A 105003-nucleotide genomic window follows, 5' to 3' on the forward strand; every position below is an offset into this window, starting at 1 on the left:
ACATTTAATTTTCTTAGAAAGGGGAACGATATCCCCTATGTTAAGTGAATTTTAACCATGGTGGGGCTCAAGAACAGCCTTCCTTCGGGCTTGTCCGGACAGGATCTTTTTCTCTGTTCTACATCACTTCCATACTTGTGGCACCTTGGGTCCTGGTAAGCACAGCCATGGTGCTGCCAAAAGCCCTGGGTGAAATCCTGACCCTATTGAAGGCAGGATTCTCATTTTGACATTGACTTCAATGGAGCCAGGATTTCATCCCCAATGTTTCAAAGGCAGTACAGACAGCCTGGAAGAGCTGTTGGCCGGCCTAACCCTGAGCAGCATTGCAACTCCACAACAGCCAGAATGGGGACAGGAGTTACTACTATGGGGTGAGTACAGTGCATAATTGGTCTCCCACCCATCCTTAGACTCCACTCGTTGGTAATTCTTTTTGGAAGGGTATGGGGGGACCTCAGTTTCAGATTTTTCTCCAGGCCCCCAAAAGCCTCTATGTGGCCCTGCTACCACCAATTCCTCCTCCAGCCATTTTGTGTGAAGCAAGGCAGGTGCCATGCCAGCCTTATTCCTGCAAGAAATGCCTTAGGTACCTAAGCTGTCTGGCTCCAGGCTGCTTGTTCCCCTTTGTGCATTGCTAGAGGAAATAGGCACCTCCCTGCAGGCCAGACTTAGGCAACCAACTCCAAGAGAGGGGAGCAGCCTGTTAACATCCCTCTCATCAGCTGCTCCCATTTCCTAGCTTAGGTCATTCCCCACCTAGCATGCTGGCTTTTGTGGATGGCATTCTAATGCACTTCTCTCTCCGCATTCGTTGTATAGGGAGCCAAAGCACCTAACTCAGGTTTTGTGAATCACAGTGTTGTTCCTGGGATTGTTTAAGCAGCTAGAAGTTGGTGCATTGCAACTCGGAGTGACACAATGCTTAAGTCCCTTCATGGATCCCACCCACATTTGAGGTCAGAGCATAGGGCTCACTGTACTGTACACGTCAACCTCTTTGTGCCTGCAAGGTTCAGACTGTTGGTAGCTACTGCCTGTGGGAGAAAATACATTACCAAAAAAAAAAAAATGCAATCTAGAATACAGTACATTCTGCCCAATACTGTCAATAGGAGGGAAGAGTTAGACACAGAGCTAAGTGGCTGCTGCTTTTTATCAAGCAGCTATGAAATGCCAGAAAAGGTCACCCTGTACTCAGAACCCAGCTCTTCTCTATTTCTATTTTCAGCCTACCAATTCATCACTCAGGCACAGGTGGACACAGTGTCCCTACGCTCTGGGGAGCTGAAGAAAGCACTGTAAATTGCCCAAATGAAGGGCCTTATTAAGGGAAGAGCCTTGGTTAATGTCCCTTTTTAAAATGAGGCTACAGGAATTAAATCACATTTTGACAACAATAAATTTGATACGTGCATACTAGGCTTATTTGAGAAACACACCAAACCAATCTTCAGCCAAAATGGTATATACCCCCACTAGCTTGAAGTCTCCATTAGTTCCCACAAGCAGGTGCTTTCATTCAAATCCTCTCTTTACTGAAAAGCCTGCTGAGAAGCTGAGCTTTTAAATGGAGAGCTAAGTCACATGACTCCTTCACTCCCATGGACTCTTACTTTCCTTTAAACCACATAAAACATAATGACAAACTACACAGTGATTCCTAGTGCAGGGGGGAAGTATTTAAATTGTTCCACCAGTCCTTATGGCAGTATTTAAGCTTCTACCAAACCATGTTTAGAACATTTCATAGCATCTCCCCTCCCATACTGAATGGTTTGGCCCTCTCTTGAAAGGCCTTTGTTTCGCCAAAGCCATTTATAGGGGCTCTGTTATTCTAAACAGAAGAGTACTGGCCCAATGTTTTACTATGCTTCAGTCCTCTATGCTATAAATCTAAACTCCTGGTTCACTGGGTGGCTTTATAATCCCAGTTTCCAGGAGAAGATACAAGGGGTTTAGCTTCCTCCCAGTGGGTTTCCAGATTCACAGGAGCTGGGGAAAACTAAACTTTGCAACTATTTTTTGTAGATTAAACCCCCCCAATACACTGACTCTTTCTCTTTTCCCACTGAAATCCAAAGATAAAAGCTTTTTCTCTATTTGTACCATCCAAGAATACATGTTTATTTAAAGAAGGAGGTTATCTCCCTTGGAAAGGAAAGGAGTATACTGGAAAGCAAGCAAACAACACAATTTTGCTGTGTAGCAAAAAGGGGGAAGAAGACTTTACATCTTCCAACAGGTAAGTTTCTACCATTCATTTTAATCCTGAGCTTTGTTGGTGGAGGCTACTTTAGCTGGCTTCACCCATTCTAATACAATAGAAACCATGGGTGGGGTTGTAACCCTATTTAAATGTCAGCTGAATATTAGGACCTCTAACAGTCCAGGCTTCTATTAGTACTGTGTTGCTTTGTTAGCCTTGGACTCTGATCCTGAATCCTAGTATTCAACTTGAACTCATTCCCTTCTTGGCCTGTAGCTAAAGTGCTGGAAATGCTAAAAGTGAGCCATAATAGCTAGCAGGAAGCTTTGTGAGACATACAGCATGTTGTCTTTCCTGCTGAGGAATAACAACGTACATTAGTAACATTGGTAATCTGAAGTAAGTTTAACTATTATTGATAAAGCTAGGTAAACATCTTCAGAGCAACAGCAATGTTTTGTAACAGCTGGGTGCTTTGAGTCAGCGTTTCCCTGCAGACTACAGGGCGACTGCATTTCCTTAGAACTGGACCAGAGTGTGTTTTTTCTCTTGGTGTTTTCTGTTTTTACATTCTGACCCAGATTGCAGAGCCAGCCTTTCATTTTTGCAAGAGCTGGGGGAAGCTAGGCTATCTTGATTCCAACAAGGAAGAGGAAATGCTGACACAATTTGATGCCAAAAGATTTTAACCCCTGAGCTGATTTGTCTGGTAGTTTCTGTTCAGGTGTAACATGCTTGTTAGAGTGAAGCATATTCTGGAATCTAATCTTCTTAAAAAGTGGAATTTAAATTTAGAGTAACCCAAGTGTTAAATTGATAACCTAGGACCATAATCCTGCAAACCTTTCTGTGTTCCAGGAACCTACTGAAGTCAATGCAATTATTTAGGTGAGTCAAGACTACTCACTGAATAGAAGGCTGCAGGATCAGGTGCATGCTTAGGGTATGTCTATACAACAGAAGCTGTGCACAGGCCAGCCTACCTGAGCTAGCTTGACTCCAGCTAGTGCACCTAATGACAGTAATAAAGACAGTGCAATGTGGGCTTCAGTACAAGTAGTTTAAACCTGGCACAGACCTTGGGTATGTACTCTGCTCACTAGAATCATAGAATATCAGGGTTGGAAGGGACCTCAGTAGATCATCTAGTCCAGGGGTCGGCAACCTTTCAGAAGCGGTGTGCCGAGTTTTCATTTATTCACTCTAATTTAAGGTTTAGCGTGCCAGTAAATACATGTTAACATTTTTAGAAGGTCTTTTTTTATGTCTATAATATATAACTAAACTATTGTTGTATGTAAAGTAAATAAGGTTTTAAAAATGTTTAAGAAGCTTCATTTAAAATTAAATTAAAATGCAGAGCCCCCCCGGACCGGTGGCCAGGACCCAGCAGTGTGAATGCCACTGAAAATCAGCTCGCGTGCCGCCTTTGGCACGCGTGCCATAGATTGCCTCCCCCTGATCTAGTCCAACCCCCTGCTCAAAGCAGGACCAACACCAACTAAATCATCCCAGCCAGGGCTTTGTCAAACCTGTGCTGAAGCCCATGCTTCTATTATTATCCGTGTTAGCTGGATTCAGACTTGTTCAGAGAGGTTAGCCCATGCACAGCTTTTGTTATATAGACACGTCTTTAGCAGGTGTGCAATACGTCACATCTTCAAAGCGCTATACGCGTATTAGCTAATGGATGTTTACAATCCAGATTACGTTATTTTTGGGGATTATGCATCCACAACTGAGAGAAAATGTGGGACTAATCAGACCAAAACTGTCTTAAGCACATTTCAAAACCTACTGTGTCCAGCATATACATAAAGAACTAGCATGACTGCCGTGTTAAAGTGACATATGCTCATTTAACTATACAGTGCATTGGGGGAGGACGAAGTTCAGCAATCTCAGGAGAATGCAGATACCATGAGAATGGTATTTAGAACTGCACAAATTTCCCTGCACGTTAGAACATACACAAGGCAGGCAGGAGAAGGCCACTCAGCCACAATTCTAAAGCTCCATTATTGGCACTTGTGTTACAGGTTCTCAGCTGTTATATGTCACATGGTGTCCTTAACTCAAAATGTCCTTCTTTCTCATGGTTTACATTAGGCTCTTAAGGCCAAAACCTGCCCTCCTATATATATCTCACCAACTTCAGTGGGACTGCCTAGGTGTAATTGGGGGTAGAACTTGGTCTTTAAATATTAAATATAATACAGTGTGTTAAGAGGCACTGCTGAAGAAAACCCTAAAGCCTTCAGCCAAACGTGCAGCTGCAGTGAAGCAAGCAAACAGGATGCCGAATAGCAATGCCAGAGAGAGACAATGGAAATTAAAGGAAATATCTTGTTTCCATATGAGACGTCTTTCAACTTTCTGGCAGCTTCTTTCAATCATCCTGAAAAGATCCAGGACAGCTAGACAAAAACAGGGGCATCTCATTTGCATCTAATTATTTTCATAGTTATGAGAGAGATCAAAGCACCAACAGAACCTGTGCTCCAATGTGAAGGAATCTGAATCGTTTCTGCAAGTGGTCATGCAGCACCAGATTCCTAGGACTTTCAAGCTGAAGCATAAGGGATGTATGCAATTTCTAATGTGGTATCTGCAATGTATCCGGTTTGTGCTTTTTCCTGTTTGTTACAGTGCATTAGTCTCTGGGGTTATTTAATGAGGGCAGGTGTCCACAGTGTAGAGGTATTGAATTGTCTCTGTGTAGTGGTGTTTTAAAAAGGCTACAGAAGGTCAAGGGCTGGGGCCAGTTTTAGATGTGTTCATTCCCTAGGCACAAACCTTTCCATTTCCCCACTTCCCTCCAGCTGCACATCTTGAGTCAAAAGGCACTGTTTAAATTCCACTGAGAATACTACCACAACGTAGGGTGTCCACCCAAAGGAGTCTAAGAACAATTACAGGCCTGTACAGCAGGATGAACAATAATGGTACAATCTTCTGGGATATAAACCACAAGAAAGGCTGAAGAAACTGGTGATTAAGGCAATCTGGGTTCAATTCCTGGCTCTGTTATAGATTTATAGATTTTCTGTGTGACTGTGCAAGGATTTAAGTAGCTTCCAGTTCCACTGATTTTACTGGGAATGGAAGATACTCAGCATATTGCAAGGTCAGAATATAGATGCCTATTGGTATCATATTATAACAATGTTTATAATGCACACTATCACAGCATACAACAATCAAAATAACTCTCATTTATATGTTGCTGCTGTAGCTAGCTTACAAAATTCTGAAGGAAATATTAGCTTCTTAATAAATGATCTTAGTTATGATTCTAATATCTGTTAGGAATTAGCAATATTATAAGCTCTCACAATTAATTGTACGATTAATTGTGCTGTTAAACAAAAATAGAATACTATTTATATACATATTTTTGGATGTTTTTCACATTTTCAAATATGTTGATTTCAATTCCAACACGATACAAAGTGTACAGTGCTCACTTTATATTTTTTTATTATAAATATTTGCACTATAAAAATAAAAGAAATAGTATTTTTCAATTCACTTAATACAAGTAGTGTAGTGCAATCTCTTTATCATGAAAGTTGAATGTACAAATATAGAATTATGTACAAAAAATAACTGCATTGTTATATTTTTGAATGTAAAACTTTAGAGCCTACAAGTCCATTCAGTCCTACTTCTTGTTCAGCCAATTGCTCAGACAAACAAATTTGTTTTCATTTTCAGGAGATAATGCTGCCCACTTCTTGTTTACAATGTCACCTGAAAGGAAGAACAGGCATTCACATGGCACAGTTGTAGCCAGCATTGCAAGATATTTATGTGCCAGATGAGCTAAAGATTCATATGTCCCTTCATGCTTCAACCATCATTCCAGAGGACATGATGGTGATGTGTTCTGCTCGATTACAATCCAAAGTAGTGCTGACCGATGTATGTTCACTTTAATCATGTCATGAACAGAAGGTTTATTTTCTTTTTTGGTGGTTCAGGTTCTGTAGTTTCCACATGGGAGTGTTGCTCCTTTAAGACTTCTAAAAGCATGCTCCATACCTCATCTCTCTCAGATTTTAGAAGGCACTTCAGATTCTTAAACCTTGGGTTGAGTGCTGTAGCTATCTTTAGAAATCTCACATTGGTACCTTCTTTGCGTTTTGTCACATCTGCAGTGAAAGTGTTCTTAAAACGAACAACATGTGCTGGGTCATCACCTGAGACTGCTTTAACATGAAATATATGGCATAATGCAGGTGAAACGCAGAGCAGGAGACATACAATTCTTCCCCAAGGAGTCCAGTCACAAATTTAATTAATGCATTATTTTTTTAACAAGCATCATCAGTATGGAAGCATGTCCTCTGGAACGGTGATCAAAGCATGAAGAGGCATGTTTAGCATATCTGGCTGGCTCATAAATACCTTGCAATACCGGCTACAAAAGTGCCATGTGAACATCTGTTCTCACTATCAAGTGACATTGTAAATAAGAAGCGAGCAACATTATCTCCCATAAATGTAAACAAACTCGTTCTTCTTAGCGATTGGCTGAACAAGAAGTAGGACTGAGTGGACTTATAGGCGCTGAAGTTACATTGTTTTGTTTTTGAGTGCAGTTATGCAAAAAAAAATCTACTTTTGTAAGTTGCACTTTCACCATAAAGAGATTGCATTACGGTACTTGTATGAGGTGAATTGAAAAATACTGTTTCTTTTGTTTATCATTTTTGCAGTGCAAATATTTGTACTAAAAATAATATAAAGTGAGAACTGTACACTTTGTATTCTGTATTGTAATTGAAATCAATATATTTGAAAATGTAGAAAAACATCCGAAGTATTTAATAAATTTAAATTGGTATTCTATTGTTTAACAGTGAGATTAAAACTGTGATGAATTGCGATTAATTTTTTTAATCGCAATTAATTTTTTTGAGTTAATTGTGTGAGTTAACTGTAATTAATCAACAGGCCTACTAATACTTTGCCCAAAACCAAACAAATTAAACAAAGTCATGTATTCTCTGCCTTAAGGACTACTTATTACTATATGTTTGTATAGTGCCTAGCACAATGGGTTGGAGCTTCCAGGTACAGGTAATAATAAATTTCAGCTCTTAAGAGCAAATGTATCTGACTGAGGCTTTCAGTATATTTCTGACATATTTTCCTGCATGGCAGATTGTTAGTAGCTCAATGCACTGAGCTTGCAGTCGTGAGCATTTTCGCAAAGGAGATTCTTGGATGGACAGTATCAGTTAATGGTCAACTTTCTGTTAGTTCATATATCCAAGCTGGGCTGTTCAACCAACAGGAAAGTAAAAAGGTCAAACAGGAAGGGATGGATCGGGAGTCAGTTCCGACCAGAGTTGTGGAAGGCAGTTCACCAGAATGTTAGACTAGAACAAATCAGATTCGGAAAAGGTAGGAGAAATATTATGCTTCATACCTGAGTATCTAGCTGTATTTAGGCTGCTTGTGTTGCAATATTTGATTGTTGGACTCTACTATGTCTGAAAAAAAATATGAGCAACTGAGGGGAATGATTTTAGTAGCAGAGTAGTTTAGTGCATGGTTACAGGGATAGATTTAAAAATAAGTGTAATGGTAATGGGTTGTAGTAATGAATTTCGGCAGTGACATTTTTGTGTGATGTGTTTTTGTTGCTTTTGTCAAGAACCAAGATGTTTCTTTTCTTTGCTTTTTGTTTTCTCTTCTCTTCTACAGTATATTCAGAATAGGCCAAACTTTTTCAAACCAGAGCATCCAAAAGGAGGGACTTCGATCCATATTTAGACACTTAAAAATGACCTGGTTTTCAGAAGACCTGCAGTGCACAAATGGTCACTTTAAGTTAGATGCCTAAATGAGGCAATTAGGTGCTTTTGAAAATGTTAACTATGCTGCAAACAGTAGCATTGTTTGTGTTTAATCTGTCAATCAATAAAAGCCCTAATGAGCTTTCTGAAGGATAGCAAGTTTAAAACACATATTTTAATGAAATTAAATTAAGGATTTCCATGCCACCTCCCCTTAACTCGAGCACTGAGTTTCACAAGGTGCTGTTTCTGTGTAGTAGGGTAATACACTGAAATTATGTGTTACATTTTTACTATATCTAAGTACTGAGAGCATAATACGTTGGATGGAATATTATTATTTTGATTTACAATTGTAGCACCTGGAGGACTCAAGCAGATCAGGACCCTATTGTGCTTGAGTCTGTACAAGCACCTAATTAATAACCGTCTCTGCCCTGAGAGTCTCTGCTATAAGGAGTTTGCAGTCTGAAAGACAAGATGAAACAGGTAGTGAAACAAATGAATTCAGAGAGAAGTGGGTGAGAAGGAAGGGTGAATACTTATATGGATAATAAAACTAACAGTTAATGCCAACAAAAAGTATTCGAGGGGAGAGACACTGTATGTTTCATGTTTTCAACCAATCTCTCATTATTAGGATGAAGGGCAGATTATACCTCGTCATCTACTATGGAGTTTCTTGCACCTTCTTCTGAAGCACCTTTTGCTGGCCACTGTTGGAAACAGGATACAGGACTAGATGGACTGCGGGTCTGATCCAGGAGAGCAGTTCCTATGTAGGACTATGTTACTATACTGTTCACTTAGCAGGACAGGTAGCAGGAACTGAATGGCTCTGAGGCTTTAGAATGGGATAATGGGAAGGAAGCATAGCCTTGCTGTCTGTGGATCAGAATCTATAGTGTGGATTAGCTGTGCCGTCCTATTCCTGGCACCAGTTAGACCAGTCTAAAGACTTGTAATTTACAAGAGCTGCCCATGGGCCCCAAGAAGCTCCTCTGAGATAGCTGGGTCATAGAGAAACTCTAGCTACAATCCCTTTCTCTCAGACCATGCTCCCTCTGTGGGGATGTGGCTGCAAAGCGGCGTGCGTCGGAGCAACAAAGGTGATTCTGCACCATCCAAGCATTCCCCTAGGTGTGAAGAATCCTTCAGGGGCAAGTTACGCCAGCCTTAGGGCTGCTTTGAACCACTGAGTGGCACAGGGCCGCTGAAGTGGGGCTGAGGAACTGGTTCTTGGTGTCAGGTGGCTTGGGTTATGTTCTTGGCTCTGGTACCGATTTCCTGTGTGAGTCTAGGAAACTCACTTCTCTCTGTGTTGGTTTCCTCCTGTGTAAAACTGGGATAATAAATTATAATTATCACCTCACAGGGATGTTGAAGCTAAATACATGAATGTTTAAGTGTGTCAGACTCCTCAGGTGGAGCTTTCTAGGCCACCAGCTCAAGCCTGGCCTAGATTAGAAATGGCTTCCTGGTGTCCTATGCAAAATAAATGGGAGTCCTTCTAGTTCTTGTTGCACATTGGAAGACACACCACTAGGCAGTAGGCAATAATGTTAGCCTCAGCAAAGGGGCCAGTAATGGCCACCTTTCTAACCCTAAAAACATAAGGTTTCTCACCACCGAGGTGTACCTTGCCAGTCACGTTTGATGCACAGGGCAATAGACAGCATCTTGCATTGCCATTCTCTATGTTGTACCTGTGTTGTGGGTACAGTCAGAAGGTTTTAGTTTGCTTGTTCCTCCATCCACCTCTTTACCTAAGGAGTAAATTCACTAAAAATCAAAATGGTGGTTATGGAAAACAGTAAGTCTATGCTGCAACTCTTTACTATTTTCTTAAGCTTTTTTTTTTTAAAAAGTTGCAGACCGAGTTAGCCTGATATTTTCCATTCCCCATCTGTTTTGTTCCACTCTGTGGTGTTTTAAGGTTGCTTAATAACAGATACTTTTAAAAGGAAGTGTTAAGGGGGAAAAAAATTGCGGGAAAACAGAATTGTTCCATTTATCTTCCTTCCAGCAGGAAAAATAATGCCTTCCTTCCCCTGCCTGTCTACACTGAACAACTCTCAAATCAACATGGCCGAGAGCCATGTTAACAAGCTGTACTTAATGCGCAGGAGAATATCTATGGCGTTCTGAGCCACACACACCAAAATAGGCTGTTGATAGTGGCTCTCTGGCAGGCCAACCTGTTCAGATGAAGGACTGATGGATCTTGCTGAGAAAGCTGATAACAAAACCCAACCTCTAGCTCTACACTAGGATGTGTTAAGTGTCCAGCTGCTCTCTCTGCTCTGTTAGTACTGATGCTCTGATAGGCTTTGCAGCTAGGAATTGAGCATTGTTATTCTTATTTATTTGTATTATTGTTGTGCGTAGGAGCCCCAGTCAGATCAGCATTCTGGTATGCTAGGCACTGTACAAACAGAGTAACAAGTTCCTGCCCCAAAGAGCATCCCCAGGCCAGGGTGCCACAGCTTTTAAGGAAGGATATCTCCTGTTTTCCCCACAGGAACTCACTGAATGAGGAATAGGCTCCTATTCTGAGAGAGACAGAAAGTCCATGCAGCTTCCATGGGCCAGCGTTCTGTGACACCTATTGGCTTCTAGATCAAGGTTCAAAGAATATGGAATCCTGCTATAGTAACTGTTGGCTTATTCGAAAAAAATCTGTCTAATAACTTCATTTTAAAAAATGCATTGACAATAGCTGATTATAAAGAAACAAATTCATTCAGCATAGGAATTGCCATACGGCACCAGACCCATGGTCCATCCAGTGCAGCATCCCATGTTTGACAGAGGCCAGAACCGGCTGTTTCAGATGAAGGTGTAAATAGTATCCCACAGTAAGCAGTTGTATCCCACATGTAAGCCTCATCCTAATCCCTAGTAGTGAGAGAGTGATTAAACCCTGAATTATGAGGTTTAATGTCCCTTCCAAAGTTGTCTTAACATTAATTACTATCGCTCTGGATATTCTTGTTCCCCTTATTAAGGTCTATTCCGTCTTTGAATTGTGCTGACTTCAGTATAAAAAAACAACAACTCGTAAGCAGAAGATAATTGGCATTCGCACAATAGACAAGGTGATGTACCGAAGTATGGATTGTTTAGTATGGTTTTGCTCTTTGTTGGGTTATTTAACTGGGCACCTGAACTTTCAGTGAGAAGGAGAGAAACAGGGAGACTAAAATAATGTTTAAACAGTCCTGTGGGAACCCCTCAGGTGCTTGGGGCCCAAAGGTACTTAAGTGCGTACAGATGCACTTTGCTGCCTAGCAGGATTTTTAAAAGCACCTAAGCAGGTTAGGTGCCTAATACCTATTGAAAATCTGGTCCCCGGTGCTTATCTATAACCCCATGGATTAAAACAAGATAAAAATATAAATATTAGAATTGACAGAAAGCTACTGTATCTCACCCGTAAACATTAAAGGTGGGAAGAGATACCGCAGAGAGGAGAATCTGGTTGTCAGGTACTGGAATGAGACGTTTGCTCTTGCTCTGTTACCCTCAGAAGAGCAAAGGGAGAAAACTGTCATTGGTACAGACATAGCTTCTCCTGTTCTCCCCCCCTTTGATTTGTCCCTTGGCTTGGCCTCTGAGACATTCTGTGTCTCATTCTCCTTAAAGTGCTGATATCTATCTTAACATTCCGAGAATTCAGACCCTGTTCTGATGCCTTTCAGCATTCTTCTCTATGCAATCCTGCAGGCTAGTGCACAACCCCATTATATGTGTAACTCTAAAAACACACACACACACACACACACACACACACACACACACACACACACACACACACACTAGCAAAAGTTAATTAGTATCTTTTCCTTCACTTATTACCTGAATTCCTGGAATTCTAGTCCTTTGTACAGGCTGCTCCCTTCATGTTAGATGCATTTGCTAAATTTTAGTGAGAATTTGTTTCAATTCACAGATATAAAGTGATGTGTGTGTATACAGATATTCTGAGCATTGCTGAATGTGTATGATATATTTTGGTATACATTCAGCTTTGCTTTTAGACCAAGATTATCCTTAACATCTGCAAATGTAAAGGACTTTCGAGGTGCCATGAGTAATAGAATCTGAGATACTACTTCTAGAGTTTAATTCTGGAATAATGGCCCAACAATCGCCAATCTGAATTGATGTGCATGGGTTCTATCATTCAGGTTTTTATTTATACATCCTACTTCCAAAAGTTGGTTCTTAGCATGTAAACCTTTATTGCCTGTGTGATTCTTCACTCATGTGAGCAGTTGCATTGATTTTAATGGGTCAAAAAGGTAAAATATTATTCCTTTATTTCTTTATATTTTGGTAGTACCTAGATGTCATAGACCAGAATCCCATTGTACTAGCTGCTGTGCAAATGGTTCCAGAGGTGCAATTACTTACGGAACTTCTTGTTCTGCACTTTTGTGCATTTTAAGTTCTGTGCTTAGGTTTTGATATAGCACCTGTCACTGTGGTCTGTAAGGGCTTGTCTACCCTTACTGGGGGATCCACGAGTGGTGATCGATGCATCGACAGTCGATTTAGTGGGTCTAGTGAAGACCTGCTAAATTGACCGCAGATTGCTCTCCCGTCCACTCCTGTACTCCACCAGATTGAGAAGAGTAGGAGGAGTCGATAGGAGAGTGTCTCCCAGCAACATCGCATAGTGTGGACCCTGCAGTAAGTAGATCTAAGCTATGGCAATTTGAGTTATGCTATTCACATAACTCAAATTGTGTAGCTTAGATCAATTTTCCCCTGTAGTGTAGACAAGGCCTAAGATAGACAGATATAGAGATAGTTAGAAAGAAAGAGCTTAATCCAGTTTTATTGGTGACATATAGGTTCTAAGTAGAGATAGATTTAGAGCTGAGTTGGAAATGAAATTTCACAGGATGGGAAAACTAAGATTTTGAAAAAATTTCCCTTGGGACAAAAAGTCAATCTTGTACATTTTCATGAACCCTCTTTCCTGCCCCCCCTCCCCCTGCAAAAAAAAATCAGTTTGGGTCAATCAAAACATTTCATTTCAATAATTTTTAAACATTTAATTTTCATTTTGAACATTTAAAAAAATTCCTCCTGTATTTAGCTTACATTTCTAAACAATTGTTTTGAACTAGAAAACTGGAATTTTATATTTCTAGTTTTGACAATTTTAAAACTTTTCCTTAGTTGAGAAATTCTTCAAAAATGATGCTTTCCCATGAAAAAGTACATGTTTTTTCACTGGAAAATTCTGATTTGTCAAAACTGAAACTGTTTGTGGGATACAAAGGTTTCTATACATTTCTTGTTTTGAAACAAATTTGAGAAAAGTTTTGAAATGATCAAAACAGGATGTTTTGACCTTTTTAATTCAATATTTTGGTTCAACACATTTCCTTTCAAAACGTAAACTTATTATAATTAAAAAAATCAATTAAAATTCAATTCAAAACAAAACATTTTGAAATTATGGAAACAAAAGGTTTGGATTGACCTGAACTGAATGCTTTGTCAGATTGTGAGTTTGTGGAAACTTTCAAGATTTTGACTTTTTGTCCCAATTCAGGATGGGAATTTTTTTTCAAAATCTTGAAAATTCACTTGGAACAGGAACACCATTTCCTGCCCAGCTCTATACAGAAGGCACGTACTTATTGGAATGCAAGCAACATGGAGGCCAATGCACTATGGGATATCCTTGCAGACAGGGAGCTCGGAGGACAGAGAAATGAGCAGACTGATTATGCAGGCATGGTTAAGGGGGCTTGTCCCTAGAGCAACCAGGGTGGTGAAGGTGATTAGTTACCCGTCCAATTCAGGGCAAGAGTAAACTATCAGCTGCCATGGTTACTAACCAAGTTTTAACCATGTTTAGAGACACAAATGATACCAACGGGTTCAAAACCTGGTATAATTTTACTTAATAATCTTTTACTGTGAAAGGCTTGTCAAAGCAGGAAAGGATTCCACATGCTTAAGTGGAGTTTACACAAATGCAACAGGGCTTCCTGCAACCAAAGTCAAGCAATGGTCAAAAGCATTAGTTAAAGTATGGCTCACTTAAGCCTGGTTCTGTAGAGAGAGGATGAGGCCTGCCTCTGCTTTTGCTCCTGATAATTTCCTTTCAGCTCTATCCCTTTTCTTTGGGTATGTCTATACAGCAAAGAAAAATGTGCAGCTGTCCCGTGCCAGCCATCTTGGGCTTGCGTGGTGCAGGCTGTGGGGTTGCTTCATTGCTGTGCAGGCTTCCGGGCTTGGGTTAGAGCCCGAGCTCTGGGATCTTCGAACCCTGAAAGGCCCTAAAGCCCAGGCTCCAGCCCGACACCAGAAGTCTACACAGCAATAAAACAGCAGTTGGTGCTTGGCATAAGCAGAGCAAACAATTGGTTAGGGCCCCGAGCAGCTCAAAGGGGCCCTCTATTTGCTTTTTTATTATGTGTTGTGTGGAGGGCCCCCAAATATTCCTGTTTAGAGCCCCCAATGGGGTAGCACTGTGAAACAGCCCTGCAATCCGAGCCCCATGAGCCCAAGTCAGCTGGCACAGGTACCCTTAGAGATCATTCCTCCTCGACGCTTGCTTCCAGACTCAGCCCGTAATTTCCTTGCACCACATACCTCTCTTAGGGTGCTGCAGGGAACTAATTACCCACCTCTGACTTAGCCCTTCTACCCTGAAGATGCCAGCACTGAGCGTGGATCATTAACTGAATCCACAAAAATCAGCCCTCTTTCTTGCTGTCTTTAAGAAAGCAGCACCTGTACCACCAATTTTGTCCTCTTCAAAATGTTACTGACATTTTCCCTGCATTGACACTGTGATGTGGATGAATATGCTATTCCTGGGAGGCTGTGTATTAAAGCTAGCAGAGAGTGAACAATCCGCAATGGGAATAAGTACATTTCACTCTCTTTCATTATTAGTCCTACCTAGCCCTTTCCCTGCTTATCCAGACATTTATGAATCCAGATTTGCCAAAGCCATTTCCTGGGGTGAATTAAGCTCAAAGTGCCATGGAGGAAGGAAGCAATCAGAACTAAAGTGTAATAGCAATTAGCATTTTCAAAGCATTTACAAACCATTAATTATGAATCCTCACAACATGCCAATAAGATAGATACATTAATATTACTTTCCCCATTTTAAAGTTGGGAAAAACGGAGCCAGAGAAGTTAAGTGCCTGGGCTTTAATAAAGGTGTGACATACAAGTGCTGAAAAGAGGCTGCTTTTCAATTTCTGGTCCCTGTTACATATTCCTCTTCTGGATTACAGAATGTTGTTTCCTACTTTGCAGCTTCCCCCCCTGCCATGTGGAATTTGGGAAAGAAATTGTGGAGAGGCGCAAGCCAGAGTCTGAAGCCTACACAGTGTCGGCAGAATCAGCCTAAGTAGGGGCTGAGGGAGACTTTTAATTGGACTTTTTCTGCCCTGTATCAGAGGGGTAGCTGTGTGGCCACAGGATTCTTTGCTTTTTCTGCCCTGTGCTGATTGGCTGTTTGCTTCAACCCTCTCTGGCCCCTCCTCACAGTATCTTTGCCTCAGCCTCACTCTACCCTGCCCTCATCTTCCACCCTTCCCTCTTCTGAACTGCTTGTGTCCCCTTTCATCCCTCTGTCTTCCCTTCTTTCACTCTAATCTCTTCTTAATTAACGCTCCCGCCCCCGAAACTTCTTCCAAACCTCCTTCCCCCAAAAACCCCAAACACGGAACTAACTTGATATTTGCCACCATCACGTCAGTTGCTCTGCTTGAGTGTTATAACTCTTTCCCCTACCCTGTGTCTCTTTTCGATTGATTAGATTGTTAGCTCTTTGGAGCAGGGGTCATCTATTAATCTCTGTGAACAATGCCTAGCACAAAGGGGCCCTGATCTGGGTTGGTCCCTAGGCGCTGTGGTAATAAACATTATTAATTATTATTATTATTATCATCGAATGGAAAGGGACTACTCTAATAGCTCCCATTACAAAAGCCATACAGTGAATCAGTGGCAGAGCTGGGACTAGAATTCACATGTTCTTGGTTCGCCTCTTGCTCAGTCCACTTGACAAGACGGCTTCTTTACTTTACTTTGCACCTCCAGAGTATTGTGGGAGAGTGGGATCTTGTTGCGGGGGAAAAAAAATCTGATGGTGGAAGATTTGAAGGAAGAAGCACAGAATTCAACTTACTGATGAGCACAGTGTAGTTTTTCTTGCTACAAAGAATCCTTAAGTGGTTGACATGTTTTATTTTTTATTTTTTCAGTACTCAATCAAAGAGAATTCAGTCTGTACAAGATTTCTCTACTGGGCTGAATGTGATTGAAGTGTTTTGCTTGCACACACAGTGCTGACAGCTGTTGAATACATATTAAAAGCAGAGTCCTAATAGTGAGTTTTTATATAATATGTTGATTCTCTTTAGAATTTGGACGATGCAAATTCTATAGTGGTTGGAATTGCAAGTTATGGAGCTCCCAGCAGCAGCAGTGGAATGCAATGTTTCTGTTTTCGGGCTGCACACCCTGATGGAGGAGGAAGGATTCTGCAGCTCTGCTCCCTATCTGGAAAGGAAACAACATAGCTCTTTGGAAGGAAATAAACAGCAGCTGGGGAGGAGTGTGTCTGACTGTACACATGTGGCAGCTAATACTGCCATTTCCACATCGATTAACATGAAAGAGGAGGTCTCTTCTCAAGGACAAATGGCCATGGGTAAATCTTTCATTGTTATATTGTCTGGTCATTTTTGCTCTTCACTTGTTTGTGCTGCACGGAGCTGAGAACTGTCATCAGGTGCGTTTTCAGTTGTGCACTTTTTTCCCTCCTAAAGAACTTCTACAACTGTTAAACTGAACAATACAAACAATACAAACAACTATATCTTTCCTTCCCAAAAGGGCTAAATGACCATATTAAAAGAATCTTGGCTAATGGTTCCTTTTCAGTTTTTTTTTCAGAATACCTTAAATCAGAGGTAAAATAAGGTTTAGGATTATGTTGTATCAAGATTCCAGGGCCAAGGAATAGTGGAATATAAGTACTTTGTGACAGATTCACTTTTCACAAATATCCATCAGTCTTCACAAGCAGGGTTGATTGGTTTGAACACCTAGTTGCTTTAGGGCCGGTGTTGGAGATTCAGTAAGTGGCATTCTTCCCTCTGACTCAGGATTGAACTAATATCCAGCTATAGTTGTAGAAGGCACTACACATCTAGGGCCTCTGCCTTTAGAATTACTGATCATTTGTGGTCATTAACATTAAATATTCCATGGACCCCACATTTCATGGGAGGAGGGTTGTTAATCCAAATGTCCTGACCCAAATACCAACTCAGATAATTATATTCTCCTTATGGAAATTACTCAAGCAGCTAAAACTGCCAGGGGAAACTTTTTTTCAAATCCTCCCCTAAACTTGTGTACTGTTTCTGGAGACTATTTCTCCCAGTCATCAAGAACTGCTACTTTTTACAAAATTGTATCTCAAGTGGCTTAGGAAGAAATTGTATCCTCCGATGCGCAAATGCAACTCCCATTGGAGTCCGGGAGCCAGGTGCGATCTCCAAGGGCAGAATTGAATCTCCAGTTTAGCAAGGTAATTAAGCATGTGACTATCTTTAAGCATGTAAAGAGAGCCGTTGACTTCAGTGGGACTACTCACCTGCTTAAAGTTAGGTATGCCTTGAATTGAGGCCTTAGCCTTAACATTAGATCCCTGGGCTTGATTATGGTAAATTGGTTTGATACAGATGTAACTCCAGTAAATCAGAGTGGATTTACACCTGGGCTACTCTAGTGAAAATAAGATCAGAATCAGAACTTGTTTCTATTTAATTCACACAAATGATTGCTCATGGTCCCGGTACTTGCATAAGGTTACAGAAAAACGTGTTTTTTCCCCCTGAAACTGGTATGTGTGAAAATGGGTATTATCCATTAAAGCACTTAGTGAGTCATAAATAAACTTTTGAAAAAGAGAGTCCCTGGTGCTGTATTAATAGTGACAAGTCCACATATATATATCAAAGAACTGGAAGGGACCCTGAAAGCTCATTGAGTCCAGCCCCCTGCCTTCACTAGCAGGACCAAATACTGATTTTTTTGCCCCAGATCCCTAAGTGGCCCCCTCAAGGATTGAGCTCACAACCCCGCATTTAGCTCAAACCACTGAGCAATCCCTCCCCCCATCAAAAACAGTTTCTAATTAAGTGGCCCTCTAGACTTCTATTCATGCTCTAAGCAGTAGCATGTCATTGTAGTTCCAAAAAGTGGCTTGTTTTGGGCTTCTGACTAAGCACAGAATCAGAGCTGACAGTCTGGATGGGAAATGATTATACTTATGATAATAATACTCATTAAATCCATATTGCCAGATTTAACTCAACCTGAAAGGTACGTTAAATGTTTTGCATCTATTTTCTCTTCTCTTCCATCCAGCTCAGGAATATAGAGAGAAGGATGAAGCCTTTCAGTCCTTTTACATGGAGTCTTTGTTATTCAAAGACTGATAGAGATTAGATTGGAGGGTTTTTTTTAAATTGTACATTTGAATTAGTTGACTAGATAAGAAATACATATTGAGGGGACAAACTTACTGAGTATTTGCTCAATGTCAAACCATTCCATAAGGATGCAGCCATGGGACCCCAATCAAACACTGGCCAAAGTTGCTGGTGTACCTGGAAGGAGGGAGATCATAGAATATCAGGGTTGGAAGGGACCGCAGGAGGTCATCTAGTCCATGTAAATGTATTGTTATCCCATCCCTCTGAAACTCATGGAAACCATCTCAATGGACTAAGAGAGGCCAGAAAAGATCTACTCATGGGCATCACTTATATAATCTATAATACTTCAGTGGTGACAAGTGCCTTCTATCATCTGCTTCTCATCCTAATGAGGTTTTCTTGTTTTAGATCAGCGGTTTTCAACCAGAGGTCTAGGGCCCTCTGGGGGGCCACGAGCAAGTTTCAGGGGGTCCACCAAAATAAATTAGAGGGCAGGGCTGGCGTTAGACTAACTGGTGCTCAGGGCAGAAAGCCAAAGCCCGAGCCGCACAGGGCTGAAGCCAAAGCCTGAAGCCAAAGCCGAGAGTGGGGCCATAGGCAGTGCCCTGCTTGCTACCCTCTAATGCTGGCCCTGACTTTTAATCTACTGGATATGCAGAAAAACATTTGTTGGGGCACAGGTGGACTGTGGAGGTTTTTATAGCGTGTTGAGTGGGCCTCAGAAAGAAAAAGGCTGAGAACCCTTGTGCTAGATAATACTCACATGGTCAGTGTTACTTTGTGCAGAGTCACAATTCATAACATGAACCCCTGGGGTGTGCTGGGCTGCTGCAGGGGGGTCCCAGGGCTACCTGGTTCCCTAGAATCCTGCTGCAGTGGGAGTTGTGGAGGCTTTTGAGGCAGACGTTTTCCCTTGCTCAGCTCCACCCAACCTGCCAGGTACATGAGTTTGTCTATATCCAGAGCCTGGGTTAAAACTGGTGGTTGGCAGTGAGCAAGTGCTACACTGCTGCTGCCTCTGCAATGGCCTTTGGGACTGCACCCCGGCCTACTCTGCAAGGAGGCAAACATTACTGGCTCCCCTCAACATAAGGTGTATTCACGCAATGCCGTGGGACTGTGTTGAAAACACTGAGTGGAAACAGAATCACAGAATATGCCAGTTTACACTAGCTGAAGATGGTGCTGGAGTCCTGGGGGGGGAGGGAAAGTAGAGCTGGAACTCACAGAGGCATGCATACTGCGAGGCGGGGAGCCATCTCTTCATACTGCATCCTCCACAGAATTGCCAATTTATCAAGTTTGTCACTAGATCTGCTGATTTTTTAATTTGTTTTTTAGGTCTGCTACAGATTTTTTTCAAGCTGTGCTGTGACCAGTCACTGAACTACAACTTTTAGTGGCATTCTGGTGACTTTTGCTAGATCTAGAGATAGAATCACATAATTGGTTACACTGGTCAGAAGACAGACCTGAGATCCAAGGGGGCAGGAATTGGGATAACTGGGGTACCACTGAGTATGTCAAGGGGCCTGGGGTTAAGCAAGGGTAGGGCAGGGGAGATGTTGGGGGCTAGAGGCAGGACAGGCCGAGAGCAGAAGGCAGGAAAGGGGAGATATTGGGAGTGGGAGCATGGGGGTATTGGGACTGAAGGCAGAGGATATTGTTTATCAGGGGAGAATAGGTGGCTCTGTGTCTGGTAAGGAGAGGATTAAGGGAATCGTGGTCAGCCAGAGGAGAGGGAGTGGAAGGGGCTTGGATAGGGGTGGGTGGGGTAGCTGGAGAGTCCCCACTCCATTGCAGGGAAGACCATGCTGGGCGATTCCTGTCCACCGGCCCTGGAGATCTCGGTTGCAGGTCGTGTCTCTGGGATGGGCTTTGTGGTACAGCCCTTGCCATTCAGAGTTTCCTGTCCCTGGAGCTGTAGATCCCAGTGTGGCGGGCTCAGCTTGGGTGGAAGGTGCCTGATGTGAGTGGAAGGAAAGATAGCAGTTGAGTTGGGTCTGGATCAAGAGGAAAGGGTTCCCCATCCCTCACAGGGAACCACTAAAACTGGCTCCTCACTCCGAAAAGAGAGATGGCAGGGGGTTACTGAGCCTCCATCTCTTCCTCCAGAGCAAGCCCAGAAGTGGAAGAGGCAGTATGAGGAGATTTTGCCAGTGCCTTGCAGCATGGCCACTCAGGTTACCGAGCTGCCATCTCTCTTTCTGAAGCGAGGTGATTTTAAAAACCCTTAAATTCCCTTAAGAAGTCTCGGGACTTTCTTTGTGCATAATCAACCTTTTTCCTTTACTGTTCACTGCAAAGGATCAGAACTTTAAAAATATATTTATGCTTTGTTAACTCAGTCTGATTATGAAAATGCCTCTTACCAGCCATTTTATTTGTTATAGACTTTTCTCAGAATAACTGTTTGAAGGCCATTTCAAGGATACCTCCCAGTCCAGCAGAGAGTTTTCCAACAGGTAGGAAGGACCTTTTTCTCTGTTACATGTCATTTGAGTATAAGCCTTTTTCGATCAACTTTTGCTCTTCAGCTGAGCTACTAGATGAGTGATATTTGCCAACTCTTGCAATTTTATCACAAGTCTCACAATGTTTAATTTTTTTTTAAACCGTAGCTCCTGGTGATATGTTGAGAATCTCAGCTTTCATTTAAAAAACAAAATTTGAAGTCTTCATGGACAAAAGCCTGAAAATGTGTACAGATTGTACCTTAAATGATCTCAAGCCAGAAGGCACATAAAAAGAACTTAACATTTATTGTATATCATGATTTTTAAGTCGATCTCATGATCTTTAGAGGCCTCTCTAATATTTTGTGAACCCTTAGGTTTGGCAGAGCTGAATCTGTTAGCAAAGATGTGGGAATACTTTCTGGGTACGGAGGTGCTGTAGAGTTGCCATCCTAGTATTTATGAGTGTTGAGCCCTAGTACTTATGGATGTTGAGAGCTCATGTTCTGCTCAATGATTTGAAAATGTCATGTTTCCTTTCTGTTTATTTAGATCCTCCCCTCCCCCCCCCACCTCTGGGGAAAATAAATAGTCCATTGGGTAAAAATTTCAGAGGCAACCACTGTAGTTCACACTGATTTTTTCACTATTTTCAAGCAAATAGGGTAACCACATATATGCATAGCTAAATGACTTGCATGATACCTCAAGATAGTTTGGTGTCCTATAGGCAGTGCTGTACTCTGGTGAGTTAAACATTGGTCTGTGTTCAAGTTCTGGACCAAACTGTAAGCAAATGCAACTCTGTGAATTGCAATTGGTCCCTATTGATCAGAGTCTGATCCAAAGCCCATTGAAGTTAATGGAGAGATTCACATATGCTGAGCACTGTAGCATGATCCAGCAAAACACATAAGTAATTAATTTTTTAAGGGAATAACTTAATGAATAACAACTGCTTAAGTCTTTCACTGAATCAGGGTGGAGTGCTCAGTGCCTTGCAGAACTGAGCCCTACTTCTTAAAGATCTGATTCAGAGCCTAGTAAAATAAATAGACTCCAATTGACATTGAGTCCTGAAGTATGTTCTAAATTGGCCAAGGGGTCAGCATGCTCAACCTCTGAAGAGAAAGAAGTGTTTCATATCAGTCAATATTAACTCTTTAGCTAATTAAGGGGGTGATTTATCAGGTTAATTTCTTTGAATAATTTGAAGAAAAAACATAAAGAATTTAATATTTAAGTATTGAAATTGCTTATTTATTAGAGTTGTGTGTGTGTATTTGGTTGAAAATTTGATAATAGTTTTTAGGATTTATTGTGGTGAAAGTATTGTTTAATAGCTGCAAAGGAAGCGAATGGGTCAGTGGTACAAATTAATACTTATCTCAGCAATGGTATTTACAGCATTTACAGTTTATCATGTTTGTGACTGACTAAGTTTATTGGTCCTCAGCTAAATAACAATTTCCTTAATAATGCTTTGCCCTTCCATAGCATCCTTCAGCCCAACCTTAAAGAGATTTTACAAGGTGTTACGTTAGCTTTAATATTAACTGAGCCTGTCAGAATGTTAGGAGTCACGTCTCTGAGGACTATTAACAGTGCACAACAGTTTAGGACAATATGTGAAGATAGTTTTGGGGAAGATATTACAATCACTTAGGTAAGGCTTAGCGAGAATACATTTTTCAATAGGTGGCTCTCTTCCCTCTGTTTCAGGAATGAAATGGTTCCTCTGCCTGTTGTTAGGGGGGCATTGTGTTTTATTGGTGCCCTACTTCTAAAGACATGTAAAATCAAGGTCTTGCTCATTTTGGCCTCTTAAAGATTCTATATGAGTGGGAATAATAAGTAGGACTGGTTTTTAAAAAAAAATTCTGTCAAAACCTTTTTTTAACAGAAAATTGATTTTTCAACTAAACAAATTTTTTTCACAAAAAATGTCTGCTTTATATGGAAAAAATTGAGATTTTGTTGAAAACTTTTCATGTGAAAACTGAAAATGTCTGGGTTTCAGCAAAACATTTTTGGTTGTGGATTTTTCAACAAAAAAACGAACTTTTTTCAATGGGGGTGGAATGGGGGGTTGGAGGAAACCCCCCATTCTAGTAATAATTTGTATCCTGGCTCAATTCTAACTTGGGCAGGGTAACTACCTACATTCTATCTACCCTAATTTCCTTCTCCCACCCACGGCGTCTGCTGAAAACGTCAATTTTCACTTGTTTCAAACTTTTTTGTGATGTTGCCAGCTGCTATTAAATAGCAGCCACATCTCACCACAGATGTCAGCATGTGAGTGGTAGGTGAAGTGATCCCCCCATATTGTTTCTATAGCATATTGGTTCGTAAAGTGCTTTGGGGCCCATAGAAGTGAAAGTTCATTGTCGTTCCTATTAAAATTGCTTCTCCTAGCAATGGGTTTAAGTGCAGAATATTATTCATTGTATTCTGGCGAGTTTCACTATTTTTATTGACAGGTTTCAGAGTAGTAGCTGTGTTAGTCTGTATCCACAAAAAGAATAGGAGTATTTGTGGCACCTTAGAGACTAACAAATTTATTGTAGCATAAGCTTTCGTGGGCTACAGCTCACTTCATCAGATGCATGTAGTGGAAAATACAGAAGGAAGGGAACATGAAACACAGGGAACATGAAACAATGGGTGTTACCATACACATTATAAGGAGAGTGATCAGTTAAAGTGAGCTGTTGTCAGCAGGAGAGAAAAATAACTGTTTGTAGTGGTAATGAAAATGGCCCATTTTGACTTGGAGATATAAGCACCTGACAAGGAGATATAAGTGTCCTATAGGAAGGCACATGTGCAGCTCAGGGTTTCTGGAAAGTGCTGTAGTCACAGTTTTCAAACTTGGGAACCTAAAGACTAGGCACCTAAATGAATATTTAGGCTCCCTAATGAATACAGCCATTTACTTCACTGAGAGTTCTGGATGCTCACCACTTCTGAAAACCAAATTTATTTAAGTGCCTAAATATACTATTCTATATGTAGTTTTTTTAACTGCCCTTATAACCTAGTATCTTAGTGCTTTTTAGTAGTGTGTTAAATGATGTGACTAACATCTGTCATGTGTAGTTAATTTTCTCTCTCATACTTTCCACAGGGGGAGTGTCATGTTTTGGTAGATTTTTTTTTTAATGCACATGCTGATCTGTATTTATAGCAAGGAAGTCAGGCAAAAAAAGTGCCTTTACCTTTAGACTGGAAGATGGGGTGGTTTTTGATGGTCTTTGGTCCGTGTGGGAGTTCATTCCATGGCCTTGGGTCAGCCACCAAGGAAGCTCTGTCTCCTGCACACCCTGGTAGTAGAAAGTTCCATTGTGCTCGAAAAGTGGAATTATTGACCACAATCCTTATCTCTAAACTTTAGATGATCTTTCAGGTGTGCTGGGCCTAGGCCACTGAGTGCCTTGAGGATAAAGACCAAGACTTTGAACTTGATGCAATATAATAAATATGGATTTAGGAGTCTAACTTTACACACGTTTGAAATTGTTGACCTGTTGTTCTTCAGACATTGGGAAGAGCCACAGATGAATTAGTACAAAATAACTTACACCATTCTTCTCTTTGTGAGCTAGTATTTTGGGGAATCTGTGATTTTGTTTTTTTCTTGGGGAAAATACTGAACTATATTACTAACAAGCAATGACCTGTGCTGCTCAAGTTATGGTTTTATGATAAGTATGAGTGAGGATGGGCAAATGTATGTGTTGTGGCAGGATATGTGTGTGTGAGTTGTATTGTGCTGAGAGATTTGTGTGGGTGGTCAATTAGGGGTGTGTGCTGAGGTTTGGGGCTATGTGTGTTTGGGGTTATGTGTTCTGGCTGTGTTGTTGTATGGGTGGTTTTGAAGATCCGGCAAGGAATCCACTATCTGTGCAGTCTCCCACATACAATGAATGAAATTGTTGCATGTAAATTAGATCTAGAGTAAGGGTAATGATTGGCTGAGTTACCTCTGAAAGCACAATGGTCTGGGACTCTTGGCATGGCATAGATACATGCCTTACTGTAGCCGAAGACCCCTGCTCTTGCATGGGTATAATTTGTAAAGTCAAAACAGTTGAGAATTTTAAAATTGCATGATAACATGAGGCAAATCCTAGTGATGGTTGAATCTGTTTCTATTGTTTGTTTGTTTTTAAGAGCTCTCTGCAATACCTATAGCTATTTCCATGGCTTCACACTGACTCAACAGATATGCTAGGCTTCAAACTAATACACAGAGTGACAATCTTGCAATTTTATTATATTGATTGATTGATAGACTTGTGTGACAGTAAGTGCTAGATTTTAGGGGAGAGGAGAACCTCGGTGATGTTTTGGCTTTTGCAAATATAAGTTTCAAGTCTGACACCCCCCCTAGTTTTTCAAGATCAGTTTATTAATTATTATTATTATTATTATTATTTTATTAATAAACACTTAGCAGAGAAACTACTTTATACAACACCCACTCTCTGAAACATGGTCATGTCCTGGACTTTTCCAGCCAGCTTTAGGAAAACTGGCCAGAAGTTTTTACATAGCTGAATATAACTTATATGAAGCCCCCTGAAACAGCTGGGTGGCATGATGTTATGTCAGGTAACAGGGAATTTCAGATTAGAATTTAGATGTGCTGTATTCTGCCCAGCAATCTAAATTTAGGGAAACCAGCTGACAATCTGCACCTGCGGGTGTTAGCGTTTTAAGGCATTAACACCTGCACTTAAAGTGATTGGAGCACAGACTTCAGTGTTTGCAGAGCCATCTCCTCTGATTTATACAAATTTCAGATTTTTTGAAAGGTTTCAAGACAATTGTTCCCCATAACGTTTCCACAGACATTCATAGTCAGATATTGTATTTCTGAAACCCCTTCTGTGAAACCAATGAAGAATTTGTTTCAAAGTATTTCTTGCTGGGCTACTACATCTACTAGGTAATGAAATTAAACAAAACATGCAGCAGCCCAGAATCTTGTGTATTGCCAGGTCCAAATACACATTCACCTTGGAAGTTTGGAGAGCTGTTCTAAATGTGGACCCCACAAATTTTGAGGGGTTTCCAAAATTTGACAGAACTGGCTCTCCCATCCCAAAGAACTTGTGTGACTATAAACTAATATTCTTCTCAGATATCTCCCTGAAGCTAATCATGGTAAAACGAAAGAGTGGACTTCCTGACCCCCGACTGCAGGGAGAACTGAGAGGACGACTCCGTCTTCTGGAGAATGACAGCAGGGAGGTCATGGCAGTTTTTAGTGTAAGTCAGCTCTGGTATATTTACAGAACAGTTTGGGGTGTTATCAATAACAAAGTCTACTGAAACATTTCAGCATCATCAAACTAACCTCTGAAACATGCAAGTGTCTGTTCTCCCATTTGTATATGTGTGTGTATAAATTGAAGGTGTTCAAAGCATGACTTATATCAAATGCAGTCCACAGACACTGTCATTTTTGACTTGGAGGTGACCAAAACTGCTCAGATCAAAATGGGATCTCTGTGTGTCTGTGGGCTATACTTGCATACATGAGATGACAGTGGCTTCAATCTGCTCCATTTAATGTAAATTAAGGGATTGATTTTCCTTCACCTCATCTGGCACAGGGGAGCAAAAATGGGTGCTCCTGAGTTTGGAAATGTGAAGGTGGGAGCAACATGTGTCCCTCCCAACCCTTCAAGGGTCCACAGGCTCTCACAAGAGGACCTTCTGTACTGGCTTATGCAGGACCAATGAGGAAACTATTCCTATTACACCTATGATTTGCATAGGCAACCTGGCCTGATACCTGTACTGGGCTTAGGTGATGTGTAGGGCTTTGCTCCAACACTAGGAACCCAGATAAATTTCGCCCATTAGTTATATGGCATGAAGCTGTTGCATACTTAGGAACAGACGGTATAACAAGGGAGACAGTGGCACTCTGGGATAAGCTTGCACTTATTTATATCAGAAATTTCCTTCCAACACTCAAAGGATCAGACAGCTCACACTATTACAACATCTATTTGATGAAGTAAAATGAGAGAGAAAACATGCAGGTTTACCAAATATTCAGATACATACAAATCCAAAATATAGTAAGATGAATGAATATTAATATAGACAGTAATGACAATAATTAATATAGACAATATTAATATAGGCAAAAGGGCTCAGCCCCTGTTTAGGCACTCAGAGTAGCCGGGTATTAAAAAGAAGTTAGTGCACAGTAACTCCATTTAAGGAAAATGGGCTGTGCTGCATGTTAAGCACTTTTAAAAATCCGGCTACTTCACTTCATTAATGGACCTGATTAGCGTAATGCACTGGAGACAGTGCCACAATAATATTATGTAATATAAAATACCAGTTAAACCAAGTACAGAGTTTTACATCCCCATGAAAAGCAAATGGAATTCAAGATATCGAAATGGAAAATTGGTACAGCTCTTGAGTTTCCTCAGACACACTTTTAATGCATATAATGAAGGTATAAAATAATGTGCCTAGAACACACCCCACCAGTGCAACTGGCAAACAGGGGGAGAAAAACAGAAAGCGAGAGAAAAAAATTCTAACTATTGTGAGAAATGCCAGCTCATTTAATAAGATAACGTATGTAAGTTCCAAATTGCAGGTACTGTACATGCCATCCATATCACAAAACTGTGTGTACTGAAAATATTCAATTAAGAATGTTTAGAAGTAAGATCCTCTGTATCTTTGGCTCTGACCTGGATGCAGAAAACAACCCTATATGCATAAAGTAGTAGTTTCTTGACTTCATGAAAGCAGCAATTATGGAAGAATCTGTCTACAGAAAAAGAAGGAACATGAAAAGGGACAAACTATAAATGATCAGAGAATTGATACACATAATCATATGGACACCTTTGTATCTTCTGAATCTCAATGAGAATCAAGACTAGACTTGTCATGCACTCCTTCCTGTCTTAACTCAAATACCAACTGATAGAACAAATGAACCCAACTGGAGGAAGTGAAATAAGCCACAGTGTTTGGGACATTGAAATGGAAAAGAATAGGATAAAATATGTATTAGTGTGATTGTTACTATACGTTACATTAAGTGTATAGCAGATGTCTGTAAAGAAAGTAATGAGACATTATGTTCTAGATTTAGAAAAAAACCAAAACAATAAAATAATTACCATAGCAATGGAACTAGAAATACTGGAGAACAAAGCAGAAGGCATTTTAAATAAAACTGCTGAATGCTTTGCATGTAAAGCATAACTAGCTAGTTTTAGCTGTTTGTGTTTTTGTAAAAAAAGTGGAAGGAGAAAAAACCCACATTTTTCCAAGCAGTTTTGTTAATTTTTCCTTAAAGTGACACTCTGCTTATCAAAGTTGCCTAGATTGTTTGCTCCTAAGCAAAATAGGAGGGGTAAAGAAGAGAAGCATAAATATTGGATTTATCAGGGCTGGCTATTTGCAGTTTTAAATTACACATCAGTGGCATGGGTTCATTTTTATTATTCTCCTGCAATATGGGTTTGCATTACGGATGGGCTCCACCCTGGATAGGAATACCCCAAAGTATTGGGATGCTATAGATTTGGGTTCAAACATATATATTCAATAGCATCAGTTTCAAAAATTATTTGAATCCTCATCATTTCATGCTGGTGGAATGGTGGAATGATAACTATTTGATCTTCTGTGGCTGTCTTCTGCATGGTTCATGTTCGCACTATCCATTTTAATATGGATTTCCCCATCTCTCTCACTAACAAGTCAAACACTGAAATCTTCATGACTTAGCATTGAGTTAATAGTATCTGTTTCTACATGCTGTCTCTTTCCTATGCAAGATCTCTCATTACCAGTCTGCTGTTGTTATTTCTGCAGACTTTATAACCTGTTTTCTTGCTAGTCTGCTTTGATGCATGGTACTTGGGGCGAGGGAACTACTGTGCACAAATTACTGGATTTTAAGGCACTGCTAGTGTTTAAGAACAGATTTAGGGAAAGGACTGTCAGAAAAGCAAGATTTACAATGCCAAGTTTACTTATAAAATGGTGAATTTTTGTTTTGATATTGAGTAATGCAGGATGCCTAGAGGTTGTGATATTTCAATCTTTGTAGGCAATTTATTAATAGATTTTGGTCGCAGAAGACTGTAATTCTGTTCTTGTAGTAATATTTAATCCGGTGGAGACTGGAATACATAGATCTATGTGCAGATGAGAGGGAGCGTCCTGGAATATGAGGCTTCAGTTTTTTTTTGTAATCCATTTATGTTCTGTAAATGACAAATAACATAAATTGTGTGTAAATTGATGGAATATTTTCCAAGATATTAAATGAGTATAATACTACTAGTTCTCATATAGCACTGTTCATTGGAAGACTTCAAAGTGCTGTTCAAAGGAGGTCAGTACTCTTTTTATATTAAAGAACAGTGGGTGAAATGTTATCTGGCTTAGGTTGTGTTAAACATACCTTTGTGTGGCAGTTTCTTTACAGAATTAATGATCTTTGAATCACAGATGTGTAGGACTGGAAGGGACCTCAATAGTTCATCTAGTCCAGTCCCTTGCACTCAAGGCAGGACTAAGTAATAACTAGACCATTCCTGACAGGTTTTTGTCTAACCTGTTCATAAAAACCTCCGGTGATGGAGATTCCACAACCTCCCTAGATAATTTAAGTATTTAACTACCCTGACAGTTAGGAAGTTTTTCCTAATGTCCAACCTAAACTGCCCTCATAATTAATTACATAATTAAAAAACTTATTTTTTTTAATAAAACTTGCTGTAAATTTGTAACCAGACAAAGCCATAGGTTACTTTGAAGAGTAGGTGATGTACTGTGCTCTCCATGTTCTGACACACGTTCCATTAAAATCGTGCTTTACTTAGAACATTAAGGATGAGCATGCAACAACTGGGAAGCAACATAGGTAGTAAACTCAACCTTAATTCTCATTCTTGTGTGTGCACTGTGATAAAGGGTCACTTCCTCAGCTGAGGCTCTAACCCACAATTTTAAAACATCTTGTAGTTGAAAGGTAATCATGCTCTATAATAAGACTGCTGGCTAGAAATTGCTAGAATACTATATTTCCATTAGCTTATAGGGGGTCTCCTGCAGTGCTGTGTAGCCCGTACCTTCATAACTGCAGACGTGGTTTACATACTGCTCCAACACAGCTTATGAGAAAGAGCCCGGCCTTGTTCACACCTTGTCTTAATTGTGCATCTTTTATTGTGGGCTTTCATAGTACCATTAAAACCCCTAAAAGGCACAGGTGTAATATTATTATTAGTTAAGCTTTCAAATGTGTACACACACACGGGATCAGATTCTGGTTTCAGTTACATTGGTGTAAATTGGAGTAACTGTTCATTTCTGTAGGCAATGGGAGCTTAGCTAAATTTTCTGCAAGAAAACAACAAACTAAAACACTCTTATTCTGAATTTTACTGTAATGGAATTTTATAGTTGCCAATGTACCTTTACAGTATAAATGAGATGAGAAATATGTCCACAGTATATATTTACGTGAATGTTTATGACTCAAACAGGTAGCTAAGGGTATTGGGTGAAATCCTGGCTCCAGTGAAGCCAATGGAAGTTTTGCCATTGATGTTAGTGGAGTCTGTATTTTTTCCTCTATTCTGTATATGTAATGTGGATGAGTAACTGACACTATGAAGAACCTTAGCTTTTTAATTTTCTGATTTTGTGTGTGTTTAGATAAACATTTTTTCTTGCATTTAATGACTAATATAATTTAATGAATCTATTATTACCTGTAAGATTATAATAAAATAATGTGTTTGCTTGCTTTGTTAGGAGCTGTCTGCCAGATTGTTGTCTATTCACAGTGACCAAGACCTAATAGTGGTGACATTTAAAACATTTGAAGAAATATGGAAGTTTTTAACCTACTATTCCCTTGGTAAAGCAATTTCATCCATAGGACTGTTCAATATTTTTGTTTTATTTTTATTGCAGATGTAACTTTTTGATTAGCTAGAAACAATTGTTGAAAGGGATTAGCAAGATAAAAGCACTGGTTCTTAATGTATAATTTTGGTTGTTTTAAAGCAATACTATCTATCTGAGATACTGATAGTGACCCCCCCCCCCATACCATCTGAGCATCTGAGTCTTTTATGTCTTCACAACACCCTTTGAGGTAGGGAAGTACGATTATCTTCATTTTGCAGATGAGGCACATAAAAATGAAATGACTTACCCAAGATATCTGTGGCAGAACCAGGAATTAAACCCAGGTCTCCCATGTCCCAAACTAGAACCCTAACCATTGGACCAAGTCTCCATCTTCCTAATACAGCTTTTCCCAAGGAGATTTAATTATCCTATTAGCAGTGGCATCTTAAAGAAAAAACTCATTCTGGTCGCATAGCATGATTCTAGGGATGATATTCTAGTTCACATGCATGCATCATTATTCAGCTAGCTTCCAAAGCGGACATTCTAATATAGGCCTTGCATTCCTTCCATGTTCTAAACTCGATTTTAATTCAATGAACTCTGTAAAATGGTATCATCTCTATGTCCTATTGTATTTAGTGAGCGTTTTAAGATATAAATCATACAAGATTCAGAATATAGAAATGATTAGCTCTTTGGGTCTGCCAGATTAATCTCTGACAACACAATGGAAAGTTTTATATAGGAAATTAAAGGCAACTTTTTCAAACAAGTCCATGTTATTTTCGTTGCCTACATTTTTGGGTGCTTAAGTTCAGTAACATAGAACCAGACTTTTAAGAGATATTGACCACCACCACCAATTCCAGCTGAAAGGTGTTTGGTACTTCTGGAATTAGGCTCTAGATATTTCGAATTTTGACCCTTTAAAATCTGGGCCTTAGGCCTGATTCTGAGAACTGCTGAACACAGGTAGCTTCCATTGACTTTAACTGGAGTTTTGGGAGCTCAGCACCTCTTAGGTGTCTGAAGTTGAGCATCCAATATTGGAGGACAATTTTGACAGTTTGGGACTAAGTAAGTGGTGAGAGAATCCTGCAGGGAAATATGTCAGGGATAGAAAATCCCATGATGTTTCCCATCTAGAGAACTTCATTTGTAGACATATAGTTTTGCTCAGTTTATTCATGATCCTGATACCAATGTATTTGTTCTTGAGTCTTGAATTCTGCACAAGAGGATTAGGCACTGCTGGCTAATGGGCTGGCAAGACCTTTGTGAACAGCACGTATCACGAGGCACTGAGCACCTGACTATGCAAAATACTTTTTGATTAGAACTCTGACATTTTCCCCCAACAATATTTGGACTTCATGGCCTTTTCTTAAATGTATCCCTTACATATTTGCTGCTATTTGCAAATTGCTATTTGTTGGCAGTAGAAATAAAAGAAAATCTTAAAAATTCACTACTACTCCGACTGGGCCGGATACGCCGATGAATAAATCAGCATCGATCCATTCATGTCTCTTATGTTTATATCCTTGAGTCTGTCATAGATTCCTCTTGATGTCAATGAGAGTTATGCATGTGCTTTTTGCCAACACTGCAATCCAACAGCAGTTGGACATTGTATTTTAAGCAGTAATTTGGATTGTCGGACTGCTAACCACCATGTATTGCCTTTTGGAGATGTCTCTGTGTTAATTTAATTAAAGATACACCTTAATTTTTTACTAGGTTTTATAAATCACTGCATGGAGAATTTGTTGCTAGATCAGTCTTTCTGGCTCTGTTCCCAAGACGAGAATGAGGCAAAACAAGAAGAAGCTGGAATTGAAGTCTGTATAAATGAAGAGTCTCTAAATTTGATGTACAGAAGTCTCTTAATACAGGAAGGTAAGGAAGTTTGTACTTGTTTGTATATAGTTATCCTTTCACAAGTATGGTTCCCATTGCCTCTTAGATATTTTGTTTTTGAAAATATAAGAGTGAAAAGTTGGAGTTTAATCCATCTCCAGTGAAATCAATGGAAGCCTTTCCACTGATTTCATTGGACTTGAATCAGACACTAACTGCACCAGAATGTACACAGAAAGGGAGTTGGAACAAAAACCGTAGTATTGTACGAAGTTAGAAGAATCTTGAATCTTTTTAGAAGTATTGGCAGTAAATGGCATAAATAGCTGCAGAACATTTTTTTTAAAACATTTTTGTCTTCTACAAGTCTAGTAAACAAACATACCTAGGAAAGTTAAAAACTTCCTGACTTTAAAAATATACGACCCAGATTCTGCAACCCTTATTCACATGAGTAGTACCATTGACACCAATGAGTTAGCAAGGATTGCAAAATCAGGTCCTCGGGCACTATATCACCTAGTGTGTCTTAAGTCCTTTGATGCCTTCTAATGTTACAATTTAAAAGAATTCTACAGTTAATAGTAGTTGTTGACTCTGCTCCACATTTTGCATGTATAAATTTCATTCTAGTTTGCATTAAGATCACTCTGGCTAATAAACATTTCGAATTTAAAAATATCTGTTAAAATTGTGATTAAAAATAGTCTTCTGAATAATAACAACAATTAAAATGGTCTTTCTAGATGCTTGTGTTAAAAGCCACGTGTGACATTAAAACAGTTCAATCTCCGTAAATTATGAAATATCTTTATTTCTTTTTAAGGAACTTTCTTTGTCTTATGTCCTGACAACCTTGTAAGAGAGACAACGGCTGCAGACATGGAAGTGAAAGTTTATCAGGAGAACAGAAGGGTTACTGAAGACATCTCTGGTGGATCACTGGGTGATGACCTGACCTTATTGGCTAAACCTGCTGCAGAGACTTTGATCCCTTTTCACCAGTAGGCACCTGACTTCAGTTTCCTATTTCACATGTATAAGAATATGTGTATTTATATACAGACAACTTTTAACTGGCAGCATTTTGTAGCTGGCTTTGGAGGGTTCCCTCCTTCTTTATTCAGGAGTGCCACAGATCTCTCCCTCATTTCCTTCTTAAGTTCCACACCAAGTCAGATAAATAAATGCTGATGCCACAGTGCAGTATTTAGGGAGATGGTTTAACTATCTTTTGTATTAGATATTAATTCAGCATCCCTTCTGTCTGACTCTGGTGGCTGTCACTTGGATGTTTAAGGATGCAATGGAAATGACATAGGTTTTGAAAAGCTCTGGAGTGGTGTCAAAGCGATGAGCTCTATTATATGACTGAATTCAGTTATTGCTGCTTTGTTTACTTGCCATATTGAATAATTTATTGCTGTGGTCATCAATACCTTTTTGAGGTAGAGCTGGTAATCAAATATGCATCAAAACAAAATTTCAACCAAGAATTAGGAAAAAATAGTGAAAACTTTTGTGATTTCCCCCCCCCACACACACACTCCTCAGCTCCCTTTCTTCTTCCATCCAGCTGTACCTGTAATGAGTGCTTCAACAATGACATGGTTTGCGTAATCAAGAAATGGACAGAATATCATTCCATTATATTTCCAGTCTCCTTCAGATTCTATGGTGCTCAGTTACCACACTGATAAATGTCATATATGTATTTAAAGTGTATAGGCAGAAGCACAGAAATGAATAAAAGTTTGAAGAAATAGGAGTTTAGAATAGCCCTGCCACTATGAAAACCTTCTAGGGAGGTGTTTCAGATACTTATTCCAGTGCCTTTTTTTCCTTCCTCTAGATGGTTTCTTAAAGTATACTCTGATCCTCTTAATTTTGCTAGCAAAATGGAGGCAAAATGCAGCAAGAAAATAGGTAAGAAACTCCATCTCAACTTTTGCATCTAATTTTATAGATATTTAAACAGCATTATATGAATTCCCAGAGCTAGATTTTTATAGAGTTTGGTAATGTTCACACCTTCTCATTTAGCTGTACTAGAATAGCAAAATTGCCATAGCAATTATGGTGCTGTAATATAGGAGGGCTGGCATAAATCTCTGCCTAGAACTATATTTAAGCATGGCATATTTACTGAGCATCTTTCATCCAGAAGTGCTTTACAGGCAATAGTTGTGTCTAATTAATGTCTAGCAATGATGTCTAGCATGTGTCTAAACTCTGAAGGTCTATCATCTTGACTTTTCAATTTTATTTTATTGTACTGTTTTTCTCATTCATATTTCAAGGCACGTATATCAAGTAGATAAATAATATAATACAGTCAAAAGATATTTATTAATAAACTATTCCATAGGCCTGACATTTATAGTTTGTAAAGAAAAGAAAGAAATTGGAAATTGAAAGCATTTATATATAGTGAACACGTGTGTGTGCGCATGCACACACACATTTTTGTCTCAAACAGCCACAGCAGTCCGTGTAGCATGTGATCAATTATTTTCTAATTATGGTTTATTTTGTTTTCCATTCTTTGACTTATCCCAATCATTATAATTCTAGACTAACATAGTCATAGATCTATTTAACAGGTATGCCATGCATGGATTCACATGTATTTACAATAGAACAAATCCTGGTGCCTTTAGGCAAAGTATCAGTGTCACCAAAAGACCTGTAGCTTTGGCAAGAAACTAGAAACCAATACTAGAGGGATTTTATTGTAGGTAATATCTAAGAATAATAAGAGCACTAGTAATTACTGGATTTATTGGAAAGAAGCAGAAAAGACTCAATTTTAATGTTTGTTTTTGAAATTTGAAATCTTAAAAACATGTCAATCAGCTCACAAGCTTTTCAAAAAATGGAGAAAAGGGGATTGAATTTTTTAACATCTTTCTAGATTTTTTTTTAAAATTTTGAAATTTTCAATGTTTTGATCTATTGATTACCACTAGGGCCAGTTAGCATCCCTCAGACATGTCGTGGTCAGGACAGTGTCCAGAGGAACCAATCACGGTTCCAGCCCTAAGAAAACGGCAATCCAAACCACCACCATGCTGTATTTAACTCTAAATAATACACATTTATGATGTTAGATGCATCTATCTAACATTGGGCATTGCCTATGTGGAGATATTTAGATTGCAAATTGCAGTCCCATCCCCGTTCTTGTTTGGACCATACCAGCTCCTGCTTCAACAGGGTTTACTGTAACCTCCTTCTGGGGATTTTCTTTCTATCAAACTCACAAGTGGGTATTGCAAAATCTATTCACCTCTTCTTTGCTAGTTTGTTACAAAAGTAGGTAAATGACCATTATGTTCACCTTTTAAACCAGGTGTAATTTTGAATACATTTTAAATACTGTTTTATACGAGTTGAAGAACTGTGAGATAAAGGTTTTATGCCTTTATACAATACTGATGTGCTCTAAAAAGCAACTGCTTGCTTTAAAGCGTCAAAAAGTAATAAATCTCTCCTCACCATGAGTGCAATTCACAGCAATGCCAGGACTGTCTTTGGCCATAATATTCTCCCTCATTATGCTGAGTCACCATAATGTTAAATGCTTATGTAGTCATATTATCAAATTAATGTATCTGCAAAACCTTATTATGCAGCTACGGGATCTTCTCAAGCAGTGATTAGTTATGCAAGTGCGGTGCCTGAAGAGATTAGCTTCCAGAGTGGAGACAAAATTGAAATAATTGGCTACTTCATAGAATGCCTGGAGTGGTTTGTTGGAAGGCATATGTTGACGGGTCAAATTGGTTTTGTAAAGACCAGCCACGTTAAACCTGACACCTCTGGAACTGAGTAAGTACTATGTGCGTAATATTTTAACCAATGAATTTAAAGGGGCACAGTAAAATATTTTTTAAAGTCTTTGAATATACTTTTTCTTTGAAAAACTCTTAGATCTCTTTATGGAGAGAGTTTCCATTGTGTGACATACACTTGTATAAACAAACACAAACAAAGAAAACTGCAGCATAAGCTGCCTCTCTTCCATTAGTAACCCAGATCCAAATGTGAGCAGTTCATGTTGTCCCAGAAGGCACATTGTACCCACTTGGTTCAGTCTATTTTTTTCTTGCCACAGGTCTTTCCATTTCAGTAGTCTCCACATTCAGTGACCTCCACTGATCCATGTTAGACAGAGACATCCAAGCCTCAACCAAGGACCACACTGGTAACCTGGCAGTGGCCTGAGAGTAACTCCTAACTTTCCTAGGATAGATTGCAAACACTTCTATTCTGAGGTGCAGTCTGTGGGCACTGCAGGCTGTATCATCTTGAACTGAGTGGAACTCATTGATTCAAACGTATGGAGGGTTTGCACATGGAAACAGTATGCTTATAAAACTTGCAGGTGCAACTTTTGAGGCCCATTTGAAAATTTGTCCCTTAAAGATTGCCTGTATCATGATATTGCTTTTCCAGCAATCTTACCACAATGAATGACTGTTGTAATAAAATGCTACCATGATACAGGAATATTGATAAAACTTCCTTTGATGGGCTTGATAAGGGATTACCAGCATGCACAATTTTGCATTATCAATACACATTTGCATGCACAGTTATCATTATCAATTTTGTACACACAACAATTGATTCTGTGATAATGCAAAGATTTCCATCATTTCCTGTAACAAGCACAAATTATAATAAACCTGGGATGGTTTGTTAGCAGGGTTTAAACCTGGGATCTTCAGCTCTGCAGCTCAGACCTATGACCCTTGGACTAAAAGAGTTAGTCATTTAACTGGTGGCAGTAGTAGGATGACATCATCTAGCGGGCAAGCTAATAAAGGGGGACACGGTGCACGTTATGTCTGTGTGCTGCATAAGCCAAATATGCTAATAATGCAAAGGAATAAGATATAAGAAATGTGATAATAGCTGTTATTCAAACTCACTATTCCCTTTTGTAGACGACAAAATCTGGATTTTCTTGATGAGGAAGAGAGAACTTTTTTTGCAAATGAAAGAAATGTTATGGAAGAGGATGTGGTGCATTTATTGAAGCAAACGTCAAACACAGAAGTTTGCACTGTGTATAGAGTAGGTAAGGATAGGTTCTATTCTTTGAGGGATGGATTCTCTCCTCAGGATGCATGTGTAGTTCCCATTACTCCTCAGTTATTTTTATTGATTCTTTCTATATCTCAATGAGACGTTTTTCCCCATTTATAGGCATTTTGAATTTTATTGACAGGTGCATTTATATCATAGAAATTTCATATGGAAAGTCCGTTTAGATCATCTACACAAGTCTCCTGCTGACGCAAGACTGTCACTGCAAAGTCTTCGCCCATTCTTTTTTGTCTACTTTTGAGTGACTCAAACAATGTGGCTCCAACATGCCCCCAAGAAACAGTTTCACAGTTAAATCGACCTTGCAGCTTTAAAATGTTATAGGATGCTGCATTATAAAAGATGCAATACATACAGCCAAATACTGTATTGTATTTGTTCTCAGTTAAGGTCGAATACTAATGCAAACACACACCTCTATGCTTGAATGAGCTCTCAAAGTGTAGAAAAATAGCTATAATCTGTCAGTTCAAAGAAATAACATTCTCTTTCTCATAGCACTGGCATTTTTTATGTAAAGTCATTATCATTATAAAAGCCCTCTCACTTGTCCATACACAGATAGAAACAATAGGGGGCCATTCTCCTCCCACTTTGCTAGGAACAAAAATTGTAGGCCATACTGACAAGATGGGGGACTCTATCCTGGGAAGCAATGACTTTAGAAAAGATTTGGAGGTGGTGGTGGATAAGTGGTTGAACATGACCTCCTGGTGCGATGCGGTGGCCAAAAGGGCTGATGCAATCCTCCGATACATAAACAGGGGAATCTCAAGTAGGAGTAGAGGTTATTTTACCTCTGCATTTGTCACTGGTGCAACCACTGCTTGAATACTGTGTCCAGTTCTGAAAGAAGGTTGATAAATTGGAGAAGTTTTAGAGAAGAGCCATGAGAACACGTCTTGTAGTGTGTTGGGGGAGGGGGAGGCTTGTTGCATCCGAGTCCACTGGTATTATCCAGTGTTGGGAGCCTGTGGAGCTGGTAGTAGGGGAACCCAGGCTCTCCCTGCTCCACTGGGGCCCGTGACTGGCAGGTCGGATATACAGCCTGGGGGTGGACGCCACCAAGTCTGCTCCCTGGGTCACTTCGTACCTCAGCCTCTGTCCTTCCAAAGTCAAAACAGGGCCTGTTTATGGACTCATAGGGTGGAGAGGAAGGAGAGGTTCTCCCTGACAGTGATCTGGAGGCTTTTCTTCAGTAGCAGCCTGCTGTTCCTGGTATCCACAGAGCCTTCAGCAACGGGACCTGGTTTGGATAGTGTGGAGCTCCTGCAGCCTCTCCAACACTGTTGTTATTACAGAGTCCATGACCATGGTATATAGTTACTTTTACTTACACACACACACACACACACAATATTATGGCAGTTATGCACAAAAGAATCATAAGGAATATACAACAAAGCAAATACTGCAAGTACCAATGTAAAACCATTAATTAGTTCAACATGTCATTTTAAATAGCTTCTAAAATAAAGAAGTTTCAAACCTGCTTTAACTTGACAGCTCCATGAGTCTATATTTTGGACTTTCTGCCATTTCCTTCGCTCTTAGCAGCTTTATTTTGCATTTAGCATGTGAAAGACAGTGAACTTGTTCATTATAATGTGAGTAACTGAATTTAATCAGAAACATCAATAGAAGAATATCCAATCAAACAAATTATCCCACAGCAATTGACATAAGCCAGAGCTTGTTAAGGAGCCAGATACCATTACCAGTTGTGGAGGTTCTTTGCAATTGATTAGAAATCCTTTGGGGAAGATTTGATGGTCTGGTCTACATAATATGACCATTCTTAGCTCTTCTTTAGATGTGCTTTGCTAAACACACATAGTATTTAAATCTGGATCACGAATATGGCTTTTAGAAAATCTATGGGTTATAATGTGTTAATGCTATAACATAGTGGTTTGGGGGTTATACTGCATTCTAGGGGAGAACTTTATATTTTTATACTGTCCAGTCATAGATACCAAAAATATATTATAATATTACCAATAGATTAATTTAGATATTGTGTAATGCAGCAGCCACCTGCATTAACTCCAGGTCACTTTTACATTTATAGCTGTACACTGCCATATGTTCAGGCAGAGGTACAATTACTCTTAAATATTACAAGTTGTGCAATGAACATGAATGATTGTAATAGTGTAGAAGAAGTGAATCATAAACATAGGAGTAGCTCACCATTGAACTAAGCTTTTTGTTAATTTTTAAAAGTTTATATCCATGATCCATTCTTTTTAACATCCATAACATACCTGAAATCCTGTAGGTAGAAAGGATTAAATAGTCCTGCTAGAGAAAAGACAGGGTATAATTACTGGTGCTATTTTCATTTTCTTTTAGACAGATTAGAAGAATTAGAATTTCAGAACCCTCAAGAACAAGGTAAAATAATATATTTTATATTATTTTTGATCATCGTAGGTCTTTGTTTCTGATCTTATTGTAGGAAAATTAATAGGTTTTCACATTTTAAAATTGTTGTTTCTGTTTGGTATGATTTTTTTCCCCCTCTTCTGTATCTGTTCACATAAAGGTTTTGTGGATCCCTATTGTTGTGTTATACTCCTTTTCAGACCTCCCTTTTCCCTTGCCATGCAGTCCTGCTGTGAATTTCTCTGGCTAGGAAGGCAGAATGTGTTATGTGACACCCAGGAAGTGTTCAGAATCTGTTACAAACACTTTCATGCTCTTAGGGTGTGATCATCTCATGAGTGTTTTTCCTGATGTTTTGTTGTCATTCAATATTACTATTTGTATTGCTGTTGCATCTGGGTCCTATGTCTTGGATCAGGGTTCAGTTGTGCTAAGCACTGAACACACACAAAACAATGAGATGGTCCCTGCTCTTACAAGCTTACATTCTAAATATAAAATGTGAATCCTGCTGGTTAGTTTTGGGGATGGAGTTCTGTGGGAGTTCACAGAACTTTTTAAATGTGCTGCCCTCATAAACTCTTATTGATATTCAATTGTTCTTTTCCTAATTGACAAAGTCTATGGGCAATTCCTCTCCCCTGTGCTAACCCCAACTACCTGGGCTGAGAACTAGTGAGATCTGCAAAATGTGGAGAAAGAAGCCTTCAGAGAATTGGGGAAGGAGAGAGATACAGATAACTTGTGTTCCCTTTAATAAATGTATAAGGCATTCAGATGTCACAGTGATGGCAGCAGTAGGAGAACCTAGATTGAGAAGGACCAGTCATCAATTGGTGTAAATTATGTAGCTCCATTAAAGTCAATTTATACCAGCTGAGGATCTGGCTGATAGACTGGGAGAGGAATCTTTCCCCTAGGTTGGAGGTCATATGGCAGTAATAGGCTTCTGTGGCCTTAGAGAACCTTCCAGTAGGTGAGATGAGTGACAGAAGGACTTATTATAGCATCCTTTAGCCCCTTTCCAAACTTCTCTGTATGCACCATGCAGGGGAGTCCTTGCAAAGCTGGGCTGTCCTCTGACCAGGGGAATTGCATATCCCAAGTGGCCTACCAAATCCTGCACATTGCTCCCCCAGTCCCAATCCCCCTGAACCATGCTAGTTCCATTGCTGGAGGGTGGAAGGAAGCAGGATTTGCTTCTTATTTGCAATTGTGCCAAACACAGCACAGATATGACTCATTCTAGACTCATTTTTCATTAATTGAAAAAGGTTCATCACTGAGGCTATAGACCTGCTACATCTTTAATCTTCCCAGCATAGTCCTATGCTCAGAGAAACAAAGAGATAACACAGTGTCATTACAGTTATTAGGATGGCTTTTTATGACTAGGGTTGGTTGGAAAATTTCTATTAATTTTTTTTAGTTGAAAAATTGGGTTTTCAACTAAATGAAAATTTTTGTAGAGTGTTTTCTTTTCTTGAACATTATATATTTTTTGTCAGAAAACAAACAAAAAAAAGCCCAAACTGATTTCAGTTTATTTTATTTTGAAAGAAAGTTTTTGGCAGTTTTTGCCTCAAATTTATTTCAATTTGTGGCAGTTTTTAGCAACCAAAACTTGGAGGGGAAAAGGGTTGTTTTTTTTTTAAGTCAAAATTTTCAATGGGGGAAAACACCCATTTCCCCACTAGCTGTATTTATAACCTTCACACAAGTATTCTGTTTCATTGAAGAGTATAAACATTAAATGTCTTCTCAAGAGAAAATGAAAGCTCTATTTGTGTTTTCTTTACACCATTGTTTGTCTATTAATTTTGCTTGAATTTCCTGCCCCATAAATCTGTCTATATTCATGTATTTAGTTGGATCTCTAACTTGCTTTTGAATTGCAGAAATGCCACATCCCTCATCTAATACAGACTCCAATAGAATCAGGGAGATGGTAAAAGAATCCCTTATGAAATGTAAAGATTTCCAGCTCCAGTTGAATGGGACATCTAGTCAAGGAAACGATTTTCCTAGTTCTTCAAATCAGCAGACCTGTGCCTTGGCTGAAGAGCCACATTTCTGCATGCAACAAGATGACGAAGATCAAGGGTCTGGGGTCTTTGAGTCATTATTGTTGTTCTTAAACAGTAAAGAGTATGAGGTGCACTTCAAAAACCTGTATGACTTCTCCTTCCCGTTTCTTAACACCACATTTTATGGCTACACTGGTGAAGAAGAACTGGTTGACTATTTTGGACTGGCGAGGGAGGCAGCAAAGAAAGCAAATCTGCCTTGGGCCCTAACAAGGCTATGCTTTCTCTTGGGTAGACTGAGTATTAGAAAGCTTAAATTTTCCCAAGCTCGTGTTTATTTTGAAGAAGCCTTAGGAGCTATAAGAGGAAGTTTTAGTGACCTGTATCTTGTAGTTGCTCTTTATACAAATCTAACAGTCATCTACTTGAAACAGAAGAACAAAGAAAAATGTGCTCATATTTTTGACAAGGTTACTTCTCTGCTCATGGGAATTCCCAACTACATCTGTAGCACTGACATGGAGTCAGACATACTAAGGTACGCTTTAAAGAGGACAGTACTGAGTCAGAGCAAGCATGCAGAAGCCAGAGCATGCTTCCTATTGTCAAAGCATTACACAAAACTTAAACAATATGAAGAGGCACTACCATTCCTAGAAAGGCTGCAGCTTTTGAATAATGACTTGGATTTACAGAAGAGCTCGCTGTCAGCCGACTGCTATTTTAAACTAGGTGAGTCCTACAGTCAAAAATGCTTGCCACACATTGTGCTAAGTTGCATAAAGATCGCCTCTTCCCAGGGATCATATACTCTAATGGACTCTTTGAGAAGCATTGATTTAGTCACCAAAAATGCTCCCAAACTCCATAGGCTGAGGAAAGCTGGGCAAATGCTCCCATCCCAAATTGCACCTTATCTCAGACAGGCACTTTCCTCAGCGTTTACCAATGAGCAACAAAAACTGTGCAGCACAATTTATCTTAGCTTATCGGAACTGTACAGTCATCACAGACTGTATGGAGAAGCCATTGTTTATATGGAGAAAGTACTGCATTTCGATACTTCTGCCCATGCTGGAGAAACTATTAACCATTTCGTTTCACTTGCTTGGTTATATATTCTTCACAGGCAAAATGCTGTAGCTTTGGCCATCTTAAATACCATAATAGACTCTTCATTGAGTAGTCCTCAGCAGTTAGGTGTTATTTATAATATGACTGCCATTGCTTTGAAACGAACCAACAACACAAAAGAAGCTGCTGTGAGTTACTACAAAGCTCTGCACGTTTCAGAAGAGGCTGATATGGTACACAACCATGCTGTAGTTCTGGCTAATTTTGGAACTCTCTGCCTGCATTTAGCAGCCAATTGTTTGGCAGAGCACTACTATGTCAAAGCAGTAAAGCTATTCTCTGGACTTCCAAGCTTGGATTGTGGTCACAATTTTACTCAAGTCCTCCTCCAACTGGGACGTTATTATGCTAATGGAACTCATAAGAAAAGAGGGCGATTTTATTATGAATGGGCATTATTGGTGGCAATGGAAACAAATCATTTGGAAAGTAAGTACATTTGTTTTTCAAATATATTTTACTGTACCCTGGGAGTTTGGGGATGTTTGCTATCTATTACATTCCAGCTCCTCCTTAAGCAATATTATTTGCAGTTGATGTGACAATTACATGAGTGACTCAAAACCCAGAAATCCTGTGATTACACTGCAAGCATGCATGTGAGAGAGCAGAGGAGAAAGGGAGAGTGGTCCAGTTGTTGGGCACTAGGCTGACTCAGAAGATATGATTTCACTTCCCTGCCCTGTCACAGACCCTGTGTGACCCTGGAGAAGTCACTTAGCCTCTCTGTGTCTCAGTTTGCCAACTGTGAAATGGGGGGGAAATAGTGGGAAATAGTATTTACCTATGTGGTATATTGAAAACTGTGTTAAAATGATAAGATATCACTTTAAATCTCAGGAGTTTTTCCTAGTCTTGCTTGCAGGCTAGGGTCTCTGTAGGAAAGCATGTAATCTGTGTCTTTCAGCTATCAGTCTGCAGAGAGCTAGCCTAGATTAAGGTGGAGTGAGTTGTGCCTGTCTACATATGGAACCGTGCTTTCTCTCTCTGTTTTTTAGTTCTTGTGTGTTAAAGTTCTGGAGAGTAAGAAATAAAACAATGTTATATTGCAACCTTCCAGACAGAGTACTATATGTTTTTATCTAACTTCTCTGTTTGTAGGCCATGATCATAATACCCTACCTCACAGGGGTATTGTGAGGATAAAAACATTAAAGATTGCAAGGAGCTCAGGTGCTATGGTAATGAGGATCATACCTTCAATTGATAGGTTGCAAAATCAGGCATTCAGAAATGCCAGAATTAAGGTCTCACAGGTTACTTCAATTCAGGTCCCTTTGTGTGTATGCATTATGAGACCATCTTTAATGATATGATCACATGCTATTTGGCAAAGAGAAGTAACTGAGGCAAAGTCCTTGCTCTTTGAATACTTTTTAGGGTTGTCGGAAATTATGTAGAAAATGAAAATGTTGACAGAAAGAAACTAGTTAAAAAATAAAAGTAAATGAAAAATGCCTGTGTGCCCAGCAGTATCTGGAGTGGAAATGAACTGTGTAGTAAACATGGAGGACATCCATTTTAATTTTAAATTGTAAAAATGAAGGAAAGTTTTTCACTTACTTGATCTACCTGGTGGCAAGAACAGCTACACTGTTGGTCTTTCTGAATGACACTTCACTGACCGGCAGGCAGGAGATGCAGAAAGAACAATGCTTTTAGCACCTTTTATTCCTGACACAAAGCATGAGGTCATCTCCAGCCTACACTAGTTAAGGCAGAGGGGGGATGTGGCAGTGGAGGGGCAATGTCTGAAAAAGATATGTCTGACAATGTTCCAGCAATTCCGGATTACAGCAATAGGAGTGAGTTCACTTAAGCCTCATTTCATTTTTGTTTAAAATAAAGATTCATGTTGAGTATTCATTTCTATTTCCTAATCTGTTTTCCCAGGTCAGCTCCAAGCTGTTCAGTTGCTGTGTCAATTCTACACTACAGTTGTTCCAGATGAAGCTCAGTGTGTCATTTACAATGAATATCAACTATCCTTGGCTAGGAAAATGTCAGACAAAGTTTTGGAAGGACAAATTTTGGAAACAATCAGTCAGTTGTATCTCTCTTTAGGCACTGAAAGGTGAGGTCTATTGAAACGACTGATTTTTTTTTTTGGTACTCCTGAAAAGATTTAGCTCTGGAGGGTAAGGTCAGCAGGCAGGGTATTGGCAATGGCAGTACAATCTTCTCCTACACTGTTCTGTCAATGTGTCTTAGCCTGGAATTGCACAGTCTGCCTTCACAGCTGAGAGTATAATTGGTGCAGATTTTCAAATGACCTCCAGGCCAGATTTTTCCAGTGCTCAACACTCACTGTAGGGGCCATTCTCAGCAGCCCTCCACAAACTGAACTCTTCTGAAAATTTGCCCCATTGGTGTCCTTGCTGTGACCGATGTTAACAAAAGTTATCGATCCTTCTGTTATAATACTCTGCCTGTCTGTGGTTTTACTTGTATACTGGGGACACCTGCAAAGTTCCATACTGCCAGTCAGAAGTGATTCAAATACTTTTTAGATGCAGCTGTGCTTGGAGCGTCTTTGTTCAGAGTACATCACTCTGGGTGTTGACCACAGGACATCAGGATCAAACTCCTCACTTTATTGTCTGCATTAGTGATTCTGGTGCTCCGGTTTCCTGAGACTTGAAATCAGATGCCACCAATAGAGTGGGTTATTACACTTCCTGGGTTTGTATCAGGCCTGCATCCCTAGTGAAATGAGTGTAATGTTACCAGCCTAATTGCAAGAGGACATATAGAAAAACTATTTTATTTAGGGGCAAATCCTGTCCCCTTCTCTGTGGATGTTGATGGTCTTTGAGCAGCAGAACTAGCATAGTTCCACTGTGCAAGTGTGGGAGGCTGGATCCAAGTGAGGCATGCAGCCCTGGCAAAGGACAGTCCTCTGACACATATATCTCCTAGGTAGTACCACAGAGGAGCCAGGAGAGAGGTGAGTGTGGGCAAGCCAGGGGCTGAGCTAAGGATCTGTCTCTGTGAGGATCCTCACGTTCTCTTCTGAGAGAGAGGCCATGTAAGTGCTCCACATCAGTCACTGGGGAAAAAATAACTACTGCAGAGTGTCTACACGGCTGCTCTGTGGCCTCTGCAGACTGATTCCTCTCCCCACCTACCTCTGTATCTCCACAGCACCTGGCCAGGTGTATTTGGTTCTGAGTATATGTGAAGGTTCCACATCATAAAACCACAGCAAAACATAGTGCAATTAGCTGCCTGTACCAAGGAAAGCCTCAATTCCTAGAAGGCATGGCTGGTCAGAACTGACATGAATAGATAAAATGTGTGGACACTTGCATAGTGTCAGGTTTATAGCTTCCATTTCCAGGAGCTTCTCATTCTTTTCCTGGGGACAGTCTGTGCCAAAATATTAAAAATTCTGCACCAAAATATTAAAAATTCAGTGCACAATATTTTAAAATTCTGCAAATTTTATTTGTTAAAATAACACTACATAATCATGCCAGTGTCAATTATTGTGGTAATTTATTTCAAAATACCAATCAGCAAGTATGTCTGTAACAATAATGGGGACACACAAATTTCCCCAGGACAGAGAGTTAAAGAAACCCCTATGACAACCCAGTTCCTGTTTCTCTGCCCCCTTCCCCACCCCTGCCCAGAGCCCAGCCAGGGGGACAGACACCCACAACCCTCTCCCCACCAGTGTTCATTTGCGGGGGCTCCCCTAGCCAATACCCCCCCTCGAGACCAGCTGCAAGGTTCCCCCTTGCGCAGACACCCATCCTCCTCCTCCTTCTCCCCCCTCCCCCGCCCTGAGCCCAGGGATCCAGAGGGAGAAACAGCCTGATGCTTGGTCCCAGGCTTACATAGAGTTTCCTGAGTGCCACCCTCTCCTTCCCTCAGGGCATGCTGGGAACTGCAGCTGCCAGGAATCCTCTAACTCAGTGGTTTTCAAACTTTTTTTCTGTTGACCCAGTTGAAGAAAATTGTTGATGTCCGCCACCCAACGGAGCTGGAGATGAGGTGTTTGGGGTGTGGGAGAAGCTCAGGTCTGGGGCAGAGGGTTGGGGTGCAGGGGTGAAGGCTGTGGGATGGGGCCAGGAATGAGGGGTTCAGGGTGTGGGAGGAGGCTCTGGGCTGGGATGAGAGGCTTGGGGTGCAGGAAGGGGCTCTGGGTTTGGGGGGCAGGGGATTGGGGTGTGGGCTTACCTAGGGCACCTGCTGCTGGCCACTTCTGGGGCACAGCTGGGGTGTCAGAACAGGTAGGAACTAGCCTGCCTTAGCCAGGCAGCACCACCGATGGGACTTTTATCGGCCCAGCAGGTGGTGCTGACTAGAGCCGCCGCGACCCAGTGCCTTGCATTCCGCAACCCAATACTGGGTTGCGACCCACAGTTTGAAAACCACTGATCTAGCTCCCTCTCCCTCCCCTCAGCAGTGTCTTTTATGTGCAAGCTGGGCTTTGCCGTGTCCAGTGGCCCCTCATGGTGGCTAGCAGCATTGCAGTCCATTTCTGTGGGAGAAAGGAAATGTTAATTTCTGCAAAATTCTGCATTGGGCTGTGGTGCAGAATTCCCTCAGGAGTAATATTCATTTGGTTTAACTAAAGAAAAAACAAAGGAGCTGACTGCAAGAGTTGATCTACAGCTATAATAATTAAAAGTGTCTTACCCAGGGGCTGGGAAGAAGAGAGAGCCTTGCTGAGCAATTGTTCAGTGATTTTTGAGATCTGTGCTGGATGCATTGTCTGGATGTTTTTTCCCCTCCATTTTGATTCCTCTGATTAGGGCTATTTTATCTCCGATTAATTGGGGGTCATTTATTTGAGACTCTAGAATGCTTTAAACCAAGCTTGGTCAAGAAGGTTTTTCAAGTTTTGGGGATATACTCTCAAAGCCACTGTATTGGACTCAGCTCAACCTTGTACATACTTGACTTTTTAAGACTGTTGTTGATAAATTCAGTACTGTAATGCAATCATGTGAGGACTTGATCTGCTTTACAGAAGATGAGCCTCAGTCCAGGTCTGATTCACAGTGATCAAGCAGTTATTTTAATTAGCTATAGGGGCTGAAGTTCAAGTGGCTGATTTTGATAATGTCATTAACAACTGCTGTATGATGCTTAATGACAGTAAACTCTGGGCAAACCCTTAGGAGGAGCTGGAGTAGAATAAGGAGACAGTTAAAATCCATAGATTAGTTCGATTTTAACCAATTGAAGAGGCTGATTCTTTTGTGTGTGTTTTAATATGTGGATTTCATGTCACCTGGGATCCTTAGTCCCAAATGGCTCTGTGATAAATGAAGGGGTGGGGGGGAGTAGCTCCCTTTGATAGACACCCACCTAGCCAGTTAGCTGTAAAATTCCTCTTGGTAGCTATTCTTTACTTGCTTTACCTGTAAAGGGTTAACAAGCCCACAGGTAAAAGAAAAGGAGTGGGCAGCTGATCAAAAGAGCCAGTGGCAAGGCTACCGCTTTTTAAAATGGGAAAAACTTTCGTTTGTCTGTTGCTCTCTGGGCTGAAGAGACAGGGCAGCAGGAATTTTGTGGATCATCTCTGTGCTAACCCCAGATGCTCTTGTTTGCTTGTAACCTTTAAGCTGAACCCCCAAGAAAGCTATTTTGATTGCTTAATTTTTTGAATTTCTCTTTTAAAATTTAGCAAAAGCCTAAGTTCCAGATGTATTTTCTTTCTTTTTGTTTTTAATAAAATTTACCTCCTTTTTTTAAGAACAGGATTGGACTTGTGTCCTAAGATGTTTGTGCATGTGTTGTTTAATTAGCTGGTGGCCACAGCTAATTTCCTTTGTTTTCTTTCTCAGCTCTTCCCTGGAGGGGTGTGTGTGTGTGTGTGAGTGAAAGGGCTTGAGGGTACTCAACAGGGAGGAATTCCCAAGTGCTCCTGGGTTCAAAGGGTTGGGTTTTTTTTGTTTTTTTTGTTTTTTTTTTGTTGCATTTAGGTGGTGGCAGCATTTACCAAGCCAAGGTCAGAGAAAAGCTGTAACCTTGGGAGTTTAATACAAGCCTGAAGGGACCAGTATTAATTTTTAGAATTCTTGCGGTCCCCCACTTCCTGCACTCGGAGTGACAGAGTGGGGATTCAGCCTTGATGGTCCCATATGTGAATTTGGCAAATTACTGAATTATGATTCTTGGCCTTTACTCCACCTCTAGTCTGTGATGTTAAATTGTAAAGTCATCAATATTAGGAACAGCATTCTGAAGGTCTGTGGATAATTGGAGCCCTAGGAAGTAGTAAAAAGTGTGTATTTGTCTTATACAGAAAACATTTTGCTATTATGAAGATAAAGCTTTGAAGGGTCACACTAATTCTTGTGGGTAGTTTTTTGTTTGTTTTAATACCCTTCCAACCTATGGCTACCTTTTGAAAATCAGGCTTGTATTTTTTTAGCCACCAAGGAAGTGGAGTCATCCTTGTTGCTAAGGTATGAGATACCAGGTATGAAATACTTTGGCTGAAATGGAGTCTAAATCCTGGAAGTGTTCTGCACTAATGGCTGTGGACTCAAACCAGCTTGGCCCCGATCCTGCAATTGAATCCATGCCAGATGATCCTTGTACCTCGGCAGAGTCCCACTGAGTTCACAGGATGAGGATCTGCTCTGTGGGTTTGATTGCAGGATTGGAGCCCTATGCAGTTTATAGCATGTCTTTATACTCCTTGAGAAATCATTTAATTAGCAAGGTATGTATTGTTAGAGCATTGCTAATATTTGGGATCCTATTTGAGGTTTGAAATAATTTGTGTTAAGGATTCATTGTCGTTCTTAATATGTTATTTGATATGCTGATTCTGTATGTTCAGGGGAATGAATGTGGTCAGGATGACTGGATGACTGCTTCTGTGATTTGAGCATATTCAGGTGAATTCCTGAGAAAGATCAGTAGGGCTTACACATCTAGTGAAAAGTGTTATGTTGATATTTATGAGCACAAGTGATCAGAATCTAAGTTATACCTCTCATCAGAAAGACCTCTTTCAAGAGCAGTGTCCTAGCACTGACTCCAAGGGAAGAGTGCCATCTACTGAGGTAGTAACATCAGCTTAAGGAGCATCTGGATTTTCTTCAGAGGTCTCTCACACAGGTACTGATCAGGCCTAACCTTGCTTAGATTCCAGCTCAAGGTGATATAGTGAAAACAGGTTTATTTTTTGTGATTTAATGCACCAGTCTGGAAAGAAAATAACTTGTTTATGCACCATAAATGCTCTACGACAAGGACTGTAGGAACTAACCATCATGACAGCAGATTCAGGGCCAAGGAGAGGTTATTTCAATCCATCTCTGATACTGTTCACAAGAAAGAACATATCTGGAAGAAACTATCCTAAAATATTATTTTACTATACTGGGAATTGAACAAAGCAAAGAGATGAAGGAATCAAACAAAACCAAAGTTGAAGAGTTGAAAAATGTGAGAAGCTGGTTATTTACCAAAAACATCTGGGAAATATTATACCATGAAAAGAAGAAAATTTTGAAATCTGACAGAAAATAGTAGACCCACTTTTTATTACACAAGGACGATATGCATCACAAAGTTTTTTATATATATGCACTCAGTTATTAGGATTTACTTTTTCTACTTTTTCCTAGGGCTTACAGATCAGCTCTGGAATATACCAAAAGAAGCCTTGGAATATTTATAGATCTTCAGAAGAAAGAGAAAGAGGCATATGCGTGGCTTCAGGCAGGAAAGATCTATTATATTTTGAGGCAGAATGAGCTAGTGGATCTTTATATTCAGGTATGCTGAAATTTATCTAGGCTTTAAAATAACTGTGCCTCTTGGGGGGAAGAAATTATGAATGAGATATAGATGAGATTATTATGGGTGATGCAGCAAAAGAGAAACTGTATAATATAATGAGCCAAAAGAGCTCTTGTTTTGAATTATTTGAGCTGCTTTGTTAAAGGTCTATCAGCACGTCTATGCAAAATTCTGGTTTTAGTGATTTGCTGTTTGGCTATGAAACATAATCTGGGGAATGACTACTCTGCTCATAAGAACATAAGAATGATCATACTGGGTCAGACCATGGTCCATCTAGCCCAGTATCCTGTCTTCTGACCCTGGACAACGCCTGATGCTTCAGAGGGAATGGACAGAACGGAGCAATTATTGAGTGATCCATCCCTGTCATCTAGTCCCAGCATCTGGCAGTCAAAGGATTAGGAACACCCAAAGCATGGGGTTGCATCCTTGACCATCTTTGCTAATAGCCATTGAATAGCTGTGGATTCTCCATAAACCAATCTAATTCTATTGTGAATCCAGTTATAGGTTTGTCCTTCACAACATCCCTTGGCAAGGAGTTCCACGGGTCGACTGAGCATTATGTGAAGAAGTACTTCCTTTTCTTTGGTTTAAATCTACTGCTTATTAATTTCATTGGGTGACCCCTGGTTCTTGTGTAATGTGAAGGGGTAAAAACACTTCCTTAGTCACTTTCTCCACATCATTTGTGATTTTATAGACCTTTATCATATTCCCCCTCAGTCATCTCTTTTCTAATCTGAACAGTCCCGGTGTTTTTAATCTCTTCTTATATGGAAGCTCTTCCATGGTCATTTTTGTAGCCCTTCTCTTATCTATTTAGATTGTAAACTGTTTGGAGGCTGGGATTGTCTTTTACTATGAGTTCGTAATAGGCCCCTAACTACCATAATACAAATAGAAATTAAATAAAAGAGTAGTAAAACTCTATTGTTAAGATGTTTGCAGAAAGTGAACAAAAAGGAGCATGAGCCCATTGGGAAGGAGTTCATTTTAAAGTACACCTCTGCCTTGATCTAACGCTGTCCTGAGGAGCCAAAAAATCTTACCGCGTTATAGGTGAAACCGTGTTATATTGAAACCCCTCCCCCCCCCCCCGAGCACTGCTTTACCACGTTAAATCCGAATTCATGTTATATCTGGTCACGTTATATCGAGGTAGAGGTGTATGATTGAGATTTCTTTGAAACTCTAATTTGACTATGGACACGCTATATGCAGAAAGTGAGACTGTGTTTATTGAATACTATTCTTTGTGAGTCATTCAGTCACCCCTCTTGAATGCCCCAAAGAGCTTTACAATCTGATACCAAGAATACTGTCCCCTTTTAGAAAAAATACACTACAGTCTTACTAATTTTCGCTAAACTAATCCACACACTTTATACTGCACTTCATCTGAGCAGACTGTTGGAGTGAAAGTCTCAAATTACTTAGACTTGCTGTACAGTTTTATGGTGATCATAATTAAAATGAAACTACTCTTGTCAAATAAATTAACAAAGTGCAGTTGGTGTTGCATTCTCTTTTTAGTGTATGATCTCTTGTTTGCCTGTTCACACAATTTAATCATTTGCAAGAACCATTGCATTGCAGTGGCCATTGAATGAATTAACAAGGTTCTGCTGTACTGTTGCGATATACATGGCTGTAATATTGACACAGTAGGAATACTTAATTTGCTTCATGCACATGCTTTTTCCCACTATGTCTTGTAAATTATATCCTTCGGGATCAATAACTGAGTATCCTGTACATGGGAGCATTCCTTCATTTTATTAGGTGTGTCCTGACATTTCACTGTGTCTGAAATGGCATAAATTTATTTCCTAGCAGCAAGACAGAGGGACAAATTCTTTGTTCACCTTAAGGAAACCTCACTCAGACACATAATTAGAGCCTTTGGCCACAGACTTAAACCTGAACTATAAACCCTCACTCTTTGAAATATCCAATTTTCAACTACTGTTTCTATCTATATTAGCTGTTAAAATGTATATGTTGTAGCTATTGAGTATGTATGCTACAGCACTAAAGAATACTCTATATTGGACTGAACAGCCCTACAGTGAAAAAGAGATAGATAAGATGATGTAAGAAGACCTTGTGTCTCTAATGTTTATAATTCTGTACAGCAGGTACCAAAACCCATATACAATGGTATTTCATTATGGGGTTTTAGTTCTGAATGAGTAAAAATTTCTTTATAACAGAAATGTGCATTTTTCTTGCTAGGTTGCTCAAGATGCTGCTCTTTGTAATGGGGATCCAAACTTAGGAGTGGAATTGTTTGAAGCTGCAGGAGACATATTTTTCAATGGTACCTGGGAGAGGGAAAAAGCAGTGTCATTCTACAGGGTTAGTGATTGTTACTTATTATTTGTATTGTGGTGGCACATAGCGGCCCCAGTCATGGACATCAACGTGCTAGGCCCAAACAGACTTTTCCCGCCCCAAAGAGCTTTACAAGCTGTTCTGTATTACTACTCTGAATTCTCTCAAATCCCTGGTTTCACTGAAGTAAATTGCAAAGCAACCTTTGACTTTGATAAAACTGGGATTTGGCCCTGTGTGCATAAAACAAAGTACAAAATTTGCTAAACATGAGAAGAATATGGGCCATAGCTCTTATTAGTACACACATTTTCTGGGCTACAGCAATAATCAAACTGATCTCTTTATGCATGTGCTTATTTCAGGACAGGGCTCTTCCACTTGCCATTAAGACTGGAAACAAAAAGGCAGAACTCCGATTATGCAACAAACTAGTGCAATTACTGTTAAATCTACAGGATTATGAGGACAGTCTGGAATATGCACAAGTATCCCTCACACTTAGTGTGAATTTAGGTAAAGCTAATATTCACAGATTATTGATTGACAGAATTCTAGAAAAGAGTTGTCACTTCCTCCTTTGAATTTCATGACGCTTCTTGCCAAGGTTTTGTGTGCTAGGAAGCCAATACCATTTTCACTTCTGTTTTTGGATCCCCTCTAGCTGGAACAGGTGTCAGTTCTTGAGTTCTGTTAGTTTTTTGTTACATTTCTTAACATAGCTTAGTCCAGTAATGTTCTACCTAACGTTTTTCTAATTAGCTCACAGAACTGTAAATAGTGATCTGATATTACATGTTTCGGGGGCAATTTCCAGATGAGTCCATCTGAAATCTAGCAATTGTTAGCATTAACCCTCTCCAGGTCTCTCTCACTGTATATGAGGAATGGAGACTTGATCTGACATGTTGCACCTTCCATGCTGACCAGAGGGTATGGAACAATCTGTTAACATAATGAGACACAAGATATGGTTCTTATTGTGTACCTGAATCTGCTAGATTCCTGTATTTATGGAAAATTCACAAGGCAAAATTAACAAGTCTCTTGTTCCCCATTATCTGAGTGCCTCAAAACCTTTAATGTATTTATACTCAAAAGACATCTATGAGTTAGGGAAGTGCTATTACCCCCATTTTACAGGTAGGGAACTGAGGCACAAAGAGACTAAATGACTTGCCCAAGGTAGCACAAAAAATTTGTGGTAGAGCAGAGGTGGAATCCAGGTCTGCCAAGTCCCAGGCTAATGCCCCAACCACTGGATCATCCTTCCTCTCCTCCTTTCACATAAGGAGTGATTAATACTAATTAATTACAAGTAGCCATAAAGTGCTGTCTGGGGCACTATCTATGACTCCTTCCTTTCTTCAGTGGTGAATAGAGCTGATAAAAAAATCAATAAAGAATTTGTGTGTATTTGTCAAAATTTGTTACTCCCCCCCCCAAATGTTGGTAATGTCTAACTTACTGAAACATAACATTTTTCTATTGTTAAACATCACTGTTCAACTCTAGAGCCAGTTGAAAGGACAGAAATTTTTAACAAAATCTTTGATCAGAATTTTTTTTGGTGGGGTGGGGGGATTGGTGAAAATTGTTGATGGAAATTGTTATTGAAATTAAGGCTATTTCAGTCACATCTAGTGATAGGATCTCAGGTCTTGACTACATTCTTACTAACAGAGATTATCTCCTTTTGATATGGGGTATGGTACCACCAACCATAAAATATTAGATAATCCAACCAGTGCTAAGAAAACCATTGTTCGATGCTAGAGTCCTCACAAAGACATGTGACATACCCACTCTCTCACCCAAATATATAATCATAAACCTAAAAAGGAATCAATATGTATCTTCCATAGGCTGGAAAAGAAGAAAGAGAGCAGTTGCTATCATTTTTATTTTCAAATATTTTAAAGGCAATCATACTGCAGTGTTTGTGTGTGGGTGTGTGTGGCTGCCTCTAACTACTTAGATTCAGCAATTCTTACTTAGAAATCAGAACTGCTGTATTTGGCCTTGGGTTTAGTCGGGCAAAGTGATTTTATATTGAATAAAGTTTAATTTCCAGAACTAAATAAAATGAAAAGTAGAACAGAAATAATATTTAAAGCAAAACATCTCACATATCCCAGTGTGAGGGAATGTGTTTTCTCCTCATTGTCTCTTGGATTGTATCCTGATTCACATGTTATTTCATTAGGAAATCAGCTAAATGAACGAATAGCATACCACAGACTGGCTACTATCCATCATCGCCTGGGTCAGTGTGAACTTGCTGAACACTTTTATTTAAAAGCGTTGTCCCTTTGCTCCTCGCCTCTGGAATTTGATGAGGAAACAATGTATTATGTGAAAGTGTATCTAATCCTAGGAGACATTATATTCTATGACCTAAAGGTGAGAAATATTTTTGATTGATTTTTGCTGTAGCACGTAGGAGCTGTAGTTGTGGACAAGGATCCCATTATGTTGTGTCCTATACAAACACAGAACAAAAACAAAGTCTCTGCCCCAAAGAGCTTACAATTTGAGTTTGAGAGAAAAGGCAACAAATGGATACAGACAGACAGATGGGAGAATGCAAGGACACAATGAGATAATATTGGTCAGCCCGATAGACTGTGGTCTCAGCATGCCAGCAGCAGATCTATTTTTAAGTGTTTTGTAGGCATCATGGAAAAAGAGTTTTGAGGAAGGTCTGAAGGAAGATAATGAATTAGTTTTGTGGATGTTTACAGGGAGCATCTCCCAAGTGCGAGGGGCAGCATGGAATAAGGAATGGAATGAGGTACTCAAATAACTGTGGAAAATATGTTTGTATCATCTTATGTGTCAGCCCAGACATTTCACCTGGATAATCCTGCTACCCATGTATTTTGAGTGGAATAGCTCAGAGCTGTGGGGATTAGATAGCTCAGTGCATTTTTAATGGACTAGAGAGCTTTCTAGTACCTGGTACAAGTTCATCAAGGACAGTTTTCTAGAATACTGCTTGTGAACTCTCATACCTATTGGTGCTCTTGGTAGAGAGACCAGGGACCAAATAAACATGGAACCTGAACTGCCATCCTCCTCCCCAGAGGTGGTCCCCCTTGTTCTGGACTGAAGCATAGTCATGGTGCAGTGTGGGGAAGGTGGTTCCACTGTCTGTTCTGTGGATAAACAAAGTTTGCAGTCTTCACAGCTGTCAATCCAGCACTTTTCACAAACACTACATTCACAAAACAGATTTTAAAAAAAATTCTACATACATTAGACAGAGAAAAAAGTAATACTGATGCGTTGAAATTGAATTCTATTGTGTAGAATAACCTATAGATTGGGTAAGTAAAATATCTGAGAAAGCATTAGAGAAAAGGATGGACCATACAGCAATATCTCAATAAAGATATGGAGAGAAGAGACTGGTTGATAGCTATCTAAGGGATAGAGTGGGAGTTCAGGGCCTAACCTGCTTAGATGTTTTAAAAATCTCACTAGGCATCTATCCGCATCTTTAGGGAGGCTAAATACTTTTCAAAATCTGGCCATAAATGTCTAATCCTGAATTTTGCCTGAGTACAGCGTTTAGGATTGGGACCCAAATTATCTCTTGCTTTGATATCTAATAAACTACTGCTCAGAAGCCAGGTTTGTATCTATCTTAATATAACGTATATACCTTTTTATTTCAGGATCCTTTTGATGCAGCAGGATATTATCATTTGGCACTTGCAGCTGCCATGGACTTGGGCAACAAAAAGGCTCAGTTGACGATTTACACAAGACTCGCAATAATCTACCACAATTTCCTTATGGATCGGGAGATGTCTCTTTTCTTCTATCAAAGGGCAAGAACTTTTGCAACAGAGCTTAATGTTCGGAGAATAAACCTGGCACCTGATCAGTATTATAAGAACGCAACATGGGTACCTGTGAAAAATGTCATGTGAAAGCCTACCAGGAAGCTAGAGAAATATCATTTTGGTTTTGTCAGACAACATAGAATGTTTCTTGATATTCTATATTGTACATAATGTATATGGAACTTCAGTGTCATGGGCTAATGTCCCTGTCTTGACAACAGTGGGCCAGATTTCACTTTTGTTGACACGTGTGCAACCACATTGTCTTCAGTGGAATTGGACATGTACATGTGAGGGCAGAATTCAGCCTAGGAATGAACTAACTAAAACACCCACCCACAAACTTTTTTGTATTAGAAGAAATTTTCTGTATGTATTAAGTTCCTGTTTTTGAAAACTCATACAGGTCTTAGAATGTGATAAATATAAGTATGCAATGAAGTGTGGTAATAAACCATTGTAGAGTGATAACATTCACTAGATAATCATGACCCCTTTTGTATTTAATGAGATCAACACCATTAAAATAGAGCCTAGGTGCTTTTGAAAATCATATTAGGCACCTATCTGCATCTTTATGCACTTAATACCTTTTAAAAATCTGGCCCTTAAGCACTTGAGCACCTAAATCCCATTGACTTTCAATGAGACTTGGGCTCCTAAGTACCATTTGAAAATGGAATTTAGGTTCCTAAGCCACTTGTGTGCTTTTGAAAATTTCACCCCAGATAAGATGGGTTTGATTCACTATTCATTTATGTTTCTAGGAACATGGAAAATCTGCTGCTCAGAAGATATGATGCGACTACATCCTTTAATATAGTCTGGGAACTGTGAATATCTGAACTGAGCAGTCAGCCTTGAAATCTTCCTAGATTATGAGAAGTTGAAGGTCTTGCCATAGGTCATTAGAAAGGTAATTTCCCCATGATTTATAATAAGTTTCCAGATTCAAACTATTAACTTAGTGATGCAACAATCTGGGAATTAATGCACCCCACTTCACAGTTGGGTATCGCAACCTGCAAACTTGAAGAACTTCAGCAAAAATGTCTAATTATGAACTCTCCAGAATCAGGAAGATTGCTTCTTTGCTCATTACTTCGCCGCTTGTCAATTTCTCACAGCCACAGCACAAGTCAGTTTTCTGTTCCAAGTTGTCATTCAGAATAAATATAATTATAGCAACTGGAAGTAGAGAGAGTCTATCATCATACTCCTATTCCAGGAAGAGAAAATATACTTCTTCATCTGAAATTCAATTTTGCTGTAAAGACCCTTCTTCGTCTTTGCATCACTGCTTCCTGCTGCTGTCCTGGCACTGCAGACTCCTACTCACATAGCATTTCAGTCCCTTACATTAATTCATCCTTCTGAAGTGAGAGTGTGCTGATGCGGTGCACAGCACACTCTGGATATCTTTTGCATTTCCCTGAAGCCAGTTGAAAAGCACAAGAAATGTGATCAGTCCTCAGCAGGTTTTTCGAAAGGCAGCAGCTGAGTTCTGTAACAGCTCTGATGGCACAGGCGGGCTGTGTTTGTTTTTGTGCAGTGGCAGGTTAAAAATGAGTCCTAGGCAGCCGATTTCAAAGAAAGATTCATGCTTAGGGTAGAGATGAGTGAATGGCATTTAAGCATCAAAGTTACTTCTCACCCTGCTTGAGATCAAATCATCTTGGTCAAGAATGGCAACAGTGAATATTTCCTAGGACACCTCAATGTGAATGTCAGAATTTAGGGGGGAGGGAGTGGTGTGGTCTTAGGGATAAGGACAGCATGTTTTATTGCTTTTAACAAGGTGACAGCAGTGTTAGTTGAGGGATCTTGCTTGTGGAACTTGACTGCAATTAAAATCATTTCATTTGAATCATCTGCCTTATTATGGCACAGAATATAACTTCCTAAGCTTGTTAAGTGGTCATTCTTGCAACCCTTCACTGGAGTCAATGTGATGCCTCAACATGAGTAAGTGGCCTCAAATCTATAGATTTCCTCTTTAAAAAGTTTTCATAGCGTATTGCAGAGCCATACGGTCACATAAATGGCCAATTGTAGGTAGCTAAACAGAGGAGTCTTTCTTCCATTTCAATGAAGCAAAGGGTCAGAGCAGCACGGATTTCAGCACATCTATGAATCTAGATGTCTTGCATTATAATCCACATGAGAACTTCTTTGCCCGGAAAGCCAAGGAGAGGTCTCTGCCAGGAGTTTTTGAGGGTGAGCAATAGGAGGAGCCATAAGATTTAAGACTATGAAGATCTGGTGGTCCTAAAACCCAGCACAAGTTGTGTAGAAGGGCAGGAGCCGCTATTCTATTTTAAAAGGATGCAGATAGAAGGAATATGAGGCATCTCTTCACCTATTGCATCTGCAACTGCTACTGAAGCTCAAAGCGGATCACAGAGCTTTCTGTGGATGTATTTCTCTGCCTAAATACAACCTGAGATCTCCTTGGGCTCCCTGGCAGAGATACAGCTGAGCACATTTTTGACAACCCTCTCTTATAAATATTCTCACACACCAGAGCTTGTCATTTGGGATTTATCATTTAAAACCTAGTATACAGTGTCCTGCCCCGTTAAGGGCCTGTCTACCCAGTCAATTAGTCCCACCCTGCTACACCTGTGCAGGAGGTAGGACTTTAAAGGCAGAAAATTTAGTGGTTGCAGGCAGGGCCGGCTCTACAGTTTTTGCCGCCCCAAGCAGTGCGCTGAATTGCCCCCGCGGGTGTGGGGGGGTGCGGCAGTTCCTGTGCCCTTAGGGCGGCAGGCGCGTTTCCGCAGAGGCGGCAATTCGGTGGCAGCTTCTATGTTTAGCTGAAGCCGCCCCGGACAGCTAAACATAGAAGCTGCGGCCGAATTGCCCTCACTGCGGAAACGCGCCTGCCACCCTAAGGGCACACGGACTGCCCCCGCCCTCTGTGGCAGCAATTCGGCGCACTGCTTGGGGGCAAAATAACAGGGACTGCCGCCCCTTGCAGAATGCCGCCCCAAGCACCAGCTTGGCATGCTGGTGCCTGGAGCCGGCCCTGGTTGCAGGCATGCTGGGGATAACAGACAGGCTGCTCTGATGTGAGGCAAGAAGCTGGACTCAAGCTAGGAACTAGCTGAGGATTATCACCTGCCAGAGTCCTTGTAGGAGGGTAGCTCTGACCCAGATGGATGATTGGAGCCCGGAGCTGGTGGTTAGACGGTGAAACAGGCTGTTGCCACTGGGAGCCTGCAGGTAAGGAAGGTGTCTGAAGGTTGAGCCCAGCGGGACTGAAGACACTCTTTTGTTTTAATGTTGGTTTTGGACATACACCAAGGCACTCTGTTTCCCTGGAAGGGATTGAATATCAAATCACCTCTATGGGAGGAGTAGGCAGAACCAGTTTGGGGGAAACCGATGAGGTGGAAGTGCCGCAAGGTTGGATCTCGCTGCAAAGGGGCTGCTTTGGGATGGTGAGTCTTGTTCACATAGGGTTATAGCTGTATCAGGTATTGCTTTAGTAAAGGATCACTTCGGTAGTACACCTCTACCTCAATATAATGCTCTCCTCGTGAGCCAAAAAATCGTACCGTGTTATAGGTGAAACCGCGTTGTATCGAATTTGCTTTGATCCACCAGAGTGCGCAGCCCCCCTCTCTCCCGAATTCATGTTATATCAGGTAGCATTATATTGACGTAGACGTGTACTTGCTTTTTTTATTTTAACAAACAGAAGCCTTTAGCATTTTCTGTTCATTATTAAATACTTATGTAAAGAAGCTGTGTGTTAAAAATGACATCTGAGCAGTTCTTGTGCTTCAGAGAATAAGCTAATTTCTAAGTGGGAATGGGAAATTATTTTCCTTCGTGCATAATAGCAGAAAGTTCAATTGATCAACTGCTTTGTTTTTTCCCCTTGCTTACTGTAGATGCATCAGCTATCAAAGCCTGGGGTGAGCTAATGACTAGTTATGGAATGTCCATTCCTTTTTTTACTGGTACATGTAGAATGTTGATGCAGACGTTACAGATATCTGGCCTAAGCTTTTCTTTATTTACATCAATTTTCATAGATTCTAAGGCCAGAAGAGATCATTATGATCATCTAGTCTGACCTCCTGTATAGCACAGGCCATAGCACTTCTTTGAATTAATTTCTGTTTGAACTAGAGCAATATCCAATTGTGAGTTAAAAATTGCCTGTGATAGAGAATTCACCATGACCCTTTTTAAAAAAACGATGCCTTCTATTCAGTCTAAAACTGTCTAGTTTCAACTTCCAGCCATTGGATTCTGTTGTACATTTCTCTGCTTCACTAAAGAGGCCACTATTAAATTTGTTGTTCCCCCATGTAGGTACTTACAAACTGTAATCAAGTCACCACTTAACTGTTTGTTTTGTACCGGTGTAAACTTTATTCTCCTCAATGAAGTTATTCCTGATTTACCAGTGAATACATCCTTCTAATAAGTTCAGTCTTAGTAACTTTTTTCTTTGTTTTAGGAATGCAGTATAGAATATATGGCATCATTTTTCTTCATCCACAAGGTGGCAGTCTCTAGCTTTAAATAAAACAGACCTCCCAACAGAGTGTTAAAATAAAGCTTGGATTCAAGATAGAAACAAAAATTGTTATAATTAAAAAATATGCTGACATCAGGTTGAAGTCAACAGATGTGATTGCTAAAGAATCTATTCAATTAACATTTGAAATTAATTAATTTTGAATAAAGTAAAATATAAGGGCCTGACGAAGAACCAAAATGCATTCTGTGGGCTTGATTCTGATCTCAGTTACACCATATCAATCGGGAGTAACTCCACTGAAGTCATTGCAGTGGGAATGAGTTCAGAATTAACCCAAATTTCTCCATTCAAAAGGGAAAGCCAGCGATATTGTATCTGCCTGGTTTGTTTTACAGTTACATAAATGGCCATGTGCAGTGGGTTATTTTTGTCTTGCAGCGCACAAATAAAACTACAGATGAGTATGGGTGTAGAATTTTCGGGCTAAGTTGCTCAAGTGAAGGTTGCTGAAGACTCCCATGGAAGTTAATGGGAGGCTTGCTCAAATAAGAACCACAGAATATGCACCTTAGAAATTATGGGCCAAATACCATACCTCAGTAATGCCCCACTGGCAGGGCAAAGGGGCCATAGATCTGCCCCAAATGGGCATGGTACAAAAAATGGGCAAAGAGGGCTGTGTGACAAATGGGGCATAAGTAGATAAGTGGTGGTGATTCAGTAGTTATTCTTCCTTCTTTTTCCATACTGAACCACTACCTGATTTTTGTGGACACACTGTATCTGGAGGCATCCAAGGTCCCGATCACTAATAATCATGAAAAATGCTTTTTGCAAGAGTAAGAAGATTATCCTCAGTGTCCTGTCTAACTTCCAATGGAGTATCTACATTCTGCTTACTTACAATTTCCCTGTAGAATTCTACATTGATATAACAATGCACTAGTACAGCAATGTATAGTTGGTTGTGGTGCTCTTCATGTAGGGAGGCAGGCTATATTAGATTAGTGCAACAAAATTCAGAGCAAATAAAGTTTCTTGAAGTCCTTCTAAAGAGACACTGCTGCTCCTTAAGAATCTATCCAATTAGTGTAATATTATCTTAAAGCGGCAATAGAACCAGGACCTGCCAGTGTCCACTGCAATCTTGTCAATAGAGTCTCCTCCGAGGTTAGGATCTCTCACCCCACTCCTTTCTGAAGTTGATGTCGCTGCTACTCCAAGAACTAATGATTAGAGAGAGCTATAGCAGAGAAAATCAGTACATTCTCCTCTACTCCATTTAGACAATGAAAGCCTCAAAGAACACATCTCAAACCAGATTTTCTGAAGGAAATAATGTGAACTAAAGTTTGTAATGATATTTGGTATTAAAAGGGTGCCCCACGGCCATTATAGTTAAGGTTGTGTCAAGACATCTGTTTAAAGGCCTTGCTAAGTCCTCTAAAGTTGACAGACACAGTTGGATTGCTGTTGAAATTTGGTGTGTCTCAGGACGATGCAGGGTAGGGTAGTAACACAAATTTGGAGTTTGTTGAGAGCTAGGTGTTCTGGAGATAAGCCCTGGGAAAAAAACATTTTTTAAACAGTTTTTAGGTGGGTCCCTCCCCTCCTCCCAAGCTAAATCAAACTCTGGATGTGTTGTGGGTCAGAATAGTCTCTGTTGTTTTATCCAAAGTAGTGCATGGCACCCACTCAATCTTTGGGGGATCCAAATTGAGAACATACATTTTTACACTGCATATGTGCCACTACAGAAAAACATCTAGAGCGTTCCCATTCCTGCCATTTTAGATGCTTTAAGCTTGATTCTTGTAAGTGCTGTAAAATATGAGTGGTTAATTGGATTGCTTTGAAATGTGATATGCCTCATAAGAGTGTGGGGCAGCATTAGTCATCCAAAGTGGGGATCATTTGACCAAGGGGTTCTCAAGTTACAGGACTCTCTCAAAAATTCAGTTTTCTTCTTCTGCCTTGTACTATTAAACTGAGAAGTACTAATGACTGGATGAATCACAGACCTGGCCACTTCCGGGAGCTGCATGGAGTCAGGGCAGGGAGCTTGCCATCCCTGCTGTGCTGCCTTTTGATGACTTTTAATGGCCTGGTGAGCAGTGCTGACTGGAGCCTTCAAGATCCCTTTTCAACCAGGTGTTCTGATTGAAAACTGGATGCCTGGCAACTCTAACACCCAACCTAAGAAAAAAGGATTTTTGACTGTCAGAGTGGCTGGAGATTGTTGCCATTTGTGAGTCATGGGTGACAATTTCATTTTGAGAGGAATTCTTTTTGGGGAAAAAAATAGATGTGAATGCTTCTTGGGAAGGAAGGAATGTTGGGGAGTGGAAGAGTCGGAGAATAGGGGGAGATTGGGTTAGGGTTATAGTGATGGGAGAGTGTTATGGGGAGGCAGATAAATGTGATGGATGGTAGGGGAGGTGAGAGAGATTAGTGGTTCAGGAGAGGGAGTCATGGCACCCTGAGATCTGCCAGTGTGCTCCAACCCCCCTGCAACTCTAACTCCCAGCTGCCAGTGCACCCCAATGCTCCTACACTTCAGTGTCCCCACAGCTTTGGCTTTGCCAGTGCAGTCAACCCCTGTGCATGCCATAGCTTGGCCCCTTCACAAACCCCTGCAACTCAAGCATCCTCAAGCCCCAGCTCTGCCTGTGCACCTGAACCTTCCTGCAACCTAGCCACTGTGCAATTCCAGCTCTGCCAGTGCATCCCAAACCCGCTGCGCCCACAGCTCTTCCGGTGAACCATAACTCCCCTGCACCCCCAGCTCTGTCAGTGCACCCCAATCCCCCCGTGTCATGGACCAGGGCAAGGGCAGTCATGCCTCATGGTGAACCAAGAGTGAGGAATAGAGGTCAGAGTCAAGGATCAAAGCCACAGTCAGGAACCAGGAATCAGAAACTGAGCAGGGGAGCAAGGCGGGCAACAAGCAGGCACAGGAGTGGTTGTAGCTGTGGGCATAAGCATTGAGCAGCCACTGGCCAAGTGCTACTGCTGGGCTTGTCTCTTGTGATCTGACCAAAAGCTGCCGAATATCATTTACCATCTTGCGCGTAGTCTTGTAATTGCTTAATGCTTGATTGGCAAACCTCTGAAAAGTGGCTTCTGCACTAATTAAACCAAAAGGTAACAGTTTGAACTCATGAAGTCTCATATCAGTAACAAAAGCAGATTTCTTCGGTGCATCATTGTCCAAAGGAATCTGTCAGTGACCTTTCACCCGGCTGATTGTGTTAAGATATTTTGCATTGCCCAAAGTATCTAAGGAGTCATCAATTCTGGCATGGGATGAGCATCAGGAGCTGTGATAGCATTACGTTTTCTATAATCAATATAAAATTTTATAGTCTTAACCTTAGGAACCTGCACTGCAGGTGGGGCCCAAGAACTGTCAGACTCTTTAATTCTTCCTATAACCAGCATATTGTATATTTCTTCCTCCTACACCGCTTGTAGCTTTGCAGCACAGTGACCATCTCTGCCCTCTCAGTCTGCAGTGGCTCTCTGCATATCTCCCTGCTTTCAGGTGATGAGTAATTCTGGCATTCAGCCCCAGATCAATGGGGTGTGAGGTCTCAGACTCCCCTTCATCACAACAAATCATACTCACAATAGCTTCTCTGTTGTGATAAGCGTTAAGCCTATTCACATGCACCTGTGTGGGGGGGCAATTTTACTGTTGGATCTTTTTACACTGCCCATGATTTCATTTTCTCTCTCCACAACCTCTTACGGTCCCTCCTATTCATTTTGCACCCTTTTTTTCAGCATTAGCACCAAGTCCCCACCGCAAAAGAGCACTCACAAGCCTTTTTATCATATCATGCCTTGTGAGTGGCCTGGCTGTCAATGAGGTTACTTCTGTCATGTCTTTCAACTCCTGTCTGAACCTTTGCACATATTCAGTCACTGATGCCCCTTCTGATTCAGTGCCTTCCTCGGCAGAATCTCACACCTGTCACCTGTCAAACGGGCCAAACCTTGTGGTATGGAGGATGGGAGCTGGGGACTGGTGGGCAGGGAAGCTTTCACTGTGAGCTAGAGGGGGGAAGGAAAGCTGCAACTGGTTGGGCAAGAAGGCTAGGACTGGAGCCAAAGGGAGACTGAATTGCGCTCTGGTGAGTGAAATGGGGGGCGGGGAGAATAGGAATCAGGGGTGGGGGAGAGACCGGAACTAGAATAAACAACGTTGTGGGAGAGGGGAGTCAGATCTGAGAAGGACTTGGGTTGTTGGGGAGAACTGGAATTGGCCAGGCAGGGAGATTGGGACTGGGTGTGTGTGGATGGGGAGAGACAGGTAATGTTGTGGTGGGGGAAACTGGGACTTGGACAGAAAGCAGGGAAGGGGAGACTAGGACTGGCTCGGCAAGGAGACCAACATCGGGAAGAGAAGCCTCAGGAATGAAGATTGGGACTGGGAAGGGAGGGAGAATAGGACTGAGAGAAGGAACCAGGAGTGGGAAGAGACAATACAGTGACAAGGACAGTTTGGAGGTGATGGAGCAAAAGGCAATGAGATTGTTCCCACTAAAGCACTCTCCACCAGTGCCTGGAATGGAACCCAGTGATTCTGAGTCTTACCATTCCTCTGCTGTCAATGTATATGTGTGAAACACACTATCAAATTGTCTATCTCATCCCCTGTTAGTGCAGGTTCACACAGAGGATAACAACCTACTATGGCAGAGGGCTGGGTAGTGGATCTAAAGGTTCTGACTAGAGCTGGTTGGAAATTTTCTGACAAAGTTTTTCTTTCAGAAAATGCTGATTTGTGAAAAGCGAAACATTTTGTGGAAATGTTGCTTTTTATGAAAAATTGTTTTGAAATAAAAATTGAAAAAAGCATTTCAATAAAGGTCAAAACATTTCATTTTTGATCTTTTCAGAATATAACATTTCAATTTGCCATTTCAAAATGATTTTTAATTTAATGTTTTTCATTTTATATTACAACATAAAATGAAAAATAGTTGAAATAGAATTAAAATATTTAAATTTTGTCAAAGAAAAATATTTTGATTGACCCGAAACACAATTTTTTCGTATGTTAGCTTTGCAGGACATTTCAAATTTTCTGTTCTGGAATGAAAGAAATTTCAAAATCTTGAAACTCTTCCCAAAAAGAAAAATCCAGTTTCTGTGCAACTCTGGTTCTAACCCTTCTGTTGAAGTATGTGAGTGTCAATATGATGCCATATGATGGAATTTCTGGTTTTTTCAATTAGATTTTTGTATGTAATTGCTTTTTTAAGAACTTAGGAAATGTTAAAAGAACGTTAATAAGGTTGCAAAATCAAGTGCTCAAAAGTTAGGAAAGGTCAGAGTTAAGGTTGCCTGTGCAATCTTAACTGCCACCTGGTCCATATGCATTATGATACACTCTTTAATTACTATTTTATTCACACAACCCCTGCCTCATTCAGTACATAGGATGTATGGTGTTCCCTTCATGAGCAGCTATTCAATATTTTATGTTCTACTTGTTGTTCAATGTGAGGCCCCAGAACTTATTTACTGCAAACTAATAATTGTGTCTTCAGAGCAGGGTTTGAATAATTTCCTCATGATGTTTTCTATGACACTCATCACTGTAGCATCTGACTGCTTCACAGATTTTAATTAATGTGTCTTCACAGCACCCCTGTGAGATAAGCAGGATGTTGTTATTTACATTTTACTGATGAGGGAACTATGGCACAGAAAGATTAAGAGCAAAAGTATCCTGTAAGTTTGGGTGCTATATATGAGACACCTAGGACCTGATTTTTCAGAACACTTAGCATTATATAGCGCTTTATATGCTCAAAGCCCAGCTCCCACTGACTTTAGTTGTGACTGTGAGTACTCGGCAGTTGACCCCAAGTTCTCAAGTCAGGCATCCAGAAAAAAAGAGGAACAGACAATAAGTGAACTCCTGAGTAAAGTTTGGTTTAAGTGACTTACACAGTATCCTGTAGGAAGCTTGTAATAGAAATAGGGATAGACTCCAATTCCCCAGGGCAGCTTTCAACTGCCTTAACCATGAGACCATCCTATCTCTTCTGCAATCTTCTGATTCATTCACAACTCACCTTCCAACTTCTACAACAGGATCAGCAGAAGTTCCACAGACAACAGACTCCTTCCCAAACAGCCCATCCTGTGCACTGAATGAGCCAGGGGTTCAGTGGGAAAAATAATGTGATCATATAATTTAAAGGCACAAAGGGGCTGCAGGCAACCTCAAATCTGGCATTACCTAACTTTTGAGTGCTTGACTTTGCAACCTTAATAATAATCATGGAATATCAGGGTAGGATGGGACTTCAGGAGGTCATCTAGTCCAACCCCCTGCTCAGGGCAGGACCAATCCTCAGGCAGACTTTTTTGCCCCAGTTCCCTAAATGGCCTACCTCATGGATTGAGCTCCCAACCCTGGGTTTAGTAGGCCACTGCGCAAACCACTGAACTGTCCCTCCCCTGATAATCTTTTAATGTAGTGTTTTATATAGCCCCATCAGTGTAATAATTAGGAAATAAGGATTGTTCCCTACAGGAGATTTCCTTATGTTTTATCCATGCTAATTTTAAAATTTCTAACAGTGTAGTTTCCATTGTTTCCTTTGGGAGATGATTGCATTGTTGTTTTTTCTAATAGTCAAACTAGGTCTCCCTAGTTTTAATTTCATCCCCATTGTTTTTAATTTTACTTTCTTGCACTGCACTAAATAATTCCTTTGTGACCTTGGTGTTTATACTTCAATACTATCTGTACATTATTATTATGCTCTCTAGTGTTTAATTATCTCTTATTTACAGTATATGCACTTAGTTCTTTTAATCTGTCCTCATAAATAAATCCCTGTAGCCTCCAACTCACATTTGTTGCTCTTGTCTAAACTGTCTCCAAGTTTGTCAGTATCTCCCTCTGTGTGGTCTTGAACACGATATGCTGGGTATGATCTATAATGTGGTGAATGTAAATATTAATTCTGCAAAAAGAACAGGAGTACTTGTGGCACCTTAAAGACTAACAAATTTATTTTAGCATGAGCTTTCGTGAGCTGCAGCTCACTTCTTTGGATGCATAGAATGGAACACACAGACAGGAGATATTTACACATACAGAGAACCTCAGACAGAGATAAACACCTACAAGATCTCTATCAAGCATTCTTAAAACTACAATACCCACCTGCTGAAGTGAAAAAACAGATTGACAGAGCCAGAAGAGTACCCAGAAGCCACCTACTACAGGACAGGCCTAAAAAAGAAAATAACAGAACGCCACTAGCCATCACCTACAGCCCCCAACTAAAACCTCTCCAGTGCATCATCAAAGATTTACAACCTATCCTTAAAGATGATCCCTCACTCTCACAGATCTTGGGAGACAGGCCAGTCCTCGCTTATAGACAGCCTCCCAACCTGAAGCAAATACTCACCAGCAACCGCACACCATACAACATAAACACTAACCCAGGAACCTATCCTTGCAACAAAGCCCGATGCCAGCTCTGTCCACATATCCATTCAAGTGACACCATCATAGGACCTAATCACATCAGACACGCCATCAGGGGCTCGTACACCTGCACATCTACCAACATGATATATGCCATCATGTGCCAGCAATGCCCTTCTACCATGTACATTGGCCAAACCGGACAGTCTCTACGCAAAAGAATAAATGGACACAAATCTGACATCAGGAATCATAACATTCAAAAACCAGTGGGAGAACACTTCAACCTCTCTAACCACTCAGTGACAGACTTGAAGGTGGCAATTTTGCAACAAAAAAACTTCAAAACAGACTCCAAAGAGAAACTGCTGAACTCGAATTAATATGCAAACTAGATACAATTAACTGTGGCCTAAACAGAGACTGGGAATGGTTGGGTCATTACACTAATTGAATCTATTTCCCTATGTTAAGTTCTCCTCACACCTTCTATGGGCCATCTTAATTATCACTTCAAAAAGTTTTTTTTCCTCCTGCTGGTGATAGCTCATCTCAATTGATTAGACTCTTCCTGTTGGTATGCATACTTCCACCTTTTCATGTTCTCTGTATGTATAAATATCTCCTGTCTGTGTGTTCCATTCTATGCATCCGAAGAAGTGAGCTGCAGCTCACGAAAGCTCATGCTAAAATAAATTTGTTAGTCTTTAAGGTGCCACAAGGACTCCTGTTCTTTTTGCAGATACAGACTAACACGGCTGCTACTCTGAAACCAATATTAATTCTGAACACCTCAAACTTTGGTAACATTTACACGTGGATCTAGCTTTGGGACCTCCAAGTTCCCATCCGGGGGTTTGTTTTCTCCTGTTCTGAGATATGAAATTTGGATTCAGATAAAGTGCCTGAATCTTAGCTGATGTAAACCAACTAATGTCCACTGAAATAAGAGTGTTGGCTTCAATAGATCCACACTGATTTACACTAGCTGAGGATCTGGCTCAAGGTGTTTGGATCTGAGATTTGGTGGGAAGTCCATCTTTAATTGTGATGGTCCCTTGCCACCTGTACTTTACTTATGTGATTTAGGACTATACGGTGGCCACTGCATAAAGTTCCAAACTGAAGTGGCAAAAGGTTCTTTTAATGGAGATCTGTGGATTGGTGAGGGATAGAATCCTCCTCCCACCCCAGGAGCAGAGCACTGGTGCAGTTACTCTCCTTCCCCCAGGTGAGAGTTTTGACAACTGTATCTGCATAGACATGGACAAACTGGCCATGCGCTACTTTAGATAGATCCACCGTGGAACACTGCTATGCGGGTTTTGGAGTCCTCCTTCATATCCTTTCCTTTTCTTGTCCTCTCTGTGACCTCTCCCCCCCACGTCCCATACAGTGGAACTGCAATGGCCCTTCTGCATTTGAGGCCTTCCATGGGGTGTGTACATTGCAGGATTTGGTGTAGAAGAGATGTTAGATCTATGGGGGAGGGGAGGAGGGCGGTATCGATGTAGATTCCAGAAACCAGTTGATCTCTTGTCCATTATATATTGAGCAACTGAAGGCAGAGTGTATGAAACTCCTTAGTGCATGAAACCTGTAACCTTCCCTTGGCTTATTCTTATTTCTGTAAATAATTAATCTTGTCCTCTTCCACAATTGGTGAGCCAAGATACTGTCTGCTTTGTTTCCTTTTTCATAAAACTTTTGCTTGGCTGGTTTTTCTACAGTGTTTTGTTTCCCAGAATTTCTACTTGAACTCTTCTTTACTTCATTTGTCATTTTATGCAGGAACGCTTAATAGTTCTTAGCTGATGAATCAATAGAATGTCAGTTAGAGTGATTTTATTCCTGTGTTTAATTCTGAATATTAAAAAAATACCCAGAAATGGCAGTTGTGCACCTGCTAGTGTTTCTGAATGAGGCTACAAGGGAAACATAAAAGCATTTTATTTTTCAAAAGTGGAGATCTACAGATATTTTCAAAAATTCCCTTGTAGCCTTATGCAGTTGATGCTCTGACATGAGTCTTTATCTGAAGGCTAAATTTAATGCGCTAGGCTCAGATGAAGGTATATGCTGTCAGTACCAGCCAGCTAGCCTAAGATATGAACATTTTTTATTTTTGCTATCACTATTTCTCTCTCCTTTTTTTTGTGAGCACAGAACTCACCTCTGCTGACTGGCTGTTTATCACCCATTATTCTAACAAACCTATTCCACATGGGGGGAGACTGAATAATATTTTTCAAAGGTGTTGTTCAAAGTCTAGTGAAATCTGCTGGCCTGACTTTCTTCTCATTTTAATCACACCATCATAACTCCATTGATTTAAGTGGATTTACTCTTGAGAGGAAAATCAGGTCCACTAAATTTTCATTTGGATTTTTTTAGGGGAAGATTATTTTCTAAACGGGGTGCTCTAGATTAGTGACAAGTTGTTGAGCTAGATGCAGGAATCATTAGGTGAAATTCTATGGCCTTTGTCATACAGTAGGTCAGACCAAATGAATGGTCCTGTCTGGCCTCAGAAATTATGAATCTGTGAATCTGAAAAGGACGGGGTGGCTGTATGCTATGCATGGTGTCCTTGATTCTCTTCTATTTTTCAGATGGGTTATAAGTTTTTAGAATTTTTAAAATACACCTTTACCTCCAGGGCCGGCTCCAGGCACCAGCTGAGCAAGCTGGTGCTGGCAGCACGGCCGTTTTTTTTGCAGCAAATGGGGCAGGGCAGCCCCTGTTCTTCCGGCAGGCGGCACAGTGGTCGGGACCGTGGGACAAGTGCCCTGCTGAAGCCCTGGCCGCCCCCCTGCTCTCTCTCTCCCCTGCTCCCTCCCCGTCCTCCCCTGCAGCACAGGAGTCCCCTGCACCCTGGGCCCAGCAGGGTTTTTTGGTTGTTTTTTCCCCTGCTTTGGCCGCTCTGGCCATGCCCCAGGTTTTTTGTTTTGTTTTGTTTTCTTTCCTTGCTTTGCCACTCCGGCCGTGCTGCAGGTTCCCCCCTACCCCTGCTTTGCTGCTCCAGCCGCACCACAGGTTTTTCTTTTGTTTTGTTTTGTTTTTTCCCCCCTCCTGCTTTTCCGCTCCCGCCATGCCCCAGGTTTTTTGTTTTGTTTTGTTTTCTTTCCCTGCTTTGGCTCTGGCCATGCTGCACGTCCCTCCTCCCCACTGCTCCGGCTGCGCCGCAGGGTTTTTTGTTTGGTTGTTTTTTTTCCCCTCCTGCTTTGTCGCTCTGGCCATGCCACAAGTTTTTTTGTTTTGTTTTCTTTGCTGCTCCGGCCGCGCTGCAGGTGTCCCCCCCGACTTTGTTGCTCCGGCCGCGCCAGAGGTTTTTTTGTTTTGTTTTGTTTTTTTCCCCTCCTGCTTTGTCGCTCCGGCCACGCCACAAGTTTTTTTGTTTTGTTTTCTTTGCTGCTCCGGCCGCACTGCAGGTGTCCCCCCCCGACTTTGTTGCTCCGGCCGCGCCAGAGGTTTTTTTGTTTTGTTTTGTTTTTTTCCCCTCCTGCTTTGCAGCTCTGCCCCGCCCTTTTTTTTTTTGCTTGGGGCGGCAAAAAAGCCAGAGCCGGCCCTGGATGGAATGCCGCCCCTTAGCATGTGCCGCCCCAGCCACCTGCTTCCTCCGCTGGTGCCTGGATCCAGCCCTTCGCACTGCAGGGTGATAGCTCTGAGGAAATGCAGTTTGATTCCATAATGACTCATCTTGCATGTCTGCTTACCCACTCCACACAGGCTTCCTATAAACTCATTCACTCACCCCATATCTACTCACTCACTTCACTTACCAGCTGACTTTGAATACTTGCAAAGCTCCGGAGCTATGCAGGCAGCTCCTTGCTGTAGCTGTTCCTGAGGCCCTCTTGAGCTCCTAAACCCCTCCCTTCTTTAGGTTGAGTGCAGGAATGAGGTTAGTTTACTCTCCAAGACTGCAGGATCAGCTGGAGGAGGCTGAAGGGGAACAGCAGGGATCCAGCCAGGATCTTCCGATGTCACACTGCCTTGTAAGCCTGACATGCTCCCAGGTACAGAGTGATCTTCTTACTGACTTTAGAACTGACATAAGAAACTCTGCAGGACTTTCAAATAACTGGGTGTTCCCTTAGTCCAATGAAGATGTAAGGAACCAACACATCAGGAGAACATGTGAGGCTTAGAATGTCCTCATGCTTATCCTGAGTTTCTAATGTCCACAGAAAGTGCTGTGATACTCAAAGCATTACAGGGCTGGAAAGGTTCACTTGTTACAGATGGGTTTATTTATAGGACAGGATTGTAAGGGCAAGCAGAACTTGAGCTTAATTGTGGAGCAGCTGCTGCTTGTTCATATTTATAATACTACAAAATATATAAGTAGATTCCAGTATATATCTACTCAAAATATCCTCAAACCTACTGTTTGAGCCCACAAACCCTTAGTGATGCAACTAGTTCTTACTTGCATGAGTAATCCCATTGAGTTCAAGCAGGGACTACTCAGGAGAGAACAGGTTTGCAGATTCAGTCTCCAAATGAAGACTTTCCCCCTAGGTTTTAATTTAACGTAATTTAAAAGTAAAAGGTCCAATTTGCTCCCATTGGAGTCAATTACAAAATATCAGAGGGGTAGCCGTGTTAGTCTGGATCTGTAAAAAGAGACAGAGTCCTGTGGCACCTTATAGACTAACAGAAGTATTGGAGCATAAGCTTTCGTGGGTGCATACCCACTTTGTCAGACGCACTGATTTTATACACACTGATTTTGAAGGGAGCAGGATTAGACTCAAATTTAATAAGGTATGCAGCTATTTTTACAACGGTACTTAAGTTAAAACAAGAGAGTTGAATAAACAGACAGCAAGAAGAAGTTAGAGGGGTTCATTTCAAATCATTTGACTGCAGAGAATCTCTGAAGTTAACCTGACTCCCCCCCTTCATTGCAAATGCTTAATTCAATGTTTTGACTTGGGAAGTTGGCTCTGTCTGTGCTGGGTGGAGTCAAGTGCTACTTTTCATATGGTTGATGAAGCATTACAAATGTATTTACACCCCAATTTTGTGTTCAAGGGGTAAAAAACCCCAAAATCAATACATCCAACTGGGATGAATGAAAATCTAAATAAACTAACTTCTATTTATGAAATAAGTGTCAATGATTGTGAAACAGTTTATTTAGTTTGCATAAGAGGTTGTTTTCTTTTAACGAGTTCAATCAGATTTATTTTACATCTGCTTAGAAATTATGCCTTTTACAAAGATCTTGGGGAGTTATAATGGAAGAATATAGGTATATTATCAATGAGCCTGATACAACGTCCATTGACGAAAGCAGAAAGGCTCTTATTAACCGAATCAAAATCTCTTTTTGTGTCTGTAGATCTTTCACTATAGTGTTCCTGGAAATTTGCAGCATTAAAAAGCAAGGACTTGTGCTTGTGAACTATGTGAGACATGATGGCATTGGGGACAGACATCTTCTCCTTATCTACTCAGGGCACCGCACAAGCACAGTATCTTCGCTGATCCTGAAAGACTCCAGTTAAGGGAGGATAGTTTAGTTTCTAGGCTGACACAGGTTTTGTTGTCTGTCCCCGAGACTGACAATTCTGATATGGCCACCTGTCCACGAGGAAGTGGATTTGAAAGAGAAGCAGCCAGTAAACAGCTGTCACATGATATTGTAATAGCTTTGGTCACTAACATCCTGGTCTGGATTGGAACCAGTAATTTAGAAGGGAAAGGCAACAACAATATTATGTTACTGGTCTGCTGAACAATCCAGGGCTAAAATAATTTTTTATGAGTGGAACTATTTTATGCCCAGCATCTTTATTTTTGATTTCATAATGAATAGCAAATTGATTCTTTGTACCGGAAAAACAATTCAACCACGGCTGAAATTTCAAACATGTTACAATATGCACAATGTACATACAATTGACCCAGCAGTGTGTCAAAGATGACTCAATTTTTTCCATCTATATTTTGGCATGTATTCTTGCCGGCCTAGATTTCTTTGCTGCGTATTAACATTAATGAGAGGTATGGGTGCAAAGTCTTACTGAATGTATTTGCATGGAACAATGAGAAACGAGCACACAACAAAATCCTCTGCTACACCATTAATCTGGGATAATGAAAGTAAGCAGAATTTAAATTAAAATGGATAGATCTGCTTTTGTATTGTTATGGCATTTGCCTCACCAGGTGATGCTGTTACAAAGAGTCTTTCAAGTTCTTTTTTCTTTTAGCAGTGCAAGCAAAAACTCCATCTTGGGAAGACATAAGTCGTTCTTCGTATAGGTTTTTAAAATTTGTCTGTGGAGATGCAGCTTCTGGAGCAAGGGAACTATAACAGCAGCAGGAGAGTTTGCTCTTTACCTTTTGTCTCTGGTTATAATCTTGGGGCAGTTGCCTGAGATCCAGGCATTGAAGTTGAGCTGAGATTCGATAAAGAAGGGGATTGACCCACATGCTGTTTGATCACCTTTGTTCAAGGACTGGTGTATAAATAAAACAAGTTTGACTCCATGCCACTGATTTTTTCTCTATTGAGAAGCCCGCAAGCCTCCATGTTTTTGCTACCACTTAGCAGAGTGAAAACACTGATGTCAGGAGGTGATACTGGGGTTGGAAAAAAGGGCAACAGTATTCTGCCACAATCTATTTTCTTATGTTGGAAAAATACTGTTATGGTGGGGGTTGGGTGAAACCTTGTTGAAGCTGTTGGGATAACAACCAGCCTTCATTCAGGATAAATGTGAAAACCAATTAACTCCTTTATGGAACAATAAAGGAGCCACCACCCAAAGTCTTATGAAAGCCTGGAGTAGGAGTTTAACCTTGCAGTGTGAGGGGTTTTCCCTGGGGTCTGAATGCAAATGCATGGAGCTTGGTATTGTCTGATGGAGTTGCGTCTGTTTTGAGGGGGGGGTAGGAGGGATGGGGGAGATGGAGCAGACACTCCTCAGAAGCCTGTAAAGAAGGTAGCCAGGAAGTCCCAGACACAGCTAGAGAAGCACTTGTGGTTTGGTGCTGTGAAGAAGCTGAGAGTGAGAGAGAGCTTTGGGCTAAGTGCTGCCTGGAAAGAGGTTTGAAACTGCGCGAAAAGAAACAGTTTCCTGCTGTTTAATTCCAAAGGTGTTTGGGGAGCCAGGACTTTATATACATTCTTGGGAAATAAATAAGACTTTTCTGGTGGTCTTGGGGCGTGAAGTGGTGTGGGAAGGGCCTGCTCCTTGTAGATGGGGGAGTGAAGGATTGCTGTCCAGTGTGCTCAATGGGCTGTAAGACATGGCTAGTTTGCGATTCCACAGCTTACACCACAAAGTGGTGGCCTGGCTGCACCATTTTGTAATTGACCCAGGAGCAGTAGAGGGTGTCCAGGTAAGCAGGCCAGTGCAGTGTACAATAGCATTGGGAGGACTGCCAGAACAAAATTAATTTGAAATGGGTGGTGTCTATGTGTATCTTGTAGCCGAATAACTCATTCCAAACTTGCGTCAATCTAATTCCAAAGTGAATTAACTTAACATGGAACGAGATGCCAAATAATTAAAGAAAAAACAAAGCAAAAGAGCTTTTGTGTAGACACAAGGCAGTTTATCTAAAAAATTCTTGAGTTAATCCAAAATAATGTTAGTATTTTTATTTTTCTAATAGGCAAATTTAATGCTATTGTACTTATTTAGCTAGTTTGGAGTTCTATCACCCAATTTGGAATCTAAATTAAGGTATTAAATATGAAACCCTCTCTAGAAAGTAAGCCATTTTAACCTCTTATTTTATCAGTTTCATTGCCAAGGAAAATATTTTCAAAATTAAAAATGTACATGACTTATTTTTGTATGTGTTTAAAAAAAAATTCCATTGATGTTCAAGAAAACAAACAAACCAGCGAGAACTAATCCTGAGTGAGGTAATGGCAAAGTTAAACATTAAGACTCTGCAAGGGCTGAGCCCTGCTAACTTTTTTTAAAGGTGAAAATGTTAACCTTATACGCTGGCAGTGTGACTGGTCTCTTTGACAATTACTAGATGTAAGATGATAGAAGGATTTACTGAACCTTTTAAAAAGTTGCCATCAGATTACAGGATCCAGGCCATAGTTTGTGTACAAACACATGTACAGTTGTATAGGAATGAATTGTGTGCCCCGATCTTGCAAACGCTTACATACATGCTTAGTTGTAATCCCATATGAAATCAATGGGATTACTCATGGTAATAAAGATGAGCACATGCATAAATGTTTGCAGGATCAGGGCCAAATTCAGGAAGTTGACAAAAGTAGAGCTGAGGAAACAATGAGGACAAATAATGTACAACCATTTTTGGAATTTATTTTTGAAATTCAGAATTTCCTATCCAGCTAAACCTGGCTGAGGCAGGGGTGGAATGAGAAAGAGGAATTGAGAAATTTAATTCCTTTCATATTTTTTATTTTTCACTGAAAAATTGAATGTTTCCATCCAGTCATAACTGGAAGACTCAACAATTTCCATCCACAAATAGCTCAGGCAAAAGCCTGTGTAAATGGAGATAGTCACATGAATATTTTGCTTCTGGGTTTCAAAAAACCTGGTTTCCAAGGACAATTTGACTTCTATCCAGGCGAGAAGTCCTGTAGTTTCTGGGACACTGAAATCATGGAAGGATACTGATGCTCTTTGCTTTTATCGAAGGGAAATCTTGGCCTTCTGTGCAAACCCTAAAACAAACCAAAAGATCTGCACCAGAGAGCTGTGAAACAGCTTGTGCGGAGAAGAGTTTATGTAAATCAGTTCCTTGCGTATCTTACAACCAGCCTGTGGAAATCATTATCATCATTACTATTATTTATCATAGTGCCAATAACGTGTTAGGCACTGTATAGATCCAAATCCTGCAAAGAATTGCACAGAGCTCCTGTGTGAGCTCCCACACGAACCGCATTGATTTCAATGGGGCTCCGTGTGGTTAAGTGGGTCTGCCCATGTGGTTATCTTGGCAGGATCAGGTCCATAAATACATTAATTCCCTTTCCTGAAAAGGTTACAGTCTAATGGCAAATGTGCCACAACTAGTGAGAGCTGGAAGTTATGGAAGATGGTCGGATGGGGATTACCAAAATAAGGTCAGTCCTTACATATAAATCTCACTGCACACCCAGGACTCCCACTGAAGAGTCTAAGTCTAAAATGTGCAAAACAGTGTTGCATGGCGGCTAAGAGAGCCACAGTGTGAACTGGAGAAGGGAACACTCTAGAGGGAATTAATGGCTGGGGAGAACCAGTGTTTCGTTTTGCTCCTTCTCCACTCAGCAATTAGTGCACCTTCCCATGAGCTGTGCATTAGGATCTATTTTCAGAAGACTGCCTCACATGTGGTACAAGAAGGATGCAAATTCCACACATGCTGCATCCTCCACTGAGAAGACATTAAAAAACATTTGCTAAAAATGATTATCATTGTCCCGGTTTCTGGGATAGTCATAACAAAGGGCAAGGCCATCTGGTTCTGGAGCAATTTAAGGGTGACTTTTGGACCACCCATCTTCCTTTTGTGCTTCTTGGCTGTCTCAAACTCCCTTGTCTCTTTTGAAAATCACAGACATTACATCCTCAAAGATCAGCATGAGACAGGAAGCACTAGAATTTATATATATGCACATATTATTGTGTCTGCAGGAAAAGAATATACAGTTAGATGCTGATTTAGTCTGACTTAATAAAGGGTGATTTACACCCCTGAGCATGTGTCAGCTTACCTACTTCTGAAAAAAAAAAGCCAATGCTATTATAAAGTCATAATACATTGCTAATGAACCTGAGGGTCATTTTGTACATTTTTAGGTAATCTCTGCTTTCTTGTGAATGTCTTAATGTTGTTGTTGGCAGCGGCGGCTCCAGGCACCAGTGCTCCAAGCCTGTGCCTAGGGCAGCAAGCCACGGGAAGTGCCCTGCTGGTCCTTGCGAGGGTGGCAGTCAGGCAGCCTTCGGCAGCTTGCCGGTGGGAAATCCGCTGGTCCCGCGGATTCGGCAGCAATTTGGCGGTGGGTATGTTGAAGCCGCAGGACCGTTGGACCTCCCGCAGGCGCACTGCCGAATCCACAGGTCCGGGGACCTCCTGCAGGCATGCCGCCAAAGACAGCCTGCCCGCCATGCTTGGGGTGGCAAAAAAGCTAGAGCTCCCCCTGGTTGTTGAGCTGAGGGATGTGAATTTAATATGAAAACAAAGGGCATAGTGTAATTTAGCAAAGAATATTGTTTGAATGAACATGGAGGTTCATTTAAAAAAAATGCTACACACAAAATATTGTAGTGATTTAAATGTCTACAGCATGACAGATAATTTCCATGTCAAAACCACAATGAAAGCTCACAATTCCTATCACAGCAGAATTCATCATCATGTTCCACTGTAACTTGGTAATCACTGTAATTATTATCAGGGAATAGATTTAGTTGCTCTCTTTATCTGCCAGACTTTGGGTATCTTTCTCTCCAAGGGCCTGATCCAATCCATGGTAAAGTCAATGGAAAGATTCTCATTGACCTTTGTGAGGGTTGGATTGGGCTACAGATACAGAAATCCTTCACATGCATACACAGAATCAAGCATCTTTTACACACTGTATCATTGTGAAGAGATAACTAATAACTCATGCACTTCTGTAAATGACAAGGTCTTCAGAAACAAGTTATAACAGGTGTTGGGATACATTCATGGACAGCAATAACCAAAGTTCAGCATTGCCGTCTCTCCTCGGTGGCAGGAATCTGGTTGCAGCATCTTAATTCAGCTACCCATGTTTTTTAAGTCCCAGACATAAAGAGCGAGAAGAGGGATGACAAGTGGTGGGATGGAATATGCACTATTTGTTTCTTGAACTAGAAGGGAAATAAGGGGAGAAAACTGGGGGAAAGTTGGGGGTACCAACCCCCCCCCCCAATCAATTTTTACTTCTTGGCATTCTCTGCGACAAGGGAAAATTCAGGTCTCCCTGTTGCAATCATTCCCTTTGCTCTTAAAATAAATAAATTGAAACAGTTACATGTTTATTTCTATTATAATATATCTTTCTTTCACCTCATAACCCTGTCTGTGTCCTTACTCCAACACAATGTAGTGGAAGGGGAATAGATGACACAGAAGAAGCCCCTGCCAACCCAAATGATTCTATGTAATCAACTTGTCAGCACAACCTCCTATCTGGCAACCCTTGCTATGCAGGGTGTGTCTCCTTCTTAAATGAAGAGACATTTTTAACTCTATCAGAAAAGACTATTTTAATGCAAATGAAATGACTAAAGTATCCTAAAACCTCTAGTGGTTTCTTCTGGTGACTTAAACGAGAGGCTATTAGTTCATTGATGACTGAAAATCAAAACTAGATGGAGTAGCTTGTTATGGCTCCCACAGAATATGGTTTCTTATGGTGATAGTGTGAAAGACATTTCTGTTTCAGTTTCTGTCTTTCAAGTCTTGCATTCAGCTGTCTTAGGTGTACCCAATCTTTTAGAAAATTATTCTTAATAATCTCTCTTCTTGAAGGTTTTGTAGAAAATGACTGTGTGTGTGCATTTGAAAGTCATCCCTGTCTTTTCTTCTAAAGATGGAGGTATTAGTTTGCCAGGGACCATTCACAGGCCCATCTTATTACATCTGATCTAGCACATTTCATGTGTGAAAGAAAAGCCAAGTTAAAGGTATATAAAGGAGATATGGTATCTTATTTTAAAAGCTTTTTGTTATCTTGTCTTTTTGGTATGAATTTTAGGGCTTGTGAACAGTGCTGCATTGACAGCTCTGGGGCCTGTTCCTGGTCTTTTGGGAAGTAATGGGAATTTCACCATTGTTTAGAATGGGAGCAGGATCAAACCCTGTAAGGCTCAATCTGCCAAGATGCTGAGCACCTCTGTAGATGTTCTGAGATCCTCAAATCCCTTTCATATCAATGGACGATGTAGGTGCTGAGCCTCTTGCAGAATGGGACCCTTAATCCACAGAAAAGATACTGCATCAGCAATAGCAGTGCAAGCATCTTACATGTCTCAACCATGACCTTGACAGGCCATCTGTAAGGGTAGTCTCCATACCCAGTTGATCTTTGGCCTGTCTTCTGAGATTGCTGAATAGTGCTTCATAAAAATGAATCTATATCAAAATCCTGACTCTAAATATTCCTGAATTTGAAGTTGTTTGAAATGTGGATGCAAATATTGTAAATAGCTCTTACCTTTTATTTGGTAGAACCCAAACTTCAGATCTGAATAGCTCCAAATATTGGGATGTTCAAAACTGCAAGGTGGATTCTGAGTATTGGACTCATTTCTAGTATTAACTTAATTGGTGGTTTTTGTGCTGCGGACATCTGCTTCCAGAATCTGGACTGAGCTCACCAAACAGCCATCAGATGACAGTAAGCGTTGATACCTGCCAGCGTGAGTTGGATTCTGAATGGTAAACTGCAAGCTCTGTTGCCTATTATCAATTGCCTGGGCCATCCAGTCTCCCAAGATGTTCTCTCTGTAAAAAAGATACATTAGAAAAGGGTTAAGCACCTGATCTGACTCCCAATGAAATCCATGGAAAGACTCCCTATGACTTCAACAAGACTTAGATTAAGCCCTGTTTGAACTGTCAACTGAAAGCTTATTTTTGTCACCAACAGAAGTTGGCCCAAAACATGATATTACCTCACCCACCTTGTCTCTCAACTGAAATGAGACACAATCAGTGCTAATTTGGTCCTTCCTCCTTGTCAAAGCATCCAGTTATGGATTTATGAACCCAATTAAGGTTAAATAGTGTCTGGCATTTATGTTAGTTCTTTTTTAAAAGAATTTTGTGAGACATTTACTTTAGAGTATTTATTTTAAAAGCTTATAGATGAGCTACTGTTATTAACATCCTCAATCACAGAAAGCCTTCTAGGGATAATTAAAGCCAAGAACAAAAGGGAAGCCACAAACTATAAACAAGCCATGGGTCTGAGGAAATGGCATTAGAATGAAGTCACAGAGAGAATGAGAAAACATCAAGTATGTTGTGGTTGTGAACAGCTAAGCAGAAAATATATAGCATAGTAGAGTGGCTTTCAACCTTTCCAGGCTACTGTACCCCTTTCAGGAGTCAGATTTGTCTTGCGTATCCCCAAGTTTCACCTCACTTAAAATCTACTTGCTTACAAAAATCAGACATAAAAATACAAAAGTATCCCAGCACACTATTACTGAAACAGTTCTCATTTTTATCATATAATTATAAAATAAATCAATTGGAATATAAATATTGTACTAACATTTCAGTGCACAATATATAAAGCAGTATAAACAAGTCATTGTCTGCATGAAATTTTAGTTTGTACTGACTTCGCTAGTACTTTTTATGTAGCCTGTTGTAAAACTGGGCAAATATCTCGATGATTTGATGTACCCCCTGGAAGATCTCTGTGTACACCCAGGGGTATTCATACCCCTGGTTGAGAACCACTGGCATAGTATATAAGAATTTTCAGTGCTAAGGGTCACTAACTGCCTGAATTCTGTTCTGCAGGAAATCAAGATCTATGTGGGGGAGGGCTAGCTCAGTGGTTTGAGCATTGGCCTGCTAAACCTTGGGTTCTGAGTTCAATCCTTGAGGGGGCCACTTAGGGATGTGGGGAAAAAAATCAGTGCTTGGTCCTGCTAGTGAAGGCAGGGGGCTAGACTTCATGACCTTTCAAGGTCCCTTCTAGTTCTAGGAGATAGGATATCTCCATTACATTTATAGCAGCAAAACTAGTTAAATAGGCTTTGTTTTGACTGTGACCTTTTGTAAACAGCTGAAACTTTGTTTTCTGTGTGCATAAATTGTAGAGAAAATTTCTAAAGGTTTTAATGTAATGCAGCATTGATATGGCTTCTGGTATTGAAATAAAATAGGCTATATCCTCAGCTTCTGTAATTTGGTATAGCTCCATTGAATTCAGTGGAGCTTTCCAATTTACCCCAGCTGAGGATCTGGATCAGTTAGGTAAAACAGATGGAGTTTAGTTGGGAACCATCCAAGAGGAGCTACAGTGAGTTCTGCATTAGGGAGGCTATGTTGTGAGTTGGTGGGGTGAATATCCAAGTGTCTGTCTGCTGTGAACATTTGTTGACTGGAGCTAGTTTCAGGGACTGTTTGACCATGTGGCTGGTTGTTTGAAAAGTGTGACTGTTTGACCGTGTGGTTGTTTATGTGAAAAGTGAGAGCTGGGAGTGCTGTGTTCCAGGTGGGCCTTGAGTGGTTGATTGGAGGGAAGGCTTTGAGCTGGGCCAACTGCTTTGAGCCAGCAGCCTTATAAAAAAGCAACCAGTTACGAACCGAGTGACTAGTGAACAGAGGACAGGCAAACAGAGGGAGTTTGCCTGGGAGGGGGAGTTTCCACCAAGGGTTTTTTGTTTTTTGTTTTTTTTTGCCTTTCAGGCTTCTTTGAGCAATAAATACAACATTTGAAGAGGCTCTTAGAAGGAAGACATTATGGATAGCGAGTGATCAGCTGTAGTGACCTGCACAGGATGCACCATGTTTGTCTTTCTCTCAGAGTATAGAAGTGACTTAATCTGTACGAAGTGCAAGCTGGTCTCCATATTGGAAGAGAAGGTTAAAGGACTACCCAAGTATCAACCCTGTGTTGCATCGAGAAAATGTAGACTTTCTGGATAGAAGTCAGCATTTGGTACTGCAGACTCAGCATCCTGAAGAATCAGAGAGGGTAGTGCAGAACGGGGAAGAAAATTGGCAGCATGTGACCTCCAGAAGAAGAAGAAATAGGAGAACCAATGTACCCCCAATGCAGATAGAGGTAAGAAACTGTTTTCAAGCTCTCTGCACAGATATTACAATGGAGAATGGTTTGGAAGAGTTATCTGATGGAAGGAATCAGAAGGAGACCCCACTGACCGGAAGGCATGGGATGCATGGTCCTTGGGATGGTGGTTCCCTGACCACCACTCCCAAGAGAAGGAGATGGGTGATGGTGGTCAGGGACTCCTTCCTAAGGGGGATGGAGTCATCCATCTACTGTCCAGACCATGAGACTTGAGAAGTGTGCTGCTTGCCTGGAGCTAGAATTCAGGATGCGATGGAGTGTCTGCTGAGACAGATCAAGCCCTTGGACTGCTACCATTTCCTATGTGGCTCTGGGAAGAAGGATAAAGGAGTTTGAGGCACAAGTCGTGTTCTCATCCATCCTCCCTGTTGAAGAAAAAGGCCCAGGTAGGGACCATCAAATTGTGGAGGTAAATGTGTGGTTACGCAGGAGCTGTTGGAGAGAGGGCTTTGGATTCTTCAACCCTGGGATGTTGTTCCAGGAAGAAGGATTGCTAGGAAGAGATGGGATCCATGTAATGAAGAGAGGGAAGAGCATCTTCGCAGGCAAGTTTGCTAATCTAGTGAGGAGGGCTTTAAACTAGGTTTGCCAGGGGATGGAGACCTAAGCCCAGAGGTAAGTGGAGAAGTAGGATACCAGGAAGAAATACAAGGAGGAGGGTGCAACAGGGGAGGCCTCCTCATTCATACTGAGAAAGTAGGGCAATTGGCTAGTTATCTTAAGTGCCTGTACACGAACGCAAAAAGTCTGGGAAACAAGCAGGAAGAATTGGAAGTCCTGACACAGTCAAGTAACTCTGATGTCATTGGAATAATAGAGACTTGGTGGGGTAACTCACATGACTGGAGCACTGTCATGGATGGGTATAAACTGTTCAGGAAGGACTGGCAGGGGAGAAAATGTGGAGGAGTTGCACTGTATGTAAGAGAGCAGTATGATTGCTCAGAGCTCCAGTATGAAACTGGAAAAAAGTCTGTTGAGTCTTTGGGTTAAGTTTAGAGGTGAAAGCAACAAGGGTGATGTTGTGGTGGGCTTCTGCTATAGACCACCAGACCAGGAGGATGAGGTAGATGAGGCTTTCTTTTGACAGCTAACAGAAGTTTCCAGATCACAGGCCCTGGTTCTCATGGGGGACTTCCATCACCCTGATATCTGCTGGAAGAGCAATACAGCAATGCACAGACAATCCAGGAAGCTTTTGGAGAGTGTTGGGGACAACTTCCTGGTGCAAGTGCTGGAGAAACCAACTAGGGGCTATGCTCCTCTTGACCTGCTGCTCAGAAACAGGGAAGAATTGGTAGGGGAAGTAGAACTGGGTGGCAACCTGGGCATTGGTGACCATGAGATGATTGAGTTCAGGATCCTGACAAAAGGAAGAAAGGAGAGCAGCAGAATACGGACCCTGGACTTCAGAAAAGCAGACTTTGACTCCCTCAGGGCACTGATGGGCACGATCCCCTGGGAGACTAATATGAGGGGGAAAGGAGTCTAGGAGAGATGGCTGTATTTTAAAGAAGCCTTAGTGAGGGTGCAGGAACAAACCATCCCGATGTGCAGAAAGAACAGCAAATATGGCAGGTGACCAGATTGACTTAACAGAGAAAACTTCGGTGAGCTTAAATGCAAAAAGGAAGCTTACACATAGTGGAAACTTGGACAGATGACTAGGGAGGAGTATAAAAATATTGCTCAAGCATGCAGGGATATAATCAGGAAGGCCAAAGCACAATTGGAGTTGCAGCTAGCAAGGGATGTGAAGGGTAACAAAAGGGTTTCTACAGATATGTTAGCAACAAGAAAAAGGTCAGGGAAAGTGTGGGACCCTTAATGAATGGGGGAGGCAACCTAGTGACAGATGATGTGGAAAAAGCTGAAGTATTCAGTGCTTTTTTGCCTCGGTCTTCACGGACAAGGTCAGCTCTCAAACTGCTGCACTGGGCAGCACACTATGGGGAGGAGATGAGCAGCCCTCAGTGGTGAAAGAACAGGTTGAGGACTATTTAGAAAAGCTGGACATGAGCAAGTCCATGGGTCTGGATCTAAAGCATCCAAGGGTTCTGAGGGAGTTGGCTGATATGATGCTGTCCTGGTCTGCACCCTCACTTGAAACTGGGGGGTTTCAAAGTGAGGACCAGCATGTCTTCCCCCACCCCAAAATCCTAGGGTAGGTCTCCCCTTTTGCTGCCACCACCCGGTCAATTTCATGGGCCGGGACACCCCTGTTTCCCCCCTGTCTCCCTTCAAAGACACTCCCTGGGAACACAGCTCCACTCACAGAGGAGGAACCTTACCCCTCCCCTCTCTTCCCTCTCTCCAGCCTGCTCCAGAGAGAGATACCTGGATTCAAACGCCTTGAATCTCTACACACAGGGAAGCAGCCCACTTCCCCCCTCCCTCTCCCCTAGCCACTCTGGAGAGATTTCTGATTCAAACTGCTTGAATCAAACCCAGGAGGACTGTCTCTTCCCTCCTCCCCTTCCCCTGAATTTCCCCAAGGGAAGGAATTAACCAAGTCCAAAGAAAAGAAAAGAATTTATTAAGAGAACAAAAAGAAAATACAGAATCTCTATGAGTCCAAGCTGGCCACTCATAGGGTATAACCTTGCTAAGTTCTGGAGAGAATCCTCTCTCTTTCTCAGTACAACCAGTACAAGCAGAATTAAGAATAATCAATAACAAACGCACAGAATTGCAAACATAGGATTATTAGATAAGGACACAAAGTATCTTTCTAATACTCACTATCTTGGCTAGAAGAATTTAGTTCAGAAAGGCAGAACTTGTAGGGACTTGATTAACTCGTCTGGTCTCTTGAACTGCAAACGGCCAAAGACAAAGACCCCCCCAAACAGAGAGAAAAAGTTCCCTCCTAGGAGTTTCAAATTCTCTTCCCTGATTGGTCCTCAGGTCAGGTGCCCACCAGGTACTATGCTTTAACCCTTTACTAACTATTCATGACAGATGCAGAGCCATTGGCCATTATCTTTGAAAACTAGTGGTGATTGGGGGAGGTCCTGGATGATTGGAAAAGGCAAATATAGTGCCCATCTTTAAAAAAGGGAAGAAGAAGAATCTGGGGAACTACAGACCGGTTAGCCTCACCTCAGTCCCTGGAAAAATCATTAAGCAGGTCCTCAAGAAATCCATTTTGAAGCACTTGGAGGAGAAGAAAGTGATCAGGAACAGTCAACATGGATTCACCAAGGGCAAGTCATGCCTGATCAACCTAATTGCCTTCTTTGATGAGATAACTGTCTCTGTGGATATGGGGAAAGCAGTGGACATGATATACCTTGACTTTAGCAAAGCTTTTGATACGGTCTCCCACAGTATTCTTGCCAGCAAGTTAAAGAAGTATGGATTGGATGCATGGACTATAAGATGGATAGATCATTGGGCTCAATGGGCAGCGATCAATGGCTAGATGAAGTTGCAGTGGGGGAGGTCTAGGTTGGATATTAGGAAAATCTATTTCACTAGGAGGGTGGGTGAAGCACTGGAATGGGTTACATAGGGAGGTGGTGGAATCTCCATCCTTAGAGGTTTTTAAGGCCCGGCCTGACAAAGCCCTGGCTTGGATGATTTAGTTGATGTTGGTCCTGCTTTTAGCAGGGGGTTGGACTAGATGACCTCCTGAAGTCTCTTCCAACCCTAATCTTCTATGATTCTATGAATTTAACAGTAACACTTTGACACTTAAAAGGAATTCTGAGCTTCAACTTGCACAAGTTAAAAAATAGAAGACATTTAATAACCTGCCTTTATATTTTGTATTTGTTAACTGTACAGTCTTATCTTAATGATTATGCACTGAAAATTATATTTGTACTATGATAGTTGCCTATTTTCTGGTAAGTTTTTTAACCTGACTCTATAATAGAGAATATATTTATTTTTTAATTATTTATTTAAAACATGGTGATTATACAGAATTATCCGCTAGTTGGCAACCATGTAAATTAGGTTGTGATCTCATAAAAAGTTGTAGGACCAGGCCTGGTTAAGATTTGGATGGGAGATCTGAGCTTCAAGGAATAATCAGGTGCCTCAGTAAGTGGTGTTGATGATTCAGAGAATGGCATTCTTCCCTGTGAGTCAATACTTATTGAATGCCCCACATATTGGAAGGAGGCACTGTGCTGCAGAGGAAAATAAACTAGAGTCCTGGCCACTTGTGGTCATTAGAAAGACCTTATGGAACATTTCACAAGAGGAACGGTATTAATCTGCATCCTGGCCAGATTACACTGCCTGCTAAAAACAAGTAGAAAAACATTTTGGTTCAATCTTGCATTTCTTGCACATTCAAAGCCAAATTCTCTGCTGAGTTCTATTGAAGTCAGTGGATGTGCAACCAATTACATCAGCAGAGAATTTGGCCCTCCATTTCCATCAAATTTTGGGTGTGAAAAGAATGCAGGATCAGTCTCTTTTTTTATCCGCTGTGAACTGGACTACCGACAGGGTCATGGATTGGGACCCGGAAGAGAGGGAGGATACAGGTCCCCCTACCCTGGCCACCACCCACCTAGGGGTGGTGACCCACCTCACCAACCCGACTGGCTCTGGTCACTGTGATGCATAGCCCCTGAGGGCAGCTCTATTGACTCTGGATGTTTGGCCGCGCAGCCCTGCTAAAGAGGTGATTATATTGAATCTGGCTGGTAGGCCACTCCCCCGCCCCCCAATAGAGAGGGTGACTTTATTGGCTTTGGCTGTTAGACCACACTATTCCAGGACCCAGAGGATTTGTGCAGATTTGGCCGTGAAGCTATAACAACCCTTGCCCCATCCCAAAAGGGGATGGGGCATGCATGCCCTGCAGCACTGATAAGAATCTAATTCTGCCAAGCCTAAGGATATAACATGCTAGTAGTAATAAACTTACTGAATATCAACAGTTATTACCAGTTAGTACTATCATAATTTGATAATATCTCTGATCTGAAGTTTTTACAAGATCCAGGATACTTCATATTTATGAGGGAGAATAAAAGAGAAGATAAGTGAGCATGTATGTGAATAGGTGAGTCCATTCATGACATTCAAATAAGATAAACAAAGACAGATACAGTAGTTTGGTTTGTAAGTTCACCATTCACTAGCATGCTTGGATACAGCCAGGGATGCCAGGCAGCTAGAACTTTGCAGGGAAGTAGTTGTGCACAGAAAATGGTGGAATTCAGTTGAACGATCCGTGTACTTTCATTTCAAATACATAATTCTAGGTATTTCCATTGGCCTGGTGTGTGTGTGTGTGTGTGTATGTGTGTGTTTCATCTGTTTCTGCAAATATGTTGTTTTGGCCATGGTAAAAAATTCTAATGATCTTTTCTTTGAATAGCTCTAGCAGACTCATTCCGTTATGTCAGGGATGTGCCTTTTGTTGTCCCAATGCAAATCCACCCAAATTTGGCCAAATTTGAATCCTTTGAAAAGTCGCAGTTCACACATGTTCAACAAAGTTTTCCAAGAGGTTAAGAGTGTTCTTCAGCAGAGAGCTGAGCGGAACTTTCCCTGCAGTTGCAATGCCCGGCTGCTTTGTACTGGGTCCAGGTTTGGGCACTGGAAGTAAGAGCAAGGAACCTGACTTTGCTGGGCTTTCAGTGACCATGCTGCTGGGCCCAGCAGTGTGGAGGAGGAAGCTGCCTGAATCAAATGCAGAGGGCACAAGAGTCAGACCTGGGGGTGGAGGGCTAGTAGATTGCAGGGCCTCCCAGAGGATTCCGGGGGCCTGGGGTCTTCAGCGGCGGGGGGCCCTTCCGTTCCGGGACCCGCCGCCGAAGTGCCCCGAAGACCGGCAGTGGGCCCCCCCCCCCGCCGCCGAATTACCACCGAAGCCGGACCTGCCACCGAAGTGCAGCCCAGTCTTCAGCGGTAATTCGTCGGAGCGGCGGGGGGGGGCCCGCCGCGGGTCTTCAGGGCACTTCGGCGGTGGGTCCCGGAACGGAAGGGCCCCCCACCACCGAATTACCGCCGAAGACTGGACTGCACTTCGGCGGTGGGTCCCGCTCCGTCTTCGGCGGTAATTCGCCAGCGGGGGGTCCTTCCGCCCCGGAGAGGAAGGACCCCCCACCGGTGAAGACCGGGAGCAGAAGAAGCTCCTGCGCCCGGCCCCTCAAGAGTTTTCCGGGCCCCCCCCGGAGCGAGTGAAGGACCCCGCTCCAGGGGCCCCGAAAAACTCTGGTGGGGGCCCCTGTGGGGCTCGGGGCCTGGGGCAAATTGCCCCTCTTGGCCCCCCCCCCTCTGGGCGGCCCTGGTAGATTGAGACAAGGAGTCTGGGGAGAGGAAGGGAAGACTGGGACTGGACGTTGGTATGGGGGAGGAAAACTGGGAGTTAAGGGCATAGGTGCTAGAACTAGAGGTGCAGGGGGTGCTACCGCACCCTCTGACTTGAAGTGGTTTCCAACATATATAGGGTTTACAGTTTAGTTCAATGGCTCTAGGCACCCCCACTATAAAAATTGTTCCAGCACCCCTGATTAAGGGGGAGACTAGGACTGGCTGGGCAAGTAGACTGGGACTGAGAGATGGGGTCAACTGAAGGGAACTAGAAGCCAGTCAGTGGGGTTATGTCTGAGCTGAGGAAAGTGGTGATTCCCCAGGGCAGACTTTAGAGCACCCACCAATACTTGTTGCACTTTAGGGGAACCCAGGAGGAGAAGGAAAAAATAAACCAATGCAATCCCTTAAGCCTTTGGTCACTGCAGCGCGGGCCCATAATGACATGAGAATCTCAAACCCCCATACAGACAGCACCCTGCTCCTCCAGACCCTTCCTCTACAGACCCTTCCCCCACCACCTCCCTGACTGACTGAGAGCCTGTGCCCCCATACAGACAGCGTCCAGCTCCTCCAGAACCTTCCCCCACCACCTCCCTGACAGACTGCCACCCTGTGCCCCCATACAGACAACACCCTGCTCCTCCAGACCCTTCCCCCCACCTCCCTGACTGACTGCCAGCTTATGCCCTCATACAGACAGTGCCCCGCTCTTCCAGACCCTTCCCCCAACATCTCCCTGACTGACTGTGAGCCTGTGCCCCCATACAGACAGCACCCTGTGTTACGCAATGTGCCCGTTACTTTGGGTATGCTCATTTATTTAGGGTTACTCTTCATGGGGGGAGGGAGGTGTTTCTGTAATTCTATCAATGTGCTGCTTGTGTCACTTGTGTGTTCATATGGAGTGCTATTTCCCCCTTCTGCAAGTCCCCTCCCAATGGAGCTATCCTGCAGGACCAAGTTCCCCAAGGCTGGATGCCTCCAGCCCCAGAATCTCTCTCTCTCTCATTCTCTCTCTCTCACAGCACTTCCAAGCTACCACCCTTATATGCCACAGGTACCGCACCAGAATAGAGTAAGCCTGAGCAGGCAGGGTCGAACAGCACTTCCAAGCTGCCACCCTCGTATGTCACAGGTTCAGCACGTCCCTATCCCCACTTTCACGTTACAGTAGTTCTGGTAGTAACCCACTTGATGAGCAAACCCCACAGTATTTTTGGGTGCTACAGGGGTCTTTAGCTTAGGTAAGAGAACCCTTGCTGCAGAGTAAATGAGGAAGCCAGAAACACAAAAGAGTAAAGTTCAGAGAAAGAGGGAGGGACGCAACCAGCTTAACCATAAAGGTTATTTATTGAATAATAGTGATAACCACACAAGGAGAGCTTAAACAAACATAAGTTACATTATAAAAGATTACAAAAGTCATATATAGAAAACTATACCTGATCAAATAAGTCAGGGTTAAAAAGTTATACCCGAGGTAGAAAAGAAAACAGAGAGCGAGAGAGATGGCGTCTCACCACTCCATGAAGCTTGACCTAGTCAGGGTTTCCAGGTGATGGTGGTAGCTCAGGGCCCTGAGTGCTGGAGACAGGCACAGTCTCCAGCATGATAAGTCAGGAGAAGATGAGGTCCCAGTGGAACTGATGCAGAGTTTGGATCCATGCATCAGAACACTTACATGAGCGTGGGTAGGGCTTTTTTGTAGGGAAACAACAATGGTTCATGGGAAAGCACTAGATTTGTTTATGGGTAAACTGATGACTCAAGGGTTTTCTTTAGGCTAGACAATAGGAACCGATCATTCCTGGATGGTGTTTCTTCAAGGGTGCTCACAATGCAATTAGGCAGCTTCAGTATTTTGGATATCAATGAAGATTCATTACTAGAATTGGTTTGATAACTGCTGAGCTGGGTGTGTGCAGACATAGGTTCATTAACACCTGAAGCAGAAATCCCCCATCATGCAGTGCTTCCCTGCTTTTCTGGTCCCAGAATTCAGTGCAGTTCTTGCCTTGGAATCTATGTTCTCCATTCTGTATGCTAATAGAGATGCCTCCCTGTCCCATCTTTGATGTAAATGAGGCTAGGGGAGTTGCCTTAATCTTGTCACCCTTGTCAGGAGGGTTTAGGTGTGTCTCCCACCGCCTTTTCATTGCTTTCTGTAAGTCTGTCTTCTGATCGGTTTTGGTTCAAGCATAGGCTGGACGGGGTGTCTTTCATGAGTCAGACTGGCTGGATAATGCTCCCTGGTTCCCCAAGAATACAGAGCTGACTGGTGTCACCTGCTCCTCCTCCCTGACTGACTCCAAGCCTGTGCCCCCATACAGACAGCACCCTGCTCCTCCAGACCCTTCTCCAACACCTCTGGGACTGGCTGTGAGCCTGTGCCTCCATACAGACAGCATCCAGCTTCTTCAGAACCTTCCCCTACCACCTCCTGGATTGACTGCCACCCTGTGCCCCCATACAGACAGTGCCCCATTCCTCCAGACCCTTCCCCCATCACCTCCCTGACCAACTGCGAGCCTGTGCCCCCATACAGACGGCCTCCAGCTCCTTCGAAACTTTCCCCTACCACCTCCCAGACTGACTGCCACTCTGTGCCCTCATACAGACAGTGTCCAGCTCCTCCAGACCCTTCCCCCACCACCTCCCTGACTGACTGTGAGCCTGTGCTTTCATACAGTGTCCCACTCCTCCAGACCCTTCCCTCACCACCTCCCTGACTGACTGCCACCCTGTGCCCCCATACAGACAGCATCCAGCTCCTCCAGAACCTTCCCCAACACCTCCCTGACTGACTACTTGCCTGTGCCCCCATTGGAGCTAATAGAAGAGTAGGGACAGTGCAACAGAACTGAAGGAGGCATCACGCCCAACAAAGATTCAGCACAGTTTCCCAAATGATCGCATTGAGTGTGAAGAGTTATCTGTGTAGAGTGAGGATGGCAAACAGAAAGGCCATTGATAGCAAATGTGGTGTTACGAATAATTTCAGAACACCAACTGTTCAACTGACACAAGAAAATGTGATTAAACAACTGGAAAATTATGATCACAAGTACTATTGTTTGCGTTTCATCATGCTACACACATCTGCTATAAAAAGGCTTATGAAATCATTTACAATCTTTTATCTTCATAAACATTCTTCATGAACTGACAAAATACAAAACACGCCAGGATAAACAAATAAAACACAACGGCAAACAACTGAGTACAATGGGCTACACCTGTTGTTTTAACCTTAAGGTTGAGATTTCTACCAATATGCCTCTGCTAATTATTTCCAGGGAGAGGTCTATAAAAATTCTGATGCCTGGGGTGAGAAGATCTCATGAAAACTCTTGTTTGTGGTTCTGCTTTCCCAGTCAGAATTACTTTGTTACAGATATTTATTTGTATATAAATAAATATAGTTCAATATATTTATTCCCCATATCCAGTTTCCTTGCAACTCTCAACTTGTTCTACTTTTCTCTGTCCATACTCTATGCAGGTGATTCATGATCATCTAGTCTGACCTCCTGCACATTGCAGGCCACAGAAACTCACCCACCCACTCCTGTATTAGACCAATAACCTCTTTGTCACACTTTGCTCCTTCATTCCTCACTTGAACTGCTCTGCCCATCCCACCAATCCCCTACCTTGGTTCTTCCCTTGCATCTGTGTCCTCTGTTCCACCATCATTTTAACATTCCTGAAGTTTTAGGGACCACAAAGACTTTCTATTCCATTAATTTCTCTCTTTATCTCAGTGCTACTATAAATAGTTTTAACTTGTCTTTTCTGACCCCTGTGCCTACAGCCCTCATGCAATGTTGCTAACTCTTGTGGTTTTATCACAAGTCTTGCAATATTTGGTGTTTTTTATTAAAATGCCAGCTCCTGTAATCACATGAGAATCTCAGCTTTTATTTTATAATGTAAGTTTCTAGCCTTCATGGTTGATAGTGGAAAACTTGAAAACACAAAACCAAAAGGTTCAAAGAAAAAGAACCGAATGCTAATTATTTTTAAAAATCTCAGGGTTTTTAAATAACTCTCATGGTTTTTGAACAGTTTAGGTTGGCAAGACTGCCAATGGTGCCTCCCTCCACCAATTCTCAATTAATGTTTTGTTAATTCGTTGTATTTTACGAGATAAACGGTAGGGTCATATAGTGGCTTTAAGCGTACCCTAAGCAAAGCATAAAATTGATGTTAAATTCTCATTTTTTCCCCTTGATAAGTGAGATTGAAGACCTAAGCATATTCCATTGCACAATTTAAGCAGAATAAATGCTCCTTCATTCAAACCATTTATCATCGTTGTACCAATTAATTGTTGGACCAACATAGACAGACAAGCATGAGCAAAAGACCAGGAAACAAGAAGTCTATCTCTGGTTATCGTTTTTGGTTCCTTTGTTCTTCATCCTTTCAGACATCCAGTTAGGCAGCCTCTCTCACAAACGTTGGGACTGATAACTTCAGTTGGCCCTCCTGGCCCACTAACGTCCATTTGTCCTTTAATAACAATGCCAGGCAGTCATAAATGATTGTGAAGCTCTTTAATTCATCAGAAGTGCCAGGAATATTAGCTTAACTCCAGTCTTCCAGTTTAAGCTGGTGCAGATAACCAGACAGGTGTTTAAATCCATGGCCAGGAGAGAATGCTGTAAAATCAATAGGCATAGGAGTCTGGGTTCTTTGTCAGTAGGAAAAACAGTCCCAGAAAATGGGAAGAAAATCAAGAGAAGGAAGGAAAAAGATGGAAGACAGATGTTAGTTCTGTGGAGCTTTGGGATAATGTCCAGTTGTTTACATAGTTAAAGGTACACTACAAACTGTTTTGTTATAGTGAGTTATAAACAGTACCCTTCATGGTCACATTAGAGACGGGCTTGGTCAACAAATGGACCTTGTAAAATTAAAAAATAACCCTCAACGTACAAGAGATTTCTCAGAGGTCTTTTCCTTCCTTGCTTAATGTAAATTTAACATAGCTGGTACGCCTCTCATCGCAGCACTGCCTGCCTCTTGGCCAGAGACCTTGCCAAATCTGTCAAGGAGATAATTGTTACCATATGGAGGGAACTCTCTTTTTCTTCCCTTTGGTAAAGAATTTTCCTTCTTTTTCTTCCCATCCCATATGTCAACATTTTCTCACTGATTATTGTCCTGCTTCATCCATCTCATCATCCCTGGACTTTATACCCTCTGGACTCCTCTCATTTCCACCACCATACTCTTTCTTTCTCTCTCTCTCTCTCTCTCTCTCTCTCTCTCTCTCATCTAGCTCCTTTTCCTCTGTCTCCAGCATGCTACTGTATCCCCTATCCTACAATAGCCTTCCTTGACTCCTCCTTCCTCTCCAACTTCCAGCCCATCTCCTTCATCTTGGAGGTCTTTGAGTGCATCTCCTAACACCCTCTGGGGTCTCCTGCAATCTGGCTTCCACCCCCTTTACTCCACTGTGACAGTGTGTGTGCACCAATTTTACTAATGGCCTGCTCTTGGCCTCTTCTCTATACTTAATTTCATCAATCTGTTCATTGCCTTTGACATAGTCTATCACTACCTTATTATCAACAGTCTGTTTTTGGACTTCTGCTTTTTTGGGCTAGGTTGATTCTTCTCCTTCCTTTTTAAACATCCATCTTTTGCTTTGCTCTATTGCTTCTTTTTCTCCTTCTTTCTAATGTTTTCTGTCACTCCGGGACCTATCTTTTCTCCTTTTCTCTACTCCCTCTGTATTCTATCCCTCAGTGACCTTATCCGATTTCACTGCTTTGTCAGTCCCCAAACAACTTCTCTCTGCTGACCTCCCACCTCCAGTGCCATGTCTGTGACTGTCACAGAGAGACCTCTTGTGCAATGTCCGGTGACCTTCTGACTGAACATCATCTTGGTGTGAGGATACGTGTATCTGCAGCAGGAAGTCAGTCAAGATGAGGGAACGGGGGGAGTAGGTTCTAGGCAGGAGCTCAGCAATGAAGCAGAAAGAGGCAGTGCAGCATTAGGGAGTAAACTGTTTTCCTTGCTCCAGTAAAGTTTTTTGATGGGAGAAAGTAATTTTCTGTGATTCTTTTCAATTGTCACATGACACATAGCTCCAAAGAGATACATCACATGCTCCTATCTGGAAGGTGGGACAGGTAGTGGTGTGGCTCTCCCAACAGCCTTCACCCACACCTAAACTGATAGCACTGGGTGCCTTGATGCCAATTATACATCTCTACCTCGATATAATGCGACCCAATATAACATGAATTCGGATGTAAAGCAGTAAAGCAGTGCTCCAGGGGGCAGGGCTGCACACTCCGGTGGATCAAAGCAAGTTCAATATAATGCGGTTTCACCTATAACGCGGTAAGTTTTTTTTGGCTTCCAAGGACAGCGTTATATCGAGGTAGAGGTGTATTTCCCTTTGTGGGGTGGAGATGTGACTTTTCTCTACATAAGTCTGACTCATGTTATGAGCAGAGCTTATGTTTTTCTAGGTCTAGGCCTGGTTCTTCTGTCACACCAGTTTCAATGAGTTCAGAAAAGTCACTTTCTAATTTGTACCAATGTATATAAGAGGAAAATTAGCTCCTTGATTTTAGAACATGCTTTCACTAGCTTTTAAAGGACGCATGAGTTTAATGCATTCTAGAGATTCTGTGTTTCTTCCAAAACTGTCTTTTTGGTGTCATAGGTTTGGAGAGAATACAAGAAGGGAAAACTGATCCCTACCTGCCTTCCATCACTGTCATAGAAGAGATTTGCTATAAGAATATGCCTTTGTCGTGCAGCGATAAAGGCCTCAGGCATGGCTTCCCCCTTTGATGAAGGCAGCTGAGAAAATTCTCACTGTTTGGATTGACCTGTTTGTGAAAGTTCTCTTTCTCCCCCCCTTCTCCATTTGACTGTCCAGTCTGAAAACAAACTCACAGCTGTATTCTTGGACCAGTTTGTGGGATTTGCAGTGTCAGAAGTGCAAACAGACTGTAGCTACTTAGTTCAGGAAATGAAATGCAGATAATCTGATAAACAAACAGTGTTTATTACTCTGTTTTATGTGTGCTTTGGATTTCTTTTCAAAATACTCCTACAAAGAACGGAGTGACTATTAAACATGTGCTCTTAATTTAAAGTCCTGAATGGCAAGGTCAAATTGCTCATTAACTTAAATAATTTGATCTCCAGAAAAGCGAGAATCCCTGAACTTGAACCATATTGAGTAAACAGTATCTGTGCATTACTCTTATATAGGAATTCATCCCAAAGAAGCGCAAAGCATTTTGCAATATGAATGCAGACAGAGCTAGATGAGAATAAAAGGGATAAAATACTGCAGAGTTTAGGACAAAGAGTGAAGAAAAAGACTGTCTCTAACTTAAATGGAGAGAGAATTATTTAAGTAGAGTGATAAGTAATTACCCAAACTGGAATTTGGAGAGGACAGTGGGGTTTAGTTACCCAGTTTGGACAGGACAGTGGGGTTATGTCCTTACCTTGAAACAATTTGTAAAGATATTTTTAATGATCACAGGGGTCAAGAGTCTGGTTTGACATTTAATCCAAATGACACCTCTCTAGCAGCACAGATTTCCCTAGATCAGCACCAAGATGCGGCATCGGTTCGTTACTAACTCAGGGCCAGTTTGTGACCCATTTAAGTAAGGTGCCCCCTTACTAGTCCTTAGTGGCTGGTAGCAGCACAGAATGGAAAACAGCATTAATTGGATCCTGCATTAACATTTGTGCAGCTGGGCAAGGAATGGTCTGGCAGGGACAGGGATAGGGTGGAGCCTTGACTCCATCCCCACAGGGGGATGAGCACACACAGCAGGGTAATTAATCTATGCCAGATATAGGGCCTGCATGGATTCCTTCCCCTCTGGACCAAGAGCAGAACCATGACCAGAGTGTGATTCTGTGAGTTACGATCTGGCTCCTGTTGTGCTCCTAGGGCAGGGCCACTACAGGCTACCCCATTCTCAGAGCTTGCAGAAAAACTGCTATCTACCTCTCAGGAGAGAAGACAGCCACCCACTGAATCATCAGCACTCTTTCCTGTACTGCCCTGGGTTTGTCTTGAGGAGCCTCCCATCCAACTACTGACCCAGCATGACTCTTGCTGAGTGATTCAGAATCTATGTAATTGTTTTTCATTTTGTGCAGAATTCTTTTCTCCGAACAATCTGATTCATCGTCTGAAGGAATTTTAGCTGCATATATTCAGTATTTGTATGTAGAGTAATTGTAGCCATGTGGGTCCCAGGATATTAGAGTGACAAGGTGGATGAGGTAATATCTTTTATTGGGCCAACTTCTGTTGGTGAGAGAGACAAGTTTTCAAGCCACATAGAGCTCTTCTTCAGCTCTGGCCACTCTACCTTGAATGGTCCCTTACTATATATGCTAACTACTTAGGCCAGTGGTCCCCAACTCTTTTGTGGCCAATAGCACATTCATGTTTTCAGAAGAGTGCGGTAGGTGCCAACAATTTTTCAAGGCTTATTTTGCATTTGTACATTAAATAATACAAAAAACATCATATTTAATATTACATAATATATGAATCCATAAGATAAAAAAGGTAATTTTACATGTAAAAGGTATTAATTAAATTATTCAGCAATTACTCTTTCACCTTGCCATGTGAATTTGCTCTTTTTTTATCTACCTGTAAGAAAAATTACGGAGCTTTTACAAAATAAATATCCTAAACAGTTTTCATCTTATTTATTTTAAAAAAGTAAAACATTGTTGAACTGCTGGTCCAAATATATTTATTATTCTTACTTTAACATAGCTAGTCAGTTATGGTTAATTAAAAAATATTCTTTGTATTGTTACTTTATCTGGATTTCAATAAACAAACAAATATGAAAAAAGTTAAACCAAAGTTAATCATACGCACTCATCAGCACTTAATGGAAAATAGGTATAATTAATTCATGTGGTTTTTCTAATAAAGTCAGTGTGATTTTTGACACTGCATTTCTTCAGCCAATTTTTCGTAGTTGGGAGAGTAGGATGATATTGCCGTTCGTAAGCAATCGTCAAGATGGGCATCTGTAAGCCGAGATCTGTATTTTGATTTTATGACGTTCATTGTTGAAAACAGAACTTCACATAGATAAATGGAACTAAAATAAGATTTTATTTTGTATGCTACATTTTTTAAGGCAGGAAACTTTTTTCGGTCAACCAGATTCCAAAAGTTTTCATCTGTCGTGCAGGATTTTAGAACAATATCATTTTGAAGGTCCAAAATCTCCAGTTCCACGTCTTCTGTTCTTACTTGAACGATACTTGCAATTGATGTAGCCATTTCTGTTACCTCTATTTGGCAAATGAAAGGATTCACAAGAAAGGCAACTACAGGCTCACTGATGGTGAACCATTGAAATCTCTTTTCAAATTGTTCCAGAAGTGTTTGTTGTGGATAACAAATGGTGATGGGTTAAAATAACTGTCACATACTATTTTCTTCATACTTGGGAAATGTACGAGAGACTTCGTCTTCATATGTGACATCCACAAGATCAGTTTTGCTTTGAATGTTTGTCTTTTCTCTGGAGCTCAAGATTTAAAATGGTTCAATTTGTCAGTGATGTCGGCAAGAAAAGCCAAGTCCATTAACCAGCTGGAGTCTTCTAGTCGCTCTAAGTTCTGATTTGTGGACTTCAGAAATTCTTTGATCTCTTCAATTAGGCTTAAAAAACATGCAAGAACTTTACCTTTGCTCAGCCATTGTACTTCTGTATGCAAAATAAGATCAGACTGTTTATCATCAACATCTTCCAACAGGGCCTTAAAAAGCCGGTGTTGCAAAGGTTTCACTCAAATAAATTATTTTAATAATGACATTCATGATGTGTTGAAAAGAAAGAACTTTGACGCACAAAGCTTCTTGGTGGATAATACAATGATAAGACAAAGTTCGGAAAGGATTCATTCTTCTTGCAGAGTGCAATGAATTCATTGGCACTGCCCATCATTGCTGGTGCCCCATCAGTGGTGATCACAGACAGCTTGTGTAGTGGCATACTAATTGATATTGTGTATGATTTGAATAAATTATAGATGTCCTCTCCCTTTGTTCGCCCTTTCATAGGCAATACTTTTAGTAACTCTCCTTTTACAGTGAAGTCACTAAATACCATCCTCACCATAACTGCCAACTGCGCTGTATCCAATATATCTGTCAACTCATCGAACTGCAGTGAAAACCAGTCACATTTCCAAGTCATCCTTTAGATGAGTTTGCATGTTGCTTGAAATTGCATGTATCCTCGTCGTAATTGTGTTGTATTGCCGCCAAATACTCGTGCTTGTTAGGAAATCCTTGAAACAGGCAATCAGCACCAGTCAAAAATGCTTCCTTCAACAATTCACCATCTTGAGAGGGTTTTTTCTTCTTTGCGAGCAGATGAGCAATTTTAAAGGAAGCAATAGTAGCACTTTTAGACTTTACCACTTGTCTAGTGAAAACAGATTGCTGGGCAAATAGGTTTGATTTGAATTGATTATTTTTCTTCTTTCTCAACTCAGATTTAAGTGGATGGCTAATGTCAAAAGAGCTGTGATTAGTTTGGAAATGGCGTTCGATATTATGTTTTTTCGGCACTGCAACAGTACCACTGCACAATAAGCAAACATATTTCCCTTTATTTTCAATAAAACAATAGGATTCTTCCTACTCTGCATTGAAATAATATGTACTTGTCTTTTATTTGAACCACTCATTTTGGGGCAAAATGTTAAAAAAAATAAATAATAAATCGCAAAGCACGAGAAAACAGCAGTATCAGTGCAGCGGAAGAATACTCACATACAGGGCCGGCTCCAGGCACCAGCGGAGCAAGCACGTGCCTGGGGCGGCACATGCTAAGGGGTGGCATTCCGTCCATTCTTGGGGCTGCACAGTCCGAGTGGTTTTATTTATTTATTTTTTTTTGCGCTTTGGCAGTTTGGGCGGTGGCAGTCCGAGCGTTTTTTTTTTTTTTTGGCAGTTCTGGGCAGTGTGGAAAGAAGCCGTGTGGCAGAGAGAAGCTGTGGCCCCGTGCCTGCCGGGGACAGAAAACACTGGTGCCTGCAGCCCCGGAGTGCTCTGTCCCCGGCAGGCACCGGGCCACGGCTTCTCTGCCCTGCTGGGCACTACTTTTCACACTGTGTCACTAGACAGGCGCACATAAATGCCCCAGCGGGTGACATGGCGCCTGCGGGCGCTGCGTTGGGGACCACTGACTTACGCTAAACAATCTGTTCCAAATTGCATTGTGCCTTGATACCAGGAGTACCTTCCCAGACCCAAAGAAGAGCTTTGTGTGGCTCGAAAGCTTGTCTCTCTCACCCAACAGAAGTTGGTCCAATAAAAGATATTACCTCACCCATCCTGTCTCTCTTATATTCAATATTTGTGTTTGAAGTGAATTTAAGGGCTAGGGAAAGGTATTGGCTTGACAGCACTGGACAGTGAAGTTCTTTATTTATCCACAAATGAAGTACAGCCTGCACAGTGTCAGTTCCATTTCTTTTCACCCCACCATGTGTGTCAACCTCGATTTGGAGAGAGAACCTATGGGAGTGAGAGGGTAGCTCAGTATCTCTAACCACTTAGGCTATGTCTACACTAGAGAGCTTAGAGTGGCGCAGTTCTACCAATGCTGCGCTGTTCCCACCGCTGACATTGTGCAGTCCACACTGGCGCTTTTGTTAGTGTAACCGCTTTTTTCACACCCCTAAGTGACATAAGTTATACCAGCATAAGTGGCAGTGTAGACATAGCCTTAGTCTTTGGTCTCTCTGGTGAGACTGCTAAGGAAGGATAATAAGAGATTGATCCTGCATGGTGATGAATTCCTACTGGGAGCTGAGAGCACTCAGTACCACTCAGGACACAATCAAGATTGAGTCTTAGTGGGGCCAATATTTTTGTTATGTGTACACCTGTCCAAAAGAAATTGTAAAACTAATTTATCTTACGTTGGTCACTAAACAGCCATCAGATAAAAATACCTTTCAGACCCTCCCAGCCTGAATGAACAACATGCAAGCCATTAACCTAGATGTGAAGGGCTGTGTAAAACTCCACACACTTGCTAGATTTCAAGTTCCCCATGGACAGACTTAAGTCATCCTATATCTTTGTAGGCCCCTAGTATAATGGAGATTTAGCCTAAGAGGGACTTCTATGTGCGACTACAATTGAAATAATAAATAACAATAATAATGATGCTGTTGTGAAAGGTTCTGTCACCCATCAGCAATCAGGGGTGGCTCTAGGCATTTTGCCGCCCCAACCACGGCAGGCAGGCTGCGTTCGGCGGCTTTCCTGCGGGCGGTCCCCGGTCCCGCGGATTCAGCGGCATGCCTGTGGGAGGTCCACCAGAGGACCAGCGGACCCTCCGCAGGCATGCCGCCGAAGGCAACCTGCCTGCTGCCCTCGCGGTGACCGGCAAAGCGCCCCTCCCCGTGGCTTGCCGCCCCAGGCACGTGCTTGGCGTGCTGGGGCCTGGAGCCGCCCCTGTCAGCAATACCATGGTATACCCAGTCACTCACAGCCCATTTATTTACAACTAGACATCTTTTTCTTGACCTCTCACTTGCAGCTAAAGTTGTGCCAAAATAATGAAAATACTTCCATGAAATTACACACACGCACACACGCACACACACACACACACACACACACACACGAGTTTCTTTCAGGCGTTTGTTTAAATCCCAACACTTTTCTCTTTTGTGATTTCTCCTCTCCCCCAACCCTAAAATAATGGCTTTGCATGAAAAGACAGATGTTTTCAACATTTTGTTTCAATTAAAAAAATCTTTGTCAGATCATTTCAGTTTTTGAAAATATCTAGGCTTTTGCTCAAAAGCAAAATGTCACAGGCTTTTTTTCCATGAAACTGGACATCAGCAAAATCCAAAATGAGTATGACAACAGAACATTTCAAAGTCTTTGAATTTTAAGTTGGGCTACACAGAACATTCTCAGTCAAAGCTTGTTTAGTTTTTTTGTATCAAACACTATAAAATATTTTCTATAAAGTTACAAGAAAATGAATATTTTGATTTACAGTAACAACCAATCCTGCAAAGACTTACTCGTATACTTACCTTCACCCAATGGGACTATTCACAGAATGTAAAGTTGGATGGCCCAGATCCTCACAAGTATTTAGGTGCTCAACTCCCACAGAGATCAGTGAGAGATGTGTGCCTAAATATCTTTGAGGATCTGGGTTGACGTGTGCATGATTCAGCAGGATAAGGGCCTAAAATAATGATGGGCAACTGGAAGCCTAGCGGCTGTATCTGGCCTGCCAGATCATTTTATTTGGCCTGCCCCTGCCCAGCTTGATGCAAATGATCCAGCAGTGCCAGGGCCAGGAAGGGGGTGGTGGGCCATGGTGGGGGCAAGGCCTCGCATGCCTGTGTCATGTGACACTGTGGTGAGAGTCAATGGGCCAGGGAGGCGGCAGGGCCAAGCCCCATGGGATAGGAATTGCTACTGAGGAGTGGATGGGAGGGGTATGCTCCCTTTCAGACCCCCTCCAGGCTCTTCTATCCCCCCAGGGGCAGGATGTGATTTCCCCCTCCCCTCCCGCCCACATCACACAACCCAAAAGATTTTAGTGGGTGTGACACCACGGCTGATCGCTTGACTCCCCTCTGCTACAGCAGCTCATGCACTCCTGGACAAGAGCGCTACTACCCTTTACCATGCACAGATGATCAGCACTGCCGGAGAGCTAAAAACAACATTCTTATAGAGCAGAAGCATTGGTGGGAAAGTCTAACACACTAAGGCCTGGTCTACACTAGGGTGGGATCGATCTAAGATGCGCAACTTCAGCTATGAGAATAGTGTAGCTGAAGTCGACGTATCTTAGATTGACTTAGAATCACTTACTTTGTATCCTTGCGGCGCGGGATCGATGGCCGCTGCTCCCCCGTCGAATTTGCTTCCGCCTCTCGCACTGCTGGAGTACAGCAGTTGATGGAAGACCGATCGGGGATTGATTTATTGCGTCTACACTATACGTGATAAATTGATCCCCGATAGATCGATCGCTACCCGCCGATCTGGCGGGTAGGGTAGATGTACCCTAAGAAAATTCAGGAGTCCATCGCTGCATCTGCCTCCTTGTCCACTGGACCAGGCTTAACAGGCTACTCTCTGGCTTGCCCAGAGTTGCCTCAGCTACGTGCTGCATTGGCTTTGATTTCTTCTCCATGTTGTGACTGTGGGGCAGGGTGCAGACAATAGCTCACGTGGTGGAAGAGTGCCCAACTCGACATCTGGAGGGCACTTTACAATGCCTAGCCTCCCTTCATACAGAGGCCATGCTCTAGTTACGGAATCTGGACATTGAACTCTGATATCCGCATACGAAAAGAAGGACTTTCTCCTGAGCAGAGCTTGCGTGAGATTTCTACTTGTGTTCATGAAAGAGTTAACAAGGAGGGAAAATATATTGGCTCCCCAGGATGGAGAAGGAAATAAAGTTAACAAAGATCACAGACTATAAAAGTGACACAGGATACGTCTACATGTCAAAAAAAAAAT

At 41.5% G+C, this 105003-nt stretch overlaps 1 protein-coding gene across 5 annotated transcripts; it reads left to right on the forward strand.

Moving 5' to 3' along the window:
* The first annotated feature begins 303 nt into the window (after positions 1-303).
* On the forward strand, positions 304-58004 carry SH3TC1 (SH3 domain and tetratricopeptide repeats 1). 5 transcript variants are annotated; one of them, XM_039542407.1, is made up of 20 exons: positions 1579-2245; positions 8376-8505; positions 11025-11114; positions 16425-16714; positions 20906-20977; positions 26118-26245; positions 30794-30899; positions 32639-32797; positions 33585-33762; positions 34611-34684; positions 36394-36589; positions 37711-37844; positions 40229-40270; positions 42160-43851; positions 45316-45496; positions 51021-51171; positions 53437-53559; positions 53901-54051; positions 55742-55938; positions 57216-58004. In XM_039542407.1, exons 4-20 carry the CDS (start codon positions 16468-16470, stop codon positions 57471-57473), a joined length of 4089 nt encoding a protein of 1362 aa, XP_039398341.1. In that variant the 5' UTR covers positions 1579-2245; positions 8376-8505; positions 11025-11114; positions 16425-16467; the 3' UTR covers positions 57474-58004. The 5 variants fall into 5 exon arrangements, with proteins under 5 accessions (XP_039398343.1, XP_039398341.1, XP_039398340.1 ...); XM_039542406.1 differs by lacking the exon at positions 8376-8505; XM_039542408.1 differs by lacking the exons at positions 1579-2245; positions 8376-8505 and adding an exon at positions 10760-10895.
* Positions 58005-105003: the final 46999 nt, after the last annotated feature.

Source organism: Mauremys reevesii, linkage group 5, assembly GCF_016161935.1.
Source record: "Mauremys reevesii isolate NIE-2019 linkage group 5, ASM1616193v1, whole genome shotgun sequence".
Lineage (NCBI taxonomy): Eukaryota > Metazoa > Chordata > Testudines > Geoemydidae > Mauremys > Mauremys reevesii.

Coding starts and splice junctions, on each gene's coding strand:
- SH3TC1 (XM_039542409.1), top strand. CDS start 16,468: ATGGAGCTCCCAGCAGCAGCAGTGGAATGCAATGTTTCTGTTTTCGGG. Junction 45,497..51,020: donor CTCTCTTTAGGCACTGAAAG/GTGAGGTCTATT, acceptor ACTTTTTCCTAG/GGCTTACAGATCAGCTCTGG. Junction 54,052..55,741: donor CACACTTAGTGTGAATTTAG/GTAAAGCTAATA, acceptor TTATTTCATTAG/GAAATCAGCTAAATGAACGA.